The sequence below is a fragment of the Tursiops truncatus genome, chromosome 1 (genome assembly GCF_011762595.2).
Source record: "Tursiops truncatus isolate mTurTru1 chromosome 1, mTurTru1.mat.Y, whole genome shotgun sequence".
NCBI lineage: Eukaryota > Metazoa > Chordata > Mammalia > Artiodactyla > Delphinidae > Tursiops > Tursiops truncatus.
In genome coordinates this window covers 68,760,399-68,882,294 of record NC_047034.1, presented here as the reverse complement: position 1 = coordinate 68,882,294, position 121,896 = coordinate 68,760,399, and the positions used below count along the sequence as shown (strand labels likewise).

The following is a 121,896-nucleotide window of genomic DNA, read 5'->3' as shown; positions in this document are numbered from 1 at the left end:
TCTGTGACCTCCAAAAGGTGCTAACCTCACTCTGGTTTTCAACCTCCCCCATCTCTAACAGGGTGATAATCCAATCCTCTCAGAGGAAAGTTGTAGGGCTTCCAGGAAGCAAAATAGGCAGCAATCTCTAGAACTCACACCCCGGTTTAACAAATGTCCATTAAGCGTCCATGACACGCCCAGCACCGAGGGGTACACAGAAATGAACATGAGGCCTCGGCAACAAACAGTCTGTGGAGATGAGAAAACTGTTGCGAAACAGTGTGCTAAGTGTTATGACAGGAACGGGCAGGCCCTGGGCACCCAGAAAGGAAGGTTCCTCAGGCTGCCTGTGGTCAGGAAGCCTGGAACGGGAGTCCAGCCAGCTGCATAGCCTGCATAGCCAGGCCACATCCAGAAGGATGAACGGAACAAGTACAACGAACGGAAGTGTGGAGTTGGCAGTTCTGAGAAGAGGCAGTCCTGGCTTCGCGTGGCTGGAGAGCGGAATGGACGTGGGACGGCAGGCTGGAGAAGCAGGCTGGGGTTGGACTTAGGAGAACCTTGTACGCTAGCCAAGAGTTTAGTCTTTATCCTGAGGGCGGTGGGAGGCTGCGGAAGAATTTTAAGCAGAGAGGTGATGATGGGAATCGCAGTTAAGAGGGTTCTCTGTGGTGACAACAGGAAAGGCAGGGGGCAGCCGGGCAGAGTGGGATGCGGGGATGCCTGGCGGGAGTCAGCGAGGAGGATGTGGGCTTGTGCGGGGGGGACTTGCCGTCTGCATTGGCCAACCATAGGCATTTGAAAGAGGCTGACTTACAAGAATCAGCTCCTGAAAGAGCCCAGCTGGACCCGAGGCCAACTTCCACTTTCCTCTGGATATTTTCACTTTCAGGGCGGCCTGTTCTGAGTCAACATTCCTCCTTCTAACCATGGGACTTTCCAGAAGGACCACAGCTCCTTCCATGCATCCACTTGACCTGGGATGTTCTGGATTTGGCTGTCGAGCGACTTTGCCTGCCTCTCCGGAGTATGGCCGTGTGGTCCCTGTGGAGTCTGCTCCTCTGGGAAGGTAAGTGGGGCAGGCGGGTGGCCTGGCCTCAGAGAGCTGAAGTCCCTTCCCCAGACATCCGGGCAGGATCCTCTCCCCAACCCGAGTGAGAACCCAGGAGCTGTGGAGGGGCAGGGAAGACTGAAGCAAGTTCTTGGGCGACCTTAAACGCTAGGCAGAGGCAAAGAGATGCAGGATCCTGGGTAGAAGGATGACAGCACAAGGAACCTCCATGTCCCTGAGACACAAGCTGTTTTGTGGCCCAGGGAGGTTAAAACTGAGGCTGGTGGTACCATTGTTGGTTTTTTTTTGTTTGTTTTTGCGGTATGCGGGCCTCTCACTGTTGGGGCCTCTCCCGTTGCGGAGCACAGGCTCCAGACGCGTAGGCTCAGCGGCCATGGCCCACGGGCGCAGTTGCTCCGCGGCACGTGGGATCCTCCCGGACTGGGGCACGAACCCGCGCCCCCTGCACTGGCAGGCGGACTCCCAACCACTGCACCACCAGGGAAGCCCCCCATTGGTTTTGAAAGAGATGGTCGTGAGAATGTGAGGGTCTGGCAGTGTTAACGCATGCAAATTCTAAATGTGGTCTGGGGAGAGCAGGGGAGGGTAGGGCCCTTACAATCTGAGGATGTCTTTCCAACAGCCTGCGGGAGAGCTGAGACTCCTCCCTGCAGGTCTGTGGAAGTGGACATTCAGGAGGGATGAGAGACAAAAGCAAGTTAATATATTGCCTGTGGACTTGGGGTGGTCGATAGCGGTGTGATGTCAGAAGAGACAAATCAGGTCTCTTCAACACTGGGCGACACCACCCCCCCCCCATCCTGTCCGATGCCTGACTTCCCTCCCTTGGTTAACAAGTGGTCAGTATGACAAGGGCCAGCGCTGCTAGGCCAGGGGATGGGAGCCATGGGGTGTGGCAAGTACTCAGACACTTTTGTTTGTGTCAGAAGCTCACAGGGACTTCAAGATGATTTTGTCTGATGTCCCCACCTGAGTTCCTGGCTCCAAAAGTCCGCAGATTTCAACATTTCTAAACATGTGAAGGAAATCCTGCCAAAAAGAGGGAATCTGTTTGGTTCACAAATCTTTCAAACCCGTGGACATGGGAAGCAAAAAGAATTTTTGTGAGTGGTGAAAGAGATGAGTACCACTGGTTGAAGGCACCCCCTGCTTTACGAATGGGACAACGGAAGCCTTTAGAGGGAAGAGGCATGCTGAGGATTGCACAGCTTGTTAGTGGCAGAGCCAGGGCAGGATAGAGCAGGAGCCTTGATTGACATCCAGTGCTATGCTCTCTTTATGTGACGTCTCCACTGTGCCTTAACCCTGAAGCCATCCCCAGTTAGGACTGAGACGACTGGGGCTGGCAGGGCAGTGAGACGGACAGGAGACTGGAGCTACCAGCGTCTGGCTGAGTGATCATCCAGAACACGGCTCCCTAACTAAACTCCCAGCACTTGGGTGCGTTCTCCATCTGCTTTTATTCTGCTCTGAACCCTCGCGCCCACCACTGTGCTGGGTACGAGGGAAGTCCTCAGCCAATTTCGTCATACATTCAGTATATCTTCCGAGCTTCTCCTACATCCCACTCCTAAACTGTGTTGGGCACAGGAAGTACAAACATGAGAAGAGGAACTCACAGTCTCGTGGGACTCATAAACACGTGGTCACAATAGAGGGATAGGAGCGTTAATAGTGGTGATCCCGGCCCGCTGTGGGAGCACAGAGTTTGTAACCTGCAGTGACAGATGGCAGAGGCCAGGGGAGGCAGTGATGTCTCAAGGAGGAGCAGAAATCAGTCAGCAGAGGAGTCAGAGGGGCACTTCAAGCAGAAGTGTCACCCCCACAAGTCACACTGAATATGTTCCCAGCAAAACAGCCTCTGGACATCTCACCCCCATTCTGTTTCTCCTCCTGTTCTGGATCACAGAGAATGGCATCCAGTGGGTCCCAAGGACCTGGGAGCCATCCTTGACTCCTGGCTCCCTCACTCCCCAGATCTAATCTGTTACCAGACCCCACTGACTACACACAATAATCTCTCCATTCCTCCCACTTCTGCCTGTCTCATCTGCTCACTTCCTCAGTACAAGTTTCCATTGTACGTCCAGTACCAGTACAACCCCACTCTCCTTGGGATTAATAGACGCAGCCTAGGTCTTGCCCCACCTCCCGTGCAGCCTGCACACCTCTGCTGGAGCCGTCTTTCTAACCATGGATCTAATCACGTCACTCTCTTACTTAAAGACTATCCAAGGCCCCCCCATCGCTCTAAGGATAAAGGCCAAACTCCAAAGTTGCTTTTAGGGCCCTGCAGGATCTGGCTCCCACAGACTCTGCAGTGCTATTTCTTACTCCCTCTGCAGAGAACTACTTTCAGTTCCCCACAGTGCACCGAGCTCTCTCACCGTCCGGGCCTTTGTGTGTGCTGCCCACTTCGTCTCTAACACTTCCCCATCCCCACTCCAGGCCGCCCTCTGCGTGACCTGGCTGATTCCCATTTCTCTTTCCGGTCTCAGCTTAACCTTTTCTTCTCTGAGTCCCTCAAGGCCTGGCAAGGTCACCCTATCAGCCTACCTGTGTTCTCCCGGGGCACCCATTTTTGCCACCATGGTAAATTGCTGTCTTAAGAGTCTGAGCTCCATGAGCACAGGGACTGGATTCCCTTCCTCACTGTTTTATTCCCAGTCCCTGGCGCAGTGCGCTCTCAGCTTGGGTGGAGGGAGTGTGGAGAGAAGGGCCCTCACTTGCTCCGCAGCAGCTCAGCTGCACGCAGGAGAGAGATGAGGACGTTTGGGGCAGGCAGAGTGATGGGGTTCTGTCCTTTCAGCACTACTTCCCTTCATTGTAACCGGTGCCCAAGTTCAGGGCCAGGTGGGGGGCTCGGCGCTGCTGGTGGCAGAGCGCCCTCCCGGCTTCCAAATCCGAGAGGCCATCTGGAGATCCCTCTGGCCTTCAGAGGAGCTCCTGGCCACGTTCTTCCGGGGGTCTCTGGAGACGCTGTACCACTCCCGCTTCCTGGGCCGAGCCCAGCTGCACAGCAACCTCAGCTTGGAGCTGCGGCCACTGAAGTCTGGAGACAGCGGCAACTTCTCCGTGCTGCTGGTGGACAAGGAAGGTCGAGCCTGGACCCAGACCCTGCAGCTCAAGGTGTATGGTGAGTGCACCTGACTCAGGCTCTCTGCCCCACCTCCTCCCACAAAGCTCCGGAAAGGCATCCTGGGTCCTGGAAACTGGGGAGAACTGGGGTCTAGAAACCTCTGGCCTCTGACCTCATGGCTGATTCAGGGAACAGCTGCTTCCCCACAGGCACAGGTAAGAAAACTCCTCGGGTTCTCGCAGGTGAGCTTCTGGCTGGGGCAGCCAGGCTTTTCCGCCCTATTGTCCTGGTCTGAACTCTAGCTTGGTCTTTTCTTATCTCAGTGGCCTTGGACACAATACTTACTCCCTGACATTGACCTTTCTCACTTGTAAAACCAGTATAGTAATATTACCATGAAAATCCCAATAAACGTAAAATCAGTGGCATTTGAGAAAGCATCTGGGATAGAGGCTGGCCTAGGCATCATCAATTCTAAGATAACAGGTTATAAGACGTGCCATTATTTTATGCACCACCAAAAAGAAAAATAAGTATTGCAATTAAACTATGACACAATGTTTTTAATTTAAAAATTCATTTTAACTAAAGTATAGATTTTTTTTTTTTTTTTTTGCGGTACGTGGGCCTCTCACTGTTGTGGCCTCTCCCGTTGTGGAGCACAGGCTCCGGACACGCAGGCTCAACGGCCATGGCCCACGGGCCCAGCCGCTCCGCAGCACGTGGGATCCTCCCGGACCGGGGCACGAACCTGCATCCCCCGCATCAGCAGGCGGACTCCCAACCACTGCACCACCAGGGAAGCCCCCTAAAGTATAGAATTTTTATGTCATATTTCTTAAAAGACCTCTTTTAGATGTATTGAGAGATTTTAAATTTACATCATTCATGGGTATTCTCTGTTATTTGTTATTGCAAAATAAACCATCCCCAAACTTACTGGTTAAAAACAACAAATATTCTTGTTTCTCACAAGTCTGACTTGGCAGGGCTCAGCTGAGGTGATCCTCTGTTCTGCGTAGGTGTGTTAGGGTCATTCATAAAGCTGCTGTCAGCACCTCAGCTGCGGTGACTGAATTCACTGGAGGCTGGATGGGTCTTTCTTTCCAGCAACTTCACCTCCACCTCTGTCACAGCCAGCACCTCCACAACCACCGCCACCATGCCCTCCATCACCTGCACCACCATCACCACCTCCACCTCCACCACCCCCACCATCACCTGCACCACCATCACCACCTCCACCTCCACCACCCCCACCATCACCTGCACCACCATCACCACCTCCACCTCCACCACCCCCACCATCACCTGCACCACCATCACCACCTCCACCTCCACCACCCCCACCATCACCTGCACCACCATCACCACCTCCACCTCCACCACCCCCACCATCACCTGCACCACCATCACCACCTACACTTCTACCACGGCCACCGTATTTCTGCTGGTAAAGATAAAATGGCCTTTGAGCTCCTATTCATGTATCTAGTGGCTTGGAAAAGATATGTCAGTGACCCCTATTTCAGTAAAACCTCAGAAATTGAGATAGAATAAGGGGAGGAAAAGGTCCAAATTTAAGAATGGAGAGTAGAGGTGATAGCTGGGCAGAGCGAAACACTGAGGGAGAGAAAGGCAGTAGCAAACTGGAAAGAGAGAGACCCTCCCACACCTAGAGGAAGATAACTGGCTCATCACTTAGGTGAGCCACACGGGCTGCCAGTGTACAATTAAATGTGTGTCCTATTCGATGCACACGACCCTGATCCATGTTGCACCATGTTGGCAAGCAGAGTGCTGGCTGGAATTCAGCACCCCGCCCTCACCTGTTACCCCCTGAGCCCAGCGCCCTTGCACAGTGAACAGCCTTCACAGCCATCCAGGCAGCCAGGGAGGCTCTCCCCCGTTCTGGGTCTCAGCTGTCACATATGTGAAATGAGGACGTTGAATGGGATAATACAGGCAGCACCCACACCACTAAGCTCTAAAATGCCTTGTTCTCAGCATCTGAATTACAGATTTTAAGGAAATTGCTGTTTTATTGCTTCCAAATACGTAGCGTGATTAGAACTAATTGCACAAAGCTGCCAGGCAGCCGTCCTTAGGAGCTCTGCTTTGACAATAGATAAGAATGATTTGAATTAGCAGATCAGTTACTAGAAATGTCAATGGGTGTTTCTACTGTGCCTGATCGTGTTTGGAAGCAGCTTGTCCTCTGAAGTAGTGTAAATATCTCCCTCCCCTGTAATCTTTGTTTATACTATTAGGGCGCCCAGCAAATCTTTTCTTTTTTCATATCACAAATCCCACCAGATCGAGCTGGCATTCATGAGGTTTGACTCAGCTTAACTTTGGAATGCTCTCAGAGACTGAGCCCTCCCACTGTTGCCAGAATGCTCTCCCGCCGGCCCCCTTCACCATGAGACTCGTGATCTACTCATCAACCGATGTAGGAAGGGGCAGCCATGGCCTGGGATGCCAGGACACCAATTTGTCCGATGGCCCAGGTAGCTGAGCACCTTGAGAGCAAGGGTTATGGAGACAAAAAGGTAGAGCCCCTACCCCCTGGCCCGCTCCTTCACAGAATTTTGCATCCTTGTGATAATTTTCTTAGTTATTCATAATCACTTGTTAGTACGTCTTCTTCACCAAACTCCAAAATCTCCAAAAGTCCAGGAATGTGTTTGTTGTTTTTGTGCCTACCTTAACAAACGTTTATTGTCTCTCTGACTGATGTATCATGTATCGGGGAAATTTGATGACAAGGGATACAGAGAGTTCTCAGAGGGCTCAGAGCCGTACCTGGAATATCAGAGAAGGCTTCATAATCAGAGCAGTAAGGAGTGTGTCCAAGCTGGGCCTTGGAGGATGAGTAGGAGTTTTCTAGGAGGGTGAGACGAGAAAAGCATATGTGTACAGCTGAGCCACATGAAAGATATGAAGCATGACACGTTTGGGAGAACAGGAAATTAATTAAGATGAGTGGAGAGGGTCAGCAGGAGGTACAGCTGGAGAGGTTGACATCAACCATTTAATGAAGGATTTTGAATACCAGACTTAGAAATTCAGCTTCTGTCCTGTGGGCAATGGGAGACTGATGAGGCTTTAGAGCCAGAGTGGCCTAGTCAGAGGTGGCACCTAGCCCTGCATGGATCCCAGAGCTGGAGCTATGGGCCCTGCTCAGCATCCCTAAAACCCACACTGGTTCTGCTGTCCTTGCTCAGGTGCAGTGCCCAGGCCCGTGGTGCAAGTGTTCACTGCTGTATCAGGGGATGCTCAGCCCCCCAAGACCTGCCAAGTGTTCCTGTCCTGTTGGGCTCCCAACATCAGCGACATAACCTATAGCTGGCGACGGGAGGGAACCATTGACCTTGATACCAAGCCAGGCGGCCTCTTCATGGACGGACAGGTGCTGAGTGTGTCACTGGGACCAGGTGACAAAGGTGTGGCCTATTCCTGCATTGTCTCAAACCCTGTCAGCTGGGACTTGGCCACAGTCACCCCCTGGGAGAGCTGCCATCACCAGGCAGGTATGCCGAGGGCTGGGGATCAGTGGTTGAGGGATTGTGAAGCCTCCAGTCCACCTGTGACCCTGCCCCCTCCATGTCCAGCTCCAGGGATGGCCTCCTACAAAGATGTGCTACTGGTGGTGGTGCCTGTCTTGCTGCTTGTGATCCTGGCTGGTCTCTCTGCCTGGCACTGGGGCCCCTGCTCAGGTAGGAGTCCTGCAGGGGCTAGGGGTGGCTGGAGGAGGTAGGTCTTCTGGGAAGGAGGGCCAAGTTTGGACGGCCTCCTATTTAGGCTTCCCTCTCCCGTGTCATCTCTTGGCCCTCTCCATCTAATATTCTGGTCTCCAGTCAGACTGAACTACCTGAAGTTCCTTTAGCAGTTTTCAAATGAGCTACTCTCTTGCATGCCTCTGCAGGCATTTGCACATTCTACTCTTTCTGTCTGGAACACATTTTCCATAACTTCCACCCAACACGCCTTCTTCATTTGGCTGTCACCTCCACCATCTTCAAGGTGTGCCCCCTGCAGGAAGCCTTCCCGACCTTCTCTCCCACACCCAGGCTGGGTTTGTGTCCTGCCTTGACTCTCCAGTGCTCATCTCAGTCACAGCACTTACTGCCCTCACTCTCCCACGGAGTTCTCAGGTCTTGAAAGATAAAGGCTGAGTCACCACCCCCTGACATCTAGCAAGGGTTCCTGGAACATAGCTGGTATCAATAAAGGTGTGTTGAGTGAAAATCTAGATGAATCGCAACTCCCTCTTGCCAATCATCCTAGGAAAGGCTTCCTGAGAGAAGCACCTCTCTGGCCAGGGACTGATAGGGCCTCCTTCCCCCAGGAGAAGAGGGAAGGGGACACTCAGAGGTTAAGCTGGGTTCTGTGCTCTCCATCCAGCTCCTGAAAGAACTACCCCAGCTGACCTGGGCTTCGTGGACATGTCCATCCTAGGCTGTCTGGCTGGTCCCAGGATGGAGAAAGTGGGTCAGCAAGGAGAAGGAGGCATAAGACTTCAGTGGATGTGTCCTAAAAGGCAAGAGTCTTGGCCCAGCCACTGAGCATGCAGCTGGGCTGGCTGGCTGGCTCCTGTATGTTCTTTCCACAGGCAAGGGAGGGAAGAGGGAGCAGCAGGGGTCACACTCCACCTAGGGCCCTGTCTGCTCCTGAGAGGGTCTGACCTGGCCCTTTGCCTCAGACAGCCCCCAGGATTTGTGGTAAGAAGGTGGAAGCCAGGAAGCAAGCAGCTTTTTGTTTTAACAGCTTTATTGGACTATACTGCACATACCGTGTAATTCATGCATTTCAAGTGTAAAACTCAATGGCTTTTATTACAGTCACAGAGTTGTTCATCCCTCGCCACACTCAATTTGAGAACATCCTCTTTACCCCTAAAGGAAATTCCCAAGCCCCTTAGCCATCACTCCCTAGTGCCCCTTTCCCTTCCAGCCCCAGGCAACCACTAATCTCCTTTCTGTCCCTAGACTGTCTCTTCTGGACAGTCTATCCTGTAAATGGAGTCATGCACTGTGTGATCCTTTGTGACTGACTTCTTTCACTTCGCCTAATGTTTTCAAGGCTCAGAAAAGAGCAGCTTTGGACACTGAGAAGGGTAGAGAGAATCCAACTACCGGGGATAGTGGAAAGGCTCTACCCAGGGCATCTGGAGGCTGACCCTTGGCTCTGACACGTGGCTTCTGCCTAGTCATTTAACTGGGTCCATCCCAGCTCTAAGTTTCTATACCTTCTACAGCTAAATGCGTGCCTTAATTGCAGAGAAAGTCTAGACATTAGGAAGAACTTCCTGTCCTTGAAGCATCTCCTTTTCCAGGGTCTTGGAAAACCAGGAGAGCTATTCCTTGCCTGAGGTGATCTTGAACTAGGACCATCAGGATTCAGAGGCCTTAGGTACAAACTTTGGAGGGGTAACCTTCGTTCTGATCTCCTTGCCAGGGACAAAGAAGAAGGATGTCGGTGCTGGTGAAGTGGCTCCAGAGACAGAGAATCCCCTCGTTTAGGGTCTACCGTGAGCAATGCCTGGATCACGAGGAAACCGACTGCCTAGCCACATGATGCTCTGGGATGTAGCTGGTACCTGGAAACCACCATGGACCTCGTACCTCCTGTGAGATTCCTGTACCACCGCTCAGGAGCAGCCTGGGCAGCCATCACACTGGGAGGACAGGGAACACTGGCACAACCTTCCACACCTTCCCCCTTCCCTCTCCCCTGGTTGCATGTCCTGGCTGTGCTCTGGGAAACATGGGCCCAGCAGGACATCCCCTCAAGGACACTGGAAGTTCTCCAGGATCCATAGATTGATTGTCCAGGGCACTCACTCCTCCACCACTGTTCATGAAGTATTGTTATGGATTGAATTTGTCCCCTTTAAATTCACATGTTGAAATCCTAACCCCCAATATCTCAGGATATGACTGTGTTTGGAGATAGGGTCTTCAAAGAGATAATTAAGGTTAAATGAGGTCATTGAGATGGCCCTAATCCGATATGACTGGTGTCCTTATAAGAAGAGGGAGAGACACCAGGAATGCACACACAGAGAGAAAAAGCCATGGAAGGACACAGAGAGAAGGAAGCCCTCTGCAAGCCAAGGAGAGGCCTTGGGAGAAACCAAACCTGCTAACATCTTGGTCTTGGACTTCTAGTCTCCAAGACTGAGAAAATAAATTTCTGTCGTTTAAGCCACCCATTCTATCGTATCTTGTTATGGCAGCCCTAGCAGACTAACACAACTATTAACCAACCAGCATCAAAGGATTACTTCCAGCCTGGGTCCTGGCCTCTAAAAGACATTGGACAATCACCCACTTTCAGTCCTAACCCCAGCCCCTGTCATTTGAGACCCTGATGTTTCCCACAACCAAGGAATTATAAGAAAAGGTCTAGAACCTGATGAAGAAGAGACATGGGGGTCAAGGGTTTCTCTTTCCAGCTTGAAGGACTTGCAAGTTCATGGTCCTCAAAGGTAATTTACAGCTCTAGACAATCAAGGGATGGTTGATATCTCATGGTTGGGATGGGTGCCATTTTGCTGGTAACATCTTTTTAATTGACATCTTCACCCTCAGCACTGACCATCATACCTCCCACAGGAGCTAGAGTTGGGTTTGAGATTCTCTCCTCACTGTCTAGCACAGTGACCAGAAAAAGAGAGATTAAATTCCTCAGCCAACAGGAAGTTCTTGCACAACTTCAAGAAGATCAGCTCAGCTCAGGATGAGAGTCTCTGCCTGAGACTGAGAGAGGGAGGAGCCAGGAAAAGTTAAACAGAAGGGAAATTATGGAGGGAAAGGAGCTGAGGCATCCTAATATCTGCCACACTCATTTTCAGATGCAAGTGCAGAAGATCCACCCAAGTTCAAGGGACCCACCACTCAATGGGAAGATGTTCAAGGTCACTTTGAAAGGAGCGCATGTGGGATGGAAGGTATTATTATTGTGGCCATCTCTGCAAAACACAATCTGTCACTGAGCGATTTTGTCTTAAAAAGCTCCGGAATATTGCCACTGGAAAAAATAATTGATGAACTAAACTTACACTTAAGAATTAGTAGATGATATGGTCCAGCATTACTCCCTCCCAAGTGTAACCGGATTTTTTTCTGGGACCTCACTCAAGTCTTGATGATAGAGGAAGGAGGCATTGAAGAAACAGGGGTAGGTTTTGAAGTATTTTCCTAGGACGGCTTCAATCCCTCCACCCAGGATGTCAGCCCTGTGCAAGGGGCTTCCCTCTTCTCCCCAGTTCCTGGGCAGTCACTTCACCTTAGACAAATGGTCAGCTCAGCTGGCCTCCAGATTCATATGGCCACTCCTGCACACGACTAGTCCTGGAATTTCCCTGCCTGCTGGCTCTGCTCAGAGGTCCCCTGCTGGCCACCTGACTTCACCTAGTCCTTATGCCTCCCCTGCATCCACTTCTCTCCCATCACCTTCTTCCAAGTCCACCTGAACAGTGCACATGGCCACAGTAGCTAATGCTGCTGCCACCTGTCATCAGAGGCATTCCCCAGGCCTGGTCAATGAACCAGGTAAAACTGGCCTTAGTCTTTAAAACTGATGTGAAAGAGAAAGCCCAGGGTCTAGCAAATGAGCCATGGTGGTTGAATGAGGGAAACACACACACACACACACCACTCCCCTTCTCTCTTCCCTTCATCTCCAGGGCCCGGCCTCAGATCAGAGCAGTTCTGGATGGGATGGGACCCACAGTTCTCCTTCACGCGGTAACCCTTGGTGACGTCATGTAGACGGTGGTTTTGTTGTGTGGTATGCCAGGGCCTTTTGAACGTATTCACGCTGCTCAAATCAACTGAGGTTCCCATCCCCAATGACTCATTTGTCCACTAGTGGAATAATTAACCCACCACAGTGTTCGTGTTGAAAAGCATCGGGATTGATGCTTTAAAAGTCACCCAGTCACAAATACTGATCGAGTGTGTGGCATGCACTGGGTACACTTCAGGGCACTGGGGACTCAGTAGTGAGTAAAGCAATGTCCTTCCTTCATGGAGTTTATATTCTAGATAATATAAGTAAGCAAGTAAGCACATGTCACATGTGGATAAGTTCTATTAAGAAAGCTAAGGTGGAGTAAATGGCAAGAGAATGGTGTGTTGGGGAGAAGGGGTCTGTCTTAGATAAGGGGATCAGAGGACACCTCCTCCTGATGAGGTGACATGCGAACAGAAGCCTAGGGCAGTGGAGTGAGCCATGCAGTGGCTGGGCAAAGGGCGTTCCAGAGAGCAGAGGATGCAAAGGCCCTGAGGGAGAGCATAGTTGGGGTTTATGAAGAAGAGAGCGGAGACCAGGGCAACTGGGCCAAAACAAAGGGGGTGGGGAAGGAAAGGGGAGGACCATAGTGATGGTCTGGGGCCACAGCACTTGGGACCTTGTGATCTGCAGAACACCCCGTTCCTGGGGTTAGGGAAGCCAGGAGCGACCCCTTCTGTTTGAGTGTCAGATTCCTCCCATAATGACCTTGGCACCATTAACTCCAGTGGGCTCATGGTCAGACCAGAATCCACTCCAAATCTGTGTTTGCTTTTCCTTGTTTTCATTATATCTCCTTTGAGCAAGAGCCTTTGTACCTGTCCTCTGTAAATACAAGAGCTGCTCGAGCAAAGGAGTCATGTGCCACGATGTCAGAAGGAATGGAGCGGGGAGGGTATCGCAAGAGAGAAGGGTTAGAGACACATTTTCTCACCAGTGGAGCTATGAGCACCCAATGCCTCATTTCAAAAAACAAAAAAACATTGGGGAAAGGAAAGGAAGATGGGGCAAGATAGGGGTAGGGGATTAAGAAGTACAAACTACAGTGCATAAAATAAATAAGCTATAATGATATACTGTATGGCACAGGGAATTATAGCCATTATTTTAGAATAACTTTAAATGGAGTATAATCTATGAAATATTGAATTACTATTTTGTACACTTGAAACTAATATAACATTGTAAATCAACTATACTTCAATTTTAAAAATTGATAGTATTTATCAATTTTAAAATTGATAAATAAAAAAATAACTGCTGCAAACATGAATGATATCTCTGGCAAATCTTCTTTCCATGTTTATTAAGAAGTAGCACCTATTCAGTTCATCAGCACTTGGTTATGTACTGGTCTTCAGAGGAAGCACCATCTCCTTCCAGACTTGACTCCATGGCTCCCTGCATCCGTTCTGCATGCAGGTTGAAGGAGGGCCTCTAAAATATACAATATATCCCTAGATTCAGGAAAGTTTTAGTGGGCTGTGCACTGGTCAGCACCGGTCCCATCAGCCAGGAGGGCCAGGCTGATCACATGGGTAAAGAGTGGGGATAGGGGACTTCCCTGGTGGTCCAGTGGTTAAGATTTCGCCTTCCAGTGCAGGGGGTGTGGGTTCGATCCCTGGTCGGGGAGCTAAGATCCCACATGCCTTGCGGCAAAAAACCAAAACATAAAACAGAAGCAATATTGTAACAAATTCAATAAAGACTTTAAAAGTGGTCCACATCAAAAAAAATTAAAGAGTGGGGATACCCCCACTGCACAACTAGCCCAGGTCCAGTTCTGGGAGCCACACCTCCAGGGAGACATTGGAAAACTCAAATGTCCAGAAAAGAATGACCAGATGGTGAAAAGTCTGGAAACCTCATCATATGAGAAATGATTAAAGAAACTGGGCACGTTTAGCTGATAACAAAAAGCTCAGAAGGCCATTAGTTCTCCAATATTTGAAGGGCTGTCACGCAAGCCCTACTGTGTAAGTGAGGCCAATGGAACATGTCTCTGTGAGGCAAATACCGACTCACATGAATAATAGGATCTTCAAGCTGGAAGGAAATTTTGTGGTTACTCAGTTCAAGTTTTTCATTTCTCAGGTGGAAGACTGAGGCCCGAAGAGACTGTTACTCCCTAGAATCACATACCTAGTCAGTGGCAGTCAATCAGAATTAGCTTTAGGTTATCTAAATCAACCCAGCCCCTTACTCTGCCCCATACTCCCAGGGAAGAACTTAATAACAAAAGGAGAAATCCAAATATGAAGTGAGCTGTTCCAATGAAGGTGCTTAATCAGAAACCATCTCAGAGCAATGCTATAGATCAGAGAATTTTCAGACTAGGTGGGAAGTTGCATTAGATCAGGAATGACAAATATGTGGTACATATATCCAGACTTCCACCTTCCATGACCATGTCGAACGTGGAGAACTAATTATGACACAATTTTCCCACTGAGTTCACAACACTCAAGTAACTCTGACCAATTGATTGAAGCGGGAAGCCAAGATGCTATTCCTGCCCTAGACAATCCATAAGATCCTTCCAACGTTAAGAATGGATTATAGGGCTTCCCTGGTGGCGCAGTGGTTGAGAGTCCGCCTGCCGATGCAGGGGACACAAGTTCGTGCCCCGGTCCAGGAAGATCCCACATGCTGTGGAGCAGCTGGGCCCGTGAGCCATGGCCGCTGAGCCTGCGCGCCCGGAGCCTGTGCTCCGCAACGGGAGAGGCCACAACAGTGAGAAGCCCGCGTACCAAAAAAAAAAAAAATATATATATATATATATATATATATTTAAGAACAATGGGAAACTATTTTTGGATGCAAGCAACAGAAACCAACTCTGGTTCTAACTAAAGTGGGAGAAAGAATTTATTAGAAATTCGTGGGTAGCTCAGTGTCGTAGTCAGCTTAAGCTGCTATAAAAGAATATGATATTCTAGGTGGCTTACAAACACCAGAAATTGATTTCTCATGTTTCTGGAGGCTGGGAAGTGCAAGATCAAGGCAACAGCAGATTCGGTGTCTGGTGAGAGCCAGACTTCCTGGTTCATAGACAGCTGTCTTCTTGCTGTGTCCTCACATGGCAGAAGGGGCAAGGGAGCTCTCTGGGGTCTGTTTTTAGGGGCACTAATTCTATTCCTGAGGACTCCATCCTCAGGACCTAATCACCTCCCAAAGATCTCACCTCCAAATATCATCACACTGGGAATTAGGTTTCAGCATATGAATTTTGGGGAACATAAATATTCAGTCTATAGCACTTAGAGAACCAAAGAAAACCCTGACCAACCAGGCCTTGGGAAGAACAAAGCCTGGTGGCCCTGGGGAATGCAAGCCTCAGGCCCCTTCCTTAGGGGCCACTGTGGGATAAATCTCTGTTTTCTGTTCCCATGTTACTCACTGAAGATTAAAACTCTCAACAAAAGATTGAGCTGGCCTTAGCTCTGGGGCAAAGGGCCAGTTACTCCTATGCTACCAAGTTCTGGTATGAAACTCGAATAGTGGGCTTCCCTGGTGGCGCAGTGGTTAAGAATCTGCCTGCCAATGCAAGGGACACAGATTCGAGCCCTGGCCCAGGAAGATCCCACATGCCGCGGAGCAACTAAGCCCGTGCGCCACAGCTACTGAGCCTGAGCTCTAGAGCCCGCAAGCCACAACTACTGAGCCCACGTGCCACAACTACTGAAGCCTATGCACCTAGAGCCCGTGCTCCCCAGCAAGAGAAGCCACGACAATGAGAAGCCCGCACACCACAACAAAGAGTAGCCCCTGCTCACCCCAACTAAAGAAAGCCCGCACACAGCAACGAAGACCCAACACAGCCAATAAATAAATAAATAAATAAAATTTATATTTAAAAAAAGAAACTCCAATAGTCCAAAATTTCTGAATCCAAATCTAGACTTCCAGGCCATTTGGAAGGTATATGTGTCAAAGTAGGAGGACAGGACATGTTTTATGTAACAGTTTGTTAGCCTGATTTATCATTACAAAAGTTAAGGGCAGGCCTGAATATGGGGACCCCTCTCCCTGGACTTTTTTCTGTCATGATTCCCATCCACCTCCTGAACCTGAGACCCTCCCCCTGCCGTCCCATGATGAAGAGCAAGCCCCCAGCTCACACTGCAGACCAGAATCAAACTGTTCTGGAATCAAACGGGGGACAACAGCCCCCTGATTCCCTGCAGGACTGAGCCGTGCATCTCCAGCGTTCATCATTCAGCGTGTCTCTTGCAGGCAGCTGCCGTGGCCAGAGACACAGGGAATACAGCTGTGAGTAGGGCAGATGGAGCTCTGCACCCAGGAAGCTTGCCATCTAGTTGGAGAGAGCAGCATGAAACAAATACACACAACGATGTAATTAAAATTGTGCTAAGCTCTAGAGAGGAAAAGGACTGAAAATTGTGAGCAAGAATAATGAGGGAGCAAAATATAGCTGTTGCAGGGCAACCCCAATGGCTCCTCTGAGGAGGGATGTTCCCGCTGAGACTAGCAGGGACAGTAGTTAGTAAAGCAAAGTAGGGAGGACTGCTACGCTGAGGATGAGCGTGCTGGGAAGACCTTCCGGAAAGACCTTGGCATATACGAACGTCTGAAGGAAGATCCCCATGGTCAGAGTTTAATGAGCAAGGGGGCCCTGGGAGGAGAAAACAGCAGAGGTCAGATCATGCAGGGTCTGGTAGGACATGGTAAGATTTAAATTTTAATTCTAAATGTAAACGGAGGCCACTGAAGAGTTTTAAGAAGGGAAATGATATGATCAGACTTGCACTTTTGAAAGCTCGCTCTGGGGGCTGTGTGGAGAATGGATTGATGCGGGGAGAGTGTGAAAGCAGGAAGATGAAGTTAGTGCAGGGATCCTGGCAAGACACGGTGATAGCTTTGAACTGAGGTGCGCGAGGGCGGGGGCGGGGTGAAGAAGTGGATGATTCGAGAAATACCTAGGAGCTAGACTAGACAGGACTTTTAGTTATGGGAAGGGGGGTCTGGGCGGGGTCAGGAATGACACTGGGGCGTCTGACCTGAGTAACTAAGCAGGTGGAGGTGCCGCTTACCCAAACTGGAAATACAGAAAGAAGGGCAAGTTTTAGGGGGAAGTTAAAAGTTAATTGGCCCTTAATTATCGGGGAACGGGACTTTAAAAGGAACAAGACATTTGGAGGCTGAACAATGTATTGGGTGGCATCATATGAAAATGGTCATTATTATACGTTAAAAAATGCTCAAATATAGGCGATTTCATACGACCCAAACTAATAATTTAAATGTAAATCGATTTAAGGAAGAGAAGCCATCGATCCCTCTGCCCCGGTCCACTCCCACCCAGGACAGCTGTTTCATGCCTGTAACCAGTTAAGTTTTTACATTCAGCTCCAGAATTACATTCTAGACCCCCCAACATGAACCTGAGGTTGAAAGGGCTGCAAGACAGCTCGGGCAGAGGGATCCTCCCACAGCACCCTCAGCGCCAACTGCCCCAGCAGATCCTGTCCTGGTCAGTTTCTCAGCCACCTGGCCTGAATCCTGCCTAGTCACCCCAGAGAGCCCCTAAACATTCAGGACCCGAGGTTAATAATGGTGGGGCACACTAGAGCTGCCTCTCTGGCCATGAGGGGCCGTCCTTGACCCCAACACCCTCTGAATGCAACCCACACCCTCAGCATTCAGAGTCCCACCTAGTTGTCCAGGTGGAGCCCCGATGCTGTCTCAGGAGAGCCTTTCCAAGCAGAGGCCGTGTCATGGTCAGACAGAGAAGAGCAGCACATCAGTCACTCGAAAGGAGTCATCGTCAGACACCATGATTGTCCCATAGAGATAGGTCTCACCAGCCAGGTCAGAGGCCCTGGGCCTCTCTCTGAGGCATCCTTTCGTGGGGGGACTTCAAGAGGAGCCGCCTCAGGGTCAGGCTGGCTGGGGAAAGGAGAGTCGTCGGCTATGCCTTGCTGGACGGTAAGGAGGGTGCAGCTTCCTGGGAATGGAAACCCGTGCCTGCCAGCAGGGGGCTCTCAGCCACAGAGCTGGAGGAGCGCTAAAGCAGAGACTATCTGGCTACTCAGTGCTCTGGACTGGGAATGTTTCTTATTCTTCCAAAGTGCCAATGGGTACTTAGGGGAGGGGAGGGCAGGGCTGAGAGTCAGAGGCAGTGAGGCAGCATGAATCAGGGCCTTGGGGTGGCGGTGTTCTCAGGCCAGCAGAGGAGTGTACTAGTGGTCTGCTGTGTCCCATCCCTTGAAGCTGTGGTCATCTAGCCATCACTGACTGCAGTGAACATCCTCTCCACTGACACACAGCCTCCTGTGAGACAGTCCAAGCACCCGGTTTGAGGGACACCCAAGCATCCCATCACCAAGTTCCCTCTTTGCCTCGGGGACCAACATAGCTTAAAGGCTGCCCTCAGAGCACAGCCTCATTTCTGGAGGACTGAGTCATCTGAGTCCCTTACGCTAAAGAGAAGAGGAGGGTCAGGTAAGTCCCGGGAAGATGGAGAGGAAGTTGGAGTTCCGGACAGATGAGGCTTCATGGTCACTTTCAGTGAAAGAAATAAGGGCCCTCAGACTGGACCGTGGAGAAGGACACACCTCCCTTCACGCTCACCCCTACCCCTTAGTGGGGAGCATACCAGCTGACACACACACCTTACCTCCCCTCTCCCCCAACCCCACCCTGGGAGGCCTTAAGATGGAGGTGACTCAGCAATTAGCAGCCCCATCTCACACCCTCCATTCCAGACAGGCCCAGATTTTGTCTGTCCCTGAACCTAACAAGCTCATGCACTTTGCCCCTTTTTGCAGGCTCTTCCCCTACCTCTCAGCCTAAAATATACTCTTTATCCACCTTGTTCTCCAATCAAATTTTCAAAGCCCAGCCCTAGGCACTCCTCCTCCCAGAAGACTTCCCTCAAGGAATCTCATAGCATCACCTCTCCTAGCCTTGCATGAAGCTGAATCAGCAGTCATGCGAATCATTCTTTAATTTTTCCAAATGGATTAATGGGCTCCCTAGGGAGGCTGGGAGCTCCTGGAAGGATCAGGTTTAATCCTGCAGTCCTACCACAGACACGCAGGAAGTGCATCGCCAAACATACTCGTGAACTAAATGGTTGATGCAGAAGTTGGGGACATAGAGGTGGAAGACACGTGACCATGGTTCAGACATCCCCTCAGTGAGGAAGCCAAAAGTCTCCGGTTGGGAGATTCTATATCACCCCGGCTTCTCTGTTGAGACAAAGTGTAGGTGAACAAGGGAGGAAACAGGGAGATCCGTTGAGACACTGCTGCTGTAATCCATGCAAAAGATGATGGTGGCTGGGAGCCGTTAGGTGGCAGTGGTGGAGGAGCGGATGTTCAGATTCTGGATCTAAGCAAGGTATAGCCAACAGGACTTCCTGACAGATTGGATGTTGTGGGGAGAGTGGTGAGAGAAAGAAAGGTATTAAAGAAGGACAGAGTGGCCATCAACTGCAGTGGGCAAGGCAGTGGGGGCAGTAGCTTTGGGGAAGACCAGGGGCAGGGTTTGCTGAGTTTGAGGTGTCTGTTACACATCGAAGCAGTTATGGGAGTGTGCAATGTGGGAGAGAGGCCTGGCCTGGGTGCATAAATTCGGGTTTTGTAGGCATATCCATTTTATTTACTTATTTATGTATTTGGGGGTACACTATTTTTTTTTTTTTTTTTTTTTTTTTTGCGGTATGCAGGCCTCTCACTGCAGTGGCCTCTCCCATGGTGGAGCACAGGCTCCGGATGCACAGGCTCAGCAGCCATGGCTCACGGGCCCAGCCGCTCCACGGCACGTGGGATCTTCCCGGACCAGGGCACGAACCCGCGTCCCCTGCATCGGCAGGCGGACTCTCAACCACTGCACCACCAGGGAAGCTCAATTTTTTTTATTAACATTTAAATTTCAAACAATGAGCTCAAGCTTATACTGGCCTTACATTTAGATTTGATATAAAGATCAATGGACAGGCAGCTTTGAGGGTACAATGTATTCAACAACTAGAGACAACCTAGGGTGTGGTATAACTATATATACTCAGGAGCACAAGTATAGGGACAAGCCATGTAATTGAAGGGAAAACCTCAGCCATTCAGGACTAAACACAGGTCCTTGGGCATATCGATTTTAGCTGGGTGGATAGATAGAAAGGTGGGGGGCCAGGTAGGAGATGATTCCCATCCTCATTCCTCACTTTTTCCGACTGAGTGTTCCATTCCTGGAACGGCTGATGGGTATTGAAAGGAAGGAATCCGATTTCCCCAAGGAACAATGTTATCATAGCAGATTAGGCTCCTGCCCAAGAACCTGTTGCTCAGTTTTTTAATGGCAGTGATCAGAAGATGGTATTTCCACAAGTCCTTAATATACCAAATGGAAAGCCTTCATGCTGTACAGGAAAGAGCTTCCTCAGGAGCCTGTTAGTCAAAGGAACAGGGGCACCTTGAGCTGCTCAGTAGAGCCATGCCTGGAGTGTCCACTTGCCCCAGTCCAGGGAGGCCTGGAGCTTCAGTGGGAGCTTTCCCAGGTCCTGCATGACTCTGCTCATTGGCTGCCAGGCCCTTTCAGGGAGGGCAGTTTTCACATGTACATTTGAGAAGGATCTGGGGGGATATGTGTGGCTTTGTCCGCCATGTGCCACTGAAGTCATTACGGGCATTGGCTATTGTCACCCTAAGTTAGGAGAGGAGTATTTAGTCCAATCTTTATCCATCACACTAAGTTTAGGGAAGGTCAGCTCATGAAGAGATTCTGAACTCTCGAAGGGAGTAGGTGTTGAGAAAAGAGGTGACACAGCCCTGCCCTCAGTGGAAGCCTAGTCTGATGGATATAAGAGGACGACAGGACATTCCCAGGACAGGGCAAAGATCACAAAGTAAACACCACTTCCCCTTATCTGGGAGCAGGGTAGAGACTAATCATGAAACAGGATACGGCCAGGCCACCTTTCTGAAGAACGGATGCTGGGTGAGAAAGAGGATGTGAGAGGGGGAGAGAGAGTTACAGGCAAGGAAAACAGCCTTGAGCAAGGGGCTGAGTCCCGCTGGGGGCTGGGTCTGGAGTCGGGGTTGGGAGCTGAATTGAATCCCAGCATCTGCGGAGCCAAGGAGATGAGCAAGTTCAGGCGAGTCAGGGCAGGAAGGGGAGGGGCCACAGGCTGCAGGTGGCATCCAGGCAGAAGAACGGGAGGTGCCCTGACCAAGGGCATCTGTAGGGCCTGATAGGCAGCAAGTGGGGCCTGTCGTCACTGAAGGAGCTCAGTTCCAAGGTGGAACTGATTCCCCCAAAAACGTTGAAGAAAATCTCTGTGCCCTCAGCTGGGAGGGTCTCTCCTCAGCTTTGGGAGAGCTGTGTGGAGACCCTGCTGGAGGGGCTGTCAGGTCAGTGCTCCATGGGGTGCTGCAGTGGGCACTGGGCCCAGTGGGCACACCCTGGTCCAAGGAGGGGCCTTGAGAATTCTCGCAGCTCATCCTCATGCCTGGCTCCGGACCATGCCGAGCTTGTGTTTCAGGTGCTTCCTGTTATTATTAGCTTCACCATTACTAAAGAGGACTGTCATCAATATTAATACATGCACGTGCCTCCCAGGATTCAGAAGCAAGGCCTGGTTCTCCTACTTTTCTAGTTGCTGCTTCCTGGGCTGCTTGACTCATCCCCCAGGTGGTGAGCCATCCCCCAAATTCAATCCTAAGGCTTCATTCTCCTCACTCCCTCCCTGCCTTGGACCTCCCACTGCCTCAGCCTCCACCCCCCACCCCTGTGTGGTTAGATCTCTGCCTCCAGGCCTGCCCTCCTCTGGGAGATGAAATTACATTGAAGACTAGGGACTTGGGATCAACCATTCGCAGAGCCCCTACTATGTACCAGGCTCTGTAATAAGCACGTCACACAAAACAGCCCTATTACTATTCCAATTTAAAGATGAAGAAATTAAGGCTTTGGGAGCTTAATAATAACAAGGAATCTACGTTTGTCTGAATCCAAAACTGAGGACTTTTCTTTTGCATATGTGGGCATGACTAAATCACAAATATTTAGTACAAGTTTTCTTCCTCCCTCTTTTCCTTCTTTTCGCCCCAAGACACCCAGCATGGGCCCACCATCACCTCAAACTCAGCCACTATAAAAATGAGCTCGAAAGCTTCACTCCATCCTCCTCTGCTCAATGACCTGCCTTTGTCAAGGGCTTCAGTCTCCTCCTTAACAGTGTCCCATCCTGCTGTCCTTCTAAAATATAACCAGAAAAAATAAATTAATAAAAATATAAATTAAAAAAAATAAATAAAATAAAATACACCTGGGAAGACTGCTGAGGGCAATGGCCACAGAAGGGTGGCAGAAGACTATGTTGTCCTCTTCTCACTGGCAGGCACAAAGACCATGCCCATGCTTTTCCACCATCTCCCTGCCTGTACAGTTCCACATCTCTCAACGTTCTTTCCCTTTGCCATGTTTTTCCTCATCTAACTGCAAGGAACTGAATGGAGACAATTTTGTTCCCGTACACCAGGAATAAATGAAATGATTCCTCCAGGTGGGCTGGATAGACAAAGAGCGTAAACTCCAGAGACTCACCTGAGGCTCCCTTGGAGCAGAGGCTACAGGGATAAACCTCCAGACAGGTTGCTGCTTAAGTTGTGACTCTGGGTAATGAATTCTCAAAACTCCTTTGTTTCTAGTGAAGCATGGAAAAAAAAAAAAAATTAATCCCTCCCCAGAGTCACACAATGTGACTGGGCCTAGAGTAACTGAAAGGTAACAGGGCAGCAAGGATAGTTATTCTACTAGGAGCACAGAAGAAAAATCACCGGGATTCCATACAGTCCTGCTCTTGAGAATTTCAGGTTTAAGAGAAGATGACTAGAGAATTACTTCCTAAAACCTAAGCAAGAGGACTAGAGAAGGAACTGAGTCAAGAAGGACTCAGAATGTCCCTTGAGTAGATTTTCCAGGGTTGGATGCCCTGGGAGACCCATTCACGGAAATTCTGTGGATGCCAAGTTAGGTTTCTGATGGTTACCAAGGACATATAATTATCTGAATAAGTTTTCATCGACCAGAGGAACTAGGATTCAGTTTCCGCAAGGCTGGGACACAAAAAGGCAGAACTAGGAAGTGGGATGAAGACAACTGACTTGGTGCTGTCTGTGTCTCTCTGGAAAAATGAGAAAAATCAAGACTGAACTTAAGATTCCCTCTCTATTTATTTATTTATTTTTGGCCGTGTTGGGTCTTTGCTGCTGCGCGCAGGTTTTCTCTAGTTGCAGCGAGCTGGGGCTACTCTTCGTTGCAGTGTGCGGGCTTCTCATTGCAGTGGCTTCTCTCGTTGCGGAGCACGGGCTCTAGGCGTGCGGGCTTCAGTAGTTGTGGCATGTGGGCTCAGTAGTTGTGGCTTGTGGGCTCAGTAGTTGTGGCTTGTGGGCTCTAGAGCGCAGGCTCAGTAATTGTGGCGCACGGGCTTGGTTGCTCCGCGGCAGGTGGGATCTTCCCTGACCAGGGCTCGAACCCGTGTCCCCTGCATTGGTAGGTGGATTCTTAACCACTGCGCCACCAGGGAAGCCCCAAGATTCCCTCTCTTGAAGCAACATTTGTGTACACAGCCTTCTGCCTGCCTGGGGACGTGGTCTGCCTAAGTTTTGCAAGCCAATCATTAAATGCTGCCATTATTAAAATTTAAACTATATCAATTTACAATTAAGTGAATTCTTCTGAGACACAGGAGATAAGTACTCAAAATTCATCCCTTCCTAATTAGTTTCTATAGTTCCTGATTGTCTCAGGTCTTGAGGTTATTTACTTCGGCAGGGATGGTGTGTTACTGCACATTTCTCACGATTCCACACCAGGACATCACGCTGGTAGCCTGAAAGCAGCCATGATAGGAGAATTTTATTCAGGGAAATAGCACATGATACACATCAGGGCTTCCCAGCCCCCTATACCCTCAACCTCGCTCCCAAAGCCACTGGTAAACATTTACCACCAGAAATTGTTCTCCTCTAACACTGACAAGATTTCACGCAGGAGAAATGAAAAAAGGTCAAGGTGTCCCTGAAGCAAAACCTTAGAAGCAGAAACTTCCCTCCCTCCTCACCCAGAGGTGATAAGTGCAGTGATAATTTATTTAGGGATTCGGGAACTCCCCTGGCTTCTCTGTTGAGTCACCCTGCCAAAAGTTGTTTGCAGAGTCTCTCTAAAATCTCTTACGGCTCTTTAAAGAGCTTTTCTTGCCAGAGCCTCGCTGTTCTCACCTTTCAAAGGAAGGCTAAGTCTGAGCCCAGCTCCCTGGTTGCTAGAATGGGGAAGATGATGTCATTCAACACAACCTGTACAGCTGACTGACTCTGTCCCTCACCTCCTTGCAGAAAGCTGAGCTGGAGGCTCCTCAGACTGGGAGAGCCCTCCCCAAGTCACCCTATTCAATCCCCTGCCTTAGGGCAAAAGTGTGCCAGGCCCAGCGCCCTGCTTGAAGCTCTAACTATTTTTTTTTTTTTTTTTTTTTTTTTTTTGCGGTACGCGGGCCTCTCACTATTGTGGCTTCTCCCGTTGCAGAGCACAGGCTCCGGATGCGCAGGCCCAGCGGCCATGGCTCACGGGCCCAGCCGCTCCGCGGTATGTGGGATCTTCCCAGATCGGGGCACGAACCCAGGTCCCCTGCATCAGCAGGTGGACTCTCAACCACTGCGCCACCAGGGAAGCCCAAAAGCCCTAACTATTTATGAACAAATCATCCTATAGGTGCTCATAAATGTTTCCAAATAAATGAGGGGATGGATGGTTCCTGCAGTTCTGTTCCCCTCACTGCTTAATCCCTTTACCCGCTGTATCCCCATCCATCCTCAATAATCCCCACCTCCCCGCCCTCACTCCAAGACGTTTGTTCCTGGCTCCCTCTGTCCCATCATCATCTCCACTTTCTCTTCCCAAGCTCTATCAAGGCAGAACCAGAGATGCCATCACGCTTTTGCAAATAACCAAGCCAACCAGAAGGGTTTCCTAGTTATGTACAACCAAGCATGGTTTGGGGGCTTCCTCTGTCAACAAACTCTGAGGTCCATCCATACCGCACACTTCACCTGGCCACAGGGTAGAAGCAGAAAGAATTAGGAAGCCCAGCTTCTCCTCAAGAGAAGAAGAGACACTGGGCTCTCAACAGGCAGATGACAACAGGGCAGAGGCAGGTAGAACAGAGTGACCTTCAAGTACTATGCTCTTCAGAAGACCCTCAACCCCTAGACTAGGCATCGGTCCATTTTTTTGCCTGTTGCAGTCATCCTGTATGGAATACAGCCACTTGGTCCACTAGAGGCAGCTGAATTGGAAATGTGACGCTTAGGGCTCCCTAAGAGTAGAACTTGGACCAAGGGATAAAAACTATGTGGGGTCCAAAATTGGGTTGAAAAGGAGAAATATGGATATATCTCTGACCGTCAGAGGCCAAATGGACTGCTTTGAGAGGTAGTGAGATGCCACTGCAGGTATTCAAGAAGAGGTCTTTTGTCAAGAAAATATCTTTTGTCAGGCATGCAGTAGAAGGAATCCAAATGTCAAAGAAAAAGCCTGATGTCCCAGAGTCAGACATGCCTGGATCAAAACCTGTTATTACATTTGTGGCCTTGGTTAAGATAACTAGATCCTCTGAGCCTCAGTTTCTTCATCTGTATAATGGATACTGCACCTCACAGGATTAAAGTAAGGATTAAATTAGACAAAACATGGGAAAGTACCTGGAATTCAGAGGGTGCCCAAAAAATGTCAATCCCCCTTCCATTAAAAAAGGGACTAGGTTAGAGGCATTTGGTCTTTCTACCCCCAGAGTATGACTCTGAAACCCTTCCCGGTTTTTGAGAAGGATGGCATACATCTGGGAGAGATAAGGAAGTCAAGATTTCGTAGGTAAGGAGAGAAGGAAGGACGATGCTGAGAATGGTCAGGGGATATTCAGAGAGGTCATCCCTGCCAGTACCTTGTTTCCTTTCTTTTGATTTCTGGAATAAAAGAGAAAAGTGGGATTCTGGATTTAAAATCAAGCCTGAGGAGTCTCAGTTTCCCCATCTGCATAGGGAAGGAATAGGATTAGACAGCCCCTTCCAGCTCTAACTGTTCCCGATCTAAGGAGGGGGAGGGGGGAAATGGTGCAGAAATGATGCGGGACGACAGAGGGAGCAACGCCCCCCCCCCCATCCCTGAGCAGGGCCCACCACCCTGACCCCATGCCCAACCCGCCGTGGAACCACAGTCACCTCAGTCTCGAGTCTTACATTTTCTTTATTGTGCTAACACTGCCGCCTCGGAGCTCAGGCCTCACACGCACAGTTCAGCCCAGACCCCCACCCACCCGGCCCCCGGGTCTCTCTGCCTTGGCTGGGGACACCTGGTCTCCGGCCTCCAGCGCTCTCGGACACTTCCTCCTCCCTCCCTCTGCCCGAGCCTCAGGGCCGCGGGGCTGCGGAGAGGGCCGAGATGGTCTCTATTCCCTCCCCCTCCCCCTCCCACTTTAGGGGAGGAGGCGCAGCCGCCCAACTCCGCTCCCGAGGGAAACTCTTCCAGGCCCCCTGCCGCCAGGCGGCCCTAGGCAGGCGAGGTCGGCGCCGGCCCGAGCGCGTCCCCAGGTGCAGGCAAAGAGCCCGCACCCTCCTCCTGGCCGGGCAGGAGCCGGGCGCCGCGCGCTCACACCAGGAGGCCATCCTTGCACGGCAGCGGCCCCTCGGCGGCGCAGGCGGCTGGCTCTGCACTCTGGACCTTGACGTAGACCCGGGACTGGTCCGCTTTGCAGTCTAGAGCGGCGGCAGCGGCGCTGGACGCCAGGGCCAAGTCCTCGGGGCCTTCGCAGTGAGGAGGCGCGTATTTGAGGCTCAGAGAGTGCCTGATCTTCTGCATCGGGTACCCCAAGATGTGCGTAACGCTGCTGCCGCGCCTTTTGGCCTTGCACCCGGGCGCCACGTCGTCCTCTCTGTGGAAAACAGCAGGCGCGCGGGTGAGCGGGCTCCTCCGCCGCGCGGCGTGGGCACGGCCTGGGCAGAGCCGGGGGCTCTTGGCAACCTCTCCTCTCCCGCGCCTCCCTCCGCCTGCCCTCGCCTCTCAACCTCAGCCTCGACCTACTCTTTTCTCTGCCTCTTCCTGGGCCAGCGACCCCGCAGGACTCCCGGGGGCACCATCCCCACCCTCCAGACAGGGCTTGTCCACACGTGTCCGGACAGCCCACGGTAGGCAGGCAGCCCCATCCAGGCGCCCTCCACTCCCCTTCTGAGCTTTTCGCAGGACCACCGGCTCGGATAGAGAGGTCACCTTGGAGATCCAGAAGGAGCTGCTTTCCCTGTCCTTTCCTTAACTAACCTTGACCTTGCCCACCCCCCTTCTCCTCACCTGCCTCTTAATCTTCTCCCTCTTTTCCTCCATACCCAGGGCATTGCAATCATTAGCACTGCTAGTCTTGTTCTATTTTTATTTCTAGTTTGTTTCTAATATAAGTTATTAGCGCTATTATTTATATTAATTAACTCTTCTTAAGTAAGCATGTCCAAGAGTTCTCACCGGTGCAATACAGGGGAAAAGTGAGAAAATACATACAGGCCCTGCCCTGCAGGAGCTTACAGTCTAGATAAGACAGACAGACAGGTGCAAAGACGGGAGGGGGATGGAGGGCAGGGAAGCAGAAGTGAAGACTGGACATGGGAAGGGGGAGAGAGAAAAAACATACGACGAGTGGCCAGTCAACATGCTGGGGTCCCAGCACTCCATGGCGATGGCAGGCAGGGTTGGGGTGGGGATCCCAGCCAGCCGGTGGCAGGCAGGGGTGAGAAGGGGCAGGGCGCCAGCCCCCTGCAGCACAGCAACAGGCATCAGATTTTACCTGATATCATTAGGCAAGTCGCAGCAGGCATTTCTGCGGACCTGGCTACGGCAGCAGAAGGCACCGCGGGGCCCCCTGCAGCAGCAGCGGACGAGCCCCCAGATGCCCAAAATCAGGCAGCCCAGCAAGAGTAAACAGCCCAGCACTATGCCAATGATTATTCCTATGTGCGCGACTCCTGGGGAGAGAAATAAAGATTAGTCAGGCTTTCTGCAGACTGACAGATGCCTGGCTAACCAGGAGTTGCAGGGGCAGGGTGTCTGTGGGAAAGAGGATGGGGGACCCAGGGTATCTCAGGGCCCCTGGACACACAGGGAGGAATATATGGAGAGATGCAAGTTAACCCCTCATGTCTGCATGTTTCTCCTAGGGCTTCCCAGCTGCCCCTGGCAGAACTATGCACTGATGGCAGTGGGAAGGCAGAGCCAGTTGAGGCTCCAATATACAGCACAAGTTTCTCCAGTCCAACCCTCCCAGCCACGGGGCCTCCAGGGCCACTGCCCCTGCACCCACCTGAGACCTTCACCTCCACCACACATACGCTGTGGCCTGCATGGTTGGCCACTGTGCACTGGTACAGCCCATTATGCTTGTGGGAGAGATGCTTCAACACCAGCTCACCGTGGCTCATGCCTGAAACTGAAGGAGCATCAGAGAGCTATGGTGAGGCCAAGGGGCCTGGTCTCTGAGAGCTTCACCCCAGCCTAGACCACTGCAGGGTGGGGCATGGAAGGAGGGAAGGGTGTGCGCACACACACAGGTCCACCCCACTCTCCAGGTGAGTCACCTTCTCCCTGCTGAAACAGAGAGGCAAGGAAGGGACCCTTTCCCAGCAACAGGAGAGAAACCATGAATTCACTCTGTGACCTTAGGGAAATATGTCCCCTCCCTGAGCCCTGGTCTCCTCATTTGTACAGCGAGTACAGGGTTACACCAGAGGAAGTCTAAGGTCTCTTCCAGCTCTGCTAGTCTTTGATTGTGAGTACTAGGCAGCTTCTGCCTGTGCCAGAAGCTTTATACACCTCATCCATTTAATCCGTACCTGCCCCTGGAAGATAGACATTATCATTCCCTTTTCATATACTGTAGAATGAAACTAAGGCACAGAGAGGTGAAGCCACTTGCCTGGGTCTTGTAGCCAGTTGTGGTCCAGCCAGGATTCAAGCCCAGCTCTACCTCAGACCATGCTCTTTCCAAATTAACCATACTGCTTTCAACGGACTCTCCCCTTTTGCCTCCTCTTCCCTCCATAGCAGCTTCTGGAACAGGCTCACAGGAGGGGTCTCCCACAGCGGTTTTATGTTTGACTTGGCGCCACTGATGAACCAGGGAAGCCCCAGCGGGACCCAGCGTCCCAATCTTCCCCTCTCCCCGGGTCCCCTCACCTTGACTTGTGGAGCTGAAGGACTCGTCGTAGGAGAACTCAGACTGGAAGGTGTCCTGGGACTGGTAGGAACTGGCACGGTAGGGGTGGGCGCTCCACCTGATCCTGTTCCACTTGTAGATGAAAGGCGGGCTGCCCCCACTGACGAAGCACTTCAGCACCACGTCGTGGCCGTATAACATGTGGCCCTCAATCCAGCACTTGGGCTCCACAGGCCGTGCTGCAGGGGAGGGGGCAGTTGTGAGCCAGCGTCCAGCCAAGAGGCAGAGCCAGGCTCAGGGTGGCCAAGCCGCCCTTGGCTCTGACGTCTGGGGAAGAGGAGCTCAGAGGAGTTTGGTCATACCTGCGACAGTGATGATGACCGTCCGGGTGGCCACGGTGGTCTTCTTCACCCGGCACTCATAGGTAGCTGCGTCGGATATCTGCAGGTTCGAGAGGTTGATAGAGGCATCGTACTGGCTGGGATCTGGGGCTGCAAAGTGGGCCCTCTGCTGCAGATCGGGGAGGTCGCCATGGTTGGCCCTCTTGTCCCCGTAACTAAGGAACTGTGAAGAGAAGAAAACAGAGATGGTGAGACAGGGAGAGCCAAGGAAGGCCCTGTGGTTTGGCTGTCTTGGGCAATGCACTGAACTTTTCTGAGACTCCGCTTTCTCAGCTGAAAAATGGGAACAATGATGCCTGATCCACTGACTTTTAACAGAATGTGTGAGATCAGATAAGATCAAGCACTCTCTGCCTAACGTCTACCTTCCAGGGGCCTGTGAGGATTAAATGGGATGAGGTGTATAAAGCTGCTGGTACACAGAGCAGCTGACTGGTACTCAAAATCAAAGACTATCATCGGAGCTGGAAGTATATTGTCTGGGCCAGGACAGTGCCTCGTCTTCCCTTTGGAGTGGGGTGGGAGGAAGCTGACTCACTGGCTGACTTGATCGGTGATTACAGAGCTCCTCCCTGTTCCCTCATTCTCTGAGAAGTCTTGGGGGAAGTTCAAGGCCTCGGTTTTCTTATCTGCCCTGCTTTTCCCCTCAGGGTGCTGGCTGCCCAACAGGTAGATACCATGAAGTGTAGAGTAAGGGGAATCCTGTGCCCAGCACCTACCACTTTCTCCTGACGTGAGGGTTCTGGGTTGACCTGCATCCACTCAATGCCCAGCGCATCAGAACCAGAGTCCTCAGGGTCCAGGATGTAGGGGCAGTTCAGTCTCACGCTGTCACCTTCTGCCAGGTTCAGGACTTCTTTTGCATTCCCACTGATCCGCACAGCGGGCAGCAGTGCTAGGACACAGGCAGGGCAGATGGGGTAAGGGGAGCAGGACCAGGGCTTGGGTGGCCAGCTTCAGCCCCCCTCCCTCCACCATTCCTGTCAGTGGCGACCCAGGGCTCAGTGAGGGTTCCACAACGAGGAGGGGCTGCTCTGAGCGTGTGCATAGGTGTGTGCGTGAATTGATAGACGCATGTCTATGCAGACTTGTGTAAGCATGTCTCTATTGTACGATTGTGTAGGGTTGCATCTATACAGTTTGTATATGTATATAGCTGTTAAGAATGCTTGTATGGGGGACTTCCCTGGTGGTCCAGTGGTTAAGACTTCGCCTTTCAATGCATTGGGTTCGGGTTTGATCCCTGGTCGGGGAGCTGAGATCCCACGTGTCTCGCGGCCAAGGAACCGCGACATAAACATAAAACAGTGATATTGTAACAAATTCAATAAAGACTTTAAAAACAGTCCACATCAAAAAAATCTTAAAAAAAAAAAAGAATGCTTGTATGATTGTGTATCCATGTATGGGTGTATACACATATGTACGTTGCATGTTTACGAGTGTTTGTGGCTGCTTATGTGTACTGTAGGGAGATTCACACACATGACCAGGTAGAGTGTCTGCTTATATATTTACGTGACAGCGCATGTGTGTGCGTGTGTGTGCGTGTGTGTGTGTACAGGCACATGGAGCACATAGAGTTGTTAAGTGCTCTGATGGAAGAGGCTCGTTGGTTAAAAGCCACCTCTGTCTGGGCCAAGTGAGGTGATCGTGTCTAGAGGCAGGAGGATGGACACCGTGGCCCCTGGAGTCCCTTTCCAGCCCAAGGAGCAGGAGAATGCGTATGTCTCTGTGTGTCTGTGTATGACAGCGTGTGTCTCTGGCTGTATGCCCGTGTGACAGTGAGTGCCTGGCTGTGTAAGTGCTCTGAGTGATAGTGCGTGCCTGTGCGTGACTGTGACCGGGAGCCTAGCTGGGTCTGTGTGTGATAGTGAACGATGGTGCTGGGACCATGGCCACACGCATCTGTAGGACTGGTGAGCCTCGCGTGAAGGCGTGTGGCATTGTGTGCTTTGCGTCCTTCCCCTTGTGTGATCGTGTGGCCACCTCCACGTGCTCGCTCCAGTTGGGGCCCCTCCCGCTACTGCCAGCCTCAGTCGCACTGAGTCAGCCTGGGATGAAGAGCCAGGATCTGGAAGCTCAGGAGTGATCTCTCCCTCCCTAACCTGAAGCCCCAGGCAAGCGCTAGCCCCAACCGGTTGGACCCAGAGAGGAATATGAAGGTGGAGGTGTGCCCAGGGCCCCAACCCTGGCTGGGCCGGCAGCATGCCACCTCCCAGCCTCCTGCAATCCTCCCTCTGCCGGCCCCTCCCCCAGCCTGGCTCACTCTCCTCCTGTGAGAGGCAGCAAGTCCTTTGGAGCCCCAGCCCTTGGTCTCAGCAACTCATCGTGCTCTGCCCTTCTCTGGCTCTCTCCTGGGACCACCTTCACACTTGGAGAGCATCTCACACACACAGTTGCACACTGTCACAGCCAAAGAGATCAACACATAGACACACTCTTATAAGCCTTCAAAATGCAGATACCTACCTATGCAGTCCCACCTTCTCACACACACACACACTGTCGAATCCATACAGACACACATCTACACACAAACACAAGTGCGCATTAATCCAGAAGACACACCCGCTGTGCACACTTAGAGCCCCGCCTGTGTATTCATGCAAGACCAGACATACCTGCAGAAGCTTAGTCTGGTTCTAGAGAGCCAGCAGGCACCCTTTCAACACCCCTAACAACTCAGGCATCACTGAACCTGCCCCTCGGAATCCTGGCTGGGCCGTCAGCCATGTCCTAACCCCCGCTAGGCTCCAGGTTAACCCAGAGCAGGCAGGCTAGCTGCTGGGGGCTTTAACGGGACCTGGTGATGCCTCCTCCAGCGCCAGGCCAAGCTAACACCAGCCCACTCCTGAGATAAGGATCCTGATGCCATCTGCCAGGTCCTGGGCTGTCACAAGGCAAACCACGAATGAGCCAGAGCTCAGCAGAGAGCAGAGGCCCCACCCTGGGGAAGGACTGCCGAAAGCAGCCCACAACAAGAGAATGGTCTCCATGCCCTGGGAGCCAGCCGGACAGGAAGGTAAGTATTCCGGGAAGGGGGCTTGAGAAGGAAGGACAGGCTGGAAGAGGGTGCCTCCACCCTGCACTAGGCAGAGTGTCTGCCCTTGTCCCAGGCCAGGGAGCCTCACCCTAGCCTTTCCGACTCCCTAAAAGCTTTCTCAACCTCCTGCCAAGGGTTCCAGCCTTTCTGCACCCCTCACTCTCCTGAGGAAGTCGCCCCTGGTGTCTCACCTTCATTCCTCTTGCTGTGGCACTGAGGAAGTATTTCCAGGGCATGTGAGAGAAGAGAGAGGCTGGAGGGAGGGAAGAAGACCAGAGTGGGAGAGAGAGGTGGGCGCAGAGACTCCGAGGGAGGGAAGGAAATCACAACAGGCTCGCCAGGGAAGAGGAGACACCTCAATAGTCATGTCTACTCTAAGTCTGTAAGTCCTTTGTGAATTTTTCAGCTTCCTCCAGAGCTCCTAACCCTCCCTCTGCAGATGAGGGAGGGGAAGAGAAGGGAGGGGAAGAAAAGGGAGGGGAGAAAAGGTGGCTGCCACAGAAGGGATTGGTGCATTATAACATTAAGACACACTATACACAGAGATGTCCCACGTCCCCACAGCACAGCTCCTGAGTGAGCTCTGCCCGGCCAGCTCTTGCCAGACAGAGAGGGTGTTGCAGGCATCCTGCTAGAAATGCAGCCATTCACACATACTCGTACTCTCACACCAAGGCTGAAAATGCTCCTCCCTTCCTGAGCTCCTCCCCCAGGCCCCTTTAGCCTGAACCCAGACCCCCAGGAGGGTCTCAGAGCCATTTCCAGCAATGCCCACCCAGATGGGCCCTTGCTGGGACTTGCCCCATCCCAGGCAGGCCGCCATGATATCCAATCCTGAGCCCTGCCCTCCAGACGTGCCCCAGGGAGGGGCCTCTGGGAGTTACCCTCCACACCCTCCCAGGCTTATTCGAGAGGGGGTGGGTGCTACTCTGGAACTCTCACAGCACAGGGGCCCTGAGCAGAGGTCTCAGGCCCCGGCTCTCCCTGGCCCACTCACACTCCACCAGCCTGAGGCTCTGCCCTCTCAAGGCAAGCAGGGTTGGGGGAGAGGCCCTCCTGCTGGAAGCACAGAGACCCATGGAAAGGGAATCTTTCCCAGGCTCTTCCTCAACCCCCAGCCAGCTTTGCTGCTCACCTGCCCCTCCTACCCCACCCCCAGCTCCCCCAGTAACTCAGGGCGAGCCCTATGCTCCCATTCACAACATGTGCATACACGTATGAGCCCCACACGTTCACAGACACCATGAAGAACCATACAAGAACACGTGCCCCAAACCTTCAGGTGCAGGGCTCTCCTGGGGAGAGGCCCCCTTGACAACAGCCAAACCCCGGTAGCAGCAGGGCGAAGGTGAGAAGATATCTCAGTCCACCTTCCAGGTTCCTCTGTGAACCCTTCGCTGCCCTTTTCCTGCCCATCCGGCATCATGCAGGCCCCCCCTGCCCCTCCCCAGCCCCATACCTGGGCTCAGGCACACGAGCAGAAGGTGGAATGCTCCATGGACTCTCATGTCTCTAGGCTCAGCGTTTCGTCCTCCTGGGCTGGGATCCCTGGGGCCAGCGGTGTTGTAGGGACCAGTAGACGGAGGGAGAGCTGAGGGCCCAGATGCTACCTGGAGTGGCAGGAAGGTGCAGTGAGGGCCCGGCTGGGGAGCGGCCAGTTATTACTATGGGGGGGGGGGGGCCTGGTCCCCGCCTTGAGGAGGAGTCCCAGGAGCCCTAATTAGCAGGGTGACACAGTGGCTTACAAAGGAGTTACCCAGCCCTTCCCCACACTCTTCCCTATGCTGACAGTAGCGCAAGACAGCCAACGGGACATGTAATTAGGCACCTGTTAAACATCCACTTCCTCCTGGCCCCAGCCTCGGGGTGACGACAGTTGCCCAATTTTACAGTGTCCACGGGGCTCCCCTCACCACACATTTACTGCCTCCTTCCCCAGGGGAAATGGAGAAGAGGAAGGAGAAGCCAAGCTGGGGATAGAAGGGTGGTCAGGCCTTGAAGGGCTCACACTGACCCCAGGACACTGGTGTCTGACATGCCCGCCCAGCGCAGGCTCCAGCATTTCAAACTGCGGTCCCCTCCTCCTATCCCTGACCCTCCAGACCCCCTCCCACCCAGGTCAAAGTCTGTGGGAAAGGTCACCAGGGAAGGGGTCACTGGGGCTGGAAGGGAGGTCCCGGATGATGAAAGGGCCCCAAGACTTCAAAGGGAGTCAGGCCTCCTGATCTGAAAGAAGGAGGGAAGGGGTGTGTAGGGGAACAGGGTCTTCCCCTGGCTGCCCCCTCTGGAGCTGTGCCCCCCACCCATACGTGACGTGAGGTCACCTCCAGGTGCAGGGAATCCCTGGGATCTGGGGGTGTTACAGGGGATCCAGACCCCCATCTCCCACACAGATCTAAAACCAGTTCAGTGAGGCCTGAGAAGAGAGGGCCCAGGGTGTGTGGAGTGAGTGAGGTGAGTGGACAGGTGGGTGAAGGGCTGCTAGGAGAATAGCGCCAGGAGGGCCAGGAAAGGGGTGTGCCCGAGTGCCCGTATACCCCCTCACCAGGATGTGTCCTTGCATCTTTGTTGAGGAGCGCCAAGCCCCTCTACGTGCCCCTCTGTTAGGAATCGCTTGGTGCCCTGGCTTCTATGCACAGGAAGGGAAACCAAGAACCTCAGAACCTGGACTGGCATCAGGTGACTAAGCCATCACAGTTCTGGGCAGGTTGGAGCTGGGGTGGGGAGGTCCTGCTGGGCAGAGGGAGAAGATGGAGGGCCAGCCCTTGCTCATTGGTCCAGGGGGTCCCAGAACAGGCCTTGGGCCTCCCCTGGATTCCAGGACTGCCCCATAAACAGTGGTAGGGGTCTGGTCATGAGTTGCCTTGTTCAACAGCTCAGCCCTCTCAAAGGAATCAAGGGCCTGCCCTCGTCGCCGACAGATGCACAAGAAGGGTGGGGGGGCTCAGGATGCTGCCAGGGCCCACCCCCGGGAAAAAATAAGACAGAACAATAAGGAAGCACAAGGACTCCGTGCATCTCTGCATTCCAGCCCCCCAGCTGCACTCCCAACAATAACAGGGTGCTCTGGGACCCACAAAATGTACACAGTGAAGATCCTTATTTCCTAATTTATCTTGAGGATTATGGGGTTGCCCTGCGCACTCTGGAGAGCAGGGATCATTATCCCCACCTCACAGATGGGGAAACAGAAGCCTGGGGAAACACGAGGATTCAGCACAGGTGATGCTGCTGGGGCCTAAGTGGGGGGTATGCAGGCGTCCTGACTCTCAATCCAGAGTACACCAAGAAAAGGGCATGGTGACCCTGTGTGTTACCAGACCCACCCATGGGGAAAGTCAGTGATGGGTGGAGGGGTGAACAGGTGGGACCAGGAAGAGGGAGTCTGAAAAGAGAGGAGTGAGTTTGTGGTTCCATTACTCTGAAGTATAAGGCTGGAGTTTAACTGGGTTCTGGATTTTAGCTGATGTTAGAGTTGGAGTGAAGCCTGGAGCTGGGATTAAGGTTGGGATTAGTTAGGTGGAATGATGCGTGAGGTTGAGGTCAAATTTGAGGTTGGGATGAGAGTTAACACTGAGATTAAGCCTAGAACAACCGCTAGAACTGAGGCTACGGTTTATGGCTGGGATTCCTGTTATGATAAGGAATAGTGTTTTAGCTTCATTGCGAGTTTTTCCTGGGAATACATTTAGAGCTAAACTGAAGGCTGGGGAGACTGATTTAGGATTGGATTTATAACTGTGTTAGACTTTAGTTTGGGATTTGAGTTAGAATAGGCTGTGGTTAGGGTTAGAACTTGGGTTAAAGTTTTATGGACAGAGGATTCATGGGGATCAAAACTTAGGTTTTATTTATGATCTAGAAAGACCTTAGCCTCCGTTCACTAAATCGAAGTTTGGTTAGAATTTTCATCCCTTTGCTCTGGGAGAATACCAATGGCACATGTTGATTGGGGTCCCAAGATTTTGGCAAGAGTTCCAGATACACATGAGCCCATCTCAGAGGTATGAAGCAACTGAATCCCACAACAAATGGAACCTCTGAAATTCTGCTCCACAACCTAAGCTCACCACCTGGTCAAGCTCCCAGAAGGATATTTGGGGAGGGGATGCAGGAACGTACAGCAGTGAGTGGGGCTCTGAAACCAAATTGAATTGGAAGATGGGGTCCATCAGAGGCAGTTTTACTAGGGAGGAGGGGAGTCCTGGTTTTGGAGTCCAGGAGACGGGAGTTGGGAAAGACTGAGGGCCTAGATGCTCTCGGAAGAACAGCCATTTTTGAGGGCTCCATACAGGGGCCCCTCAAAGCCTCAAAAGGCAGGGCACGTTGTTGCTCTCCTTTGATCCACCTACGTCTAATTGCCACCTCCTTGCAATCTGGGGACCGTTAAAGAAACTGTCAGCATTCCTGCCCTGTGCCCTGACCCTTGCAAGGGTTTTGAGGGGGCAGTGTTGGAGTGAGGGCACTGGGGCATCAGCTCAGTTTTCATAGCACAAGTCCAGCCCATGGCCCCTCCCCTGGGACCAGCCCACAGTTCACATTACTCTGTGGGCTTCATCCTCAGCAGAGGAAGAGGGCCCATTCCTGGGAGGTCACCGCCCCCAACTCCTCCCTCTCTTCTTCCCCACCAGTCTCAGCCCCAAACATCCCATTGCCCCATCCACTTCCTTTTCAGGTCCCATAAAGGTCTGGACAGATCTCGGAGACTATTGGGATTGCCTCTGTGCCCCCAGGGAGAAAGAGATTGGGAGAGGCAGTGGTTAGAAAAGGAGCAGAGAAACACATGTGCCATCCAAATGGCCCAACGAGAGGCTGAGAGAGAGACAGGAGGCAGAGGGCCCAGGCTACAGTCAGGGTCCCAGCACACCAATTTCCAAAAGGGCCCCTTGCTTTTCCCTGAGTAATCCATAGCTCCCCGGGGGGGCAGAATGGCCCCTCTTTTCTGCATACCCCCCCAAGATTGGGTTGTATTAGCGTCTGTTCTAAGGCAGAAGCAGAAACACAAAGACAGAAGCTTGGAAAGGAGTGAACAGAGGTACAGAAGCAGAGAGAAGAGGTGAGATAAGGACCCAGAGAAGCCCAGAGATTGCTTCTGAGAGGAGGTACAGCCCAACCCCAGAACATCGCGGGGAGGGACAGGCCAAGGATGTGGCCCGTCTACTCTTCCTCCAAAGTGCCCTTCACAGCAACTCTGCACAACGCCTGTAGGCTCTCCCCTCACCTGCCTGGACCTACCCCCAACCCCTCTCCCCAGGCCTCCCAGGCTCAGGTTCAAGCTCCCCACTTCCCCTCCAGGGCCCCGGATCTGCAGCTTGACCCTTTCTAAGCCCTCACACACAGAGTCAGCAGGCTCCCGAGCCCCTCTCCCAAGTCCCCCTGTAGACCCAGGCTCACCCCTGCAACATCCATGGAGTGAGAAGCAGCCCTTGGAGTGGCCATGTAGAGAAAACCTCAGAGGAAACGGTCTGGGAGTAGGAGGGCCATGGGATTGACAATGCCATGCTTAGAGAGGACAGACAGAGGCACAGGGCACACACAGTCACAGAGAAGTCAGGGAGCCCCAGCAGCTGCTGCCCTTCCACCAGCTCTCAGCGAAGGTTTGGGGTTGGAGGACCCCCAGGTGAGGCCCTGGCTTGGACGACAAGAGTGGTGGAGCTTAGAGGTGGTACAGGTGGTGTGATGGGAGCAATTGCGTTGAGACGACGAAGGGTTACAGTTAGCTGGAGAGAGAAAGACAAGATCCACGTGTGGGGTTCAGTTTCAGGAATGGGATTGGGGTTTAAGGACTGAGGCCCAGATCAAGGCTAGTGGACAGAGCTTCTGACACGTGAGACCCAGGGATTCCCTGGGTCTTGGCTTCAGCTTCCCAAGCCTCAGTGATTCCTGCTGGTCCACTTCAGAAGAAGGGGGGCCCTAGGAGGGAGCCTGGATATGCCCAGCTCTCTCCCAGCGGGTGATGATATCCTGGAGCTGACCCAGACTCCTAGGAGCAAACAGCCCTGAAATGGTTCCCATCCCTAAAAGGAGTGGCCTAACCTACTTCATCAGCAAAGCATCTTAGCAGAGAGCGGCTGATTAAATCTTATAAACTGAACTGTTATCAAGGGAACAGTGGAGGAAAGAAGAATTTGCTTTTAAAGAGTGTGCGAATCCCTGAAGAAGAATTAAGAGACCCTGAAGATAAAAGGTATTGCACCTGGCTGAGATCAACCATATCCTTCAGTCATTCAACAAACCAACGGGGCCTTGTGCTAGGCCCTGGGGAAGCAGCGGTTAACAAGACTCTATCTTCTAGAGCACCCAGTCTGGAGGGGGAGACAGACGAGGGAAGGGGCACCAACCCCTCGTCACAGGCTGCTGAGCTATGGTGATATTTGGCAAGACCCCCTGGCCTGGTGGAAATGACCTTTAAACGGCGATCTGAAGGATAACTAAGGATGTGTCGGGCAGGACTGAGAGTGGAGAGAGGTGACCGGAAGAGTATCTCAGTCCTTGAAAAATAAACCAGGGCCCTGCCAGACACAGCAGAGAAGAGAGTGAAGTCAGGATAGACAGCTGATGGGTATTTTTGGACTGAGGAGGGAAGATCCTTGAGAACTGAACCTCTGGGACCTCCTGAGTGCTCACTGGGGTCGAGCCAGACCCTCAGGATAGACTAGGCGGCTAAGATTGATCATCCTGAACCGTGTATGTTTGGGTGTGGCTGTGACTTCGTCAAAGTCATCGAAGGGCAGGGAGGTGATGACTACCCCGCTCCCAAGAGGACATGGAAAATGCAGGAAGAAACGCAGAGCTGGGAGACTGGGAGCTTTGGGAGCTAAGGCAGAGGGAAAGTCTAAGCTATTTAAAGCCAGTCAAATCAAGAATAACTTAGCCCTTTCTGGGACTCTAGACTGCTGTGATGTTGGACATGAGCTTCTTCCGGGTAACCTTGGTGTGATTTGCCAGGATATCTCTCAGTGTGTGGGAGGGGGAGGGAAAGGGGGGCAGGTCACCTTGGCGGCAGCCTAGAACTGGGGAGAGACCTCTGGTCTGGAGTGACCCATCCCCTCCCCAGCAGTCCTCTCCGAGGCCCCAAGCTCCCCAGGAGCAGCAGTGGGGTCGGATGAGTGAGAAAACAGTGAGGTGCTCCATGGCCTCAACACCCAGACTTCTTGTCTGAGACTAAAGCGTCTCCCATCCACTGTCACCTCAACAGCTGCCACTCTTCCTCACCCCAGAAGCCCTGATTGGCTTTGAACTCTCCTGAGCCCCTTTCATTCGAGCTTAATCAGAGAGATTCTACTGAAACCAGTTAATGCCCAGCGGGGGGCCCGAGTCATTGACAGGGATGTTGAGGCTTTCAGGGGTATTGGAGGACATCCCAGGCCCCCACTGAGTCAGGGACAGCCTGGCTGGCCCACCAGGGTGGGCTGCTGAGTCATGCCCAACTGGTGCTGCTTCTGCAGCAGGTGCAAAGGTTCTGAGACCGCCTCCAAGCCCCGTGACTCAGGCAACACGTACACATGGGCAGGGAGAGCATGGAGCCCAGCCAGGAGCTGAGACATACATTCCCAGGAGGCAGCTGCCTGCAGACCTGACTCAGTGCTCCAAGGTGGCACCCAGCCACTGGATAGACCAGGCTGCACCAGCCCAGTCTGACATTGAAAGGACCGGAAGACCCAAGGAACTGGGAAGGGAGCTGGGAAGTCAATGAGGTACACATACGACAAAGTTAGTAGCTTGGGCCCTTTTTTTTTTTTTTTTTTTTTTTGCACGCTTCTAATATCCTTACATCAACAGAGACAATGCACTAAACAGCACTTCTTACTTATCTCCAGATTTCCCCAGCGCTGCTCTCCAGCTCGGAATCTCGCAGCTTCCTAGATACCCCGAAGATGATTCAGCAGCTTGGAGGGGTGCACAGAGTTTATTTCTACCCTTGAGCCCTAGGAGGGAAAGTTGAAGCCATCCCTAGGAGAAAACACTGCCCACCCAAAAGTCCAACCTCTAGCAACAAGTCTGAGGCTGGTTGTTCCTGAGCAGGGCAGGTGGGGGGCAGCTGGGGGGAGGTCCACTTCTTGGCCCGTACTCCAAGGGAGCTTGTTGCTCTCAGCCCCGAGATGGAAGAGATCAGTAGCGAGCTGGGCAAGCTCCAGGCCCCTGAGGTCCTTTCTGGCTTTCCTGGGAAGAGGGTCCCCTGAAACAAGTCAAGTCTCACTCTTTGGTCCCTGCAGGTATTCTTAATCGTGCAACAGGAATGCTTAGAGAGAACCTAAGCAAGTATGCCAGCTGCCTCAGTGGCATTGCCATGTCTTCTCTCCCATCCCAGGCTGGGTACCACATCTTCCCAAGACCCCTAGGGAGGAAGGGATTAACGTCTTTAGGTAGGAGGTATGCGCTTAGGGGTATGGAGCAGGGAAGGTGAGAAAGCCTCTTCCCCTAGCAGCTGGTGGGGCTGCCCACCTGGTTTGGGGGAAAAGGGGGCTGCAGTCTTCTGTGGTGGGGAAGGTGAGGAAGGTGCCTGGGGAAGCTGCAGTTGTCCTGAGGCAGAGCAAGCACAGGAAGCAGCTTGCCCACTCTCCCTGGGCCCTGTGAAAAGAGGACTCTTGCCGGAGGTCCTTGTAACCTGGCATTGTAAACACTGGGGACGCACCCAGCAGCTATCTTCTGCCTCCTCTTAGTGCAGGACCCACCGAAGGAGACAAGACTCGGCTCTGGATTTGAGAAATGAAACCGAGGGGGAAGGAGGCTGCCATAGTGATGGGAGCCGGACGGAGGCCCTCTCCCCTCAAAGGCATACAAAAATGGGGGAAATGGCTTCATCCCGGAAAGCTAGCACACAGCCTCCTCCAGATCCTCCAGGTCCTTCCAAATAGGGGGAGACCCTTCTAAAGCTACAAGAAATTTTGTGGGAAGCAGCACGGGGGCAGTGGGAAGCAAGAGCAGACTGACTGACACAGATGAGAAGCTTCTGTGGAGATGGAAACAGGTCTGCTGATTCACGGAGAACTGACTTCACTAGAATGTACCCAGCACATGGTAGGCACTCAGAGGTACCTGGATGAGTAAATGAATGAATGAAGAATATCTGGGGGAAAAGCGAGGCCAGCCAACACAGATCTTTATCTTTGGGGATAAAGCTTTGGGGAGCCTCACTTGTTGGAGAGAGGTGGACTAAGGAGAGCCGGCCACTTGAGTGGGGCGGGGGGCTGTGTTTGGGCGAGGGGACCAGGCTGGCAGCGTGAGACGTTGGGCCCTGGTCATGCCCGATGGAGGATGGAGTGGGTGCCTATGTTGTGACACTACCTGGCATTGAAAGGGCTCTGGCATGAGAGGGTTGAGACAGGAGCGTGAGCCACAGGTTCAAACATCACTCTCTCCACATTCATGATCTGGGTCACAGGCGCGCAACTGGTAAGAGCTCTGACACCTCCTTCCCCAGCACCGCCCAACCCAGCCCTTGCCCCAGCCCCACCCTGAGAGAGCATCTCTAGCTCCTTGCCCTAAAGTGCCTCTGAGCTGGGCGTGGAATGGGGACAGAGATAAGACTGAGCTGAAAGTGGACATGATGACAGCATCCCAGACAGTCACAGAAAAGCCAGGAGACACCAGGACAAAGGGACCATCTGGCTCGGGAGGGCTGACCGTGAGAGAATCCTTCCATTCTCTGCCTCTGAGCATCATACGGCCCACAACCTGGGGCTCCCGTAACCAATTTTGCTCCTCGTTCAGTGCCCGTGGCAGCCACATCCCCGCAGCAAGAAAGCTGGACTGTTCCTTAGAGAAGTAGAATAGATTTAATCTGTAACTCAGAAGTGTCTAGATTAGCTGCAGTTATGGACACCGAGAGCCTGGGAGGAAGCTGCCCGCTGAAGGCATCCCGAGGGGCCGAGAGGCACCCTCAGTCCACAGAGGTGTCGGGTTGGATGTTAGCTTTGCGCTCAGCTTCAGTGCAGTACTTCTCAGGAAGGCCGGTGGCTCTGCAGGAGAAACGCAGGTGTAAGGGGTGGAAAGGGTGTAACGGGTAGGGATAGAGAAGGAGACCAAAGAGGAGGCAGCAGAAGCAGGCATTTACAGAACCTTGGGACGTGTACCCCAACCCTGGTCCCCCAAACACATCCCTGTCAAGCCTCCAGCATCCTGCCAAGGAGTTCCCAGAGAGCCAGGAAGACCCCATCCCAGAACTTTCTCCAGGAGCCCCCTTCAGAGGGCCACAGCCCATGTGGGCCTGGAGTCAGGCCCTCTCCACACCCCTGTCACCATCCCTTCATTCCCTTAATCCCTGGGGAAGAGGAGAGGAGCTGGGCAGGAAGCGATGCCGGCACACCTCAGCTCCTCTATCTTTTTCTTCTTGATGCCTTCAATGCGCTCACGCCACTTCTGGGCCTCCTCTTTGAGGCGCCGGCCTTCCTCGAAGGTGGCGATCCGGTCCTGCAGCTGCTTCTGCTGGTTCTCCCGCACCTGGCGCTGGAGCTCATTGGCATACTGTAAGCGCCCCCTGGCCTTTTTCTCCTCCTCCAGCTGCTGCTTTTCAATCTGCTCTCTCTGAGCCCTAGAGGAGGGACACGGTCGAATGGGCTAGGCTGAGCTGTCCCAGCCCAGGGAAGTCTTTGGGGCAGCTGCTGGGTAGGCTCCTCCTAGGACACGCTGCAGAGACCAAGGCCCTCCACACTCAGGCCCTTCTCTTCTGTGGCTCAGAGATCAGCCCCAAAGGCTGATCCCAGCCAGGCCCGGGTTCATGGCGTGTGACTATGCCACGGGCATGTCTAGAAGGGCCCAACGCTTGGGCCCGGAGCTAAGGCTCTGCTGTCACTGTTCTGAAATTCTTAATTGTTGAACAAAGGGCTCCACATTCTCATTTTTCACTGAGCCCTGCAAAGTTTGTAGCTGGCCCTACAGCCAGGATGTCACCCACTGGAAGCTATTGTTCCCACTCTTCTCTCCTATAACGATGCCTAACTCCTCTCCAGCTTGTTCTGAGATAGCTTTCTTTCTCTCTCTCTCCCTTCCTTTCCACTAACAATAATAATGACATTAACAAAACCAACAAAGAGGATGTTTAGGAGGTTCAAAGAAGTTGTAAACTCTGCAATGCTGGTTCTTAGTTGCTGGAAGAAGAAGGAACTTAGCCTGTTATCTCTGATTTTTCTTACTACTCTCAGGAGCCTCTTCCACAAGAAAACTTCACGAACCCTGACATCAGAAGGAAAACGGCTAATGTAGGCCAGATGTTCCCAGAAAAAAAACTCAAATGAAATGTATTCACATCTCAGAGGAAATGCAGTCATAGGCCATCCTGAGCTAACTCCTTCTTTCTTCCTCAATGTAATCAAAAACAAAAGCTAAATTTAAAATCACCTTAGGCCAGGACGTCTCAGCTGGGGTCACTCATACCCCAACCAAAAGCACCACTTCACAGACTCATTTCCCTCTAGCTATCTTCCAAGCTCCACCATGCATGGCATGTCCTCTCGGTGCTCAGCAGCTCTTTTACACCATGTAGACACCTCCTAAAATTCTACACCTTCCAGGTTTATCAGAAGAAAACTGCTGACTTCCTTGCCCCTCGGTACTTATACACCAAATCCCCACTGCTCGGACACATCTATGAAAGCAGAAAGATTCTCCTCCTTGCCTTGCCATTATTTTCCTATATAGAGAACAGTTTTTTATTGTTTCACATTATGTGAAACAGGGTGGAAATGGGGAAACTGTATGTGTCATGAGAGAGCCCCTGGGGTGGCAGGCAATTGGAAATCTAAACGGGGAAGGGCCTGGTAATTTCACAGGGCTGGGGCAGGGATCCTGGAGGCTGGCTGCATTACAATCATCTTGGGGCTTTCAAAACTACTGAGGCCTGGGCCTCACCCCAGACCAGTTAAATGAGAATCTCTGGAGTTGGCTCCTGGGCACCAGTCCTCTTTGAAAGCTTCCAGGCATTTCTAAGAACCATTGGGTAGGGAAGGTCAGCTATTTCTGCTTAGTCAACAGGCTGACAGTTAAAGGCATCCCTCTGTCCAGAAGCAGGAAGTCCATATATAGGCCATAGAGGAGGCCATGCTCTTGAAGTAGGAAAAGTTGGAATTCTGGCCATGGAAGAGATGCTCCTAGCACTTGGAGATGCCCACTGTGGTGGTCACATGGCCCTGGAGACCCTAGGTCCAGATGCTAACCTAGAAAAAGGTGAAATTGAACTTAAAGCTAGGGCTGGCAACATCGTTCTCAATGGTGAAAAACTGAAACCATTTCCTCTAAGGTCAGGAACAAGACAAGGTTGCCCACTATCACCACTGTTATTCAACATAGTTTTGGAAGTCCTAGCCATGGCAATCAGAGAAGAAAAAGAAATAAAAGGAATTCAAATTGGAAAAGAAGAAGTAAAACTGTCACTGTTTGCAGACGACATGATACTATACATAGAGAATCCTAAAGACGCCACTAGAAAACTACTAGAGCTAATGAATGAATTTGGTAAAGTTGCAGGATACAAAATTAATGCACAGAAATCTCTTGCATTCCTATACACTAATGATGAAAAATCTGAAAGAGAAATTAAGAAAACACTCCCATTTACCATTGCAACAAAAAGAATAAAATATCTAGGAATAAGCCTACCTAAGGAAACAAAAGACCTGTATGCAGAAAACTATAAGACACTGATGAAAGAAATTAAAGATGTTACAGACAGATGGAGAGATATACCATGTTCTTGTATTGGAAGAATCAATATTGTGAAAATGACTATACTACCCAAAGCAATCTACAGATTTGATGCAATCCCTATCAAATTACCAATGGCATTTTTTACAGAACTAGAACAAAAAAATCTTAAAATTTGTACAGAGACACAAAAGACCCCGAATAGCCAAAGTGGTCTTGAGGGAAAAAAACACAGCTGGAGGAATCAGACTCCCTGACTTCAGACTATACTACAAAGCTACAGTAATCAAGACAATGTGGTACTGACACAAAAACAGAAATATAGATCAATGGAACAGGATGGAAAGCCCAGAGATAAACCTGCACACCTATGGTCAACTAATCTATGACAAAGGAGGCAAGGATATACAATGGAGAAAAGACAGTCTCTTCAGTAAGTGGTGCTGGGAAAACTGGACAGCTACATGTAAAAGAATGAAATTAGAACACTCCCTAATACCACACACAAAAATAAACTCAAAATGGATTAGAGACCTAAATGTAAGACTGGACACTATAAAACTCTTAGAGGAAAACATAGGAAGAACACTTTTTGACATAAATCACAGCAAGATCTTTTTTGATCCACCTCCTAGAGTAATGGAAATAAAAACGAAAATAAACAAGTGGGACATAATGAAACTTAAAAGTTTTTGCACAGCAATGGAAACTACAAACAAGACGAAAAGACAACCCTCAGAATGGGAGAAAATATCTGCAAACAAATCAACGGACAAAGGATTAATCTCCAAAATATATAAACAGTTCATGCAGCTCAATATTAAAAAAAAAACCCAATCCAAAAATGGGCAGAAGACCTAAACAGACATTTCTCCAAAGAAGACATACAGATGGCGAAGAGGCACGTGAAAAGCTGCTCAACATCACTAATTATTAGAGAAATGCAAATCAAAACTACAGTGAGGTATCACCTCACACCAGTTAGAATGGGCATCATCAGAAAATCTACAAACAACAAATGCTGGAGAGGGTGTGGAGAAAAGGGAACCCTCTTGCCCTGTTGGTGGGAATGTAAATTGATACAGCCACTATGGAGAACAGTATGGAGGTTCCTTAAATAACTAAAAATAGAATTACCATATGACCTAGCGATCCCACTACTGGGCATACACCCAGAGAAAACCATAATTCAAAAAGACACAATGTTCATTGCAGCACTATTTACAATAGCCAGGTCATGGAAGCAACCTAAATGTCCATCAACAGATGAATGGATAAAGAAGATGTGGTACATATATACAATGGAATATTACTCAGCCATAAAAAGGAACGAACTTGGGTCATTTGTAGAGACATGGATAGATCTAGAGACTGTCACACAGAGTGAAGTAAGTCCGAAAGAGAAAAACAAGTATTGTATATTAATTTATATATGTGGAACCTAGAAAAATGGTACAGATGAACTGATTTGCAGGGCAGAAATTGAGACACAGACGTAGAGAACAAACGTACAGACACCAAGGGGGGAAAGTGGCAGAGGGGTGGGGTGGTGGTGTGATGAATAGGGAGATTGGGATTGACATATATACACTAATATGTATAAAATGGATAACTAATAAGAACTTGCTGTATAAAAAAAAAAAGAAAGATAGGCTGCATCACTCAATCTCTACTTATCTGAGCATAACTTCTGTAATTTTTGTAGCCTTCCACCCTAATTAAATTTTTGTTTGTTTTATTTCCTATTTTATTATTATTTTTTAAATTTTATTATTTTTTAATGGCTACACTGCACAGCATGCAGGATCTTAGTTCCCCAACCAGGGATCGAAAGTGGGCCTGGCAGTGAAAGTGCCGAGTCCTAACCACTGGACAGCCAGGGAATTCCCTTGTTTGTTTCCTTTAAAAATTTTTTTGATGTTATAGAGTCTGGACCAGAGCGAGAAGAGAGTCTTTCCCAGTTAGGCCAGAACACTTAGAGCCAGTAGAACGTCCCAGGGGCCAGGTCTGGTGGTGGAAGATCTAACTGGTAGAAAGTAGAACTACTGAGACTGCTCACTGCTTTGGGGTAGGAGAAGGGAGACAGACAGTGAGAGATGTGAACACTTAACTTCCACTTCTGTGTTGGAATTATAACTAAGCCAACATAGAGAACAAAAATAAAAGGATAAAGAGCTGACAAGGCCAGAAAGATGGAGAAATACAGGTGAAGCCCATCCAAATACGAGTCTCTAACATCCTTCTTAGATGAATGGGCAAGAATGGTGCTTTATTCATCTCTAATATCTCCCATAGCATCCAACACAGAGCCTTGACTTTACGTGCTTAGTACATATCTGTCAAAAGACCTCCCTCAAAGCCCTGCTCTGATGACTTGCAACCCTGAGTGTGTGAGTTCTTCTCTCCCTCTCTCTTCAACCTCCCCTGCTGCAGTTTCAGCCCAAACTTGTCGAGGGACAGGGAGGTGGGGAGGGCAGAAGAGACCAGATTTATACCTTTATTTACACTTTTAATGCTCCCGGGGAAATAATCCCTATAATAACCAATTCCTTAATCACTTCCAGGTAGGTGCTATTTTCCAATTCTTTAATAAAATTCTTGCCTCAAGTGTCTTTGAAATATTTCAATTATCCATCTAGTTAGAATGACCCCACCAACCTGGTCAAGGTGGATGCACATCTGTCCGTGGACATGCCAGAAACTGCCTCTCCACCCAGTACGGACCATCCCTGCCACAGTACCAGGAAGGGAAGCTGAGGTTCCCAGCTCCTCTTACCGAAGAATCCTCTCGAACTCATCCCGGTCCCGTTGCACCTGAACGGCCAGAGCGTGCTCCTTGAAAGCCACCTGTTCTTGCCGACTTTTCCGCAGTCTGGCCTCAGTTTCCATCTTCTTCTGTGCGTTTTCCTTTTCCTTTCTGCGCCACTCTCTGTCAGCAACCTCCTGGTTGCGTTTGGCCCGCAAGGCATCCTGGGAAAGGAGAGGGCGGGGAGACCAGTGAGGATGCAGAGTAACCTCAGGTCCCTTTACGAAGACACCTACTTCGGACTCTGCCCCAGCTTGCTTTGAGAAGCCCCCCGAATTTCTCTAGCAGCAGGGTTATGCTAGGAAAGAATAAAGGGAATCCTGTCATAGAACTTTCAGGTCAGAAGATACCCTGAGGGGTCATCTTGTCCTTCCCCCACCCCCAGCACATTCCAGTTCTCTCCCTATACCTGAAACACCTCCCGGCTGTCCTGCGATCGCTTCTAACTTTAATGACTGCTAATGATGGAGATGGCACAGTTTCCTCTGGTGACACATTTCAGTGGTTAGTTAAGGTTGAAAGTTCTTTATGTGGCAGCCAAAGTCTTTCTCTTGGACCTTAAGCACGTAATACACTTCTCGATCCTTGCTTGCCGTGGGCTTGGAAGCAGGCCCATCTCTCCGTCCTCCAGCTACTGAAGTCGAGATAACTTTCATCCTCTCTTCTATACCCTCACCCTTGAGACCATTCTACAGGCTGTCAGAGGAACAGTTAAGGGGATGGGAGAGGCCGAGAGAAGCTGAGACTGAATAGGTACCTGCTCTGCCTGGTAATCCTGGGCCTTCTCCTGCATTGCCCTCAGGCGGGCGATCTCCTTCTCTTTCTCCCTGCGGATTCTCTCCTGCTCAGCCTCAAACTCTGCTTCTCGAGCCTGCCAGGAAGAAAAGGCGTCACAGCATGGCTCCCATTGCCCCAGGCTTGCAGAGAGAAACTGAGACCCTTGTCTATTCAATATCCCCTCTACCCCTTCCTGACTCCTTTTAAGGTAGGGCAAAATGACTAGCAATGCATTGACATGAAACTAATCAGCATTTGTAAGATGCTTCGTTGCTTACAAAATGCCTTCTCCTGTAATATCCCAGATGGTCCTCACAACATCTCATTAGATTGATATTATAAAGAAACTGATGTTCATAGAATTCAAGGGTCCTGTCTAAGATGGCACAGCTAGTAAACTACCAAACAGATTCAAATGCAGGTGAGCCCAGCCTTCATGCTCTCTCTGCTACTGCACAATTTCCAAGTTGCAAGGCTGCTGGGCCAAGTTTCTAGAAATAACAACTGTGGCTTCCTGCCTGTCTTGTAAAGTACAGGAGGTGGAAGTTATCTCATTAGTCCTTTTGGGCAAATGGCCAACCGTGCGATGTGCGGCCCCCCAGGGGTTAGCAGATACCTAAGGAATGAACTATCAAAATTAGCTCCCTTTGCCACTTCTCTGAAAAAGCAGACATATCCCTAAAAGCTTTCCGTACACAGCTTCCCAACTATGATTCTTGGTTAGTCATAAGACTAATAATGGCTTAGGTTGGGTGGAAATGTGATCATTCCACAAAGAATGTTCCTTAGCCTCGTTCCACCTTTCTACACTTCTGTGCACCCAATGAGTTGTCAGCTTGTGAGCTGTGCACAGCTGGCTATGTGTCAAGCTGGTCTCTCTGCTCCACGTTGCCCTAGATACCAGGGCAGGGAACTCTGGAGGCTTCCACCACCAATCTCTGCCTTTAGCTCTAAAGCGGCAGCCCCGGCTGTAAGAACAGAGACCACTGTGAGGTCAGGGAAGGGCTTGTGATACACTTGGATTCTTCTGGTGGGCTGTGGGCATGCCCAAGTGCCCGATCCCTTTGCCAGTTTCCTGCCTCTCCCAGGTTCTCCTGCCAATGACATTTTCATGTACGAAGACAAGACCTATTCTTCTCCCGCTCAGAAATCAATGGCAATTCCTCATCGTTCCACACTTGCAGCTCTGCTCAAGGTCCAAGGCATTCCCAACAACCGTTCTCAGCTCTCCATCATCTCGCTACCTCGTTTCCCATCACAACCACCAGAGACTCTCTGCTGCAGCCAGTGAAACTGTTCACCAATTCCTACACGTGATTGGCTTATGATCGCCACCTTCGCCCATTCAGGGAAACAGTTGCTGAGTTCCATACGTTGTACATAGCATTACTCTAGGTACATTCAGCCTGTCTGATACCGGACACACATTGAAGCATTCAGGATCTTTTCAATCAGTCAACGACTAGCTTCACAAGGTGGTTGTAACGACTAGATAAGACAACACACAAAGCCCTTAGCACAGAGCCTGTGTACAGACTAAGTGCTTGATTAATGGTAGTTGTGTGATCGCTGTTATGCTGGAATCCCCGTGTCCCCAGTCTCGCGTTCTCACTCTGTTGCCTGCATATCCCTGGCATCCAGTAAGGAAGCCACAGCCAATAAATGAGCTTTGCTGAGCTTCATTTTCTCTCGTTTGCATTTGGAGTATAGAGGTATATCAAATATGCCTTTTCCAATTGCACCCACACCCTCCCCCTGGCCATAATTAAGAATCCCTACCATAGAGAAGTATGGTATCATCATGGAACCTCAAAGCTAGTAGGGAAGGCAGGACTCACGCATGAGGAGTTGAATAACTTTCCTGCCACCTCAAGTCTTTCCTTCTCTTCTTACAGAAATCCATGCTCACTCCATCCAAACCGTGCCTAAAAGCTTTCTTTTGCCCTCCATTCCTCACAGACCCCAACCATGACATTACTCATTCTTGCCCCAGAATGAGTCCAGACATTCATGAGCTGCATCTCCCTATAACTGTTCGAGGGTATTGCTCCCTGTTCCGTGGTGCATTTGTTCTTATAAGTACTACAGGGGGTGGTGGTTGAAGGCTCTATTTTCTGAGCCTAGCATCCAGTATAGGATGGATGCCCAATACAGGAATTTTCACAAGAAGTTTATGGGGCAGCTGACCCATGATTGATTACTGAAGATATAATTATCCAGGTCATGAGGAATCCACGAAAACTTTACTTTCACCAATAGTTTTAATTTTCTTCCCTGCCTGCACCTGACCCTCACCCCAACTTCTAATCAAAGGTGTTAACAAGGACAATAATACCCTAATTGGGGTGTCCTTTCCAGGCTACTCTCTGGTAATGAACAAGGGGACTGGCCAAGTTGAAGAGAAAAAGAAGCCAGGCCCTTGAACTAAGGACGTGAATTTTAGGATGACGACATAACTATCTTCTGTTGCGTTAGCTTAGTTCTCATGCCTGCATATCCCTGAGACAGACACCCCATGCCTGCTCAGAAGTCCCAGGCATCGGTAAGCAGGTCCCTACCATCTTCTTCTTGGTAAATTCCATCACCATCTGGTCTGCCAGCTTCTCCTGAGCCAGCAGCTCTGCTTTCTGCCTCTGGTTTTCGTCATTGATGCGTTTGATCTCAGCCTGCATCTGCAGCTTTTGCTGGTGTCTTCGTTCCAAGTCCTGCCACCGAAGGGAGAGAGCATCAGAGTAGAAGGGGAAAGATCAAAAGATACTGGCCTCTTGGGACGGAGAGACACAGATGGAGGCAGGGAGAGAGATGCACACTCTGAAGTCTAACTCCAGTTACTGCCCTTGATTAAAGCTGTTCTTTCAAGGGTCATCAGTGACCTCTTCCAGCCAAATGGCCCTTTGCAGTCTTCATTCACCTTGACTTGGCGGCAGCCCCTGACACTGTGGATCTCTATGGACTCTCAGGAAGTGGAGGCTCTTAAAATTCTACTCAGTGTCTCCCCCATGTCAGGCAAAATCCTATCCTTTGTTCATTATGCTTTCCTCCTGCCTTCAATTTCCTTCCCCTATTCAAACCCAAACTTTTGGTCTCTGTTCAATAGTGATGATTAAAATAGATAAAATAGAGTATTTGGGAGGGAGGGAGACGTAAGAGGGAAGAGATATGGGAACATATGTATATGTATAACTGATTCACTTTGTTATGGGGCAGAAACTAACACACCATTGTAAAGCAATTATACCCCAATAAAGATGTTAAAAAAAAAATAGGGTATTGCACTAATTGAGTACTTTTTATTCATAAGACACTTTATATAACCTACCTCTAGCACCTAAATGTACCCCAAAAACCCTGAAAGGTAGTCCTTGTTATCTTTCTTGTACAGGTGGAAAAACTGAGGCTCAGAGTTTAAGCGACTTGCCCAGGGCCGTACAGCTAATGAACTCCAGAGCCAGAATTTTGGAACCTGGTCTGTCCAAACTAAAGTTCCAATCTTCTCTGGAGCTCTTACTTGATTGCCCCAAGTTTTCATTCTCTCTGCATTTCTGAATTCCCTTTGCACTTAAGATGGTGCCACACCTCCTCGGACTTAATCATACGTTGCCGTGAGGATCCCATTCGCTTCCTGTGTGTTCCTTCTGTCCCAGCCAGAGGACAGGGACCATGTGTAACACTTCTTCTCTTTCCCAATACTGAGAGGGAAACAGCAAATACTCAATAATGAGGCAGGGAAGAGGGGGCCAAGGTGAGTGGCAAGTGAGATAGAGAAAAAACCTCAGCGAGAAAAACAATGAGTGATGGACATCAGAGTCCCAGTCGCCCTGAGTGACAAGATCCCTTCTAAGGAATGAGCCTGAGCCTTTGAAAGCTCCCAGTGATCAGACCACTTCTAAGCACACCCTCAGGTCCCAATGTGGAGGGGCACTGGGACCTTGGGCAGTGGCCTCCCTACCGTCTCGAACTTGGACTTCTTGCTTCAAACTCTCCTACCCATCCACTCACCCCACCTCCCACACTGCTTCCCGCTCCTTCCATTTCTTCAAAGACTAACCGCTACCTGGCCTCCCAGTTCCTCCTCAGCCCAGCTTCTGCCCTGACGCATCCCAGGCAACACTGCTGACCCTCCCCCAGCTTGGCTCACTGCCCAGTTCAGGGCTCTTTCCTCCAGGAAGCCTCCTGAACCAGACCAGCACAGTGCTGTGTGCCTCCCCCCAGGTCCACGTGGTGCCTGAGTCACGGCCGCCAGCATCCCCTCACCCACCAAGCACCTGCCTCCTTGCTCACGCCACAGTTCCCCTCCTGACACTCCAACTCCCACACTCTTTTTTCCCCTTTTTCCTTTCTTCCTTTCCTTCCTACCTTCTCCCCATCAGTTTTACACGTGCCATTGGTACCCCAGGCAGTATTTAATCCCACTGACCCTCAAAGCTAGAAAAGCTGCTGACTTCTGATCTATGACATACATATAATCATATATTTACTTACTTCTTTGCCTATTTATTTACTTTTTGGTTTGTTGTTTTTGTGGGTTCATTTCATTTCCAAGAAACCAAAGGACTTCCCCCGTTTCTCATCTTTGAAGCCATCGTGAAGCAACCCCAGAAAACTCCCTTCATTCTCTCCATCTTGCTAGCAAGGTGGGGAAAGCTGCCCTTGCATCACTGGGAGATGATGCAGTTCTAGGCTGGGGAGGCAGAGGTTTCTACCTCTGCCCAATGATACTGCCTGGAGACTTAGGGAGTGCCTAGGACGGGAAAAGGACAATGACCTAACACCGGAGTAATTGTGTTGACTCAGTGACACCTGGAACTTTCTCAATGAACCCACCAATGCCCATTCCCCACAGTCAATTTGGATTTTCCAGTTTCCTGCATATCTATCCCAGACCTGTCCTTCCTGTCCCTTTCCCTCTCTCTCCTGAGCCAGGAGCTTGGCCAGGTCTTGTCTGTCTTCATGGCCCTGTTGCTCCCCTTCTCATGCAGTTCACAAGGCTGCCTGCCCCTCATCTTCCCTGACCATCTGGTTATCAGCCTCCCAGCCCTCACACAGACCCTCATACGGCAAGTGCTTGAGAAGCCCTCATAATTATAAGGCCCCCCATGAGATCCTTCAGGGCCCCCTGTTGCTCCTCACCATCAAATTCACTGGGAGATGACAACTCAATCACCCATAAACATGGGGAAGGAGGAGAACAATAAAAGAATATGTGTTCCACAAGTTAAATGGTACCATGAGGAAACAATCAGACAAATCAGAATGTGGGACATTCTTCAAGTCAAATGTCCTGGATGCTTCAAGGTATCAGTGCTATGAAAATGAATGAATGAATGAATGAGTGAGGGAACTCTTCTAGATCAAAATAGACTTAAAAGACTTAGTGAATGCAATGTGTGAACCTTGATTGAATCCTGGTTTGGACGAAAGAAAATATATTTTTGTAACAACTGAGTAAATTTGAGTGTAGAGTAAATATGAAATGATATTATAGAATCATTGGATTCTAATTTTGTTGATAATGGTGTTGTTGACTTGTAAGCAAATGTCTTTCTTCAGAGATACAGGCTGAAGCATTCAGCAGCAAAGTGTCAAGACGTTGGCAACTTACTTTCAAACAGTTTAACAATATCAAAATACGTATATACATCTAAAAGAGACAAGCAACTCAGGCAGATTAACAACCACTAAATCTAGGTGAAGCATTGATGGGTGTGGTACAGTTCTTTCAGCTTGTCTGTGTGTATAAAATTTTTTTAAGTGAAAAATTGAGGGGAAAAAAGAATAAATGCCCCAAATGCTTGCCATGTACCTCACTATGCCAGGGGCCTTTGTATACTGCAACAGATCAGATGAAGCCAATAGAAGAAGATTTGTTTACATCTTCCTGGTCTGAACAGATGTGTCATCATTACTTTTGCAACGATATGCTTACTAATTTTATTGAGGCTAACAGGAACAAAGGGTTTGACTCCTCAACACAATTAATGACACTGGGAGGCAATGTACTTTGGATGAGGCAACAGCAGCGAGTCTAGAACTAAGACACTGCTATTGTTCACCTACAAAGTCTATAATATCCCTAGGTAATTGAGGGAAGACAATAAAACATCCCTATGTTTATTTGTGCAAAGCATGTAGCCGTATCTTTCCTTCATGTGTCCATTCACACGGATATGTCAGTCCTGGACACCAAGTCCCAGTAAGGCAGGGACAGTATCCAAATCACTGCTCCTCCCCCAGCATGACTCCACAGCCAAACAAATGTTTCATAAGGCAATAAAAAGTTGATGGTGACGATGATGTGAAATGAGCGTGTGCCTGACGGCACATCAGCCCACACACTCAAACCCCAGTGTTGGAGGGCTTTTTTGCTGTTGCTGGTGGAACTTGGCATTATCTGTGCAGCCCTGTTACCCTTAGATCCTCCTCTTGGAGCTGCTCCATATACGCCCGTATCTGCTCCTTATCCTGTTGCTGCTGCTCGGCAAGCAGCGATCGCTCCTCCTGCTTCTTTTCCATCTGTTCCACAATGTGCCGTCTTCCTCTGGGAAGAAACAGTGCCACGGTGTCTTAGAAACCAAGGGTCTGTGTCTCTCTGTTCTAACCTCCACCCAAATAACCCCCAAGATGGGAGGCATCGTAGGAACAATGTGACAAGTGCCCCCTAAACATGGCTATGCTTCACGAACCCAGACCAAAGTCCTTCCCCAGAGGGTCCTGGCAGGTTGGTCCTCTCCCTTCTGAACTCCTGGTTCTGGGGCTCACCGTTCTTTTTTTTTTTTTTTTTTTTTTAATTTCATGCAGTCCACTTTATTGATTTTTTTCTTTCATAGATTGTACTTTTCTCTTGTTGCAGAACACGGGCTCTAGGCACGCGGGCTTCAGTAGTTGTGGCTCACGGGCTTAGTTGCTCCACGGCATGTGGGATCTTTCCGGACCAGGGCTCGAACCCGTGTCCTCTGCATTGGCAGGAGGATTCTTAACCACTGCGCCACCAGGGAATCCCAAGAGCTCTATCTGAATGTCAATCTCGTACTCCTTCCCGTAGAAGGAGTGTGTCTTCTCCCACTCTCCCAGCCTTCCTGCCCTCTTTCTGCCCCAGTCCGGGAAGATCCCACATGCCGCAGAGCAGCTGGGCCCGTGAGCCATGGCCGCTGAGCCTGCGCGTCCGGAGCCTGTGCTCCGCAACGGGAGAGGCCACAGCAGTGAGAGGCCCGCGTACCGCAAATAAATAAATAAATAAATAAATAAATAAATAAATAAATAAATAAATAAATAAATAAATAAAGGTAGAGCTCTTGAATGACTCCAGATGAAATACACTAGAGCAATGAGTAAAAGAGTTACATGGAAGCGGGTTTAGACTCAACATAAGGACCAGGTCAAATCATTAGAGCTGCTGATAAGGCAGAGATTTTCCTTTCATTGGAACTGTTTATGCAAAAAATGAAGAGCCACTTGGCCATGAAATAAACTTTTATTGGGAGCCTGCTATAGTGAGCCAGGTACCTACTAGAAGTACAAAGATGAATGGTACATGAGAACAGAATACAGATGGGGAGAAAGAACTGCCACTCAGTGTGGTGCAATGACTATTTTTTTTACAAGGACTATTTATAGAGGTAATTCTTTAATTATATAGTTGGCGTTCTAAATCCAGGATACTATGATTCTATAATTTACCTGCGTTGGGACTTGTCCTTTCCTGCAGAATGAAGGGGACTGAATTTATTCATTCTAACATGTATTAAGCACCTACTACAGTCCAAGCACTCTGGTAGGCCCAGAAGCTACAGAAATGAATAAGACAGGGACCCTGTCCTCAGTGAGCATACAGCCTGGTGAGGGTCAGGGAGCCACAGTGCAAGGAGGGGTGCGCCAGAGTATAAAGAGGGTGTGGCGGGACCCAGAGAAGGGAGCCCTAAAGCCTGCCAGGTGAAGTGAGGGAGGTTTCTCAGGGGAGGAGACGGCAAAGCTACATACTAAAAGAAGAGAGCGCGTTTTTCGGGGGGAAAGGAAAGAGAAGGGTATTCAAAGGAGAGGCAACAACAAAAGTCATGAGCTTTTGTCAAGACCTGGCATGTTGGGGGAAACGAAGGGAAAGCCTCATAGAATGGATGGCAGGAAATGGTGCAAAATGAGGCTGAATGGGGGCCAGATTATGAAGCACCTGTTGTGATCTTGGAAATAAGTTTTAAGAAGTTCTGTGGTTCTCTGAATCACTCCGTAAAGGTTTTGAGCTAATAACAGAGGAGGATAATGACCATTTCTCATGTCTTCCCCCTTTGCAAGGCTATATGGACCTAAAGACACATGGAAATGACTAAGAGGGGAAGGTGCCAAAGCCATCTCTTTACCGGATGCTCTCTTCCCGCCTCTTTCTGTGCAGCTCCTCCTGCCTCTGAACGGATTTCTGCCGCTCCACCTCCATCATCTGATCCAACCGCTTCTCCTCTGCATCCAGCTCTTTTTGGATCAGCTGCTTCTCCAGAATCTGGGCATCCCGGATGGCGTGGCACTTAGCGTTGAGGATGATCTGGGGAGGGGAAATAAAGCTGTGGTACTAGGCCTGGGAGTAAGGATGCGGGGGAATGCATCACGGGGATAGGGAAGTGGGAGCGGGGAGAAATGGGAGCAGAATCCTATTGAGTGTGCTCACAAGCCCAGAAAAGCAATAGTGTCGGGGCTTCCCTGGTGGCACAGTGGTTGAGAGTCTGCCTGCCGATGCGGGGGACACGGGTTCGTGCCCCGGTCCGGGAGGATCCCACATGCCGCGGAGCAGCTGGGCCCGTGAGCCATGGCCGCTGAGCCTGCGCGTCCGGAGCCTGTGCTCCGCAACGGGAAAGGCCACGACAGTGAGAGGCCCGCGTACCGCAAAAAAAACAAACAAACAAAAAAAAACAATAACGTCTTTCAGGGTATTGGATCTTAGTGTTTGGGGGGTCATGGATCACGCTTTGGGAATATAATGAAAGCTATGGGCTTTCTCCTCCATAAAATTCATTTGCATCTGTACACACAAAATTTCCATAAAACTTCAGAAGTTCATGGTCCCCCCTTAGAGACCCATGAACCCCAAGCGAAGACCCGCTGCTCTGCACTTCGGGGAAACAAACATTCTTGCAGAGGCCAAGCCACTAGATTTTTAAACTAGAAGAGCCCAACATGACACATAACGGAATGAAAAACCATGAGCCATCAATAAGAACTATGGAGTAAAAGCTTTGGAAAATAAAAGGAAGTAGAGAAGATTTACCTGAGAGACAGAAACTGTAGATGAAGGGGCTGGGGAGTCAGCATTTTTCATTTGGCCAGGAAGTGAACCACACGCAATTGAGTTACACAATAGAATTCCCAATGAGCCTCTGGTCTTTATGCTCTCAGCTAAGGGAAGCACTTTGAACACGACAAAAAGAACCCAATTGCCTGGGACCACCATATGTGGCCAGAATTGAACTAGCCGGATAAAGATACAAGTAACATCCTCACATGCATTTATCGACCCACAGTTCGCAAAGCCTCTCCCATATATTAACATATTTAATCCTGCCAATAATTCTGCTAAGTAGTTTCACCACCCTCATTTTACAACTGAAGTGAGGCTCAGGGAGGGCAAGTGACTTGCCGAAGGTCACACAGCAGGCAAGTGGCAAGTGCAGCTCTCCACCCCGTTCCCCTGCCAAGGCCAGACCCTGACCTTTCACCCCTGCACCCTGTCTCCAGCTGGAGCCCATGCTGTCAGGTGTGTGAATAAGAGATAAGAGGAGGGAGGACTTCCCTGGCGGTCCAGTGGTTAAGACTCTGTGCTTCCACTGCAGGGGGCATGGATTTGATCCCTGGTCAGGGAACTAAGATCTCGCAAGCTGTGTGGCACGGCCAAAGGGGAAAAAAAAAAAAAGGAAGCTTGATAGAACTTCCCTGGTGGGGCGCGGTGGTTAAGAATCTACCTGCCAATGCAGGGGACACGGGTTCGAGCCCTGATCCGGGAAGATCCCACATGCCGTGGAGCAACTAAGCCCGTGCACCACAACTACTGAGCCTGCGCTCTAGAGCCCGTGAGCCACAACTGCTGAAGCCTGGGCGGCTAGAGCCCGTGCTCTGCAACAAGAGGAGACACTGCAATGAGAAGCCCGCGCACCACAACTAGAGAAAAGCCTGCACACAGCAATGAAGACCCAATGCAGCCAAAAATAAATTAAATTAAAAAAACAAAAAGAGAGAGAGAAAGAGAGATAGCAGGAGGGAGGGAGAAGGGAGAGCTCACCTTGCTCACGTCCTTCAGCTCCTCCTCCTGCTCCATCCGCAGCTGCCTGGCTCTCTGAAGGAGGTTCTGGGCCCTGTCCTTGGCCACCTCCTCCAGATTGTTGAGCTTCTTGCTGGTCCTCCAAACCATTTCCTTCTGTTTCATGATCTTCTTGCGTGTGGTCACTGCGTCCTATGGGAGCCACGTCGGGATTAGTGGGGGGTTACTGCCTGTGCTGTGTGCCCTGGGCACTAGCCCGGCTGCCACGGTTGACCCCAGATGAGTTTCGCCTCACCCCACCGCACTGTCGGAGCCCAGGGGTTTCTCAGCCTGGCTTCCTCACCCTTCCCGCCGCCCTGCGGTTCCTCCCCACACCCACTCTTAATTCTACAACACGTCCTCTTTAGTACGTTCACGCCCCATTTCAGGGTCCCATAACTAGAGCTCCCAGTCTTGTGGGAAGCCGGCCTCTCCCCAGCCCTTCTCTTCAACCCCCCTCTGCATAGATGGGGGACGGGGGTAGCTACCACAATGGCTTCCTTCTCCTCCTTGAAGGCCTGCTCCCTGGCCTTGAGTTCTTCTCTAGTCAGCACGTGGGATGCCCATTTGATCCGCTCAAACTCCTCAGGGCTCATGATAAGGGACTCCCCGGAGGGGTCCTTGGTGGGGATGCTGACACAAGGATTGAACAAAATTAGGGAGGGGAGGGGAGCGAAGGGCAAGCTCTCAGCACCACACTGCAGGCTGCTCGGCTCTCTTCCCTGCCCCTCATCACTGCCCACCCGCCTGCAGGGACTCGGGCAAGGGCAGGAGAGACAGCCAACTGCGCAACGGGTCCACTGGGGAAAAGTGGTCCCAGGCAAGGGTGGAGTAGCGTCACGGGCTAAAGAAGGGACAGTTTAAGGACTTTTGCTAAAAGGTCCGGTTCATATGCTACCTTCTCTGCGTCGCCGTGTATGACCCTCCCCCATGTATACGTACATAGACCACCTCCTTCCCTCTGCTCTCCCTGCCAGTGTTGTGGGCAACTTCTGTTTCCCTTGCTGGCTCACAAGCTCCTCCAGGATACGGACTCTGTCTTAACCCCACAGGCAGCCCAGCGTCTGGCACAGTGCTGGGCACAGACTGAGGACTCATAATAAAGTTGTTGAATTAAACTTTTAAAATAGATGATTCCTCAAGGATGACATACAAAGAGCAAGGGGATGCCAGACAAGGATGAAGTGGATGCCAGTGAGAAACAATAGCATCCCTGTGCATCCAGCCCAGAGAGAAGCTTTGAAACCTAAATATTAATTAAACTCTCTGATCAACAATAGTCAGAGACATGTCTACAGACCTTTCTAGCTGCCCAGCACATTCAACAAACCAATAGATAATTATAAAGATTACAAACAAATGACACACATTAAAGATGGAGCAGAGGGGTGGGGATAAAGATGCTTCTGGGTGAGGCGATTTAACAGGTACATGGCTAGGAGGCAGGAAGTTAAACTTCCTCCAATAAAACTGGTGCGGGGGGGGCTTCCCTGGTGGCGCAGTGGTTGAGAGTCCGCCTGCCGATGCAGGGGACATGGGTTCGTGCCCCGGTCTGGGAAGATCCCACATGCCGGGAGCGGCTGGGCCCGTGAGCCATGGCCGCTGAGCCTGTGTGTCCGGAGCCTGTGCTCCGCAACGGGAGAGGCCACAACAGTGGGAGGCCCACGTACTGCAAAAAAAAAAAAAAAACTGGGGTGCAGGGGAGGTGTCCAGGAGGTGGACGAATGAGCGAGTGGACTTGAGGCTTAGCCAAGATCTTGTGGTTCACTGGGTGGCGTGGCCCCAAACATCTGGGATGTGGAATAACAAAAAGTGATCTAAATCTGAGGCAGCATCTCACGCTGCTCTCAGCAGCCCTGACAAGTCCCCTCCAAAGTGTTTTTTAGGGATGGACCAGTCCAAGAAGGAGACATGTCTTGGGCCCCAGGAGTACCTGTAGGGCTGCTACCACATCTGGCCATTTCATGCCAGAGCTGACCAGACAGTGCTCCTGGAGCTGTGTCCCAGCCGAGCCTCCCCAGCTTGTGACACAGGCTGCATTTTCTGGGAATTCAAGTTTTTAGTGAGTGGAGCCAGAGTAGGAAGAATGGTTTGGAGAATGAAGCACGAGCACAAGAGCTAAACCACTGAGTGACGGTGTTGGCTCATTTCACATGGCTGAGCTGGGCCTAAACCCCACAGGAGGGGCCCAAGCAAGGGGGCTGCTCCAGTCAGGAAGCCATGCTGAGCTAATCCCAAAGGAACCCAAGAGCCCTTGGGAATTTCCTCTTCTGGCCTCAGAGCCTGGCAAGAAGCCAAGGGGCTAATTAGGCATCTGGTCAGTTTCCCTTTGCTTCCTATTCTTGATGCAGCCAAAAGGAAGTGACTCATCTGGACATTTCCCTTTACCAACGGGAAAGTGCTCTAATGGGGGCTCAGAGAGGACCCCTAAGCACCTCCCCTCTACCAGCCCCATAGGACCCAAGGCAGCCAGAAGAAAGGGAAGAGAAAGAAGCTGGGAATCAAGGGCAATGGCAGTAATAGATACAAGGTGGGGAGAAACAAAAGAAACCAAAATGGAGGAAAAAGGAGAACCAAGAAACGAAAGGGGGGAAATGAATAGGAAAGTGGTGGGGTCCGCAATGACAGAATGAGACCAGGTGGGTTTCCCCATCTCTACGCAGAGGTCCTCAGCGGAAAGGCTCTGTGCGCTAGGTACTCACATGAGCTCCCGGACCATGTCCCGGGTGATGAGCTGGACGGTCTCTGGCTTGTGGTCCAAACCCAGGGCAGTGAGATTTTTCCGAATGGCATGCTTATCTCGGAGCAGCACGATGGGGCCGTCGCTCTGGGTCAGAGGCTGTGGTGTCAGGAAGGACAGCTTAAAAGCTGGTCACCACACTTCCTGCTGGTCAGCCCTAACTTCAAGTGCAGCCTTCCCCTCTCCTGGGGCTTCTACCCCATCCAGCGGCAGAGGAGGCCGGCTGGGGCCTAGACTGCAGGACCACCAAGAGTAGCCAGGGCACTGAGAGCAGCAGGGTACTCTGCCCTTGAACATGGCCAGATGTGCTCTGTACCGACCAACTCTTCTGAGAGCAAGCCTTCTTTATACCTTGTACAGATACTCCCAGAGGGATGGGGGCGCGGGGGGAGGGTTGCTAGCATACGTCCATTCCTAACCTAAAACCATCAGGAATGAAAATTTGGGGTCTCTAGGTTCTCCTCCCTCTGTGGTTTACGAAAGAAAAAATAATTAGCTCTCCTGACCACGCTGTGGGTTTGAAGCATACAATTTGTTACAGACTCATCTAATCTATGATATTTGTTATTTTTAATCCTTTCTAATGATTCATTTACTTTCATCCCCCAAAAAAGCCATATGGAGGAATTTAGAAATAGCTAAATGGCCCTGGTGGAGACCTGCCCTTAAATCTAATGGGATGAGGGAGTCAGTGAATCAGATTTCAGCAAGGCAAATACAAATTAGATATATGAGGTTTTTTAAAAAATGCTCTGACCATGAAGGAGTAACATAGTAAGAAAATGAAATCACTTTTCAGGAAATTTTGAACACAGGAGAGAATTTCATTTGTCATGAATGCAGTATCTGTGGTCCTGAGTAGAGGCAGGGGCATGGCTTCGGTGGAGGTCCTTCCTGTCTGGAGAATCCCGCTTTGCACACCCGTCCCTGGAGTGCTGCTGCCACCTGGTGCCCATCTCTGCTTCGAAGTGGCACAACTCAGTCAGGCCACAGGCCACTTCTGCCCCCAATTGCCGGGCTGGGAGACTTCCTGGACTCTCACCCAGCAAAAAGGCCAAAGAACAGGCCAGGAATAGGCATTACTTTGCCTGCACACTCTTGCAAGTCAGCAAGACTAAGCTTGGAGAACTCGGCCATTTCCAAATCTATCTTCAGTTTAACTAGAAGACTCCCCATGGACTCAAAACAAATAAATGACACGTCTGTAAGTGAAACTGCATTGCTTTGATTCTTTCCCTTGTCAATAGGAAACTGCTGCAGAGTGGGCATCTTCTAAATGGATAAAGATGCCCATCTGGAACACTCTGGAAAGTTCTTTCTTGTCCGCAGTGAGGGGAGTGAGGGGCAGGGTAGATGTCAACTCTCGTCTCCCCAGTGTGCCTGCAGCCAGAGCTATTCACACTAGTATTCACACCACCACTGGTATCTTTCTTCTTTTTCGCTTTTTTCTGCCTCTTTTTCTATTTTTCTTCCAGTTTTCTTGAGACATAGTTGACATACAGCCCTGTATAAGTGTACAGCATATTGACCTGATTTACATCCATCATGAAGTGATTATCACCATAAGTTTAGGGAACACCCATCGTCTCATATACATGCAAAATTAAAGAAATAGAGAAAACCGTTTTCCTTGTGTTGAGAGCTCTTAGCATTTACTCTAACAACTAGATAACATACAGGCAGCGTCCCTCTCCTCTCTCGATCTCTCACCACCCTTCTCTCCATGTCTCATCCTCTTTCTCTCCTTGCCTCTCTTCCTTCTTACCGTCTGAACATCACGTGTACCAAGGTTATTCCAAGTTACACTCTGGCTCTCCTTCTCAAGTCGTCAGCCTCTTAGATGGGATGACATTTGCAAACAAACACCTGCCTGTTTCCCAAAGCAAAATAACTGTATTTTCTTTTTTTTTTTTTTTTGCGGTACGCGGGCCTCTCACTGTTGTGGCCTCTCCCGTTGTGGAGCACAGGCTCCGGACGTGCAGGCTCAGCGGCCATGGCTCACGGGCCCAGCTGCTCCACGGCATGTGGGATCCTCCCAGACCGGGGCACGAACCCTTGTCCCCTGCATCAGCAGGCGGACCCCCAACCGCTGTGCCACCAGGGAAGCCCAAAGTAACTGTTTTAGCTGAGCAACCGGGAAAGAAGGCTGATTCTGTGTTTTTTCACTCTGATGCTGTTCTCCGATGGAGGGGTAATTATGTTGGTCTGTATCTGCAAGCTTGGGCCAGTGGCCCTCAAACATTACCATCACGGGGCGCTCACTGAGCAAAGAGCGAATATTGAGTGCTCTGCAGCTGAGACTCCCTTCAACGTTATAACAGATTTTTAAATGCTGTGAAGACCTAAGGATTTCATGGTGGAGGAAGCCAGGTGCCCTGTTTGCTTGGGCTCCACTAGGCTTCCGAGCTCGTGCACTCGAGCCTCAGAACCCCTCCCGGTCTTCAGTCTGAGAATTACCTGGGAGGGGGTGGCCTGCCCAGAGCTAGCTTTGTCCTGAGCAATGCTAGTTTGGGTCACTGCCTCCAAGTGGCCGCTCCCTGGAGGGGCTGGGTGAGGGTTACCTTGATAGCTCCGAAGAGGCTCTCATCCACCTCGGAGTTCAGGGCTTTGGTCCGATAGCAAGGCCTATTCCTTAACCTGTTGGAAGTGGTAGAGGAGGAGCTCAGGATGCCGGCTGTGCTTAACGGCTGCAGGGAGAGGCAGAGAGTTGGGGTCATCAGTACTGAGTGCCATCTGGACCCCGGGCAAGGTAGACACTTCGCCAGCCCGTGCTGGGGGGATGTTGGATGGGCATGTGGGAAAGCCCCTGGGTAAGCCCTGAAATGTAGGGGACACCCCACAGGAGCAGAGGCGGGCACACCAGCTCAGTGAGGACTCCTGAGGCTCCCCAGCTAAAGACGGCCAAGACGCCGTGCGGCAGGGAAGGAAGGAGAAAGGACACAGGACGGCAGGAGGATGATCTCAGTGTCAGCTCGGTTCTAGTTTTCCACAAGCACAGTCTTGTGAGGCCACGTGGGCTTTCCTGCCCAGATATGTGCAGTGTCCTCTTCACCTCCAAACTCCTCAGCCCGAGTGCCAAACCTCCTTCGTAACTGACACTACTATTTGCCCTCCTTCATGTCCCCACCATCTCACAAGGTTGTGGTGGGGACCTGAGGGCATGCAGGATGGAAAAGCACTTCCCCCACTGCTGGCGGGTGGTTCAGTTTTGTAACAGCTGCCAGCTACAGTTAGGCAGACCAGTTCAGAGCATCCACCGTGATGCTCTTTCACTCCCAGGACCCCTTTCATGTGCATTAGTCAGCTTTTAAGCATCCAGTACTTTCTAGATTGGGGGAGTTCCCCATCTAATGAGCTGAGAGTGACAAGGATCATCCGTGAATGTAGAAGCTGAAAACACTAGATGTTTGTCTTCCAAGCCTGGGCAAAGGACCCCTAGCTGAGCCATCAGATACCCCAAGCCTGACAATAAATAGGGAACTAGTGATGCAAGAAGGAGAACATGGAAACCCCTTCTGACAGAGGCAGCCACACCCCGTGTCTGGGGCAATGCTGATAAGGGTACCAGTGGCAACTGCCCACAGTAAAGCTGCCGGTGCTGGAGGTGCCACAGTGCATCGAGGGTCTTTGCCAGACCATTTCTGGATTGTCATTTAGGCCTGGGTTCCGGCTGCAGTGCCTCCTTTGTTCTCATTTTCCAAGCCTACTTGCCCAGCGTTGGTGTGAAGTCTGTGCGCGCTCCAAAATCCTCTCCACACATTCCCTTCTCCTTAAATTCAAGTTCTGGCTCTGTTGCTTATAACCAAGAACCTGACTGATACAACCTCCTTTCCCCAAGGTCAGTCCAGCTTCAGCTCACACCCAAGAGGAGAAGTCTATCTCCAGGAGGCAGTTTCTGTGAGGACCGCAGGACAACTCCAGGCTTCATCTAAAGCTGATTCACATCTCGCTCTGGAGGAGCCCACATCTCCCGCAGTTCTCTGATCTGGGACACCTAGGGGGAATGGACTGGGCACGTCAGGTCTACCAAGCCTGGGAATGAGCAGCTGTCCACAGGACACGGTGGACAGGGAGACGCATTCCAGGTCACTAAACACTGGACAGTGTGCTTTGAAAGTTCTCTCTGATCTGCCATGACCACACAGACACCCTCCCACCCCGGCAGCACCTGTTCCACCTGAATCAGGTTTTCACACTAAATCGGGCGATTATTCTCCAGCTGGCTCTGTTCCACACAACGGGCACTGCTGTGTGCACCCTTTCCCTCCCAGCCTGGCACAGCCAGCAGGAGGCTTACAGAGGGCGCCTCCCTTTACAGCCTTGGTCAGCCCCCGTATAGGAGAGCAGAGAAACTCGGCTTCATTAAAAGGTAAATACGGCAGCCCCAAGGATGCCTAATAACAGACTCTGAAGGGTTATTATATGGTAACTGGGGAGCAACAGCTCCCCTTTCCACCAAAAATAGAATAAGAGGAGATGAACAGAAACCACTATAGGTGGGATTGAGGCAAAGCATTGGGAATAAGCAGAAAAGATGGAGGGCAATGGAACATGAGAGATGGCGTGAATTCTGTAGACAACTAAGGGGAGAGGTGCCTGGCATGTAGTAGGAGCTCGATATGTATTTGAGGAAGAATGAATGAATGAAGCCAAACAAGACGACCTCTTGGGGGCTGCAGGCCAGATTGAGACGGAAGCCTTTCCCGAGTATGCCACCACTCCACATTTTCCATATCACGGATGTGCTCTGCACTGTGGAAAATAATGTATGAGAAAGGGCTTCGGAGCACAGATGGAAAGCATTATTGTTGTTTTGCATTTTTTTTCCTGCTTCTTTTCAAGGGCTCCTACAAGCTTTTCCCTTGGCCTTGGGTGTCCACCAGACTATAGGTTCCTCCAGGGCTGGGACTGCATCGCTTCTCTCCTATGCTCTTGATACCCATATCAAAAGGAAGTCGCACAAGAGATACTCGACTGCCTGAGCCTCGAAGTCAGAACATAGGAAGGAAAACAGATAATGACCACAGTAAAGCGGCCACGGGGCAGAGCAGAAGGAAGCCTGGAGCTCTGGGGTTGGGTGGCTGAAAAACCTTATTGGGGAAATGCTGACTTTGAAGCCACAAGCCTTACACCAGGGTTAGAATAACCAGTTTTGCCAAAAGCAACAAGAAGGATTAAGGAGGTCACTGTGTAAAAGTACTAGAAAAAAATGAAGAACCAAGCAGAAATGGAAAGTTAGATCCCTCTGGGCTAGAGGCAATAGGCAAGAGGTTCTTTCAGGAGGTGAAGGGCTGGTTTTATTTCTTGCATGACCAAATAAATATCCCCAAGAAGCTGAGCCATACCTAGAGAGAAGCCGGCTAGTCTTCCCTGGTGGAAGGCAGCTTTATTTTATTATTATTTTTTTTTAATTTATTTTTGGCTGCACTGGGTCTTCACTGCTGCACGCAGGCTTTCTCTAGTTGTGGCGAGCAGGGGCTACTCTTTCTTGCGGTGTGCGGGCTTCTCATTGCAATGGCTTCTCTTGCTGCAGAGCACGGGCTCTAGGCACGCGGGCTTCAGTAGTTGTGGCACACGGGCTCAGTAGTTGTGGCTCGCGGCTCTAGAGCACAGGCTTAGTAGTTGCGGCACACGGGCTTAGTTGCTCCACGGCATGTGGGATCTTCCCAGATCGGGGCTCAAACCCGTGTCTCCTGCATTGGCAGGCGGATTCTCAACCACTGCACCACCAAGGAATTCCCAAGGCAGCTCTTGAAGGTAAGGAAAGACCGCTGAGGAGACAAGGATGATCGGCAAAGACGAGGACTGGGACAGAAAAAGATGCCAGCTCTGCCTTGATATTTTCCTTTTGGTGACCTAGCTGACTCCCTGTCTCTTCAAATACCATTCCATCCCAGGTTTACAAGAATTCAGCCATTGCTGGGGCCTCTGGGAGAGACTGATGCAGAAAGATTAACTGGTCATTCAGAAGATGATTTTCACTCCGTTATAGATACAGGATGATCTCCCTAACATATTAAGTTTATATATATGTTCTAGTCCCTGCTTTCAATTCTTTTTTTTGTTTAATATGTATTTATTGGTTGCGTTGGGTCTTAGTTGCCACATGTGGGATCTTTCCTTGTGGCACGCGGGCTCACTAATTGTGGCACACGAGCTTAGTTGCCCCACGGCATGTGGGATCTTAGTTCCCCAACCAGGGATTGAACCGGCAACCCCTGCATTGCAAAACCGATTCTTAACCACTGGACCACCAGGGAAGTCCCCATATTAAGTGTTAAAGAAAGCAGATTATAAGAAACATGGAAGTACAGCAGTAAAAATGTTCATGTGAAGGGTATTCATCCAGAATGTGTTACTAAAAGAAAGTTCACAAGAATGTTTAACAGTAATTTCATGTGAGTATTAGCATCTTAAGGTGTTTCTTGTATTGAATAATGTTCTGCACTGAGTAGGTAACTCTCTTTATGACTGGGGCAGGGGGAGGGGGGAACTATTTTTATTTGACTACAAAACAAAGCAGTGGACCTGGTGCCCTGACTCTGAACACAGAGAGTGCAGCCCTTAAAAAGCTGCAGTGCCGGGCTTCCCTGGTGGCGCAGTGTTTGAGAGTCCGCCTGCCGATGCAGGGGACACGGGTTCGTGCCCCGGTCCGAGAAGATCCCACATGCCGCGGAGTGGCTGGGCTCGTGAGCCATGGCCGCTGGGCCTGCGCGTCTGGAGCCTGTGCTCCGCAACGGGAGAGGCCGCAACAGTGAGAGGCCCGCGTACAGCAAAAAAAAAAAAAAAAAAAGCTGCAGTGCCAGATGTCCCGAGATCCAGGATGTTCAGCTCAAATCCAACAAGACAGATCTTGAACAGGGCTGGAACAGGGCAGTGTGGAATTTCCATGACGTAACTGTAACACCTGTCAACTGAACAAAGACAAAGGCTTGTCCTTTCCTGGATGTCCTCTCCACCTGGGACCTAGTGTCTCTTTTGCATATAGGTTCACCGCAGGCTGGCAAATTCAGGCTTTGAGCTCTTAGCCTGATTCTTCCTGCTTTCTGTAGACTTTGGTTACTAAGAAGGTGGGGATGCCCATGAACCAGGTACCTTACCTTCCACTGAGTGATACATTCAGGTCACCTCTTTCCTCAAATAAGACTGGGTTGGCCATCTGTGGAGTACCATTTGAAGATGACATGCTACTCAGTACTGAGGCCCTGTCCCTCCTTCTGGGGGATGGTATTCATTGTTTTTGTAAGAATCCTGGAGGTCTGCCTCATTGTGACCCTCCCCGCAACTATCACCTCTCCCCACTCCTCCAAACACTCTCAAAAGCTAGTAAGTAGCACCATACACACACACACACACACACACACACACACACACACACACACACACACACACACACACACACTCTTGGTCTCACAGAAGGGCAGAGATCATTAACTTGACCCATTGCTTCTCAAAGGTGCTCATATGCCCAGTCCTGTCCAAGGGACTTCAGAAGGGCTCAGTCAACAGACCAAAACCCCTCCTTGAGTGGCCCTTGAGTGGGGAGTCCCTGATTTGCATGAGCCAAAGCCCACAAGTCTAGCCCAGGTGCAACTCACTGATGAATTTGGACTTGGAAATATGACATTTTTGAAACAGGAGAAAAAGAGAACTAACATTTACTGTGTGCCCTTAGATGCCAAGTATGACGCTAGGCCCTCAGAGACACACACACAGCACTGGGCCTGTAAATCACTCAGGAAAGCTGGAGATAAACATGCATCGTAAAATGCATAAATGCTCTTTGTGGGAGATTTGTTTCTTTTATAATTAACAAGGCTCTTCTTGAAATCCTGACTTGGGGACCCTGAATTTGAACCACTGAGTCCCAGAAAAGCAGTGTGACCTCTGAACATGAAGTGTGTCCACAGGTACATCAGAGACTCCTTTGCCACCAGGTGTTCACCCAGAAATTCTAAGGTTATTTCCAGTAACCCAAGGCTCCAACACCTATCCTCTGCCCCTCTCACTTATTCCTCAGGGACCACACCCTCCTCATGGGATCCCAGACATCATCTTCATACCTCCTCCCAGGCCTGCTGCCCTTTCAACCCTCATGACCCTTGTTCTCTCCATCCTGGGGAACCCCAGGCCTGCTAGACAGTCCCAATCCCTCTCCAGGGACTTTCAAATCTGGTACCCTCTGCATTCATTCATTCATTCATTCATTTGCAAATGTTTGTTGAGTACCTATGAGTGACCCAGAGCCCCAGTAACAAGACAAGGACTTGTAGGCTCAGGACATTAGGTGACTTACACATTGTCCCCCTGCTGGTCAGAGGCAGAACGCGTACCATAACCTGTTATCTGGCCTCCTCACCAATGGTTTTCCCACATCACATCCCACAATCCCCAGCCCATGGAGGCCCCAGACCGATGGGAGGGGGAAGAAGGTTGGGACAGCCCTTCTCCCCACCTCCTCTGCTCAGCACCAGATCACATTTCCAATCGCTATCGACCCCACCCCTAATTTCTCTTTTGGACCCCCCTCAGGACTTCCCTTGCCTCTTCCAGGGGTGTCATCCCCGCTCCTGGGCCTTCCTGACCCCAGACCCAACTTCTGTCAGTCTCCCAGATGCCCACTTTCCCAGATTAGAACCCCAACCCAATTGAGGACACATGAGGCCCCCATCCGAGGTTCTCCTCCACACCCGGGACCTCACCATCTCAGCCGCACTCTCTAACTCCGCTCCTCCACCGCCTCCGCCACCTACTGCACCACCGACGCTTGGTGTTGACGCGTTACCGTAGTAACCAAGAGCCCGCGTTCTCCGGCCCGGGCCCCGCCCCCTCCCGGCCCCGGCCCCGGCCCCGCCCCTCCGCTCTGATCCGCTCCGGCTGGTAGACGCGGCGCGCTGTGGCTTTAGAAACACGAACCCCACCCTCTGACCGTTCCCGCCGGCGCTCGAGCGGGAGCTTTGGCTCTGAAAAACTGTCCCGCCCTGGCGCGCCCCGCTCTTCACTTAGCTTTGGCTGAACTCTTGGGTCAGGACCCAAACCGTCAAGGTCCTAGCATTGGCCCAGGGGGTCTGACTTGCTGGCAGCCACTCCAGGAGCCAGGCCCAGGGTCAAGGTTTTTCCCCTACACCCCATCTAGGTTACCATGGTAACCGTTGCCCCAGTGCTTGTGAGGGGCCAAGCCAAACGCTGATGAGAATTTAGTCTGCAGAGAAGCAATCAGGATCAGACGAAACAAGTTTCACAGCAGCAGAGAGTCTGGTTAGACCAAAGAAAGAACTTCCAGCCGTGAGGATGTGTATGTAGTTTCAGGAGCATTTCCTTAAAATGTGGGCCTCAGACCTCCAGCTCTGAATCGCCTGGGAGAGTTTATTAAAAATGAAATGTAGACCCTACTAGAGTATCTGAATCGAAATCTATGGACCTGGCTTTAGGGAACCTGCCTTTTAATGCTTCCCAGTTTGTATGTACTGTTCTGGAAAGCCTTTTAGGAGTTTTATGATTTTCCCAATTTGGTTTGGCACCTATACCTCCCAACCTGCAGGGACAAGATTGGACTTACCCCACAGCTGTGCCTGCTCCGGGCCTCACAAAGCCTTCCCACAAGACCGAGTCCTTTTGTGTTTTTCTCCAGTGCTGATAAACTGAACTCTTAGACCAAAAAGAAGTGGTGACTTCGGTTCTGAGCTACTTTCCCACGCCCAAACCTCTCTCCACAGCCCACCTTTCTGGGGCTTACTCCAACCTGACTTTTGTGTTGTAAAGCCAGTCACTGCCTCCTCGGACATACTCAGGGCTGAAGGATCGGCCGCAGAGCTAGGGTGGTTGAGGGCTGTTTACAAGCTCCAGGGGAGTGGGGGAAGGGAGACCAGGTCACCTCCAGTTGTTTTTAAAAGGGCTTAACTCCGGCAAGCTTCACATTCCTTCCCTGGATTTTCCAGCCTTATCTCCTTTGGGATCCTCAGAAGGACAAGTTAGGGGGTGGGGCGGGCAGAAAGTGTTGGAGGTGGGATCAGAGGGAGGGAGAAGCCAGGGTAGCTACCATACAGGTGCTGGCACGATCCTCCCGGCTTGAGAGTGAGGGAAGGGCTTTTCTGTTCCTGGCACCGTTCTTTCCCCAGCCTCTTCGTAGCAACCCAGAGAGGAGGGAAGATGAAGTAACCAGTCCCCTGTGGATTGGATGCTTCCCCTATGTTTTCCACCCAGTTCTCACAGCCACATCTCTATGGGGTAGTTATTATCCCCATCACCAAAGAAAAAACTGAGACCAAGAGAGATAACTGTCCAAACTCAAAAGTTAGTGTTCTTTTCTCAACTCAGGCTGCTTCTCTGAAGGAAAGGTGTGAGGTTGAGGCAGAAAGGAGGGGGATGACCAAATGCAGAGTAAGGGAATTGCTTCCCAGGCTTTTGTTTGAATTTACCTCAAAGCTATCAGTGCTTAAACTTCAGGTCTCCCATTTGCCTGAGCCCCTTGAGAAAGTAAGTTGAGGGAATTCCCTGGTGGTCCAGTGGTTAGGACTCCGCGCTTCTATTACACAGGGCACAGGTTTGATTCCTGGTCAGGGAACTAAAATCCTGCATGCTGCGCGGCACGGCCAAAAAAAAAGTAAGCTGAATTAAGCATACATTTTACATTTACATACATTGAATGAAACAGGTTTGTGTGGTTCTCCACCACTTACACAGATAGTTAAGTTACTGCCAGCTGTCCAGGTGGAGGAACGGCTGCCTGGAACACTCCTTCCACCAAGCCACTATGCCACCTCACCTGATGTCAGGACAGGAGGGACTGGCCATAATCTCCATGGGAATATGTGCTACGCTGCTCACGCCAAGAGTATTTGCAAAATGGAGGAAAAACAAGGTTTGAAATGAACAAAGCCAGAAGTCCCTCTGTGAAAAGATTCTAAGCCTCTGTTATGTAAAACTGTAAGTGAGTATTCTGTTCTTATCAAGACCTGGTCAAACTGAAGTTCTCTCTGGCCTGGAAGAGACCCAGTGATGCAACATATGTAATTATAAACACAATATGCATCTCATCAGAGAAAAAAAGCTGCCTTCAAAGGACCTAAACTCATTGACTACTTCTGTTTTTCCAACAGTGATAGGTTTTCTTTTCGACTTCTAGATAATTTTAAACACACATGCTTACTTGGATTTTTCTAGGTATAATGAGATGGTCTTTCCATTTGAAAACTCTTCAAGCCTTGTGTATTCGTTTTCTACCACTGCTGCAGCAACTTACTACAAACTTAGTGGTTTAAAACAACATAAAGTTATTATCTTACAATTCTGGAGTTCAACAAGGGTCTTACTGGGTAAAAACCAGGTGTCGGCAGGGTTGCATTCCTTGCTAAGGCTCTAGGCTGAATCCTTTATCTAGAGTTTCTAGAGGCCACTCATGTTCCTTGGTTTATGACCCCCTTCCTCCATCTTTAAAGCCAGTAACATTGTGGGATTTCCCTGGTGGTCCAGTGGTTAAGACTCCACTCTCCCAATGCAGGGGGCCTGAGTTACATCCTGATCAGGGATATAGATCTCCCATGCTGCAACGAAGATCCCGCTCGCAGCAACGAAGATCCCACATGCCGCAACTAAAACCCGGTGCAGCTAAATAAATAAATTAATTTAAAAATTAAAAAAAAAAAGCCAGTAACACTGCATCTCTCTGAGCACTCCACCCTAGTCGCATCTCGTTCTGGGAAAGGTTCCCTGAGTTTTAGACTTGTGATTAGGTTGGGTCCACCTGGATAATCCAAGGTAATCCCCCCATCTCAGGGTCCCTAATCTAACCATATCTGCAGAGTCCCTTTTGCCTGTAGGTAAATATTCACAGTTCTGGGATTTAAGAGGTGGACATTCGCAGGAGGGGAGGTGGTGCACTGTTGTGCCTCCCACACCTTGCTACATAACAGTGATATTTTAATGATCTATAATATATTCTCAAAAAGTTGAAACAACTTACATATGCCTTTCTAAACTGCTTTCTGGAAAGTGTCTTTAAAAATTAAATAATACAGGGCTTCTCTGGTGGCACAATGGTAGAGAGTCCGCCTGCCGATGCAGGGGACGCGGGTTCGTGCCCCGGTCCGGGAAGATCCCACATGCTGCGGAGCGGCTAGGCCTGTGAATCATGGCCGCTGAGCCTGTGCGTCCGGAGCCTGTGCTCCGCAACGGGAGAGGCCACAACAGTGAGAGGCCTGCATACAGAAAAAAAAAAAAAAAAACTTTAAATAATACAGACTTCCCTGGTGGCGCAGTGGTTAAGAATCCACCTGCCAATGCAGGGGACACGGGTTTGAGCCCTGGTCCAGGAAGATCCCACATGCTGCAGAGCAACTAAGCCTGTGCGCCACAACTACTGAGCCCGTGAGCCACAACTACTGAAGCCTGAGCACCTAGAGCCCACAAGCCACAACTACGGAAGCCCGCACATATAGAGCCCGTGCTCTGCAACAAGAGAAGACACCGCAATGAGAAGCCTGCGCTCTGCAACGAAGAGTAGACCCCGCTCGCCACAACCAGAGAAAACTTGCATGCAGCAACAAAGACCCAACGCAGCCAGAAAGAAAGAAAGAGTACATTTTCTTCTTTTGTCAACTTTACAAGTATGTATTAAAGGATGGAAAATTTACTGAAAAATTAATGGGTTTATTCCACACAGCAAAGGAAACCATCAACAAAAGGAAAAGGCAACCTACCAAATGGGAGAAAATATTTGCAAATCATATATCTGATAAGGGTAAATATTCAAAGTGTGTAAAGAACTCATACAACTCAACAGCCAAAAAAAAATTGAAAAATGGGTAGAGGATCTGAATAGAGATTTTTCCAGAGAAGACATACATACAGCCAACAGGTACATGAAAAGATGCTCAATGTCACTAATCATCAGGAAAATGCAAATCAAAACCACAATGAGCTACCACCTCATAACTGTTAGAATGGCTATTATCAAAAAGACAGGAAATAGCAAGTGTTAGCGAGGATGTGGAGAGAGGGGAATCCCTGTGCACTGTTGGTAGGAATGTAAACTGGTGCAGTCTCTGTGGAAAACAGTATGAAGGTTCCTCAAAAAAATTAAAAATAGAACTACCATATGATCCAGCAATTTCACTTCTGGGTATTTATTCAAAAGAAACAAAAATACTACTCAAAAAGATATATGCACCCCATATTCACTGCAGCAATAGCCAAGACATGGAAGGAATCTAAATGTCCATCAATGGATAAAGGAAATGTGGCGTATATATACAGTGGAATATTATTTAGTCATGAAAAAGACTGAAATCTTTCTATTTGCAACAATATGGATGGCTCTTGAGGGCATTATGCTAAGTAAAATAAGTCAAATAGAGAAAGAGAAATACTGTGTGGTATCACTTATATGTGAAATCTAAAAAAAGACACATAGGTTCAGAGAACAGACTGGTGATTGCCAGAGGCAGGGCAGGGGGTCAAAAAGTACAAACTTCTAGTTATAAAATAAATAAGTCCCAGGACTTCCAGGGCAGTCCGGTGGTTAAGACTCCGTGCTTCCACTGCAGGGGGTGCAGGTTCAATCCCTCGATGGGGAACTAAGATGCCATATGCCATGCAGCATGGCCAAAATATTAAAAAAATAAATTAATTAAATTAAATTTAAAAGTCCTGGGGATATAATGTACAGCATGGTAACTGTAGTTAGTAATATTGTATTGTATATTTGAAAGTTGCTAAGAGAGTAGATCTTAAAAGTTTTCATCATAAGAAAAAAATGTGTGGTGATAAATTATTGTGGTGATCATTTCACAATATATACAAATATTGAATCATTGTATTGTACACCTGAAACTAATACAATGTTATATGTCAATTATATTTCAATAAAAGATATTAATGGGTTTATGAAACACAAATAATAAAAATGAACCATGAATCAGTAGAAATTGTTTTGAAATTGAGAAGCAAATTGAAACAAAAATTTTCAGATTACCAGAAAAGGTAATTCAATAAGAGGAATAGACAAATTCTGAACAGAATAAACAAGCACTTGGATTGTTTAATAATCCAACTAACAAGGGGAAGAAAATTGTATGAACATATTGGGGAAATATTAACTTTCTTGTTGATTTGATATAAAAGATTGACACTGATGGAGATTGCATAAAACACATTAGTACACTAAAATGAGGACTTATGACAATCGGGTAAATGAGCGTCATCAACTCAAAGAACACTTAAGATTAATTACGGAAGGACTTCCCTGGTGGTCCAGTGGGTAAGACTCTGTACTCCCAATGCAGGGGGCCCAGTTTCGATCCCTGGTCAGGCAACTAGATCCCACGTGCAAGCCGCAGCTAAGAGTCCACACGGCACAACAAAGCTCCCGTGTGCCGCAACTAAGACCCGGCACAGTCTAAATTAAAAAAAAAAAAAAAAGATTAATTACTGGACAATCTCCTGAAATTCTACAGCTCATGTAAGAGAGAAATTTCAGAGATTTTTCCCAAATGTGACAACAATCAAAAAATTGATACAACAAGAAGCTGTGAAATGAAACATTCTAATCTATCGATAATAAAAGTGTTGATCAAAATCATGCCAGAGGAAAAAAACTGAATTATTATTCTGTTCTCCATATAAAGTAATATTACAAAATCTTTATCATGTGAAGAGACAAAGAATAAGCTGCCCAAAAAAAAGGTAAGGGCGAAAACTATTTTAGACTTGTTTCAGGCAGTGAATTCATACGAATCTTATGTCACTCTTCCAGATGTTATGATGTTTATAGTATTTGCCAGATTTTTATTTTTTAAATTTTTTTGCCACACCGCACGGCACGTGGGATCTTAGTTTCCCAACCAGGGATGGAACCCGTGCCCCCTGCAGTGGAAGCACGGAGTCTTAACCACTGGACCGCTAGGGAAATCCCTACCAGATTTTCTTTTTTAATGTATAATTTGTTGTGACATTATTCTAGTTCAATGTTTACTCCTGTCATTAATTTTGTTTTGTTTTTCTTAAAAGGAGCTTCCAAAATTGTATAAGCTTCAGGTCTCACAAAACCCAGTTCCACCTCTGAGAAGTGAGGAGGCAACCTTTCCCGTCTCAGCGATTGGCTCAATTGCCCAGCCGTGTCCGGTGGGTGTGGGCGGATTGCCCTCGCTCTCACCTCCCGACCTCAGCCACGCTCAGCCTTCTCCTCCCCTCACCAGCCTGTTCCACCTTCTCCCCTCTGCCCTTCCTCTTCTTCCTGTCTCTTCTATTCGCTGTGCACCTTTGGGGGCTTCCTCCTTCTAGCCCAGTCCTTAAGTTCTCATTTCACTCTCCTCCTGTGCTCTGTCCCATTTTCAGCATTCTCATTGCCTAGCAAGCTGAGGGATGAGAACAACGGGTGGCGGGGGAGGGAGGTTTAAGAGGCTGGCTGCTGCCGCCTGAGGAAGAGGACAGGTCCAGATTATCCGCCTAACCCTAACTCCACCTCTGGCTGCCTGACGCTTCCTACCAGATCGCCACTCCCAGAGAAGTCTCAGAGTAAACCCAGGATTGCTGGCCAGGAGCCAGGAGCCCAGATCCCGCAGAGTTGCTGGGTGCCTCGGAGCTGGGAGCAGAGCCCAGGGGCTGGGCTGGGTCCCGCAGGTTCTCCTCACCCTACCGGGCCTTGGGGCGCTGGGTCAGGCAGGCCTCACCCTGCCGTTCTCCTGAGATGCTCCCCACATTGGCTGAGGCAGGAGGGATAGGAATTTTGACTCTGTGTTGAACAAGCACGTTTAAATGGGAGGAGCCTGGGAGACGGGACCCAGAGGAGCCATTTGGTTAAAATGAAAACTCTGGCCTCTCACTAGAGCATGTCTCCTAAGAGCATGAGAAAGGAGACTGATTCCCTTTCTCTCCCTCTCTCTCTCTCTCTCTCTCTCTCTCCCTCTCTCTCTGATATGCATTTAGGAACAGGGATCAGAGTTGTGGAGTCTGGATGTGGCATGCAGGGAGCCGGGCCCCACATGGACAAAGGGCAAAAAGATGGGGCTTCCACATTCCCATAGAAGAATTTGTGTTGAGTGCATGGAGGTGTGGGTTAGTGGTGGTCTACTGCTCTCCTGTTTTCTCTGAACTCCTTTGCCGTATATACACATCCTGGCAGTTCTCCAGGATACAGGCCCCAGCTCCTTCCTCTGGACCCACCTCCTTGGGCAGCTTCTACTCCCATCTTAGTGGTGACACCTGCCCATGATGGGAACTCTAGGATGCCCATCAGGTCTCAGTAAATCATCATTTCCTAGGCTGTTCAGAGCCCCCAATTCTATCTAAGGCAGCCTGGAAGGTGCTCTCCCATGACTTGTGCTCCTGGGGCAGCGCAGTGAAGAAGGAAAGTAGTGACTGATTTTGGAGTCCAACAGACTTGGACCCCTGTCACCATTACTTATAGCTGAGAGACCTTAGGTGAACTGCATAACCACCTGGGCCTTGTTTCCTCATCTGCGCAGTGGGTAATAGCCCAAAAGAGAGGCTCTGGGAAGAGCAGACCAGGCTGGAAAATCAGTTTGCATAGTGCCTGGTGATCTTCTTCCCTTTTCCTTCCCACAGAGCAGGGAGATACTGGGGGCGGGTGGGAAGAATGTCTTTTGTCCTCAGTGTCGTATAAACGACCAGGAGTCAGACTGTAAATCCTCTAAGTTGCAAAGGATGCCTGAGAGACCGTTTCACAGCCCCCTTCTTCCTGGAATACTTGAACTATCAAAATTGCCTCAAGTCTCTCTAAAACACAGTATGGCTTAAAACATAAATAAATACTTAAATGCATGAATTATTTTCCTCCAGGAATTTGCTGCCTTCCTGCTTTCTTCCAAACTCTCTCTCTCTTTCCCATTCTTCAAAACTGTAGAGCCTTCCTGCTACAACCTGAGAGACTGGGCAAGGGACAGGGATGGAGAAGAGAGTTTGAGGAACAAGAAGAAATTTGGGGCCAAGGAGAAAGATAGTGAGCACGAGGGAAAGAGTTGGGGTGGAGCGGAGCTGGGGGAGGAAGATGGTTAGGGTGGGAGTGGAAGTGGAAGCCGTGACAGAGACAGCCCCCTGCTGGTCATACAACCCCATTTCCTCAACATCCCCACCTGGCCACATTCCCACTGGGCAGATAACCCTCAGACCAAGGAGAAAGTCGTCAACAAATCTGCAGCCTCCCCTACTTCTTCTTCAAAATCTCATCACCCTTCTGCCCGCCCCAGGTCCTTGGGCCAGTGTCGCCCTGGTGCCCTGCACACGTCTCCACACACCTGGCACCAGCTTCCCCTCCTATGTGACCAGCACGGCCCTGGACTGGGTGGCGGATGCTGAGATAAGACCAAGGAGGGGAAAACCACCCAAGCCAGGAAGTTACACAGCCTGGTTCCCCCGGCAACCCAGCCACAGTCGCCAAACAGTACAGCGTGGGGCGGGGGCGGGCGGGGGGGGGGGGGGGGGACAACTCCCGTTCAAGGCGTAGCCAGGGCTGGCTCAGACCTCAGTTTTCTTGTTGGAGAAACTTCTCTCTCCAAATCCCCTAGGGCAGTGTTGCCGCCTAAGAATTATGGGGGAAGCCAGTTTGAAATGCAAATTCAAGACACCACCCCCATCACCTCCACCACAGATTCCCGGCCTAATAGGTCTAATAGGACTAACTAGAATCTGCATTTCTAACCAGTACCCCAGGGGATTCCAATGCTCACAGTCTTAGAGGGTAGCTGGGTTGGGGGAAAATACAGGATGGGGCCTACAGTCAGCCCATCCCCAGGGATGCCTGACATGGGTATTTTCAACACCCGGCGACTGACCAGGAGTCCAGAGACCTGAATTCTAGTACATGCAGAACCAATTCAAAACCATGAACTTGGGCTGAGCGCCTCTGGGCCTGCTACTAATGTTCTGAGAACTATGCGCCATTTAAAGGCACATAAGGTGTGCTTTCTACTCTCAAGATCCCTGGGACCCTGGCCCATCACTTTCAGTCTCTCGGTTTCAGTTTGTCTCTTCTCCCCAAAGGGTATAAAAATATTCAAGCCTTCCCAAGAGGTGACAAGTCTCCCTGGAATTAATAGATATGCAAGTGTCTTGAAAATACAACTCTCAGATACTCTCCTGGGGGCTGTGGTAGTCTTTATGGCTAGAAGGAAATGGTAGGCTGTCAGAAGGCTCCAAAAAGTCAGGGGACCTTGGGTTTCCCTGGTGGCGCAGTGGTTGAGAGTCCGCCTGCCGATGCAGGGGACGTGGGTTCGTGCCCTGGTCCGGGAAGATTCCACATGCCACGGAGCGGCTGGGCCCGTGAGCCATGGCCGCTGAGCCTGCGCGTCCGGAGCCTGTGCTCCGCAACGGGAGAGGCCACAACAGTGAGAGGCCCACGTACTGCAAAAAACAAAAAAGTCAGGGGACCTTCAGGACAGAAACCCCAAGGTGCAAGATCAGGGGCTGAGTTTCTTAGTTCCTTCCTGTGGCTGCCAGATCTTCATTTGCCTTGGAGGGGTGGCAGCTGCAGAGCTGAACTTCCTGCACCTCTTCCTAAGCCAGACCTCTCCCTTCCTCACTGTGGCCCTGGCCTCCACCTACAGAAAAACCACAGTTCATGCTGGCTGCAGGCCGAACCCTTCCCCAGGGTCAGCCACCAAGCCAGGGAGCTCCACGATGGGGTGAGCAATTAGCTTGGACTTCTTCTGCCACAAGTTTTAAGTCCCAGTTCAGCCACCTGCTAGGTAGGTTCTGCAAGTTACTTTTGCTCTCTTAGCCTCAGTTTCCTCATCTGTAAAATAGGAGAGAATAACATTCTGTGGTGGTGGTCAAGCCCCTTCTCCTGGATTTCCCATCCTAGCCACAGACACCATTTGCTTAGTGGCTGAATCCAGAAGCCCGTCTTTCTGGATCCCTCGCCCCCTTCTTCAACTCTGCACGGTCAGAGTACTAAACAATTTTGAAATCCAGTCTCTTCTTTCCATCCCCACTGGTCCTCCTTCCCCAGGCCACTCTTGCCTCTGCTGTGACTGCTGCAGTAACCTCCTGGAGTTGGCCTGCCTCACTCACTAGTCTTCTCCAACCCTAGGCCATTCTCTACCCTGCAGCCTCAGGAAGTCGGCTAAGTTAAAACCCAACTCTCATCTCCTCATCCCCCTGCTTAAAATCCTTCAATGTCTTCCCCTGCCCTTAATGAAAGGTCCAAAATTATTCATGGACATTGAAGGCCCTCTGAGGATGTGCATTTCTCAGCACCCACCCCTCCGGCCTCTAAACATACCCATTCTACTGTCCAGCCCTGTACATTCCCACCTCCAGCCCACACCCATGCTGCAGCTCAGCGGAGACCGGAGACCGCTGTCCTCTTCAACACTACTGGCCTCTCCTTTATGCTTCTAATTATCCTTAAATCCTCAGTTCAGACCTTCCAGAAATCTTCACTGATGCCTCTCCCCGTGAGGCTGGGTTAAGTCCCCTCCTCTGGGTTCTCACCTAGACTTCCCTTAGCACGCCACAAATCACATTATAATTGCCTGTCTGCTCTTCTAGTTCCTCCCAGGAGGGCACAAACTGTACTTGTTTTGTTGACTTCTGTATCCTCCAACACCCAGTAGATGCCTCGCCCTGAATAGGTGCTCAATAAATATTTTTTGAAATAATGGAAGAACATATACAGGTCAAGCTCTCAGCAGAGTGACTAACAGAAAAATGGTAGTGAATCATCATCATCACCGTGATGGTTCAGCCCCACACCGAGCTACATTTCTCTCATGCAAACACAACTCAAAATTCAGGCCCTGCCCACAGCGGGGTGAAATGGTGTGACAGCCCCAGTGTTTGGGGAGATGCTTGTATGACCCACTCCCCACCTACCCTCCCCCCGTGATGTTGATCTGTCCCCACCCCATCCCTGGTTCTCACCCTGACTCAGGCTTCTTTGACCACCCCCACTCCAGGCAGCAAAGGAACAGCCCCTTCATGCCCCCCCACTCCACCCCCCCACCCCCACCCCCCGCACTGAAACTTGACCTCTGACCACAGAGCCAGTGACTACTCCTTCTTCCGGAGGAGCAATCCCACCCCCACCAACCAGCAGCCCCACTCCCCCCAGCAGATCAGGGGAGAGGATCCCCGAGACACATAGCCTCAGCTCACCATGACATCACCACCGACCTCCACCCCAGAAATGACCCAGGGCTGCGGGAGGCTGGCAAGTGATCCTCCCAAAGAGCCCTACTTGCTTTTCTCCAAAGGCCCATATCACCGGCTTTCTGAATTATCATGGCTCCTATCCATGTTTTACCTCCCCTACAGGACGAGGGACTTTTGGAGCAAAGAGATCATGTATTAATAGTCTTCATAGGCCCCATAAGGCCTGGCATAGGGTAGAACCCCAATAATTGTTGAAGGAATGAATACATGAATGAAAAAATGGGTGTGTATATGAGCGTTCCCAGGCAGAATTGCTCATTTTCCACTTTAAGATGAGACTTGTCCTATTATTGAAGACCTTCCTCCTGACCCTTAAGAGAATCCAGAGGCTAATAACACCTCAGGGTCAAGAGGATCATTTTTCCTTGTTTAACCTAAATTTCTCTAGGTGCAACTTCCGTGCCTTTTCTTTTAATCTACCTCCCTAGCCACTGGCACTAAAACTCATTTCTTCACAAGGAGACGGTTACTAATTTACCTTTAGCCTTCTCTTCAACAAATTGAATCCCAGGCCCTCTATTGCTCCCTCCCTGGGGCCCTACTGTCCAGCCCTTTCCCTGTTCCACTGGTCCTTGGGCCTTTTGCCAAGCTCTCAAAGGCCTCTCTGGGCTGCACAGGCAGGAATGGGCATATTGTTCTCCAGGGAGCCATGGACAAACACTCAGACGCTTACCCTCTGCCTACACACACCTGACACACACCTCTCTGCACCCCCAGTCCCCAGTCCTTGGTAAACACATACTCACAGGCAGCCTCCACACAAGGTCAGTTTCATCTCCTCCCACCCGCACCGCCGAGCCCTGGCCCTGTGAATTCTCGCACACCTGGACGCACACTCAGTGCACATGAACAGACCGCACAGAACTATACTTTTCCCCTACAGGTCAGCCACACTGTGAACCCCTCCTCCTCCTCCCCCTCCCCTCCCCTCCCCCCTCTTCCTCCTCCCCCTCCCCCTCCTCTTCCTCCTGCCTGCCTTCCTTCTCCAGCTCTCCTTCCCGTCAGCCACCATGGGCCAAGCCTACTTTCCCTTTACCTCCACAGTGATCTTCCACTGCAAGGCTGAAGGCAAGGAGTAAATGAACCAATGCTGGCTCCTACCCCTTCCTCCTGCCCTCTTCCCACTTTTTTTCTGCCAAATCCTCAAGCACCTTCCACTTGCCCAGAGCACACAAACCACCCTCCATCCCCTTCCCCACCTCCACTCCTCTGGCTATAGGGAGAACCCGCTTCTCAGCTTTTTACCTTTGAGAAATGAACAATGAGGAAGCACTGGAAACTGACAGGAAATGAGGAAGCATTGGAAACTGAAATGGAAACTGGTTTCATTTCAGATCCGACGACAGGCTGGGTCACTGGGACCCTGGGCTGGCCGGACACCAGGCCAGGGGATTCGGGAGCATGAGGGCAGTGTGATATTCACGCATTCATTCGTTCATTCAACAAATATTTATCCAGCGCCTACAACACGCCAGGCACTACTGTGCATCAACAAAACCAGCACAAACCTGCCCTTACGGAGTGTACATCCTGTGGGTGGAGACAGAAGATAAATAAGTAAACTACATTAGTATCATGTAGTGATAGGAGAAAGGAGGGAAGGAGGATGGGGTGCAGGCTGAGAGTGGAGTGTGCAATTTTAAACACGGCGGCCAGGGAAGGCAGTATGTTTGAACTGGAAGGTGACATTTGAACAAAGACCTGAAGGAGAGAAAGTAGCCACGGTGACACCTGGAAGGGGAGATTGTTCGGGGCAGCAGGAACCGTCCTGCAGGCGCAGGGTGTTAGGGAACACCAGTGTGGAAAGCCACGGGGAATGAGTTGCTAGGAGATGGCAGGAAAAGGGGTTGCCACTCAGAGAAGCTTTTCCCCCTATTCCCAGGGCTGGGACCCATTCTGGGCTCCAGGGCCTGAAGGAGTGCCAGGAGAGATGAGAGGGGCCAAATTAGGGATGAAACTGTGATTTCACACGGAACAAAACGCTGTAAAGCAAACAGAAAACAAAACAAAATGTTGAGGAGTCAGTGGAGGCCATTTCCAGAAGGAAGGCGCTGAACCTGGAGCGAAGTGGATTAAGGGGAGACGTGGAGGGGCCTCCCAGAGCTTGCCGGTGGGTGGTGGATCCAGCCAGGAGGGAGGTGAGCCCCGTGGCTGAGCACCTCTCAAATCCAGTCCGGCTGGAGCAGCATAGGCTCAGCCAGCTCCCAGCCAGGATGACCTGGGTTCAAAACCCCTCTGCCCACTAAATCCTTATGTGGCTTTGGGTGAGTTTCTTGTCCTGGGACCCAGTACGCTCATTTGGGAACGAAATGAGGGAAATAATACAGTCATATCCACCTTGTGGACTAACATGGGAATCTGCTGGGAGAAGACAGTGGTCCTCAGTCTTGGCTCTGTGGTGTGCCGGTCCCAGAAAGTCGTGAGGCCTGTGGTCCATAATTCATAGCTATAGTTAAATCAGAGAAGGGTGCAAATGGTTTGGTTTTTTTAGTTCAAATATCAATGAATTCAATGTTGCGTCTGCAATGACATCACTCTTCCTCACTGGCATTCCACGGAGGCTTCCTGAATGGGAGATAACGGGGTGGAGTGACAGCTAATCCCCGGGGAATTTGCAAATAGGCTGTACCCTATCTTATCTGTGCCACAGCCCAAGGGAGTACAGCAGGCAAGCAAACACCATCTCGCCCATGGCTGGGGCTCGGATAAGGCGGAGAGCCCCTGAGCTGAGGCTAATGTACAGCAGTGGCATGGGGCCTGGCACACAGTAGGTGCTTCTTGGCAGCGGGAACCACAGTGGGGTGGGCGAAGGGAGAATGGAAGCTCTCTTGTTATCCACCACTGCACAATTTGTCACCCTCAGGCACAACGTTGTGCCTTTCCCATCCTTGGGAAATAGAGACACACGGAAGTGGACATGGGGAGAGGGACAGTGGAGGCCAGGTTGGCTGATGCGGGTGGGAGCTGAAGTGGGGGACTGGCCCAGAGCCTCTAGGGAGACACAGGGTCTGATGGGAAGGCCGTGGGGTTGGAACTACATTCATGCCTGGGTCAGGGCTGGGAGCTCAGGACAACCTGACCCCAAAATTGATTATTGTGGTCCAGGGCCACCCGTCCAGAAGGAATGCTGCTAGGTTCTCACCAGCAAGCAGCTCACAAGTGCCTGGGATGATCAACAAGGCTTCCTGCCTCCAGCCACCACCACCAGCTCCTTCCCGGACTGGTCTGGCCACCAGAGGTCACCTTGCATCAAGCCTGCCTGAGGGCCTCCCACCCAGACACCTGCCAGGACTCAGGGCTGTGTGGACGGCGGCCCCACCTTCCTGCAGTGGCTGAGAACTGTTCTGGCTGTGGGAAGGGCCCAGCCAGGAGCACCTGGGTAGGTGACGGCCCCCCCTCCCTGTGAAGCCTGCCCACGTATGCTGTCATCATGGCTTCTAGCCCGAGGGCAGCTGGAAGGGCCTGTCCCATCTCAACCCCACCCCTAAACCAAGTGAGAAAAAGAATGGGAAGGAAATCTGCGATGGGGAGATGTTTGTAACCTTTTATTTCAAAGCCCTCTTCCCTGGAGCCAGTCACCGCCCTTCCCCCACATTCCTCCCTTCCCAACAGTGGACTCAGTGGCCCCAGACACAGCCAGAGTCCATCCAAAAAAAGACAGAGATTCTTTATTTAAACCAGCAAACTCAGATTCTTCAAGCCCCAGCCCATGGTGGGCAGCCTTCCCTCCCCAGTCCCCTCACCCCCACCCGTTAGCCACAGAGAGGGGAATGGAAAATGAGAAGCCTGAAGGCCTCTGCCAGGGCAGGCTGCCTCAGAAGTGTGGTGAGCGTAGTCCAGCTGGGGCTGAGGGGGCAGCCGCCACAGACCCCTCCCTATAAATTAAGTCCCTGCAGCCACAGCTGTGGGCGAGGCGTACTTGTGGGGAGAAGGCCATTAGGCAGCATCCCTGACTCCCAGCCAAGGAATGGATTAGGGCACAGGGCTCAGGCGAAGAGAGGCCAGAGAGAAAGAGAAGAGGTATGGTGGGGAGAGGGGGTGATGCCCCCCTAATTTTGGTCCCGTGGAAAAGAGGCCAGTTGGTCCAGTTTTGGTGGATTTAGAGAAGGGAATGTATTAGTAAGCACAGTGGGGAGGCCATCGTCAGGCACCCCCAGAGGAGACAGGCCAGGCCCCCACCCTGGCAGAGGGGAGCGTGAGAGCTCCAGGGGCTCTCAGGGAATGTCACTGCTAAAATATATATATACATATATATATATATATACACATATATATATATATATATATTAACCATTCACGGCAGGCAGGGGCAGGGCTGTGGGTGGGATCAGAGGATCTGGCGTGGCATCCCGTAGCCGGTCATGCCTGCCTGAGATGCCCCGCGGTTGGTCCCCATCTGTAACCCAATCACATTCTTGCCCTCCTGCAGCTGGTTGTCGGAGAAGTTCCGAGGGTTCTCCTTGGATTTCCTGGGTGGAAAGGGAGCGTTGGTTAGGAGGAGGGTGGAGGCTGCCCCAGTAAATGTCCTCCATGGACACAGCACAGGCTTTCTTTGGCTTAAGTACTGGTGCCAGCTCTGCCCTGGAGAGCCTTGAGCTCTCTGAAGCCACCCGGTCATCTCTCAAAAGGGACTGTCCCTTGCCACCCCGGGAGACTCATGAGGATTCAGTGAGACGAGGAATGTGAAAGTGCTTTGTAAAGGGCATTTCCTAGGGGCAGGAGTGGGAAGGATCACCGCGCCGGCCCGGGGCCTGGGCTGCCCCAGCAGTACTCACTTGGGAAACCAGTTGGGATCTCCAGAGAAGAGCCCATTGTTCTGGGCTACCGCCAGCCCACCCAGGTTCATCAGTGTCCGCTGCACACAGGCCATGTTCTTTCCTGGGAAGGGGGAGGGGGTGTGTTGGCCTCAGTGGGTCTGGGGTCCTGCATGCCAGGCTTCCACCTCTATCACTAAGTCAGCAGGCCCAGCTTCCTAATTCTTTTACTCTTGGTCTCCCGACCCTTCTCCAACCCAACCCCCAATATGGCCAACTCCTCCATAAACACACACACACACACACACACACACAGACACACACACACACACCCACTCTTTGTCCTCAGGTATCAGAAACCTGCCCCTTCTCCCTGGTGGACATGGCCCAGCCCAGCCTCTGGTCTTCTGGATGACGGTGCCCTGGCCCTGACCCACCTTCCCAGAGGTCCACAGTCTGGAAGATGTCAGTGGTGTTGATGCCGTAGCGCTCGGCTGCTTGCAGGAACTGGGAGATCTGCTCCATCTGCTTGAAGGCCATGGTGGAGGCCTGGATCTTCCTCACCGGGGCCTGCCCCTCGGGGTACAGCCCGTTAATGAGCTCACACAGCACCTGGGTGAGGACAGTAGGTGTGCAGAAGTGAGGCCCTGCCTACCACAGATCAGAATGTACCATGCTCGGCGCTAGAGACAGTGAACCGCAGAGGGGCCTCTCCTACCTGAAGACAGCTCTGACTCTACCTGGAGTGAGCACAGGCTCCTTCCTGCCCAGCCCCCTGCCTCTGAGCCCAGAGTGTAAACCGTGCTATTCCAGGATTACCAACTACAGCACACCTCCCCCAGCTCTTCCCTTAGAGTTCCTCTTCCTTCTGTCACACACGGCTTCCACTGCAGGGAGGCACGTTCACCCTCCCACTTCCCTCGGCGGGAGGGAGGAAAGCAGGGGGCCTCTGCACGATGAAGATATCCCGGCTCAAGAAGAGCTGGGAGGGGGCTGCCCTCCATTCTTCAGCTGAGACAATCCCCGGTCCCTCAGACCCAGCCCTGCTCTCCTGGCACTTCTGGTCAGCGGCGCCCAGCTCTCACCGTGCCATCCTTGAGCCAGTTCTGGAAGTTCTCGCGCCCAGGCTGGGGCCGGCCCACATCCTTGCGGCACTGGGTGGTGATCCACTGGATCAGGATCTGCTCCAGGTCTGCATCATATTGTTTCTCAATCTTCTGCTGCACCTCCCGGCTCAGGCCGTAGGAAGGTCCCCTGTTGGCCATTCCAAAGGGCGGTGGTGTCTGGGGGAACTGGGGAGAGGACACATCCAGGCCTGTGGTCAGCACTCTGCAGCCTGTGGGGTGGGGGATTCTGACACACACCATATCCCCAGGGTGGGCCCCGGAGGTGAGGAGGTGAGAACAGCCACCAAATGAGGGAAGTCTCACCTTAACCCCTGGACATGGGCTAGGCTCTCAGTGCTCAGAACTCTAGGAGGTGTTAAGGCACCTCTGGGTTCTTCCACCCCTGTGACAGGTAGCCTGTCTACTCTACTGAGGCTTCCCATTAGATTTCATTTGAATGGTTCCACTGCTACAATGAAGTATAAAACCCACTGGAATAGAAAATAGGGTAAATGAGGCCGGGATTGGGGGTTCAGCCCCTCATTTGGGGTGGTCAGCTTTAGCAAAGGCAAACTGGTCATTCTAACCCCAACCCTGCCTTTTCCAGTTCTGGGCAAGAGAATGATTTGGAAAGAATATGGAGTGGCTGGAGAAACCTATGTCAGGAGCTAGGGGACTGGACAGATCTACCCTTAATTAGCCACTGGGTTTTAATTGAACACCCACTATTTGTGCTGGGGATTGTGGAAGACACAGAAGTCCTTGGTCCTAAAGTTGCCCACAGTGCCAACAGAGAGACAAAGTGAGCACCTATGAAAGGGCAAGAGTTGTACATGATGAATATTAAACTACACAGTCAGACCACGTGTTATAGGAATTGAGAGAGGAGTATTGGCAGAAGCAGCCTGGAGGGCTTCCTGGAAGAGGTAGGTCTGAGTAGGTCCTTAACAGATTTCACCAGGCAAAGGGGCTTCCCATGAGAAAAGAGGTAATACCTAATTCTACTTTCCTTTCTAGAAGCAGTGGTAGGCAGAATAATGGCCCCCCAAAGGTGTCTATGTTCTAATTCCCAGAACCTGGGAATGTTACCTGATATGGCAAAAGAGATTTTGCAGATACGATTGAATTATAGATCTTGAGATAGGGAGAGTACCCTGGGTCTCCAGGGGGGCCCAATGTACTCACTACAAGGGTCCTTATGAGTGAAAGAGGAAGGCAGATGAGTCAGAGTGGGAGAAGTGAGAAGGAAGCCAAGGTTGGAGTGATGCAGGGTCATGAACCAAGCAATGCAGATGGCCTCCAGAAGCTGGGAAAGGTAAGGAATGGAATCTCCCCTAAGTCCCCTGGAAGGAATGTAAGCCCTGCCAACACCTTGATTTTAGCCAGTGAAACCTAGCTCTGCAAGATATTACATGTGTGTGGCTTTAAGTCACTCAGTTTGTGATAATTTGTCACAGCAGGAATAGGGCACTAATCCAGGAGCCTTGGGTGGCATTTTTAGGGAAACCCGGGAAGAGAGGGAGGGATGGGGAAATACACAGCGGGGTTTCTTTAACTTAGTTGGAAGACCTCAGGAAGAACTGGGTGGTTTCCTGACCACTGGCCTGGGTTGACAGCACCTCGCAGTGGGCAGTCTGTCCCCACCTGCCACCTCCCTGCCTAGGTCCCACACCCAGAGCCCTGTCCTAGGAATGCTACCCATGCCGAGGGGGAGCCAGGACCCCATTTCCTGCCCCCATCCCCTCCCCATGGGCTCTTCTTTCTGCTCTGAGATAGAGCTGGCTGACTGTACATAAAAGGGGATGCCCCAGGCCAGGCACCTCTGTGCAAGGGGAGGGAGGAGAAACACTGCCTCTCCCTACCTCTGGCCCCAGGCCAGGTCAGACTTAAGGGACGGAGTCACTCTGGCTCCCTGGGTCCCCCGCACAGCAGTTTGAGCCACCCCAACCCCCCCCTCCCTGGGCCTCGGGGCAGGCCACAGGGACAGCAGCTGCCTCAAACGTCCTCCCACCTCTCAGCCCCAGCAGAGGTGGGGTTCGGGCCAGTCCCCTCCCCCCCCACTGCAACATGGCTGCTCCTTCCGACTGCAGCCTATTGGGCTGCACATTTCCGGCAGCGATCCTCCCCATAATCAGTTATTTTTAAACCTCATTAAGACGACCCAGCCCCACTTCACCCAGCCCGGAAGCCGGGCCAGATAAATGTCAGTCTGGGCCTTGACCCACACCACGAGCCAGCACACACTCAGCAGGGACAGGGCAGGCCGGCCGAGTGGAGGGAGGGAGACAAGATTCTCTCCCCTCAGCCCAGCCCCAGCTGCCCAGCCGAGAGCCACTCGGTCTCCGTAAGCCTGTGACCCCTGACGCACAGGGCCACGGCTGGGAGGCTCAGAAGCAAGGAGAGGGGGGCCAGAGACTGCTGCCACCAGTAAGCCCCCTTTTCCCAGCCCAGTGTTCAGACCTCACTTCTGGGAGCAGCTCCACTGTGGTCACCTGGGCCTCAGGGCTGTGTCTCCATGGAGCCAAGTGGCCTGAGGCCCAGGGATCACTACGTCCCAGGGAAAGAAAGGACAGGAGAATGATTAACCCAGACACCAGGGTTAGGAGGGGAGCGCAGGACCGAAGAGTGACCCCTCCAGTGTCACTTACGGTATGGACGGACAGGACAGACTCGGCCTCCCAGACCCACCTCTGGGTCTCCCTCCTAAACTCTGGTGCCTGGGCACATCTGGCAAGGTCACAGACTCCAGCTGCAGTGTCTCGGCTCCACTCTGGAGCCATTGCCCTAGATCCCGAGGTGCCAGAGCCGTAAAGCAGAGCTCTGGGAGGAGGCAGGCCAGACGGGCCCAGCCTGCCCACGGCTTCTCTCCCCACCCCCACGAGCAGGCACACGCTGAGGGGCTGCGGCCGCTGGAGCTGGAGTGGCCCACGCTAGTGACACTCAGGGGACCTACCCTGGCTCTCCCTTAAAGGAGGGAAGGTAGCCAGTTGCCTACTGCAGTGGGGAAAGGCTGTGTGGGAGATGCCCAGAGCTGGGGGTCCGAAGGGAAAACAACAGCTGCACAGCTTGGGGGGTGGATTGGCAGTGAGTAACCTAAACTCCAGAGCTGCCTACAGCGGTGGGAACAGCCCTCACTCCCACCCACAAGGTTACAACAGTTGGGAAAGGGGGAGGGGCCACAAAAGGCACTCCAGCCCTCAGCCCCACCCAGACCCTGGGCTGGAAGCTGACCTCACCCCACCGCCGACGCCAAAGAAAAAGCGGACATGGGGTGGGAGTAGGATTCCAGGGCTCCTGGCTGGGGTGTTGAACTGGAAAGACAAAGGGACTCTCCATTCATTGTGCAGAGAGGACACAGGGGAACCTCCCAATCCAGAATTGGCATTAAGACTATTTTGAAAAGGCGAAACAGGGATACTTGCCCCCAAAGTGAAGAGCCACAGGGAGCGGGGGTGATGGGAGACCTATGATTGAAGGGCCACCTTGGGGCAGCCGCCTTGGTATCAAGAGTCAGCGAGCAGAAGAGAAAGCTGAAGCTATGCAAACAGGAAGCCACAAGGCTTGCGCAGGAGGAGGGGTATGGTGGGGGCCGTTGCCATGGCTTCTGTGTACCAAACACAGGAATGGGGCAGGGTGGGGGCACCAGGCAGAAACATCCACTCGGCGCAGGAGTGGCGGGGAGGCTCCGAGTGGGGGCGGAGCGGGGGCGGGGCGAGGGCGGGGAGCAGAAGTGGGATCCTTGGGAAAGGGGCCGCTTCACAGGTACAGACAGGTGCAAGGGATTCCTCAAGGAAGCAGCTGTGGAGGGTACGGAGGGCGTGTGGAGAAGAGAAATTACAAGTTTGGGGATAGAGAAGTAGATTTAAGGAAATAGTTCAGGAGTAGAAGAAATATCCTGGGAACAGAAGGTACATTCTGAGCTAGAGAGCCCCATAACTGAAAATCCTGGGTGGGAGAAGGGATGGGGGTGGGGGAGAAGGGATGTGGGGTGGGGGAGAATGGATGGGGGTGGGGGAGAGGGGATGGGGGTGGGGAGAAGGGATTAGAGGCCAATCCCCGGAGAGCAAAAGAGGGACCCGGGCTGTGGAGTGGGGGGGGTGGGGTGGGGGGAGAACTGCACTTGGACAAAGACTTATTTGTTGATTCTGGAAGGGGAGGGCCCTGCCGGCCCCACCCTACCTTGGCCTCCTCGGCAGTCTTCCCTGTAGACTAGGAAGGAGAAACTGGGAGTGGGGTTAAAGACGGGGAGCTGTCCCTCCGTCGGGTGCTCTGGGGTCAGAAAACTAGGAGAGCCACAGGCCTCCTCCTACACCGGATCCCCACACCAGTCCATGCTCACTTCTACCCCACTTCTTTCTGCTCACAGATACCAAGGTGCCCCAGAACTTCACAGATAGCGGCTCCAGGAGACTCCAGGAGGCCTGCAGAGGGAGGGGGGTGGGGGAGGGAGGTGGCAGTCCATTTCCGGTCCTGCCGCCCCCCCCCCCGCCACACCCTGGGCCGTTACTGGGATGAATCACCCACCGCCCGCCGCTGGGGTGACGCAGTGGTCTGGGCAGCCCGCCCGACCGCCCGCCCGCGGCCACCACCGACTTTCCCAGCAGCAGGGGGCAAGGGGTGGGGGCATCGGCTCCCGTAGGGGCTGGAGGCCTGGAAAGCATCCATCCTCCCTCAACACCACCTCCTACAGACAGGGCATGATGGGGCGCAGTCAGGGCTGCAGCCTCCCAGATGTTTCAGGTCGGGGGGACTCTCCTGGAGGCGATTGGAGCTTCAACTCCCCTCCCGAACCCGGGAAGGCGAGGCCATGCGGGACCCGCGCACGGAGCCCCCTCGCCCCAACCCGCGACGCCGAATCCCCAGAAAAACGAGCTGCAGGAGAATAAACAGAAAGGTCGGCTTCGGGGACGCAGAGGGCAGGCAGCACCCACACGTGCTCCTGGAACTAGGAAGTGAAGTGTCGCTTCGGAAGCCCCGGCGGCGCCGAGCTGGCCAGGGTGGGCGCCGGGACCCTGTACGCTCCATCACTGGGGGCCAGCCAGCTAATCCCTGACGCCCCTCTTTCCCCACCCCAGCGAAGACCCGGGGCTGGAGCCGGCGGGCGGGACGCAGTCCCCGAGTCCCTGATCCGGACGGACGGCCCCGTCTATGCACTAGCAACAGCGGCTGACCTCATTGCTCAACAATGCGGGGTCAGAGCCTGGGGACAGACCTGACAGCCCGGGGAGGGGCAAAGCAGTCAACGGACCCTTGCCTGCCAGCCCTTGATCACCAAGCTCACTGGAGCAAGTCGCAAGCTCTGGCTTCTAGCTTTCTAGAGACCCCTCCCTCCAGCTCACCGTTCACGCGGACCGAAGAGTTGCGCACTCCAGGCGGGGTCTGCAGCGCGAGTGAAGCGCCGGGGCCGGGCCCGGCCGGAGGTTTTCAGCCTGCTCCCGCCTCGGACGGGGCGGACCAGGGGCGGGGCAAGGGCCGAGAGGGTTTAAAGGCGCCGCAGTCCAGAAGCTGAGGGCAGTGCTTAAAAGAGAGGGGCGGTGGAGAAGAACCTGAGTTAAAGGACCTGGAGGCAGTAGCCTCCACTCTTGAGAACCTATACCCCTACCCCAGAGCCCTTAAACTTGTGCCCCAGTGGGAAACTTTCTGCCTAGGTTAGCTCAAGACTGTGGGCGTTTTTATATGGGAAGAAACCTCTTGGTTTAAAAAGGGTGGTTAAGTAAATGGAGGTACAGGAAGACGCTCACTGCCCCCACTCCACACACACACACACACAACCGTCTAGGGTGAGGCAGGACTGGGGCTAGCAGGCCAGGACAGCTCCTGGTCTTGGTGGTCTTGCTCCCCACCTTCTTCAAGCCCCAGACTAGCAGTGAGGTGATTCCGTGCCCAGGGCCCAAGAGGCATGAACAGCGTTGAGACCCAGGGTTCAGACTTGACTTCTTTTTTTTTAAACAATTTTATTTTTTTATTTTATAATTTATTTATTTATTTGGGGGCTGTGTTAAGTCTTTGTTGTGGTGTGTGGGCTTCTCATTGTGGTGGCTTCTCTTGTTGTGGAGCACAGGCTCTAGGTGTGTGGGCTTCAGTAGTTGTGGCACATGAGCTCAGTAGTTGTCGTTCGCGGGCTCTAGAGCGCAGGCTCAGTAGTTGTGGTGCACGGGCTTAGTTGCTCCACGGCATGTGGGATCTTCCCGGACCAGGGCTCGAACCCATATCCCCTGTATTGGCAGGCGGATTCTTAACCACTGTGCCACCAGGGAAGTCCCCAGACTTGACTTCTTTCCCCTTCATTTCCTCCTCCATGACCTGGCACCTCTTCTTAATCCTGGAGGGATTAAAAGAACCCTCAGTGGAGGAAGAGGCTAGCAGTTCTTCTGTCTCTGAGGGTGGAGGAGAGCCTCGTTTGGGGGTTAAAGGAGGGCTCCCTCCTCCCTGTTTTCAGGCTTCAGTTGAGCAGTCCCTCTGGGGTGGAGTCTCTGCTTACATCCATCAGTGGAGTTCTTCACAGATGATAGAAGACCCAGTTGAGCCTGGTTTTCAAGCGCATCACCAACCAGTGCCGGACTTCCCTGGGGGTGCAGTGGTTAAGAATCCGCCTGCCAATGCAGGGGACACGGGTTTGGTCACTGGTCTGGGAAGATCCCACATGCTGCAGAGCAACTAAGCCCATGCGCCACAATTACTCAGACTGCACTCTAGAGCCCGCGAGCCACAACTACTGAGCCCGCGTGCCACAACTACTGAAGCCCGTGCGCCTAGAGCCCGTGCTCCACAACAAGAGAAGCCACTGCAGTGAGAAGCCTGCGCACCACAACAAAGAGTAGCCCCCACTCCACACAACTAGAGAAAGCCCGCGCGCAGCAACGAAGACCCAATGCAGCCAAAAATAAAATAAATTTTAAAAATAATAATTAAAAAAAAAAACCAGTGCCTTCCCACTTTTCCATTCTCTCTTGCCCGATCCTCCCTACCCCTATATTCCAGTGATTCCCTGGTAGGCCAAGGAATCCTCCGTGCCTTTACACAGGCTGTTCCTCTGCCTGGGATGCGTTTCCTCCCTTGACTGACTTCTCACCTGCTCTATCCACCACCAACTTTGTGACTTTTGGGCAACTTACTAAAGCACTGTGCACCTCAGTTCCCTAGTCTATAAAATAGAGCTAATAGTACTACCTACCTCAGAGTGGTAGAGAATTAAATGATACATGTAAAGAGCTTACAGCAGTGCCTGGCACATAGTGAGTGCTCAGCTGTGGCTGTCATCATTGTTCTCACTTCCTGTGATGATGCCTGCAATCGTCCCAATTTATCCCAGCGCAAGCTGTAAGCATTCACTGTTTGCTGACTCCTTCCTTCATGCTGCCTTAATAACCAACACATAGTTTATCACAGAACTTATCACATAGTACTGTAACTTTTTTTTTTTTCTTTTTTTTTTTTTTTTGCGGTACGCGGGCCTCTCACTGTTGTGGCCTCTCCCGTTGCGGAGCACAGGCTCTGGACGCGCAGGCTCAGCGGCCATGGCTCACGGGCCCAGCCGCTCCACGGCATCTTCCCGGACCGGGGCACGAACCCATGTCCCCTGCATCGGCAGGCGGACTCTCAAACACTGCGCCACCAGGGAAGCCCTGTAACTATTTCTTTACTTGCCTGCTTCACCGACCAGAAAGAACTCCCCAAGAGCAGACATGTCTTGTGAAATTTGTAGTTCCTCTGCATCTAGCTCAATGGCTGGTCTCAGTAGGCATTCAATAGCTGACCTCAGTAGGCACTCAGTAAATACTTTTTGAATGGATATTGAACGTACATCCATTCATTCAGGAAGAGTACCCTCAGGAAGAATACCCTCCTTTTTTTTTTTTTTTTTTTGCGGTACGCGGGCCTCTCACTGTTGTGACCTCTCCCATTGCGGAGCACAGGCTCCGGACACGCAGGCTCAGCGGCCATGGCTCACGGGCCCAGCCGCTCCACAGCACGTGGGATCCTCACGGACCGGGACACGAACCCATGTCCCCTGCATCGGCAGGCGGACTCTCAACCACTGCACCACCAGGGAAGCCCTACCCTCCTTTTTTAGGGTTCAGGGATTTTCCAACCTCCCTCTCAGATTCAAAGCAGATGACACACAGAAAGATTTTTCAGACTTTCTTTATTCACCTGTAAAAAAACCTCACCCACACCACAAACACCACACACACGCGCATGCACGCGTGCACACGCACGCGCGCACACACACACACACACACACACACACACACACGGGCAGACCTAAGATCCCTGTTCCAGTCCCCAGACTCTAGAGGCTCAGCACATCCCACACCAAGCCCACTGTCAGGGTCTGTGCCTGAGCACCAAAGGAGGAGGGGCAGTGTCCCAGGCTGGAGCTAGTTCTTGCTGGGGGCCTTCTTTGCAGGGTCTGCGTGCCTTCCCCCTGCCTCACATTAGGGCATTCACAGCAGAGTGGCCTGTTCAGGGTGGGAGACTGGCTGTCGATAGGCCGGTAGCCGGAACCTAGCAGCATCTCGACGGCGGCGGAAGGCCAGGAATTCCTCCCGAAGGGCAGCACAGCGGGCCTCAGGGCCAGGAGCGTGGGCGGTATTCAGGAGGCAGCCCTCCTCTGGAGTCTTCGCACCTGCAAGAGGGCAGAATAACGAGAGGAAGAAGTCTTAAGGTTCCCTGGGTGAAGTCTTGTGGTTCACCGGCACCATGAGGCTCCCTAAGGCCTGCCAATGCAGAGAAGCCAAGACAGCAAGAGGAGAGGGCCTGGGGCCCAGGGCCCAGCTGGGAACTGACTAGGTCCTAAGGGTGTGGGTGCAGGACAGCAAAGCCAGGGGTGCCTGCCTTTCTGGAGGGCTCCCACACCTAGCTCTGGCTCAGCTTCAAGTCGGGATCGAGGGCCAGTCAAGCCCAGGTGCAGAGTCTCCAGCAATTCCATGTCCCCTGGGAATTCTGAGTCCCATTCATAGTTCTCATCCACAGATGTGTTCCTCCTGTTAAAAGGGACAGACGTTTGGTATGGGTGGAGCAATGGAGGGTAGCCAGAAAAGCCTGAACCCAGGGACCCCAGCTGAGGGTGGGCCATGGGTTTCCTCTGAAGATCCCTGGACCTCAGCAAAAGGACCTCAGCTCTCCTGGTCCCAGGGTGGGAATGGAGCAGAGAAGGCAGACGGTATAGGAGAGGGGTGGGGAGAACCTGGATAGGGCAGGGCTGGGCAGGGACTGCCCTCACCTGGTGCTGACCGTCACCACATGCTCCCTTCGGGGCCACCTCTCAGGGCCACTGGCCCAGCTGCTGGTGTCTCCTGGAGCGGGGCTGAGGTAGCTGCCTCCTGCAGAGGGGGCCGTGGAGGGGGGCCGAAGGAAGGAGGCGCTGCCCCGCCCACTGCTCTGGCTTGTGAGGCTGCCCCGAGGCGCAGCAGGCAGAAGGCTTGGCAGCAGCCGCTCCCTCAGTGTCCAGTCAGTCAGCGCTGTGTACGGGGGCTCTGGGGAGGCCCCAACCCCGAGCACGGCCCCAGGAAGCGCCGCCCTGGGGAACTCAGAGTGGGAGTCCAGGGGGTGGAGGAGAGATGAGGTGGGGCGGGGCCGGGTATCCATGTAATCTGGGGGAGGAGCAGGCTCCTCCAAGGGGGGCCAGTCCCCATCTACGTTCATCTCCCTGAAGAAGGGCAGGCTCAGGTACTGGAGCAGGGGTCCCGGACCTGGCAGGGAACTGGGTGGCGCTGCTGGAGGGGGCCTCACAGGGCTGATGTCTGCAATGCAGAGGGGCTGGGCCATCCCACTGGGGCTGCTGCTGCCATCATAGGACCTGGCCTGACGCTGAGCTGGGGTCCGAGGCTCAGCCTGCTCAGGGCCTGACTTTTCTTGGGAGGTCCCCACCTTGGGTCCCATCACAAATCGCCCATCTGGTCCCCGGCAAATGGGCTCCAGGGGTAAGGGCCCCCGGCTAGGTGGAGGATCCGGAGGGGGGCTGGGGGGTCCAGCGGGTTCCCCCCAGAGCAGACTCTGGCGCAGGCTGGGGACTGGGGAACCCTGGAGCTTCAGCTTCGCCACGCTGTCAGGACTGCCCGAGCCCGAAGCAGAGCTGGGGAAGGACAGGAGATCAGGGTCTGTGGTAGGGGGCCAGTCCCCCTCCCAGGAACCAGCGTCAGGCCTTGAGAGGTTTGATGCAGAACAGAGCAGAGCTAGGGAGAGCAAGGGAGAAAAGGACCCACAAGGTGGAGGGGTGGAGCGGTGGAGGGGAGGCACAGGCAACGCTGGACCAGCCCCCAGGCTGGGGCCTCTGCACTTCCATCCTTACCTCCCTCTCACTTCTGTTCCACCTCTCCTACCCCTCCTACCCCAAGGTGCAGAAAAGGAAGCAGAGAACCCTGGTGCTCACAGAAGGAAGCCGAGGAAGTGGAGGGACTTACTGGGGAGCTGACTTCCCGGCCGGAGAGAAGATAAGAGGTGCATCTGTAAGGACAGGAGAACCAGAGGTGACACAGGCACCCAATCTCATCTGCCTGGGAAAAGTGGAGGCCAGTGGGGAAGCAGGACCACGGGCTGTGGGAACACACCTGGCCCACGTAGGAGGGAGGGATTTCTCCTCCAGGTAGGAGGTGCTTATGGAGGGGCGGGGCCCTTCTTTGGCCGGGCCCCAGGTGGCCTACCTTGGCGGAGGCGTTTGCGGTGGCGACGCGCGGCTCTGCGCCGGTTCATAAGGCAAGCGGCCAGGATACTCACGAGGACAGCCACGCCCAGGAAGCAGACCCCGCCCACCACGCCGGCCAGCACTGGCTGGGGCAGGAGGCCCGGCAGCTGTGTGCGCGAGGGGTAGACCTCCAGGCCTGGGCAAAGGGCCACGGGGGAGGGTCGGTGTCCACGACTTAGTGGGCTTCGAGCCCCCCAATGCCCAGGGCTCTGCCCTCCTGCCAGATTCTCACCAGAAGTGGAGACGTTGGCCGTGTTGCTGGGATCACTGACATAGCTACCGGCGAAGGCCACAAGGCGGAACTCGTAGAGAACGTCCTGGGGGTTGGGGTCCAGGAAGGGGGTTAGGGCTCAGCACTGCCCACCCCCAACCCCGTTCGGAAAGACTTTGCAGTTGGAAGGTACGGGTGAAGTGGACAGCCGGAGGTGAGGATAGTCAAATCAGGGTGAGATCAGGTTTGGGGAGTGGAGCAGAGGGCAGGAGGGCTGCTGGGAGGACCCTCCCTGTGCCCACTTCCCACACCTACCTTGATAAGTCCCGGCACCAACAACTGCATTTCACTGCCTGCCACGGCCCGATCCAGCACCTCCCACCCCTGGGAGCTTTGCCGTGCCTCCAGGACGTAGCCATCCAGTCTCTTAGGGACCAGTTCTGGGGGGTCCCAATGCAGGAGTACCCCCCGGGCTGTCCTCACTGCCACCAGACCTCTCGGAGGGGACAGGGGAGGCGGCATCTCTGTTGCGGGAGGACTGGGGGCAGCTGGTGTGGTAGGAAGCCCTGAATGGGACAGATAGACTCGTAAAGATGGGATTTCCAGTGCTCTTCCCCTGCTCCTCTGGCCTTCGACATCCCCTGGTGCCCAGCTGCTCTCCCAGAGCCCCTAAAGACAAGCCTGGATCATCTTCCACAAAGCCCTCTGGCCCCCAAGCTGCCCAGCACCTCTGCCCCCTCCCACCCAGGTCCCTGCAGCCCTTGCCTATCCCTGTCTGCTGCTCTGGGTAAGAGGTCTCTCACCTTCAGGAGCAGACAAGACGATCTCGCTGAAGGGCCCGCTCCCCAGCTTGTTCTGAGCGAGGACGCTGAACTGGTATTGGGTGTGGGGCTGCAAGCCTGGCACTAGGAGGTGAGCAGCCCCCAGGGGCACAGCCAAGGACACCCAGTCGTAGTGGGCTCGGTCAGGACGCTTTGCCCTGGAGGACAGGAGGAAATGGGGGCTGACCTCTCCCCTCCCTTTCAGCATCCGGGGTCTCAGGACCTGGGCCATGAGTCCCTGAGATTCTCTGGAACTCGGGCAGCAGAGTTAGGGCAGGGCTGGGATAGAGGACTGGGAGAAAAGACAGAGGGCCAGAGAGAGAATCAGGGTGTTGAGGGAGAGGGATGGCAGGGGCAGGTTACTCACAGTGGGGTGTACCAGACGCTGAATCTCTGCAGGTAGCCACCATCAAAGCCAGGCTCCCAGGAGACATTGGCACCCTTGGGCAAAGGCACGACGGACACATTGGTGACGACGTGGGGGCTGGTGCCTGGGTGGGGAGAACAGAGGGATGATGGTCAGGGTGCTGAGGGACAGCAAAGAGCTAGGGGGAGACTAGGGCTTCGGCCCTCCACCCATCATCCCAGGGGCACCCCACCCAAGATCCCCCATCTGGGCCCCCCAGAATGATTTATTCCCATCTCCTTCCCACATGGCTGCCTCCAGCTGGCTCTGCCCCCACTAACCCAGCACGTAGACATTCGTGGAGGTGGCCACTCGGGCCACAGCATTGCTGGCTGTGCACTCCCAGCGCCCGTGGGCCTCCTTGGTCAACGGTCGCAGGATGAGGCTACTGTTGCTATCCACCTGGGCCTGGCCCTGCAGCCCCCGGCCCACCTACAGAACCACTGGTCAGCCCTGAGGACACACGCAGCCACCCCTCACCAAGGGCGCCACTCATCTCTCTGGGCAGCTCCAGTTTCCTCCCCGCCCTGCCTCTGACAGCCCTCTCCTCCCCCTTCTCCCTCCCACAAAACGGCCAGGGGTACGGAGAGGCAGGGGCATAGGAGGCGTGAATACAGGAGGAGCAGGGTCAGGAGCCTTACCTTAGCCCAAGAGATAGTAGGCGAAGGGTCTCCTCGGGCAGAGCAGGGGATGAGTAGCTCCCGCCCTACTTCTTGGAAATATTCTTCCTTGGGCCGTTCTAGAAAAGCTGGGGGAGCCTGTAAGCCAGATCTGGCATTGGGAGGGGGCTCTCTCACACTGCTGTCTAAGGGTCGTTCCTTCCCCTCTGCGGGGCCCCCGTCATGCTGCGTCTGTCTCCATCTCTCAGTGTCTCTCTAGCTTTCTCTCTGTTCCCCAGCAGGGAAGCTGGAGGGACATTGCTGGAGAGACGAGGGCCTCTCTGGAGACGTACAAACCTCTGCAGAACACCCTTCACCCTGCCCTCTGCTTCCCACTCTCTTCCCTCTAGAGCGGAGGGCAGCCTGGTCCAAATTAAAGGGTCGGGGCAGGCAGGATATCTTACTGTGTGGAGGTGACCGATGCCCCACCTCCCCAGCACCATCTCTGCAAAAACCTCTGTGATGGCATCTGACAGCTGCTGCCGTGGCCACCGTGGGAAACACAGACTGGGAAGCCCACCCCCCCTCCCCACATGTGTCTGTCCCACCCGCCTCTGTCAGCCCGGTGTCAGCACTAGGTTCGCATCTTCGGCCACCTGACCCGCTGCCGCTGGCCCCCCCGAGCCTCACCTTGAGCAGCACGCGGGTCACCGGGGAGGGCCCTGCAGTGCCAAGACGGTTGTAGGGGGTGCAGGAGTATTCTCCCAGCACATCCTCATTCCCCAGGGCAATGATCAGAGAACCTTCTGGGCCCTGGGACCAGCCAGGGAACTGGAGGCATGAGGAGATGACAACCAGAGAGAGAAACTCAGCGGAGGCCAGACCAGAGATGGAGAGAGGCAATGCCCGGGAGGGACCCACATCTATGCAGAGGATGCCACAACCCTACCCCTAGGCCAGACCTCTCTGTGAATTCCATCCTTCCTTTCTCTTTCCTACATAGGGGCCACTACCAATGGGGGTGAAGACTGGGACTGCAGACTCCAGGAGAGCCACTCACGGGGAATCCAGTGTGCACGGCACACCCTGGGGTTGAGCTTCAAAGGTGTGGGTCTCCCGGCCTGCTGTCTTCCCAGCACTCCGAGATTACATTCTGCATCTTCCACCCCAAATCGGTTCTTCTTCCTGGCTTCCCTAGTTCTGTGTTAAAGGCTAACATCCGACTCCTCGCTCTGTCTCAGGCCCCACGTCTGTCCTCCTGGAAAGGCCTTTTGTCCCATCTATCTTCATGTCCTCCTTTCTAGCTCAGGCCTCGTAACCTCTCACCCACACTCTCATTTCAATAGCCTCTGTACCCCCTCTGTCTGTCCAGTCTCTTCCTCTCCATTCCTATCACACCGTTGCCCAAGCAACTTCACTGCCTCCGAATGCCTTTGGACTTTTTTTTTAAACCTTAGACAAAAATTTATTGAGCACCACTACAGTTGCAGTAGCCCTGGGGAGACTAGGATTAAAAGATGAAATACTAGCCCACAAGGAATTTGTGGTCTTTGCCGACAAACAAAAGATCTCAATCCCCGTGGAATGAGGTAATATTAACTTGGCATCCATAGTTCCTCCTTTTGGTCCCAACCAGTCTTTCCAGATTTCTCTGCACCAGTCACGTCCCCATAGGCACTGTAGCTCCCCCCAGCTGGGAGACTCATTATGCCATAAATGCACTATACTGTTCCTGCCCTGGTTTCTGCATGGAATGTCTCTCCACCCTTCAAGGCCCATCACCAGAGTCCCAGAAGCTGTTGCTGATCTATCCTCAACCAGTCCTAAGAGGAAGGTGCTCGCTGCCTCCTGGCCTTCTAGCAGTGTCTGCACGGCTGTGCTGCCCCCTCTAGGCATGGGTGTCTCTGCTCCTGTCCCCCATGCGACAACCTACACAGCATGTTCCCCAGTCACTGAATTGATCTAATGCTGCCCCAGCTGTCCTGACTAGAATACCACCAAGCTAAGTCCTCTATCCCCTGCCCCAAGCCTGTACCTTGTCCAGCTGCAGGGCCTGCCCATCCTTGGTCCAGCTGACAAAGAGCAGTGGGGGGTTGGCACGAACCGGGCACCGGATCACCCCCCGCATGCCCATGGGCAGGGGTGTCTCAGGAGGCATGGCAGTCACCTGGGCGGGGTCTGGGGGGAAGCAGTGACAAGTTGTCGGGGAGGAGCTTGGCCTGGCCCAGGGGAGGAGAGCAGTCTGGGGAGGGAGCTGGGGTCAAGCTTACAGAGAACAGTGAGGTAGGCAGAGGCCGAGGGTGGGCGTGGAAGGCCATTGCTGGGTACACAGGTGTAGCGGCCCGCATCATCAGGCTGGGCGGCCTGCAGCCGCAAGCTGCCATCCACCAGGATCCGCACTCGGGGCTGCAGGCGGCTGCAGTATGGCACGTGGGCAGGGGGGTCCAGGTCTTGCTGGACTCAGACTGCCCATCAGTACCCCACCCCCACCCCACCCCATGCCTCACCTAATGTGGAAGACATTGGTGCTGTCCTGGAACCAGCTGTAGGTGAGGTTAGCGGGGTACGCCTCAGCCTGGCAGGCCAGGGAAACATCCTGAGAGGCATTGACCGTGCTGTTCTTGGGGGGCACCACGATGACTGGGGGTCCTGTCGGGGGGAGCACACGGGGGAGGGGAGGCCTCAGCCCAGTCTGCCAGGAACCCTAAGGGTCACTTCTACAGTTCTTCCCAGGTCCGCTCTCTGGAATACAGGGCTGGTTGCTACAAAGCCTTGGGAGTGGAAACAGGTCCTAACCCTTTTATTTAACACAAGTTCTTCCTCTGCCCTGGCTAGCTCCCCTTCCCATCACCTCCATTCACCTAGTTTCCGGTGTGTGTGTGTGTGTGTGTGCTGGGGAGGGGGAATCAGTTCTACCCCTCTGATCACCCTTTATACCTTTACACCCACTACCCTTTCCATCCTTCATCTGTCACACCTGAAATCACCTCTATGTCTCCTACCCTAATCTGGGTACCCAGTACCTTACCCCAAGATGCTGCAGCAATCCCTGACTCCAGGCTCCGCCATCACTGCCACTCTGATGGCCATTCATGCAGAAATGTCCCCCCCACCTTTGGCCACAGAACACTTCTACTCAAGAACCCACAACAGCTCCTGGCTCCTAGCACATTAAGCTCAAACTTCTTGACCCAGCCCCGTGGGCCCTTGTAACCCCTGCCTGGCCAACTGTCTTTTCATATGTCAAGTCCTTGTGAACTCTTTCAGGTCAGTATGGGCAGCTCACTGCGCCTAGGCCAGACTCACTCCCATCTCCATGCCTTTGCTCTCTGGACCCGCAGTCCAGAATGCTCTTCCCTGAGAGCCTGGCCTTCCCCGAGAGCCTAGCGTCTGCAGCTGCACTGCTGTTTCCCTTCTCTGGGCTCCTATAATAAGTGGTCAGTAATAAGCGGTAATGATATGAGTTGGTGTACAGGCATGCCGGGCATAGCTGAGCACCTTACCTGCGCTATTCTCATTTAATCCTCCCAAGAGCCTTTTGTGGTAGAAATTATTGTCTCCACTTCATAGGTGAAGACATGAAGGCTCAGAGGCAGAGAGACTGTGAGGTGACTTGCCCGAGATCAGCGGGGAAGGCAAATTCATACTCAGGCCTTCTCAACACCAGACTCGACACCACTGCCCAGCACTGCCTCTCCCACAGTACCCAGGAGAGAGGCACTTCGCCACTGCGTCTTATTTCCCCCTGTGGATAAGAGGCTCCGTGAAGGCAGAGTCAACTTCTCAGCTTGCTTTCTAAGGGGAAGGGCTTGGCCAGGAATTACTATGATCATTGTGCTCGTCTGAACCTAATTCTTGTAACAATCCTGCAAGGAACATAGGAACCTCTTCGTATAGATGAGGAAACTGGAGGTCAAGGGGGTTCCATGGCTCATGGTCTAACACCAGCACCCACGCTCTTCTCACTATACCACATTGCTGGCTCTAAATATCTATCTCCGTTCACTGATCCTTTTACAGGCAAGATGCTGGTTTTAGAGGAAGAGCCTGTATTGGGAGCGCCCTCCCTCTCCATGGGCCCCTCACCTCAGGCACAAGCCTCCGCCCACCCCCCCCACCCCCCCCCCCCACCCCCGGCTGCTGGCTGTGTGCACCTCCAGCCACAGGTCAGTCCTCTCACGTGTGTGTCCTGTTTCCCGGCCCTCCCCCGAGACAGCACCTAGCACCAGCAGCTGGGTGGCGTGGATGGCGCTGCCCTCAGTGCTGGAGGCTTGGCAGGTGTAGACCCCGGAGCTGCCTCGCTCCACCCTCCGGATCCTCAGCGTCCCGTTCTGCACCTAGAGTCAGAGTGGGTGAGGAAGGACTCTTGTGTCTCCCCTGCCCACGGCGGGCCTCAGACCCCGCACTTCCCAGTCTGGCCAGCAGAGGGAGGCAGCGTGCTGGGCTCAGGGAAGCCTATGCCAAGCCCTCCTCCGGCCCGTCTCCCAACCTCCTGGCCTCCAGCCCCGCTCCCAGGCCACTACCTGCCTCACACTCTCACCCTGTCCAGCCCTGGGACTCACTTGCACCTGACTCTGGCCCTGGCCGAGGTCCTGTCCTAGGAGCTTCCAAGTCACACGAGGTTGGGGGCTGCCGCGGGCCGCGCAACGCAGGGTCACAGGCTCCAGTTCCCGCACTTCCAGCACCTGGGGAGGCGTCTCCAGGAATTGAGGGGGCGCTGCAAGGAGAGAGGCATCAGGGATTGCCAGAAGGGCCATCAGCCCAAAGAGCAGCGTCCGAGGACCAGAGAGGCAGATCAGGGCCTCAGCCTTCAGCCCATCAGCCCACCAGCTTCATAGGAATTCCCAAGCCAGGGCCACCCTGTCTGCTGCACCCAGGACCCAGCAAGGACGCACAAGCCCGTTCCCCCACTGGCCTGCAGAGTTGGTTAGGGAGCTGACCACCAGGCTGGGTGTTCAGAGCTGGGAGAGAGCTAGGTGCCCTCTAGGAAAGCACTGTCCTGGGAGTCAGGAGACCTGAGTTCTAGACTGCTCTGCCACTAATCAGCCGTATGACCCAGTCTCCCCATGCCCCATCTATGAAATGGGAATAATTATGACCTCCTTGCTTCTTAGGGTTGAGACAGAATTCATGAGGTACTGGGTCAAAAGGTGTTTTGAAAAAACAAAATGTCGTATACAAGTGAGTGATGTTTCACTCAGGGCTCAATAACCCCTTATCCCCTCCTACCCATTACCCTCTCTTGGCCAGGGAGGCAGGAGCAGGGAAGAGAGAGGAAGAGGAAGTTCCTAACAAAGAGTCGAGAAGGCTGATTGGATTCAGGTTTGAGGAACTGAAAGGGCAGGAGTGGGGGTGGCAGGGGTAAGATGCAAACAGGGAGCCAGCAAACAGGTGTCAGCAAGGGTGGGGCATCGGGACTGCCCTCCTCCCCTCCCCCTCCTTCCCCTCCCCTCCCTCCTCCTTCCTCCCCTCCTTCCCCCTTCCTCTCCCCTCCCTCCCCCTTCCTCTCCCCTCCCTCCCCCTTCCTCTCCCCTCCCTCCTCCTTCCTCTCCCCTCCCTCCTCCACAGCCTGCCTGCTCCCAGCCTCATACAATTGACTGTGAGGTGCACCCAGGAGCCGTTAGCAGAGTCGTCCTCGGGTCTGTGCTGGTCCAGGAAGAGCACGCGGCACTCGTACCAGCCCTGGTCCTCAGCCCGCAGCCCCTCGATCTGGAGAGATGCCCCCTTCTGAAGCCGGACGCGCCCTGGGGGAGGAGCCCTGGATCAAGGGTGCAGAAGGGACCCCATGGGAACCCCAGGCCCCTGGTCACACTGGTCATTCTCAGACGTCAAGAACAGGCTCAGTGTCTCCCAGTTACCCTGATAGAGTGGGGTCCAGAGAGGCACAGATGGGGTTGGGGTCACTGAGGGCAGATCTCTCCCTTCAGCCCCTCTGATGGCTCCTGCCTTTCAGCAGCTGGGACCCGGCTTAGACAAAGAGAAACCGGAGCAGCAGCAGGTGGGCACTGAACTACGCCCAGCTTCCAGGACTGTAGGGGGAAGGGGCTTGAAGAGCCAACACTCAGTCTCCTCTGGATTCATACAGAATCTGCCCATCCCTGAGCTCTTTTCGTAAGGGGAGTCCCGGGAGTGCTCCTGCCAGAGGACTCGGGGCCCAGAAACCACAGCTGGGTTTGGGATCCACACCTCGCCTACCAAAGCCCCCTAATCCGCCAGGGCTATTATCAGCGGCCTAAGCGCCTTAGGGTGGCCAGAGTCCAAACCAGCCAGGCAGCAAGGTCAGCAGCCTCCTCACCCCATCCCCTCACGCTCCAGGGCATCCAAGCCCCGGCTGACAGACTACATAGAGCTCCACAAATCACCCAGCCCCAGCGCAAGCAGACGGCGCCCTCCCACCCCGACGGAGCCCCGCACCCCAGACAGCTTCGTGGGTCCCTGGCAGTGCAGCCTAGAAAGCAAGGCGCACGCTGGGGAGCCACAGAGACCTAGCCTCCGGCTCTGCCATTTACTTCTTTGGCCAGATCACTTAACTTCTCTCTCAACATCAACTTCTTCATCTATAAAATGAGAGAGAAAAAAATCCAGGTAGGGTGGATGGAAGGCAGGCAGCATGGTGCCTGACCTCGGCGGGTGCTTAAATAAAAGCGGTTGAACAAATGAAGGAGCTCATGATCTGAAATCAGCAGCCTGCATTCAACCTTGGCACCACCCCTCACCTGAAAACACACCCTCTCCGTCTTCTCCCCTGTAGTAGTGAACAGTACCGTCACGCACATCACCCTACCAGAAACCTGGTGTCACCCAGATTGCTCTCTCCATTAACCCCACATCTGCTTGTTCAGTAAGCCTTTCAATTCTACCTCCTGGATGCTGTTTCCCTCTCTGCCACCTTCTCTTTAGTTTAGTCCCATAGCATCTCTCTCCTGGGTTACACCAACAGTCCACAAAGAGGTCCCGCTGCCTCCAGCCTCCCGCCCTCCACATTCATCAGCGACCCACCCCGCCTTGACCTTTGATAGGGACAGCTGACATTTTCTAATTCTTGTGGGTTATGCCAAACGAAAGCAACCAGACTGTGCCCCTACTTTGCCCGTTCTAAGACTGGGCAGTCTGAAGCTGCTCACACACTTGCCCTCTCCCATCTGCTTGCATTCTACCTCTAGGGTTCACCTTTCTGAAATAGAATCAAAACCCATGGGGGCCCTGAAGACATCAAGGAAAAAAGAGGAGATGATCAGGCTGAGGCCGGCGCTGTGCTCATAGGCAAGGGACTTTTTTCTTCCAAGAATGAGGTCCAAGGGCGCAGACTCTCTAGAAAGGGTGGAGCTGCTTAAAGGGCTAGGTGTTTAAATCCCCACCTAGAAGATAAGCCTGGGTCATGCAGGTAAATATTTAATAGGATCACACCCTTCCTCCCACCAGTGGGATTCCTCAGTAACCCTAAACTGCCTGGCCATGGGACCCCCGCAGACCCCACTGCGACCTCTTCTTTTTTCTTTTTTCTGGCTGCACCACGTGGCTTGCTCCCCAACCAGGGATTGAACCCCGGCCATGGCAGTGAAAGCCCGGAATCCTAACCACTAGGCCACCGGGGAACTCCCTGCGACCTCTCCTACGTCCCGTGTGATGGCAACATTTCATTACGGTGATCTTCAGTCGCTACAAAGAAGGAAGAAGAGGGAAGGGAAATAGAGTCTGGGATATGAGCCACGTAATATTAGGCATTGTCACCATACTTAATCCTTCCAAGAATTCCATTATAGAAGAAGGAATTGATGTTAAGCTTCTTTCCAATAAGCTACTCAGGGATCCAGCCAGGCCTCCTTTCTCACGATGCAGCATGCTCTCCATTGCACACTAGTGTGAGGATTAAGGGACGCTCAGGGCACTGATCGCCGAGCATAGTCAGTATATGCTCACTCGGGGGATGTTGGCAGCCAACGGGTAACAGCTCCAAACGTCTGTTGATCAGAACATCTAATAAAGCATAGAGTATGTCCTAACTTTTCTGTGAGGTACGAATGGCTAGACCTGTAGAGTCGCAGAAGCACAGGAAGCTGGCCAGGGGCAGGCCGTCCTGTATCCTCCTGAGTCCTGGGCCCCCCTCCACCCGCAGAGCCGGAGCCTGAGTGTCTTTGGACCTCCCCACGTGCAGGGGAGTGTAGAGGAAGGAGGCACAGTCCCCATTCTTGCAAGCTCTAGGAAGGCACGGAATCCACACTCATGGACACGTGCAAGTTCATATACACACAGAAGCTTAAAAAATATTCCAAGAGGCTAAGAAGCAGGAGGAGTATGGAAGGCTTCCAGGAAGAGGTGACTCTGCAGAGGGGATGCAAGGCTAAAGGTAGTGAGGGGAGATGATGACAGGGAGCCAGGTGGTTCTAAGTGGAGGATAAGAGAACTGATTTGTATCAAATGACTCAGGACAGAGAGAAAATTCATGTCCCTTCTGCCACATGGGGTATCTTGAAACTCCCAAGAAATATAGCACAGAAGTCGAAGACCAAAAGCTGGTCCCATGAATTAGAAGAGCTGATCTCAGATCCACCCCAGGAAAGCTGGTGTAGAGGAAGTGGACCCTCTTTCCTCTGCACACCGAGTCACGGTTTCACACCGTGCAGGCACTCTGTACAGGCTCTGTGCTGGGTTCCTTACGTACAGCAGCTAACTTCATCCTAGGATGTAGTCCTGGCTTGTTTTATCCTGCTTTTTACTACTTTTATACTCGTCTATAAATCCAGTCTCCTCTGCTAGATGGATTCCAGGGTCCTCAAAGATTGGAAGCCTTCTCTTCAGTGTCATCCCTGAAGCCCCAGTCTCTCTCATGGTCCCTCCCACATTCTAGGCCACGGGCCTCACACACACAGTCCCAGGCCATCTCCCCTTCGCTTGCCCAGAGGGTTTATGACAGGACAGCATTGTCCTTAGCAACCTTCACCTCCCGTTGCCTAGCAACTGCAGTTCAGAGTCCCCTACACAAAGGCTGAGAGGCCCCTTCCACACTGGGAGGCAGTAAAAGGGTTAATGGGTGCAGGGGCCTCTCCCCAGGGCCCTGACTCCCCAGACTAGCCCTGCCCGACCAGGAGCTCCAGAGCTGGGGCAGGGGTGGGCATGAAGGGCAGGGGTAGGAAGAAAGACTTGCAGCTGAAAGGAACACCACAGAGACAGAAAGAAAACCCACAGGTAGCAAAGTTGCTACCGTCCAGGGGTTTGTCCGCCTGAGGGACCTCAAGACAGGACAGAGGGCAGGGGGTTGGGGGGAGGAGAGTTGCACATCTCCCTGGGGGAAGCCCAGGAAAAGCCCTTCTCTCCCCTGTCCTCCACCTCCCCCTGCCCTGCCTTCAGTCGGGCAATGTTCTGCATCTGCGGAGCCTCAGCCTGGCAGCCCAGCTCCTCCCAGCCCGGCGGGCAGAGGCAGGGAGGGCTGGTGGGCACAGCCGTTGTCTCTCCACTTGTCCTAATTGGGGCCCCGCTTTCATCAGTTCTCCGGGGGCTTGTGCAGACACATACGCTCCCACCAGGCTGTTTGCCAACAACTGACCCCAGTTTGAAAATAAACTCTTCCCTCCTGCAGCACCTGCCTGAGCCTCCTCCCCTCTCTGCTCAGCCTGCCCCGCGGCGACAGCTCAGCCAATCCTGTGGCTTCTCCCAGGATTCAAACTAAAGAGGGAAAAGGGAGGGGGTCCCCCTGCCCCCATCGACGTCCTCCCAGGTGGCCTTTCCTGGGCTTCCCCTCTGAAGAGGAGGCAGCCAGACTCTCTCCCCAGCAGCCCCAGCCCCATCCCTAGGCTCTCCCACACACTGTCCTCGGAGACCTGCACTAAACCGCTCAGATTAAGGCTCCATCAGGGATTAGGGGGAAGCTGAGCCTTTCGAGGGAGCCAGCTGGGGCACAGGAGAAGGCCCCTAGGGAGGCCTATACACTATTTTAAGTCCATACAGAAACCAGCTGAAGCAGGAACCCAGCCCAGCTCCATCCATTTGCTGATCTTTAAGGGAGCCTGGTTCATCCCCAGCCCACCCCGTCCGTGCACGAACTCTGCTGTACCCAGAATCAGAAGCAGTGGAGAAGCAGCCAGGTCGTAGACCCACCCACCCTGCTGCCCCCTCAGCCCACTCCCTAGAAGCCTAGAACACCCAAACTAGCATTTAAGAAAGTAGGGGAAGAAGAGGGCAGGGCAGTGAGAAGATAGCAGAGCTAGGGACCAGGAGAGGGCCAAGGAGGGAGAACAGGGAGAATGAGGATGGTCTGGGAGGTTTCATGAGCTCTAGAAAGAGCGATTAGAGAAGTAGGATGGACACTTGGAATAGGGCTGCGGGATCTCCTTTGGAACAGACCATGTGGAGTTTTAAAGAGACCACATGTGTGTCTCTGTGTGTGTGTGTGTGTGTGTGCGCGCGCGCGTGTGTGTGTGTGTGTGTGTGTGTAAATGAATGAATCCTTCAATGAATGAACACTGCTTGGGAGCAGAGCCACGCTTGTTAAGCAGAGTTCAGGCAGTGGAGCTGGAGATGAGTTTGGGACAGGGGCAGAGCTGTTAAGAAGAGGACTTGTTCCCACTCTACCCAGTCCACCTTTGTTGGGGACACCTCCCGACCTCCCACCTGAGGATAAGCCTTACCCACGTAAGCAGGGTCGATGCGGGGAGAGTAGAGGCCGAACTGAATGAAGATGGGAAGCAGGAATCCAAAGCGCAGCCACTCGATGACGTGCAGAGGGGGCCGGCCAGCCGGGGACAGCAGGTCACAGCCCAGCACCGCGCTCTCCCCGGCCCGGCCCACCACCGACACCACCTCAGGCTTCCCTCGACCTGCAGGGCACGTGGCATGAGGACACAGCAGAGGGCCAGAATCAGGGCTGGGAGGGGAGATACCCTCTCTGTCTTTGTGGGCTCCCCAGGCCTTTGTGAAGTGGTTGAGGAAATCCTCGACTTCTGCAGAACCAGTGTTGCTCCTCCCCTCCGCTGACCTGCGCACAGAGAACCCCAGGGGACCACCACCCACCCCAAGGCCAACAGGGAGTTCCGGAGCCCAGGAAGTCCAGCTCACCGTCAGCCCCCTGGCCGATGATCAGGCTGAGGATGGCCAGACTGAGGCACCAAACCATAGCCCAGCTGCCTGCTCGCCCGGCCCCTCCTATCCACAGGGGCCCAGACGGAGGGGCCCAGGGACCTGCACAGCCCAGCAAGCCCTGTCAATCCTTCTGACTGGGTAACGGGGGTCAGCTCTCACTCTTCTGGACAGTTAGGGCTTGGCTCGTGTAACACCTGATGAAGCCGTCCTCTGGAGCACCGCCAGATCTAGATGCAAAACGCAAGGCAACGTGCAGAGTGGGCCAATGTTGGAAACCAGAAGAAACCCCGAGTTAGAGAGAAGCTGAAGGTGAGCAAAGGCAGAAGGAGAGAGGAGAGCAGATGCGTGGGGGAAGGGCTGGGGTGAGGGAGTGCCGGGTGGGGAGACCAGACAGATGAGGACATGTGGGGAGCAGAGGAGCTGGAAAGATCTTAGAAAAAGCAGAGGGATTCCGGGGATACGCAGGTTACCAAGGCTCTCGGAAAGCTGGGCCAGGAGGGAAATTGGGTTCCTACACACTTGGGAAAGGACTTCTCAGGAAAGCATGGGAGATGAAGAGCCCCATAGCCCAGCCTCTTCTCCCTGTTCTTTCCTTAGTCCTGATGCTGATAACAAGGTAGCAGATAGCAAGGTAGAACCAGTATTTTCGCCTCCACCCCACGGTGACAAATAAGGACCTTGGGTATCTCAGAGCCTTGCTCAGGCGCACAGAGCCAGTTAAGGGCAAAGCCTGGATGAAAACCCAGGGAAAGTGGCCCCCAGAGCACAAATCCTTGCCTCATTTCTCCAGCCTCTGTGAACCCTGCAAGCTGGAGGCCCTGTACCTCTTTCTCCATCAGCCTCCCAATACTGCTTTAGCCATGAATGAGTCAGACACTTGGGAGAGGACGATTGCCTCCCATCTGCTGGTATGGGGGCCCAGGCAGCATCCTCCAGGTCTGGGCAGGTCCTGGGGCTGGCGGCTGACCCCACTTCCTCTTCTTGATGCTGTCAGGCAGCCCTCCCTCTGCCAGACACCATGACCCAAGTGCCTTAACCCAATTCCTCCCACTTACTCTCCCTCCAGTATCTTCGGGGCCTAAGGTTTGCTAGGTTCCCCCTTCACTAACCCCAGGGGCATGGTCCATGAGAAGCTAAAAAGTCAACCAGTCCCTAGGGTGTACAAAGTGAGCCCTGGAGCATGGAGGGGAGGAACTCTTGATAGCCCCAGCCCCTGAGCATCTAAGGAAGTCACAGCAGGCTGGGGTGGTGGTGGTGATGGTGGTGGGGGGTGCTGCCTTGGGCCTGGAAGATCCAAGTGGACTCTGCTCCGCGGGCCTCCACCCCACTCTTGGCCTCACAGTTCGGAATGGGCTATAAAACACCCCTGCCTGGACTGAATGGCCCTGCACGTCTAACTCCTGATAACTCACCAGCAAGCACCCATCGCCCTTGCTTCCCACTGTCCCCAGCCACCTCATGGACATATCTTTTTCCAAATGCATAGGAACCCCCAGTTCCCTCCTGGCTCAGTTTTCTGAAAACCTCAGCATCCAGGTTTGCCCAGAACTCCTCTGTGTTTCCTAAGATCCTTCCAACTCTTCTGTCGGCCACTACGTCCTCACCTAATAATCTCCCCACCCAGTACTCTCTCATTCCCCCATCCCAGTTATCCCCACTTCTCACAATTCCCACACCCCAAATTCCTATTTTTCGCACCTGATCTCCAATTGCACCAGGTTATCTCCGCTTCAAGGCACTCCCTGTCTCCTCCCGAATCGCCACTCACCCACTTCTATCCTCTCTTCCCTGGAATTTCCCTCCCTCGAATTCGCTCGCCTCAGCCCACAGTACACTTCTGGTACCCCGCCCCCAATTTCCTTCTCCCTCGCCTTCTCCGGACCCCTGGAACTTCTCCCTGCTTTTGGAACCCACCAACCCCATCCCCCACCCCCGGCACAGTCATTACCTCCAGACCTCCTCCACTTCTCCAGGAGCACCCACCCATCCACCCACCCAGAATTCCACTTCGCTCCCCAGAACTCCCCTAGTTCTGCTCCCCAAAGAATTCCACTTCTCTCCACAACTCCCCCGCTTTTTCCTGTCCCTCATAACTCCCGCACTGTTCTCCATCCCCCCGCCGGCACCCCGTTCCATTGCCCCCAGGGCGCTCCCGCCCTCACCTGCTCCGCACCGCTCCGCTCCACTCGTCCAGCTACACAATAGGGGGCGGACCCGCCTCCCAGCCTCGGATGCCCAGAGCGCCGCCCGTCGCCCTGGAGACCGCCAATCCCCCTCCCGCGGCGGCCAATTGGAGCGAGCAGAAGGCGAGGCAAGGCGGGCGCGACCCCCGAGCGGCCTGGGAGTTGTAGTTTCGAGAGAGCAGGACTGGGTGGCACGTGGGCCCGGGTCGCCCCCTGGTGGAGCTCGATACAACGAAGGGTGGAAAGGCCGGTTGGCCGCTTCCCGCCGCAAGCTTGAGGGGCTACGCCGGTCAGGTCCCGGGCTCCCGGGGTCGCAGGAGCCGGCCCTCAGCCGGCTCCTTGCACACCTCCCTTCCTGTGTAAGCCACCTTGGACCCTCTCCCCTCCCCTAACGGGCTTAACCGCAGAAGTGGCAGCTAGGGTTGAAATCTGAGCCTGGGGGCAGGAGCACCAAGCGGGGAGCAGGACTCCCCGCCCTCCTCCCAGGGGACCCACCCGGCTCCTCTGATCTCCTCTCCCATCCCCATTCCCACCTCCACACATTTCTTCTCTGGCTGGACTGGAAATACCTGTCTGCACTGGCGAGCTCCCAAATCTTGCCCAGGCGCCGCCCACAGTGTGCAGAGGGGAAGGCGGCGCTCCCAGCCTGAGGTTTGCCAAGTTAGCTACCAGCACCAGCCATCCAGAGAAACGGGCCCAGAGGGGAGAGACATCCTGGCACGGGAGACTGAGAGAGGAGGAATGAAATAAGTGATCATTTACTGAACCCCTACAGGGCGCCAGATCCTGGACTACATGCTTCATGACTCTTACGTAACCTGTACAGAAACCCTCAGAAGTAGGTATGGCTCCGTTTGACTAATAAGAAAACTGAGGCTCCACGAGGTGCAGTCACCTGCCCAAGACTTCCTGTCTAGCACAGGGCAGAACCGGAATCAGACCCAGCTGGGGCTCCATCACACCCACCCCCCTGGAAACTTCAACAGCAGGCAAAAATACATCTTGCATGTGTGCCCCATAGAGCTTTCTACCTCCTCACCTTGGTGCCTCCTCACCTTGGGGATACAGGGTCATGACACCTTCCCCACCAGGCTTAAGCAGTCTTAAGTCTGTCCGGGTGCTGCCCTGGAAGCCTTCCCTAAAAGCAGCACTCTGATCTCCCCCCGGGCTGAAGTCCTGCCACTCCAAGTGCACCATTCCCAGTCATGGCCTCAACACCAGGAGGGATCCAACAGGTTAGGTCTAACCACGGCTCACACCGAACTCGGAGGGACATCGGTGAGCGGTCCTGAAGAGATATCTTAGTTCTCTGCCCAGAAATTGACCCTGAGAAGCCTGGATGAAAACCAGGAATCCTAACCGCCAGACCACCAGGGGCTAGGGGCTAGAGACAAAGTTCCCTGGCTCTTACCTCCATTGAAAGTAAGAATGTTTCAAGGAGGCAAAAACTGTAAAAACAGGTACAAAGTTTTTTGGGGTTTTTTTGCGGTCCGCGGGCCTCTCACTGTTGTGGCCTTTCCCGTTGCGGAGCACAGGCTCCGGACGCGCAGGCTCAGCGGCCATGGCTCACGGGCCCAGACGCTCCGCGGCATGTGGGATGCTTCCCGGACTGGGACACGAACCCGTGTCCCCTGCATCGGCAGGCGGACTCTCAACAACTGCGCCACCAGGGAAGCCCGGTACAAAGTTTATTATTAGAGACACAGCACAAGTGGGAGAGCACACAGAAAAACAGTTTATTTAAGACTGAAGCAAGGTAGAAATATACACCTGGAGAGAAAGGGTATGGGCATCCTCTCTAATGAGGAGGAGAGCAGTGAAGAGGTGATTTAAATCACTTATACAGGACAGTCCTTCTGTGTCTTTGTTTACCTTTGGCCTATTATCTCGTTTCTTTTTGCACACCTGACCAGTCCTAGGACCCTCCCCAACATGCGTGCACAACTTTTTGCTAAGATGGATCCCACTACAGAGGCCTGTGTGGGATCCACACTTATTATGGGGTGGTGTCCCCTCCATTTTTGACCCCCAAGGAGACTTCCTGCGCATGTGCAGACAGGGAGGTTTCCCTTGACCTCAGGAGTGGGACCCTTATCTCTTTACTTAAGCAGAGCTCAGCTTCCGCCACTAACTTTGTCCTTGGAGTGTCTGGGTGAGAACAAAGCTTTGGTTTTACTCCACACGACAAACACCAGCTGTCCAGCCCAAGTGCCCATCTATCTCCTACCTCAAGACCAGTATCCCTGCCACATCCTCCCTTCCAGGTGGTCATCCAGCCCCATACATTCTGGGCCAGGAAGTTCACCACCCCTTATAGTGACTCATTCCATCTTCAGGGACTTTTTTTTTTTTGGCTGCACTGGGTCTTCGTTGCTGCACAGGCTTTCTCTAGTTGCGGCGAGCTGGGGCTACTCTTCGGTGCGGTGCGCGGGCTTCTCATTGCGGTGTCTTCTCTTGTTGCGGAGCACGGGCTCTAGGCACGCAGGCTTCAGTAGTTGTGGCTCGCAGGCTCAGTAGTTGTGGCTCACGGGCTCAGTATTTGTGGCACACGGGCTTAGTTGCTTCGCAGCATGTGGGATCTTCCCAGACCAGGGCTCGAACCCGTGTCCCCTGCATTGGCAGGTGGATTTTTAACCACTGCGCCACCAGGGAAACCCCATCTTCGGGGACTTTGACTGCTGGAAAGTTCTTCCAGGTGTAAACATCTGGGTGCTTTTTGCCACAGCCTGAGATGAAAATAGGGGGATGGGAAGTGAGGGAGGAGGCAGGAGCAGTGGCCTGATCTCTCCCACAATCCCTCCAGCAAATTTTCCCAAAGTGGCTGCTTCCAATGTTACAATGTAACAGATAGACCTAACAGTGCTGAGACTCTAATGAAAACATGTCAGTGGACACAGCATGAAAGCAAGGCCAGGCAGAATGCCTAGGGAATATGGTCGAAGAGCGCAACCTCTTTTACATCTTGGCCCCTCACCAACTAGTGGGAAAGATCTCCCTTCCCCATGTTAGAATCAGCTCCATCTCTGGTTCAAAGGTTTCATTTCTGCTGTCTCCAGTGTTTTCTTGAAGATAAGTTAAACTCTTTTGGACATTAAAATAACTTTTTGTAAAATTGGGATTTAAAATGATTTTCCATTTTTTAAAGTTTATAATATGGTCATTTTTTTTTCTGGAAGTTTATTTTGTGTTTTATTATTACTGTCATTTTGCTCTGATTCAGATGCATCTTGTTGGCTTTTTGGTAAGAAAAGGAACCTAACCCTAACTTGTTCCCTCACCATGCCAGGAGTTAAAGTCCGTAAAGTTAGTCCCTGAGGCTCAAAACTAAAGATTTTCCTCTAGGTTATCCTGGATCTGTAATCATCACGCTCTGGTATAATGTATTCAATCTGCTAGGATTCTGCCTAGCATCGTTCTACCAAAGCTTCAGCCAGCCCACGTATTTTCAACTTGTTGACAAGAAGACCAGACAATGTTGTCAATTACAGGGACTTTGCTGACCACATGCTATGGGCACTGGTCCTGTCACCTGATCAGAGAAGAGGTATCGTTCCTCATCGACTGTTGGCGTGCCTATCTGCTGACCCAACGAGACTCTAGCTCCATGAATGTGTGGAGTTGGTCTTGTTCATCCTTGAATTCCTCCCCAGCCCTTAGCCTATCAGAGGGGCCCTGCCTACCTCTCCAGACTCATTTATCACTTACCCCTTCATCACAGGGCAGCACATGTGGCCTCATAGTCCCTAGAATTCATGGTGCTTGTTCACTTATCAGTGGCTTCCCACTTATCGTCTGTCTAGCTAGAATGTCCTTCTCTCCCTTCCCTGAACTCACTGCTAATCACAGGTCAAAATTCTGTTTACCTCTTCCCTCCAGGACACCATCAACGACTCCTCCCACCACGCCCTCAACTTCACCCATAGCCCTTGTCACAGCTCGTTGTAATTATATCTTACACACCCCACAAAGAGTTCCTTGAGGGCAGACAGTGTCTTTTCCGCCTCTCCACGGCTAGCCCAATGCCTGGCACTCAATGCTCAAATATTATCCTCCTCCCCTCAGTTTGCTTTTCACCTATTTCCAAACAGCAAACTTTGCAAAAGGCAAAGTGCTGTCAGGTGATTATTATCCTGGCTTCCTGCAGAGGAAGGGGCCTGGGTCTCTCTGAGCTTATATTCCACCTTCTTGAGGGTCTGAGCCTTCCTCTTCCAGGTGCTCTGGACTGGTTGAGGACCTCAGCCTTTCTCTGTTCAGAGACTGGGTGTGAGAAGGTATTTTGCCAAATTCCAGGGAGGGCCCTGGGCCAGCCATACAGTGACATTCATTCCCTTATTGACTTCCTGGGCCAGACTCTGAAATAGATAAGAAAAGACCTGCCCCTGTGTGTGCAAGAGGGCTGTTGGCCTTTTCCACTCAGTCTCCAGAAAGGTATTAAAGGAATGAGAGGAGTTGGGTGCTGCAGGCTTGGTCCTAGAACTTCGTGCCTTTTTGGAGGTGGGCCTCCTCAGCCCAAAGGGCGGCACAGAGAACCAGCCTCAGGCCAGAGACTGCCTTCCAGCAGGACAAGGACTCAGGCCTTCAGGGAGTAGAGTGGCTCGGTTGCTATTCTTAGGAGCTCTTTGGGGACAGGTTTCCCAACCTCATCACGTCCTTCCCAAGCCCTACAGGGTTCCATCTGCTGCCCAGAAACCTAGACAGGAAGCCCCTGCTTACCTCCTGGCCCTGCTTCCTTTCCAGCCCTGGAGACCCTGACTCTTGGTTTCCACCATTCCCCTGGCTGGAGTGTCCCAGTGGAGCCCCCCTCCTGGAGTGTCCCAGTGCCTGGTCCATGTGTCCTGTTTTCCCTAAAGCCATCCTTGGTCCCCGTGGTTCCCCAGTGCGTCCCACTGCCCCTTCACAGCCTCAGTGTTCCTTTTCCTGGGAAACACTTTGGAGGTCAGCATCCTTCTCCTCACTGAGAGGGGAGAGCCAGATGCAGAGAGATGTCCGGCATGGCTTCTGCCACATGGCTCTGTCTCTACCCCTCAGACCCTCTTCTAAAATCCCCCGGGGTTACCGGCCCCTCCCGCCCCTGTGGGGGCCAAGGCGTTCACTTAGCCCTGTCTCTGTAAGAGCGCCAGTCAGCTGCACCTGTGCCTGCTTCTCCTTCAAAGCGCGTGTTGCTGGTGGAAAGGGACGGTGCCCCCATGGACATCTGCTGGGCAAAGTGTCCCAAGCCAGAGACCAGTGGCAGAGCACAGCCCATATCTCCTGAGGTCTCACCCAATGAGCTCCCTACCGTATCCTGCACACCACCCTCCTCCAGGTCACTCACTCCCTAGGCATGTCCTGTGAGTTGAGTGGCTTTCCATTCCCTCTCCAATTCACCCCCCTCCCCACCCTGCCGCAGCAGCCACATTAAGTAACATCTACAAGATCTGATGTGGGGAGAATGACCAAGACTTAATCAGAGGGTGAGGAATTCGGACTGATCCCTGGGCTTGGGAAAGAGAAAGAACATATAAACTTAAAGGCTTCTGTGGGGGGCACAGGTAATGTATGTGTAGGGGGTGGGCATTAACCCAGGACAAGAGTCCAGGGAGAAGGTGTGAGGCCTGGAAGTCTATGGAGAAGGGACAGACAGGACAGTAACACCAACCACAAACAGAGGTCAAGGGCAGACCTCTGCTATTAATCCGGCTGAGCTGCCATCTCTGTGGGTCAGGTACCAGAGCCCCAGAGAAGCTGGCACCAGGGAGATGACCGAAAGGTCAGAGTAGAAAGGTCAGACCCAGAGTAGGACTGCACTGGGGTGCTTCAGAGCGCCCGTGCCGGACAGCCGCTAGACTGGGGTGGGGTGGGGTGGGTGGGAGTAGCTAAGGGCAGGGCAGAAGGAGGGTGTGAGAGCAGAAAGATTGGCAGGAATAACACCGCTCTTACGTAGCGTTCTCATTGCCTGAAATCTCCCGTTCGGGAGTCACAGCTTCTATTAGGTTAAAAGGAATCTCCCACTTTTCTTATTGAAGTGTAAATATTATGTGTGTTGGTGGGGAATGGGTTAGGCGTGAATAATAACATACCAACACTTCATTGTGAGCGGGTCTTTTAGACTCACTTTCCTTCCCAAAGGCAGGTGAGGGAAGCACGTGGGGTTGGAAGAGGGTAACTGGAATGGAAGAAATGCAGGAAAGCAGGCTCTGCCAGAGTCACCCAGGGAAGGACCAAACAGCTCCTCCCGAGTGAGGTCACCTAATTTGACTTTATTGCCAGACAATCTTCCCTCAGGGAGCATGGCCCTTGGGACACCCACCCTTTGGCTCCCTGGGAAGAGATGAGTCTGGGAAGGAGAGGAAGGTCTCCCTTGGGGCTGGGAAGAAACAATGCTCAGGGCAGGGGTCCCCAGGGGGCCATCAGGCCAGGCTGGGGCCAGGCTTCCCCTTCTTTCTCAGTCTCATTCTGTTTCTCCTGAGTTTCTTCATTCTTGGCATTTTGCATCTTGTCTGGACTCGGATGAGCCAGAGCCCCACAGCAAGAATTACAAAAAGCAAGAGCATGAGCAATGCCTTGGCCAGGAGACAGAAGGAAGTGGAAGACTTCTCCAAAGGGTAGCCAATATCTGGGACAGAAGAAGGCAAAGAGAGAGGGGCTCACCAGAGGGAAGGTCTGGATTAGGGGGCAGACACCTACCCCAAATTCCACACAGGGGCTCTCAAGTTCACAGTCTGTTGATGTTCCTTGGCAAGTATCCCAGGAAATGTATATTCTATTCACGGAATTTCAGGGGCTGGGGTCTGGGGAGTAATCTCAACCTGAGTAAGAGACTAGAAGGGACCTTTGGAAGCTGGGAGGACTAGGAAGGAGCACAGGGAAAGTGGGGGGCCCCTCCCCAATCCAGGGGTCAAGTCTCCACGGGAGTAGTTAGGTCTAGATTCCATGTACTCTCCTGGGGAGAAGGGAGGGAGGGAGCGGGTAGACTTGAGGCCCTGTGGTCGCTCAGGGGCTGTCTCTGGGGCCCTGGTACCTGCACAGAAGGGCCCAGCAGGGATGAGATGAGAACTGACGTCGCTGATGGGGTTGTTTGCCCTGCATGTGTAGGAGACAGACTTTTCCCCGGGCCTCCAGGACATGCTAAGGACAGGGCCTTCATGGGCCGTGTCAGCGCCGTCCTCCCAGGATATCCAGCAGTAGGTCACATCCAGGCCTGCCTCCCTGTGGATCATGTCAAGGACATATTACAGTACCTTCTTCCCCAGAGATCTCAAAGTTCACAGCCATGTGAGGCTATGACAGCCATCCTAGATGAAGGAGAAACACAAAGACCCTCTAAGTAATCAGGGGTTGGGTCTGTTTTCCTAAGCTCTTCAACACTGGGGTATGGACGCTGCCCACTGAGACCTGCTTCACTTAACAAACAAGCCAAACTAACAGCACCTAGCCACCATCAAACCTATTGTTCCAGAGTCCCCAGGGCAGCGGCCAAGCAGACAGAGCTGCCTTTGGCATCTTCTACCTCCCCTTTATGACTTGCCTTCTCTCTCTTACCTTGGCACCCCACCTTCTTTCAGACTCTGTCCTGCCTCCTTGATCTTAGAAAATATTATCACCCCTCCCAGGGGCATTTATAGTTTAATCAGTGCCTCTGCAAGATTCAAGGTAGAAAATCAGTCAATGGACTTCCCTGGTGCCACAGTGGTTAAGAATCCACCTGCCAATGCAGGGGACACAGGTTCAATCCCTGGTCCGGGAAGATCCCACATGCCGCGGAGCAGCTAAGCCCGGGAGTCACAACTACTGAAGCCTACACACCTAGAGCCCGAGCTCCGCAGCAAAAGAAGCCTCTACTCGCTGCAACTAGAGAAAGCCCACACGCAGCAATGAAGGCCCAACGCAGCCAAAAATAGATTAATTAATTAATGAAAAAAGAAAAAGAAAATCAGTCAATGTCACAGGCACTAAGAGGAAATTTGGGGTCAAGTAGGGAGGAGACCCTGATTAGTAGCCCTCAAATCACACAGGAGGACAAAAGGCTCAAGAATGGAGGTGGCATTCATGCCCAGGATGCAGAATCTCAC

The 121,896-nt window shown here is 52.4% G+C and overlaps 6 protein-coding genes and 2 long non-coding RNA genes across 25 annotated transcripts in view; 3 read left to right on the top strand and 5 right to left on the bottom strand.

Moving 5' to 3' along the window:
• Nucleotides 1-436: 436 nt before the first annotated feature.
• Nucleotides 437-10,350, top strand: SLAMF8 (SLAM family member 8). 2 transcript variants are annotated; one of them, XM_033856690.2, is made up of 7 exons: nucleotides 437-545; nucleotides 875-1,051; nucleotides 3,864-4,190; nucleotides 7,361-7,666; nucleotides 7,748-7,852; nucleotides 8,541-8,676; nucleotides 9,594-10,350. In XM_033856690.2, exons 2-7 carry the CDS (start codon nucleotides 1,012-1,014, stop codon nucleotides 9,622-9,624), a joined length of 945 nt encoding a protein of 314 aa, XP_033712581.1. In that variant the 5' UTR covers nucleotides 437-545; nucleotides 875-1,011; the 3' UTR covers nucleotides 9,625-10,350. The 2 variants fall into 2 exon arrangements, with proteins under 2 accessions (XP_033712581.1, XP_004312862.3); XM_004312814.4 differs by lacking the exon at nucleotides 8,541-8,676.
• Nucleotides 10,351-12,983: 2,633 nt separating this feature from the next.
• Nucleotides 12,984-34,227, bottom strand: VSIG8 (V-set and immunoglobulin domain containing 8). Of its 4 annotated transcripts, none has more exons than XR_012332269.1 (8): nucleotides 34,052-34,227; nucleotides 30,266-30,441; nucleotides 29,508-29,709; nucleotides 29,166-29,384; nucleotides 28,294-28,419; nucleotides 27,781-27,958; nucleotides 22,034-22,602; nucleotides 12,984-13,370 (listed from the first exon to the last, which is right to left on the bottom strand). XR_012332269.1 is itself a non-coding variant. In XM_033856674.2 (8 exons), exons 1-8 carry the CDS (start codon nucleotides 34,098-34,100, stop codon nucleotides 22,128-22,130), a joined length of 1,077 nt encoding a protein of 358 aa, XP_033712565.1. In that variant the 5' UTR covers nucleotides 34,101-34,226; the 3' UTR covers nucleotides 21,826-22,127. The 4 variants fall into 4 exon arrangements, 3 of the variants coding, with proteins under 3 accessions (XP_033712565.1, XP_033712562.1, XP_033712558.1); XM_033856674.2 differs by lacking the exon at nucleotides 12,984-13,370 and having other exon boundaries at nucleotides 21,826-22,154; nucleotides 22,503-22,602; nucleotides 34,052-34,226; XM_033856671.2 differs by lacking the exon at nucleotides 12,984-13,370 and having other exon boundaries at nucleotides 21,826-22,602.
• LOC141278896 (uncharacterized) lies at nucleotides 30,440-46,972 on the top strand. The gene is made up of 2 exons (XR_012332297.1): nucleotides 30,440-32,571; nucleotides 43,737-46,972. It is a non-coding gene; the product is annotated as an uncharacterized lncRNA (long non-coding RNA).
• On the bottom strand, nucleotides 42,065-85,402 carry CFAP45 (cilia and flagella associated protein 45). Of its 13 annotated transcripts, none has more exons than XM_033856594.2 (12): nucleotides 83,248-85,402; nucleotides 64,395-64,520; nucleotides 61,796-61,932; nucleotides 59,582-59,726; nucleotides 59,076-59,246; nucleotides 57,169-57,347; nucleotides 55,226-55,355; nucleotides 51,376-51,522; nucleotides 48,798-48,911; nucleotides 48,011-48,204; nucleotides 42,902-43,126; nucleotides 42,067-42,554 (listed from the first exon to the last, which is right to left on the bottom strand). In XM_033856594.2, the coding sequence occupies exons 1-12, from the start codon at nucleotides 83,329-83,331 to the stop codon at nucleotides 42,476-42,478; spliced, it is 1,731 nt and encodes a 576-aa protein (XP_033712485.1). In that variant the 5' UTR covers nucleotides 83,332-85,402; the 3' UTR covers nucleotides 42,067-42,475. The 13 variants fall into 13 exon arrangements, with proteins under 13 accessions (XP_033712513.1, XP_033712543.1, XP_033712485.1 ...); XM_073805665.1 differs by having other exon boundaries at nucleotides 64,395-68,747; nucleotides 83,248-83,332; XM_073805661.1 differs by lacking the exon at nucleotides 83,248-85,402 and adding an exon at nucleotides 70,536-70,604 and having other exon boundaries at nucleotides 64,395-68,747.
• Nucleotides 85,403-85,532: 130 nt separating this feature from the next.
• Nucleotides 85,533-93,325, bottom strand: TAGLN2 (transgelin 2). 2 transcript variants are annotated; one of them, XM_033856682.2, is made up of 5 exons: nucleotides 93,202-93,325; nucleotides 87,842-88,048; nucleotides 87,194-87,368; nucleotides 86,778-86,880; nucleotides 85,533-86,471 (listed from the first exon to the last, which is right to left on the bottom strand). In XM_033856682.2, exons 2-5 carry the CDS (start codon nucleotides 88,019-88,021, stop codon nucleotides 86,330-86,332), a joined length of 600 nt encoding a protein of 199 aa, XP_033712573.1. In that variant the 5' UTR covers nucleotides 88,022-88,048; nucleotides 93,202-93,325; the 3' UTR covers nucleotides 85,533-86,329. The 2 variants fall into 2 exon arrangements, with proteins under 2 accessions (XP_033712573.1, XP_033712576.1); XM_033856685.2 differs by lacking the exon at nucleotides 93,202-93,325 and adding an exon at nucleotides 92,202-92,220.
• Nucleotides 93,326-95,991: 2,666 nt separating this feature from the next.
• Nucleotides 95,992-113,285, bottom strand: IGSF9 (immunoglobulin superfamily member 9). The gene is made up of 20 exons (XM_033856574.2): nucleotides 111,639-113,285; nucleotides 111,212-111,400; nucleotides 106,178-106,330; nucleotides 105,149-105,303; nucleotides 104,806-104,923; nucleotides 103,094-103,235; nucleotides 102,857-103,002; nucleotides 102,622-102,764; nucleotides 101,277-101,417; nucleotides 100,629-100,745; nucleotides 100,269-100,419; nucleotides 99,949-100,072; nucleotides 99,564-99,739; nucleotides 99,076-99,326; nucleotides 98,782-98,866; nucleotides 98,509-98,685; nucleotides 98,269-98,311; nucleotides 97,089-97,940; nucleotides 96,722-96,849; nucleotides 95,992-96,491 (listed from the first exon to the last, which is right to left on the bottom strand). Exons 1-20 carry the CDS (start codon nucleotides 111,694-111,696, stop codon nucleotides 96,310-96,312), a joined length of 3,531 nt encoding a protein of 1,176 aa, XP_033712465.1. The 5' UTR covers nucleotides 111,697-113,285; the 3' UTR covers nucleotides 95,992-96,309.
• Nucleotides 98,843-102,317, top strand: LOC109549277 (uncharacterized). Its single transcript, XR_002175515.3, has 2 exons — nucleotides 98,843-98,974; nucleotides 101,590-102,317. It is a non-coding gene; the product is annotated as an uncharacterized lncRNA (long non-coding RNA).
• Nucleotides 113,286-120,234: 6,949 nt separating the features above from the next.
• SLAMF9 (SLAM family member 9) overlaps nucleotides 120,235-121,896 on the bottom strand; it is a 2,779-nt gene continuing 1,117 nt past the window's right edge. The window contains 3 exon segments of the mRNA XM_033848018.1: nucleotides 120,235-120,440; nucleotides 120,846-121,047; nucleotides 121,049-121,119. Of these exon segments, the coding sequence (XP_033703909.1) occupies nucleotides 120,235-120,440; nucleotides 120,846-121,047; nucleotides 121,049-121,119 (479 nt within the window).

Bases quoted from the DNA above. Each gene is read 5' to 3' on its own strand.
- SLAMF8 (XM_033856690.2), top strand. From the start codon at position 1,012: ATGGCCGTGTGGTCCCTGTGGAGTCTGCTCCTCTGGGAAG. The intron at 7,667-7,747 runs GTATGCCGAGGG...CTCCATGTCCAG, and splicing joins GAGCTGCCATCACCAGGCAG to CTCCAGGGATGGCCTCCTAC. The intron at 8,677-9,593 runs GCAAGAGTCTTG...TCTCCTTGCCAG, and splicing joins CAGTGGATGTGTCCTAAAAG to GGACAAAGAAGAAGGATGTC.
- CFAP45 (XM_033856594.2), bottom strand. From the start codon at position 83,331: ATGAAACCAGTTTCCATTTCAGTTTCCAATGCTTCCTCATTTCCTGTC. The intron at 61,933-64,394 runs GTAACCCTCACC...CTGACACCACAG, and splicing joins GCCTCTTCGGAGCTATCAAG to CCTCTGACCCAGAGCGACGG. The intron at 59,727-61,795 runs GTGAGTACCTAG...TCCTTGTGTCAG, and splicing joins GACATGGTCCGGGAGCTCAT to CATCCCCACCAAGGACCCCT.
- IGSF9 (XM_033856574.2), bottom strand. From the start codon at position 111,696: ATGGTTTGGTGCCTCAGTCTGGCCATCCTCAGCCTGATCATCGGCCAG. The intron at 104,924-105,148 runs GTGAGTCCCAGG...CTCTGACTCTAG, and splicing joins AGGGCCAGAGTCAGGTGCAA to GTGCAGAACGGGACGCTGAG. The intron at 99,327-99,563 runs GTGAGAGACCTC...TGTCCCATTCAG, and splicing joins CGTCTTGTCTGCTCCTGAAG to GGCTTCCTACCACACCAGCT.
- TAGLN2 (XM_033856682.2), bottom strand. From the start codon at position 88,021: ATGGCCAACAGGGGACCTTCCTACGGCCTGAGCCGGGAGGTGCAGCAG. The intron at 86,881-87,193 runs GTGGGTCAGGGC...CCCCCTTCCCAG, and splicing joins GACTGTGGACCTCTGGGAAG to GAAAGAACATGGCCTGTGTG. The intron at 86,472-86,777 runs GTGAGTACTGCT...CTTTCCACCCAG, and splicing joins GATCCCAACTGGTTTCCCAA to GAAATCCAAGGAGAACCCTC.
- VSIG8 (XM_033856667.2), bottom strand. From the start codon at position 34,100: ATGAGAGTCCATGGAGCATTCCACCTTCTGCTCGTGTGCCTGAGCCCA. The intron at 29,385-29,507 runs GTATGACCAAAC...CCTCCCCTGCAG, and splicing joins GGTCATCATCACTGTCGCAG to CACGGCCTGTGGAGCCCAAG. The intron at 28,420-29,165 runs GTGAGGGGACCC...ATGCTCCTTCAG, and splicing joins CTTCAGCTCCACAAGTCAAG to TTTCAGGCATGAGCCACGGT.